Raw genomic sequence first — 144,179 nt, forward strand, 5'->3', positions numbered from 1 at the left:
CTTCAGTGCCTCAAGCCACATTTGATGGCTTGGGCTTTTACATGGGAAAATTTTAGTGGATGATAACATTTTTCCTCAGTTCCAACTTATTTTTCTCTCACAGCCGCCCCTATAAATTCCAGCAGCTCTCTGGAAACTGAACCACTTCATTTCTGCTCCTGCCTGCAGAAACAAAAGGCAGGGCACAGGTTGCTTGTCTGCAGCAGGAGTTCTGGCTCGTTTTTGTGAATAGCTGTCTGGCTTCCTTGTAGCACCGTGGTGAGAAAGATGAGCATGGTCATCTCTCCAAAACCAGGGCTGGTGGGCAAAGGTGAGGCACACAGGATAAATGGGTTGTATTGATGGCGTGGGATGCAGTAGAAGAGGGTGCTGCAGAGTTGGTAGAGATGCTCCACTGAAAACCTGCTTGGGTCCAAGGAGAATTGCTCACTCAGGCTCACACATCCCCATGCAGCATCCATGAGGCTTCTGGCTCAGGTCAGACATGAAGAAGTGATAAGGAGCAAGGGGCCGAAGTCACCGAAGTAGGGATTTTGGATCTGGCTTGCTTGTTTCAAGCACTGCAAAACACTACATTCAAGGAGACTGTGCTGGTGGTGATCCTGCTTGGAGATGGAGGTGGGACTCAGACCTTTCAGGGGCTGCTTCTGATCAACACTTCCAGTTTCTGTGAGCTGTCAGAACAGGTCTCCTCTGTGAAGACCTGCTGCCTGCCCACACCTGGCAGTTGCCTGCAGAAGAGGACAGCAGGGCTGGTCTGGGGCTGAGTGATTTGTTCCAGCTGCCCGTATCCAGTGGACAAACCTGTTTAGACTAAAATTCCGAATTGGATAAAGCCTGAACATGAAGATGATGATGAAATGCTACTCTGTCCAGGTGGCTTTAGCCCAGCTGGAGGTGGCTCTCCAGCGTGTGCAGGCGTAACACGAGTTAACCTTGATCTCACTAGTGCGTGTGCTGTCAGTGACACGGATTTATGAGCTTGGGAAAGGCTCTGGTATGTACGTAGATGGCTGCGGACCATTGTCCTGCTCCTGGGGCTCTCCAGGTAGCTGAGCAAACGAGGTGTGTCTGCTTCCGATGCAATAAACCTCCCGTTGCGCTGCAGACGCAACCTTGCCGGGTTGGTGTTTGCACAACTCCTGTACAAAGGCAGTTGGTAACAGCACTCGCCTATCTGGCTGACGTGGAATACTTAAATTCAATTAATAATGCTCCTGCCTTCTGTGGAAAGGGTGTCCGTGCTTAACCCGTGCTTTCTACATGGTGATTCTGAAAGGGATCGTGAGCGAGTCTGGCATGCGATCTGCTGGATTAAAAAGGACGAGGGGTACGTGGAGAAGGGAAAAAGAGACATAGCCTCCCTGTTTGACATGTTTACAGCCTGGAGAGCTTGGAAAGAGCATCTTGAAATAACAGGCAGTAAGGATTAATGTGCTTGCTTCTGAGAAGGGTGATGAAAGGGGAAAAGAGGGAAAAGTTACAAAATGCTTGTTTGTTGTGCCAGGAGCCGTGGACAACCACAGCCAACAGCGACAGGAGGCATTGGCGACAGGCAGTGCTGGGGCCAGCGCACAAATCTCCCTCCGCTTCATTTTTGTATCTACTCAGAGATATGATCTGCTCTATCTTGACCTATGCTCAGTGGACAGCCTGATCTGACGCCTGGAAGGTGTTAAAGGAGATAAAATTGCTCCAACTAGAATAACCCTTCCAAACACTTCTCCCTCAGCTTAGAAAAAGCGGCGCATTAGAGGTGATAATTGAAAATTTTGTTATTGCAGTTACTTAGATAAAGGTTACTCATATTACAGCCATGCACTTGCTCAGTACAAGTAGTGCTAAACTGCGTAATGAGTTAATGGCCTAAATGCTGGAGTGTCTTTACATCTGCTAAATAAGTTGCTGTTCTCTTTCTGTTGCGGAGCTTTTGCATATGGGCTCTGCTAATAGAGCTTTCAGATAACCGCTCTTCTGTATGCAGCTGATGAAAACAGAATATTACATCTATTGAAAAAAGGCTTTTGAAACTCTGCAACTAAAAGTGTGCTGGTTTTTGTTTGTTTGTTGGTTTGGGTTTTTTTACATTGTTTTCTGAGGCCCGGGAGATGCCCTGCACTGGATGGTCTGTGCGACTGATCTCTGTTCCTTAGGTGTTACTGGAAACAACCTGCGTGTGTGCTCCGTCTCCACAACACCATGCTAATAATGCACAAGCTCACAGACACACAGTTCTGCGTCATGGTAGATTCCTGAGATGCAAAGGCCAGAAAGTGTTGTCTGGAATGTCTGTCCTGGCCATCTCCATTGTATAGGTGGGAGCATTCCCAGCACCACAACTCTGTCTTCTGGTGGGACTGCCCCATCCCTGGAAATGTTCAAGTCCAGGTTGGATGGGGCTTTGAGCAACCTGGTCTAGTGGAAGATGTTCCTGCCTATGGCAGGTGGTTGGAACTAGATGATCATTAAGGTCCCTTCCAACCCAAACTGTTCTATGATTCTATGGGAGATTTGATCCTGATTTAAACACTTCAAGCAGTATCCTCTCTGTCTTCAGTGAAAAGTGATTCGACACCTGATTAATGTCGCTGTTAAAAATAGACATCTTATTTCTGTCATCATATTTTTTACACATCTTATTTTTCTACCTTCTAGTCCTGGTTGCGCAATCTTGCTTTGTGTCTGCTTAGATTGATTTAATCCTTTGGTGTCAAGTATTCTCTGCAAACACTTTCAGACTGTGATGACAAACCTGCATTATAAACACATGTGTATGTAGTGCCCCTTCATGTGTTGATAGTATCTTGAATAGTTGCACTTAAAATACTAATAAAATAGTAGTGTGTTTATTTCTTTTGCCTCCTTTTAGTCTTTCAACTGAAACAAAGTCTTGTTGTTTTTATCCGAGTTCCTTTCAAACAAACACGATATTATTGTTTAGGTTTCTGATGAAGGATGATGCTTAATTCCCATCAATTAAAAACCTAGAGGGAATAAAGTGATTCTGGTAAATTTTAGTTGGTTTGTGCTGGAGCTGCCTGGTCTGTGCGGTCAGCAGGGAACTTGTTTGTGTTGATGATGAATTTCTCACCCTCTAGACTGGCTGTTACACTTGTTAATGTGAAGACTGTCAATTCAACACTCTACAGAAGGCCTAAAAAATTCTAGCAAATAATGTGGTTAGGAAAGAAAATGAGTCCTCGTGCAAGAGTCTGAGAGTTGCATGTGGAAGTGTAGCCACTGGCGGCCGCTTCTGGAGGTGCAGGTTCTGTCAACTGTCAGCTGTTGAAAGCTGTTTCTAGATCAGTAGGTATGTCATGATAATATGAGGTGATGCGTTGAGTGAAAGAGTCAGTGCTGAGGTCCCCATGTCTGTGGGTGTGCGTCCCTGGAGGCCTCAGGTTGGACTTGCTGTGCTCTGGCCCTGTGAATGCCCCTCAGTGACTGGGATGCATTTTGGCCCTCCTGGGGCGCATCTTCTGGTTTAGTTTCATCTGCATGGTGTGAAGCCGTTTGAGTGCTTCGATACCACTGCACAGCATGAATGGAAGCATGGGAAGCGGAGATGTTGAGGTTGCTCCAAAGCAAACTCCAGCTCCTAGCTAAACTGCTCCTGTCAGAGGACTCAGAAAGGTTAGGTGATTGTTTTAAACTGGTTTAAAGTTGTTTAAACAAGCTTTCTTTCAGCTTGTCCATCCTAAGATAGGTATGCCAAAGATCAACAGGATGGATTACCCTGCCTCTCCATCACCTGAAAGGCTCCAGGCAGCTGATGCAAGTTGGACACACAAGACATGAAATGGGGTGAGATGAGTCCCACCTGGCATGACCGTGATTGTGGTCTGTGGTATGCTGGGAGCTCACAGCTGTGACTCGTGGGCATAAGACAACCTGCTGTGTGATATGAAGTCTGAAGGAAGAGGCAGGTTGCTTTTTTTAAGACTAACCAATCCTGTTGGAAAAAAGCAAACAAACCAAACCAACGCAACCAAGCACCAGACAAGCTTTCAAGTGCACAAGCCTTGCTTTCGGTATGTCGCCTTGCCTAAGTCTTTGTGTCATCACAGCTAGGGCAGTACTACCATGAGAGCATTTGGGTGAACTAAGAATAGCGGATTTCCTTGAGAAATATTTTTGTTTATTTTGGTTTTGTATTTTTAAGTTGTTGGAGCCTTGATGACCTTTTTCTTAAGGGTCTTAGAAGAATAGCCTGTTCAGAGAGTATTGTTGTAGCAAGGAGGGTGGTTGTGAACTGCGTTAATTCTCTGGCTTCTTCCTTGTGACCTGCAAGGTTTTACTGCCAAAATAAGGGAAAAAAATCATGGAAGTGGACGTACCTCTGAACTTTATTGCTATTGCTGCTGAAGTAAAGGTAGAGAAGGCTAGCGTGACATTTGCATTCATGCTATTTCTAGTTTGCCATTGTCTGTGGGGCTCTTGTAACTTAAATAAGTAGAAGGCACTCTGTGTTAATAGCCAGAATATATCTTTATTAAAAGGATGAAAAGTAGGAATCTGTTCAAAGTTATTTCTAAGTTATTGCTAGGATAGCCCTGGTGTGAAGTCCTGCTGAAAGCTAACAAGGCTCTTCTATGCGGATGAAAAGGGCCCTTTCCCTGGGAGCAGTCAGTGGGCTGGGCACATAACTGAGATCAGCAGAGATGAAGGGATGAGGAGCTCATAGGATTGAAGGGTACAAACAGTAGGAATGGAAAACCATGATTCTGGGTTGGTGGAAAGATGCCCATCTTTGAAAAAATATTTTTGCAAAATGATTTGCCTGCTGGAAAACAGCAGTTGAGCTCAGGGATTTTTTTCTTTAGAGGTAGGCATTTTTTTAAGGTATTTTTTTGAATGAAGGCAAGAACAGAATGGTGATAGAGACTGAGAAAAGGGAGCAGGTCTGAAAGAATAAGTGATTCAAATATCATAAGCGAGACACTTAGATGCACAAGAGGTAAGAAGATCAAAGGGTTTTTTTAAGACGAAAGATGTGTATTTGGAATTTTTTAAAAAATTTATTTCATTGGGATAGCTGGTGCCTGTTAGCTGTCTCACAGGAAAACTATAAGTAAGACAAAGCAGGGGGAATTTTACTGTTAGTCAAGCTATGATTTAGTACTACCCATGCTCTTAGACAGACGCAAAGTAAAATTACAGCCTCACAGAGAGGTACAACAGCTAACACTTCTTACCCTGTGATTTAAAAAAAAAAAAAAAAGAAAAAGAAAAAGAAACAACCCTTTTTGGCAATCAAGAAAAAGTAAAAAGCCAAACTATCCTTGTGTCAGAGAACCTAGTAATATTCGCTGGCTCAAGCCCTGACTGGTGGCTTGGCAAGTACTGACGGTAGAGCATTGCACATAATAGACCTTGTTTTATGTGCTCGTCTTACTTATGAGCCTAACAGAGTGTATAATTGATACTGAAATAAAGCGTAGTGGGGATTCATATATTTATATTGTCTGTTCATGTCACAGTGGAGCATGTATCCTGGTTGGAAAGCCCAAGCTCTTGCTAAACTTTAATTGCCTTCGCTTGCCGATCATACGGTAAAGGTTGTTGGCTAATTAAGGGTGGTTTCTGAATCAGGATTCTGTACACACAAAATATGCTGTTATATTCTCATCTGTCTAGACAGGTCACCTAATCCAGTATTAAAATGCTGAAACAGGAGGGGAAAACATTTTCTTGAAGCTTTCATGTGAAGAATTCATATGAGTTCACCCAAGCCAGGATTAGGAAAGCTGTACTCAAAGAACTGAGCTAAAATCGTTACGTTTCTATAGGATGTAGATAGCAGGAAAGATGTTTCTTTACTGTGGCAATTAAAATACATGCATCAAAGTGTTATCTGGAGGCTGGATGAGAAGTGGAGAGTGCTGTAGCATGCCTATGGGTTGTAATAAATCCCAAAGACGTTTCCAGTAAGAGTTATTTCAGCTGTGGGTTTATAATAGCTCACAAATAAGGAAGGACTAGCCAGATGAAGATTTATTTCTTCTTGAAGAGGAGATGACTAGGATCATATATAAAGGTCCTTAGCACCGAGGAGAATGTGAACAGGGAATGACTGTTCTGTGTTTCTTATAACTTAGTTTTGGGGCATGTCCTCGATTCTCATTGGGTAGCAGTTTTGAAACCACCAAAAGGACATTAATATTTGCATAAAGGGTAATAGACTGTGGAGCTCCTCACCACAAAATTGTTGTGAAGGCCAGAAGTATATAGGGATTCAAAAAGGAGTCAGCAAATGCGAGGAGGAGAAGACCTTATTGGACTTAATGCTGGAAGCTGGTACTACCAGAAGAGGGTCATTCCTCTTCGTACCAACCTTAGACTCTTCAATATGACTTGCTGTGGCAGTTCTTATGTACCTGTTAGTAACTGTACTGCTTTGCCCCCTTCATATCCCAGTGGTGGACTTTCCCAAAGCTCCGAATACAGAGATCCCAACGTTCGGGACTAATCTTAAAAGAACTCTGAGAAATTTTGGTTCTTACTTTGTTAGATTAAAAGTCAATAAACTGGCATGCTTGGGAGGGGAGATAAAGGACCAGTGATTGACAGGACCCAAGAAATGTGGTGGCTTCATTCAGCCTTGAGAGAAGGTTTGTTGCCCAGAGAAGTGGCTGCCCCATCCCTGGAAGTGTTCAAGGCCAGGTTGGATGAGGCTTTGAGCAACCTGGTGTAGTGGAGAGTTTCCCTGCCCATGGCAGGGGCTTGGAACTAGATGATATTTAAGGTCCCTTCCAACCCAAACCATTCTGTGATTCTATGATTTGTAGGAGGCCCATCTCCTTCCCATTGTCCTGCACTATTAAATAGAGAAAGTGATGTTTCCTTTTTTGATTCGGTTTTTAACTAGAGTGTTGACCCTCATCTCTGATTGCAGTATGTGTTTGTGGCTAGTCTGTTGTGGAGTGGTCTTGTCTTTTGTATTAGCCTCTGACTGGTGAGGATTTAACCTACGCATCATCAAGCAGTTCCTGACTAACTCCAAGCCTGGAGTGCCATGTTCCTGTTTATCTTAACTTTAACCACTTTCAGAGTGGATTAAGATGAAAAACGAACAAAACACTCTTGTTCCAGATGAGGAAAGCCCACAGGAGTGATGAATCAGTGTCAAAGCCAAGTAGAGACAAGTCCTGAGGTATCTGCAACTGGAAACTTGGCCCATCTCACCAGCTTCTGTAGGGAAGGAGCTTTACATCCTCCACCCCTCTGCCTGCTCCAGATCTCTACTGTTTACTACAAAGAAGAAATCATTCACGGCTACTTCTTCAAACCGTTGTGCTGCTTTTGAATCCCACTTGCTCAGAATTAAGTCCAGTGCCTGTTTTTGGCTGCTCACAGCTTTTCACTTGTCACATAACCATGGTTCATGACTCTTTTGCCATGACTAGAAAGCATCAGATGCTTGACACGTTTGACTTCAGCTTGGAAATAACTCTCCATACACCAATGTCTGGCTCCCTGTGACAGATATCTGTTAGCTGGAATCTGCTGATCGGGAGATGAAAACAATGAGATGATTGATGTAATCACAGGTAGAAGTTTTCAGCACGGCTGCAGCCAGAGCTGGCTCCATGTCACCTGCTCCGTTGTTCAGTGGTGGTTGGAACAAGCTGTATTGCCAGAAGCAGTGTTTCTTGCAGGCGCTGTGCTAATCTCTCTTGCAGGTGTGCCCAGATAGGGTGGATTGAGCTGCAGTTGTTCCACTGGAACTAAACATTTTCGAAATGATTGTCAAGAGCTCCAGTAGAACCACCTTACTTTTTATGCCACCACTTAAATCACTACTGACTGCAGTCTGGTGTCACCTCTATTACAGAGTGCTGGAGATGCTTGTAAATATATGTATATTATATGTGTATATAAGTATACATATATAGATGCTTTAAGAACCCCTATGAACAGGGACTCTCCAAATGAAACCACTATTGCTTTGTACTTCATTGGTACACAGAATCATGTACTGCAGTAGTCCAATAGTATCTTAAGCAGAAGGGTTTGAGTCTTCTCCTGGCAATGCAAGAGAGAAACAAGAGTCTTTGACAGTGGCCAAGTGTTGGGCAAATTGGAGAAAAACTCAGAAGGTGTATCCAGCAGCTTGGCAACAGGTAGAGGCAGCATACTGACTCCTTGGATTTCTCCGCAGTCCGTAAGCGTTGGGTAGGGAGGACGGTAAGGCTAGGAATCATGTGTGTGCTTTATCCAAATCATTGGGCACCAGCTGATTCAAGGGACCGATGAATCCTGGCTGTGTGTTTATCCTTTGCAAGTCAGGACTGATGTCTTCTTGGGCCTGGTGGAGCATGTGTCTCTGTACTCTGTTCCTTCATGCTCTTCAGGACAGGTGTCCACCTGCTCAGAACCAGATGACAAGACATTGACATTGGTATATAAAGACGTCCTACATTGGTGATCCCTGATTAAAGTTGAACCTTAACCATGGACTCAGGCCGTGTACTAAAATAAGGTGATGGGACCCGAGAACTAAGGGTATATACAGTTAAAAAGATGGCTTCTAGGAGTTTGCGAAGAAAAAGAGGATACTGCTTGAAGGAGCAGTGGATGCATTGAGTAAGTGGAGGAAGAATTGGACTAGTCAGGACTGCTATGGGTTAGAACCTCTCTTCATCAAAGACTGAGGCTGATCCTGATGTGGCAGGACAGTGTTGGCTCCAGTGGCTGCATCATGTGGCTGTGAATTTTTGAACTGGCCCTTGTTGGCTTTCATCAGTTAAAACATTTTTCCGTCTGTACCGTTTCTGTAATGATTGGTTTGATATCTGATCTCCATGCTTTGAGCTAAATCCTCTTTACCTAGTCCCGTAGTTATATGATCTGAAGCTTATGTTTTGTGGTTGCCACAGAGGCAAAGTGAAGCTTCATCACTGTGTTGTGGAGCTTGTCGGCATTGGGCGTGTGGTTTTCTTTTTCTTTTCTTTTTTTTTTTTTTTTTCTAAAGTCCTTACCACAAAATTGCCACTTTTGGAGGTTATATAAAGAGATGAGAGTTTGAAAATCCTTTCTCTGGAAATAGTCTACATGATGCAAGAGGGTGGAGATTTCTGGAGTTTCCAGTACTGGTGCTCCAGGCCAGAAAGTTGTTGCATCTGAATTTGACCTCAGTTATCTTTCCTGTACATCTCATTTTGACGGCTGAGTCTAGTTGACAAGTTTTCTTTCTTGCCTGCTGGACTGTTTTTATTTTATTTTATTTTTTAACGAACATCCTTAGGATTTTTAACTGCAGAGGAGACGCTTGAGCCAATTTTGCTGAACACACTTGTTTTCTTTTTCCATAGGTTCCTTAGAAAGAGAGCTTGGACGGCATGCAAAGTTGTGAAATATCTGCAGACAGCACGGATGATCCTCTTAGTAGTGGCCTACGGAGAAAACGACAGCCTCGAATAGTGGTTATCGGTGCTGGGCTTGCAGGGCTGTCAGCGGCCAAGGCGCTCCTGGAAAGCGGTTTCACGGATGTAACTATCCTTGAGGCGACTGACCGCATCGGAGGCCGCGTGCAGAGCGTGAAACTCGGTAAGAGCGGCGTTTTGGGAGCAACGCGTTGGGCGTGCTGTGTCCTGCTGGCAAGGCTTCGTGTTGGCGATTAGGTCGATTTGACCTTGGAAATGTACTTTTTCCGGCAACGTGCACGTGCAGAAGGTTGTTTGAGGTGTGGTGTGGTCAGGAACAGAAATCCTTGGGCTCCTTTCAGGGTGGGTGACTGAACCTGAGCTATCTTGTGCATCTCTTTCGAGGGAGGGCTGCTCCAAAACCATGTTTCTCTAGAATAAAGACATCAGTGATCGTTTTCACTCCTATGGGAAGAGCTCTCTGTGAGCTGTGAGAAGCGTTCTGTGATTAAATAACTGTATCAAGACAGTTTCCACCACCGTTTTCGAGTTTGACTCTTGACTAGGGGCAGTCAGTAAATCTCCTGGCTAGTGAAGGGCTGTTTCTCAGTGACTTACATCACTTGCAAAGGGGCAAGCTCCACGCTCTTCTGTTTCACAAATAGCCCCATTCATTTCCCATATAACTAATTTACTGTGGAGGGCACTGCCCACTGTGAATCAGGGCTGCTGGAAAAACCTCTTCAATGTATCCTTTCATCCCGATTTGCAGCTTTCCTACCTCTGAGCTTCCTTTCTCAGTGTGTAATAAAGGTGCAGACACTGGATGTTTTAATCCTGGGTCAATTGGAAGGGCTTGTAAAATCTCTAAATGCAAGAAAACCTACTGGAACAAACGTTACCCTTTGCAGCACAGCAGTCGATGAATCTTTCCCTGGCACCTAGAAGGGCATCGCCCTATCTCTTCTCCACAGGAGGCAAAGAGCTCCTCACTTTTGCTCAATTGGCTTCCTGATTTCAATTAACTGATTCTGTTTCTGATCCCACTCTCTCTATTTAACAACTCTGGCCTCTCGCTGCCCTCCTTTTTATTTATTTGTCAGGTGCTTACATCACTTACTATATTTTACTGGATAAACTCACCGCAGTAAATAAACAGCAGTGTCCTATGAACTTTCAGAAGGGAAATGAATGAAAAGGCAGTCAGACAAATCTAATCTCCAGGGTTTGAATAGGGCAATTTACATTCTGCTGAGACTTGGCATAGAGATTAGAACGGGAAGCGTGTCCTTTACTCACAATACGTTGTGTTACAAATATCCTGGATCGTGTCTGTGAGAGGAGGGAAGTGTTAAAGACCTGAAATCTTTAGGGAGCAATATATAATTTTGTCAGTGCACCTGTGAAATAGTTTTGTGTTACTAGTATGGAGACCAATTCTCTCACCTTTTGACACGTTTACCGGTTACTCATCTCTTTACCTTTGCTGGGAATCTACCTCCTGTTTGTTACCGCTTCTTAACTAACAAGAGACAAGAGCAGGCTTTTCAGTCTGGTGGAGATCCTGCAGTTTGTAGCTGTAATTGTTATTTGCAGAGCAGAGGACTGGAATCTAAAGTTTTAGTCTTGATCTTTTAATAATTTTTTGTAAAACTATAAACTGTCTGTCTTTTCTTGTCTTCAGCAAGTTATCAAAATTACGTGTGCCGACTGCGGTTCTTTCCCAAGGTGGGTGCATGTTCTGGCCCCTTGTGTGCTTTGCAGATTCACATGCCCTTTAGCCCAACAATTCTGGAGCTCTTTTGGGTGGTGAAATCTTAAGAAGCGGCATGTATTCAGAACCTCCTTATTCCTTTGTACGAGGGCAAAAGGGCAGCATGGTCCTGGGCTTTTTCTTCTGTACTGCTTGGAGCAGCAAGATGGGACCTGGGGCATGCAAGACCTGCTCATTTCACAGAACTGGCTAAAGCTTGCAAAAAAAAACTGTTACAGAAGTGGTTCTTCCAGATCTTCAACATGCAACCACTTTGATCTGCTTGTCTAAATGACATTTAAATGTTAAACTTCTCTGGGCACTCCCCTGCCAGCACACTTGACTAAAGAGCCGATTTAAATCTTCAACAGAGCTATGGTGGCATCTTCTCTGGGTTATATCCTAATATTGCCACTCTCACTGAGCTGTGCTGTGTCTTGCAGGGGACAGTATTTTCCCTCAGCTGCATAGAGTATGTCGCTGCTCAGCACAGGGTTTGGATTTTCAGAGGTTTGGTTCATCGTTTCTAGCACTGGTGAGGCAAAGGGTTTGTGTGTTTGTGGCTTGTTTGTCGTACATGATCTATAACATCCGTATGCGCTGCAGGTATTTCTCGACAGGATGCCCAAGAAATAGTCAGGGCTGTGAAGGGAAATGTGAAAGTTCCCCTGTGCATTCAGAAGGCTTGATACGCAATCTGTGCGTTCCTTTGGAAAATTGCTGGTATGGTATATGGCTGTGCATAGGCTTGTTTTGACTGCTGCTTGTGTCTCAGTAGTTCTGTTCACAGAATAGGAAGCAGACTTTTTTTCTATTTTTCGTTGTATGATTTTTTATTTCTATTTTTTGTTGTATCGGATGATTCATTTGAAGTAGATTAATATTGAAACTGAAGTCTTTTAAGGCCCTGAAAGTAAATTAACTGTCTCTTTTAAAAAAGATGTTATTTAATTTTACACTTTTAAATAATTTATCATGTAACTTACACTAGGTAACAACTGGCTTATCTGCTTGGTAGTCATGATAGTGAGTTTCTAAGTATTACAGGCAAGAATGACTCTTTTTAATTTGCTGGTATCTGATTATATTCCACATAGCTACTGAAAACCAGGAGAACTTGGAACACATCATCATTGTTACCCACTGGCATATTTTTTTTTTTTTTCTTTCAAAGATCAGGTGCCCCATAAATAAGAGCTATATGCAGGAGGATTGTTAGCGTAGCAGAGAGCAAGCTCCTGACATAAAGCAGCAGGCAGTATTCCTGCTGCTGATCTGGCATGTGATGACTCGCAGGAGGATTGCATTAACAAGGTGACTGCCACATGCAATATTTATGAGCTTTGTACCTTTGGCTGCCAATGTACAGCAGTCATTTCCGCGAGGCCGGGTGCGCTGGGAATGTATCGGAGTTTGCGGCGCCCTAAATGTTCACGCGTTTGTGACTTGGTGCTGCACGCTCTGAAGCACATGCCTTGTTTTAGGTACACGTAGAAATCTTGTGCTCTCGAGCCCTGTAACGCATATTTTGAAGGGCGATCAGCGTGCTCCTTAATAACGAGGTGGCTGGCTGCTTGAAAAACAAGATACGTGGAGCTTCCCTTGGAGGCAGTGTCTCAGCTGGACAGCAGCGTTTCTTGGAGCTTTCACCTGTTCAACTCGACTGCGCCGTAGCACAGCACCGCAGTGTCTTTCTGTCTGAGCATACATTTACATGTTAAACAGTATATGATGATTGGTAAGCGCACGATCCTTCCTTCATCAAGCAGAATCCTATTAACGAACCCACTTAATCAGGCGTTCGCAGACCTCTGCAGGGCGAGCTGCACGGCGTGGTGTTGGCTGGGATGCCGAGAGAACGCAGTTTTGTCAGACTTCAAAGCGGCTAGCTTTGGACTTCTGAGGATCTGTGAAAATATGGGTGGAGGACATGACCCAAGCTTATTTTTAGCACCTCCTTTCAGCTGCTGAAGATCTCCCTGTGCTATCAGCCCAGTCGTGGCAGAGCTGGCTTAGGGGCAGACAGAGTCCTGGTGCAAACCCTGTTAATCATAAGGAAGGAAGAGAGCAGGGCTGACCAAACTCTGTGTTTTGCAGGCAGAGAGAATAGGTGATGAAGACTAAATGCGTTTGATGTTTAACCTGACAGCGCATCTTTTTGAAGAACCTGATTTAAATTTTCAAAGACATAGATGATGAAATATAACCTATTTTCTCATTTAAGGAATGCTATTGCAGTTAATCTGAAGTATATTTGTAAATAACGTGCATTTTCAATCACAGGACAAAGTTCAGTATATCCAATTTTTTCCTGTATCTCCCTGCTGTAGATGCTTTTCTTCCCATGTCTGGGTATCCATCCCCTCCTCTCGAATACAGTGGATATTTGAAGCCTTTAGGTACTCTATTCTTTCCCTACGACTTTAATGTTTATGTAAGTATCCTTATATGTCCTTTGTGCCATAGCACAGTGTGGCTTCTTACAGCTCTTTTCCTTCCCACGCCCCCTTCACTAGTACATGGCTTGTGCCGCAGTGCGAGCAGTACATTCTCTGCTTTCTGATCATGTTCTAAAGTGCAGGTTTAGAAGAGATTATTTAGAAAGGCCAAATAACAAGGATAGAGCAGCTAGCAACAACCATGATAAGAGCTGGGAACCTAGGAGATTCTGAATTTTACCTTAAGTATCAGATGTGTGACTGTGATGTATCGTTATTGGCATCCTTCTATCACTATCTAAGCTTGTATCCTGAGGGACTGGTTTGAAGAACACTGGCATTGCCCTTGTCTAACAGAGAAAGCTTGCTTAAGTGATGTTCAAACATGTGGTGTCCTTGAGCAATTGTTCTGTTTTTGCACATGTATGTTTTATTTAGGGTTGTGTGTGACAAGCTTTCAGAAAAATGGGCTTCTGTAACTGGTCTGCTTGGTTTACTCTCCTTCAGGGCACGCCACTTTTGAACTGGGAGCTACGTGGATTCATGGTTCGCATGGAAACCCAGTCTATCATCTAGCAGAAGATAATGGTTTACTTGAAGAGACTACCGATGATGAGAGAAGTGTTGGGCGGATCAGTCTTTACTCCAAGAATGGGGTGGCTTATCATCTTACCAACAATGGGCAAAGGATCCCGAAAGATGTGGTTGAAGAATTCAGTGATTTATACAACGAGGTTGGTATTCAGTGGCTTTGTCAGGTTGTAGATTTGCCTGAAACACTGGAACCTCTTGAGAGTTACAGCGTTCCAGGTGCTGGACAAAGGTGGAAAACCAGTAATGTCTTTAATTTCTTTGCCAAAAATCAACACTTATTTTGCTCTCCTCTGTGTAACTGTACTCCATTTGTCCCTGGTGTGGGATTAACTCACTGTCATTAGGAAGAACAATCTTTCCACATTCGTCATCAATTTAATCGCTTCCAGCAACTATTGCTGGGGAGATCCAGTTATTTGCTCTAGAAAGTTGCTATTTAATTAAAAGGGTAAAGGAGGGATCAAATTGCTAAACAAAGTAGAATGTAAAACCTTAGCAACGACCAGCTAAATATTGTAGCCCTGTGATATTTTATTGATGTTATAAATACCATAGTGTGCTGTGTAGTGTGCCAAAGTCAGAGCAGTATCATAGGAATTGCAAGTTTTCTTGCATCAGAAGGAAAGGAACATCTTTTCTGGTAGACTCGGACCAGCATGAACTTAAGGTTATTTTAACTTCTTTTACTCAATGTTCAGTGACATCCTCTTCAGTTCAGTGTAGATGGGGGCCTCAGTATGTGACAGAAGAGCCAGATAGAAAAAAAACCCAACCAAATATAGATGCAGAACCTAAAAATACTATATAGAAGCTTGCAAGATGAAAATGAAAATACATGTTTAGTGGAAAGATTAACCTCTGCTAAAAAAGCAATAAACCAATGTTAGATTCAGACAAAAAAAGTCAGATTTACTTTCATGTGACTTGGCACTGCTGCTGTCGTCCTAGTGTTTATTTCAGAGGGAAAATGGAGTCTTTCGGATTTGTGTGTTGAACACATATGAAGATTGGTATTAGTTCCATCTGCTTTCACTAGGAAGATTTGGCCTTAGATAGAGTGAAGTGAAAGGAGGAGGTTTGCCAAACTTAATTATAATTATTCCCCATGTTTTTTTAATGTCACTTATGAAGTACATTTAGGAGGGGTCAGTGCAGAACGTCTAGTCCTTCAGGTAATGTGATCTCTCAGTGGATTATATGAAATGGAGCAAAACATTATTATTTTCAGCAGGCTGTAGCCATGCCTAAAATCTTCAGATTTTCATCTGACAGTGAATTTCACCAGTATTTGATGCTTAGCTAAACACACGCTAGATTCAGGTTACTCTTGCATACTTTCTGTTTAAAAATATGTCCATGAGCACTTAGAAGGCCACCAAGAGAAAAGTCACTGTACCCTGTAAAGATTATCAAGAATTGAATGGGAGCAGAAATGGGGATTTTTTTGTTTGGGAAGACTTTTGACACTGTCCTGGGGCTCTGAATGGGATTCTGTGATGGGATGGCACAGAATCATTTCAGTTTTAGAGAGGGGTAGTAGGAATTTCAAAGAAACCTCATTATGGAAGGAATTTAGCAACCTGTGGCAGGGAGGGAATTCTTCTTGGACAAATGCAAGTGGAGATAATTCATCTGAACAACTTTTTCCGTATTACTGGATTGAAAACGGAACCATTATTCTGGGCAGTCAGAAAAAAAAAAAGACAGGTAAGATGTGTGTGGAGCAAGATTAACAGCAACTAAGACTAGAAAAGAAAGAGGGAGTAAGTGAAAATACTGCAGCGAGCGGCATTATTTATGTAAATGGAACACTGCCAAACTGCATGCAATGCTTGGTGATCATCCTGTCTCAAACATGGTAGGAACATCTCCAGCAAAGGGAGGGTGTCAGAGGCGGGCAGGCTCTGAAATGAGAAGATAATACAAAGATGAGAGCTACTTAGCTTTGAGATACAGCCAATAGGATAAAGGCTATAACAAGGTGCAGGTGTTTTAGAAAGGATTCGTTGGAAAATCTGCCCTTTCTTTACAGCAAGAGAAAGGAGGCAGGCAGTGACAGGAGAGAACAACACATTAAAAGTTAATCTTCTTTACGCAACACGTAATTAGCTTATCGTTGCCACAGGATATCTTTATCGCTAGGAGACAGAAAAGGCTTTCACATTTATGGATTGTAAAAACATCTACAGCTACTCTCTGTGATAAAAAATATGTAAGGGACAGCTTATGCCAAGAAGAGGACATCAGCCAACCTCTTAACTGCTGTTGCTGGGGAGGTGCTGTCTCTGTCTTCCTTCAAAGAGTGCTGGAATTTCTTGTTGGGGCAGCTCATGGTTTTGTTGAGCTTCTTGTCCCAGCCTCTTTGGGGTGTCAGATTGGACGATCTTTAGTGATTTAAGACAGCTGTCTGTGGGTTCTTCCCCTGCGCTGCGAAGGAAAAGTGGGAACTGAGGTGAGCTATGTGATCTCCTGAAAATCGCCAGTTAAAAAAGACTGTATGAAATACAAGCGCCCCAATGAGAGGAAAGTCAGGAGCATGTGCAGCAGGCCTGTGGGTTCAGGGACCTTTTCCTCTGGCATAAAGTGCAGAGAAACTTTCTGTTTACACATGCTGAGTCTGCCTGGTGCATTTCTGTCTTGTGTTTGGTTGAGTCCCCTGCTCCCCAAGCAATTTTTTGCATTTTCACTACAGTCCATTCCATCTGTGTGTTGTTTTTTTTTTTTATCCTGTCTGGCCAGTACTCTCTTGCTTTAACTGGTTATGAAATGGGTGCTGAGGAGGAACGGTAGGAATTTGGTCTTCAGTTCTGCATCTCTATTCTATTTTTTTTTAAGACATTTTGTTAAAACATCTTGAAGTTGTCTGGGATAAAAAGCCATTTTACAGATCACCATATCCTGAGGTCAGGCTCCTCCTATGCCTTGCAGGAGCTCCCAAACCCTTCTCAGAGTTTTGGGCAGTCTGCTGTTAGCAATGGCACCATCATGTCCTCTCATCCCTCAGACTGCGTCTCTCTCTTTAGAAGAGGCTGAGAGAGCAAAGGCTGTGACACGTACTGTCCTGACTTGAAAAGCAAAAAAATAAAACAAACCCAAAACAACCAGCAATCACATGGATGCAAAGCCTAATGAGGGATGGAGCACTGGCAATAACAGTGGAAAATGTAGTCCTGAATGAACGGGGCTAAATTTGTCGCCGTTTCAAACGCCTGCCCTCCCCGCGCAGCTGGCTCGCTTCCCACGCGCTCACACGCTGCCCTCCTCTTGCTGCAGCTGCTGCCGTGTGCTCGGGCTGGAGCATATGTCTCCAGATCTGCTCCTCCATCTGCATCCCTCTAGCTCCAGTCACCTTGTCATCTGGACACCAGATTCTAGTGGATGCAAAGCGCGGAGGGTCTCCCTCGAGTGTTTCACTTGGGTGTGTGGAGTCCCTGAAGCTGGAGCCTCGCAAGGTGAAGCCTTTCCGCTGGGTGCTGAATTTTCCTGGTGTGAAAGGCAAAGGTACACCCCGGTACCTCCAGAGCTTTGCCTCGCTAGTTCATTTGGAAAGTTGTTACACTTTTTCCGGGCACTTATCCAATCTTTTTTTGGCTGGCGTCTTCTACTTCAATACAAGTTTTGCTGCTTTTTGTTTGCAGTAGCCTGAATTTTTAATAGCTGTGGGGAAACCTCACAGAAGGCTTTATTTGGTTGTGAGAAAGCCAGCAGTAAGGCTGCTCAGCTCTTCACTTCTGTAGCAGAAAGGTCTCTATGAGAGGCTCTCTTAACTGAGAGGTTGTTACACTGCACTAAAGTCAGTCAAGATCTATGACGAGCTTGTGACCGAAGTGACCCAAATCCTCCTCTGTGAGAGCACTGAATGCTGAGCAGTGCCTGTAAGGAAGGTCTCCGGTTGTGCAGAGCAGCTACCTGAATTTCCAACCATGCATTGCCAAGTGATGTGCCATGAGAAAGGGCATGGAACCTGCTGTGGGCAGGACAGCTCTCCAGCCACTCTTGTTCTAAGACTGTCCTTCTTAGACCTTGTACTCTGCGGGGCTGGCACTGCTCAGGTCATCATCAGTCCATTTGGTCAGTCCCTCAAAGGAAGGAGGCACCAGCACTGGAAGGTTTCCCAGGGTGTGATGTTCATGCCACATATTCATAATCTTTTCACCTTTCTCTCCACTCCTGCTGGGATAATTGGGGGAATCCTGGGTCTGGGGGAGGATTTTGTCCTCTGCATGCTTATACCACATCTGTATGACCCTCAAAGAAATGTGATAGGAGTGCAACCTTTGAGGGTAATGTCTGCAGCTTCAGTGTCTGTGTACGCATGTAACTGCTGGGAAAATGTGAATAGGGACAACCCCTCTCAGAGTTGCTCTTCTATCCCTGCTAAGTCCTCGTTTCCCCTCTCCGAAGAAATATTTAAGGCCAGCTGCCAGGTATTTGTGAAGGGTGGGAGGGAGATGATGAGCTTAACATGTTAAATGCAGGTGAAAAATCACACTGCCTTGCCTGCCCAAGAATTTATCAGTCCATCGGCAGGCCTGATTTAGAAAAAGTGTCTATTTTTACTTAGGCTTTTCAGTAAGGATGTGGTCCCTAAAGACCTGCTTGCCAGGAACCCTCCCTTTAACAATCAGCTAATTAATGGCCTTGTTATCTGTCAGCTGTCTCCTGTGTGCTGCACAGCTTCTGGGGGAGAGACGCAGCCAATGAATGACAAAGTTTTCTACCCTTCTCACCCCCACCCTGTGCTGGGCTTCGTGCCATCCCCAATCAAGCTCCAGTGCCGTGCCTTGCCTTTTCTTATCGTAGAAAGCAGGACCAAAGGGCCACCGAGAGTCACCGTTCCCTCCCTGCCCCTCTATTGCACTGGCAGATGTCTGGCCTGGTAACAGCATGGACCTATCTCTGTTGGGTTCTTTTACTGACCGAGGATTAAGTCACTGCTGTTTTTAAGCCAAGTGAGGAAAAAGACAATGCTATGGATCGTCACCGGCACTGGCAGGAAGGAGCATGGATTGGGATGTGCTTTCCTGACCGCCTTCAGTACAGAGAAACTTCTTTATTTAGATTTGTTCTTCCTAAGAGACTGCCTCTTCCTGTGGTGGAGGAGCACGTATGTAGTAAACACGTGTAGGTGGAAGCCTGTAGGTAACAGAGAGGACATCCCTGGTGGAGCCCACGTTCTCTGCAGACGCCTTGGTGTGGGATGCCCCAAAGCTGGTCAGAAAGAAGACAGATGATGTAAGCTGAAGTGAAGCCATTTTAGGATTGTGCCCATTTGATTAACTCCTTTGAATTTCTGATGTTCAGCCCTGTTTCACTGCAAGATTGTATATAAACCCTCAGAATTAGGAATGGAAGTCTGCTTAGAATGAATAGTCGCTTGAGATGTTCTGCATCTTTTGCTTCTGCTGATGGTTCTTGCAGATGGGCTTCTAAGGCCAGTTATTCTGTCCAAACCCAGAGCAGCTTTAGAGTGATAAATGATTCCGTCATTGTGCTGGGATGTGAGTTTGCCAGTGGTAGGAGCTGGGAGTTGATGTGGTCTCTCTCTTTTTTAATTCTCCTGCTTGTATCAGGTCTGTGATAATATAAAAGGGACCGCATATCGTGTGGCTCTCCTTGCTGATGGGCACAGTGGTCTCAGTTTGGATGCACGGATATTTGGTAGGGTTAACTAGAAAATCAACAGAGTTTTTCAGGTGGTTCTTGATGCTACCTTTCACCAGAATCTTTGAATTAAAGCCCACTTGAACTCTCTCAGGAACCCTTGTGTCATCGCATCATGATTAAATGATCGAAGGAGAATGTGTTTTCAGATCTCACAAACGCCTATTCGGCATGACTTCAGAGCTGGACCCATTGACACAATGATTCTTTCTGTTATTATGAGCAGTTTCCCACCTAAGGAAGCAAAGCTGAAGTAACTCCAACTCTAGACAGTACAATTCTGCTCCTGCTTCATTAGAAACTACCTTAAATGGAACTTGTAGTGAAACGTTTCCATAGTTTCTTATATAGGATTTATTTGCCACATGTGCACACTAAAGAATACAATTTGAGCATCTTTTTATTATGATGATGTACTCTGCTCTCCTGAGACCCCACCTGGAATACTGCGTTCAGCTCTGGAGTCCCCAACACAAGAAGGACATAGAGCTGCTGGAGCGGGTCCAGAGGAGGCCACAAAGATGATCCGAGGGCTGGAGCACCTCTGCTATGAAGACAGGCTGAGAGAGTTGGGGCTGTTCATCCTGGAGAAGAGAAGACTCTGGGCTGATCTTATTGCAGCTTTCCAGTACTTAAAGGGGGCCTACAAGAAAGCTGGAGAGGGATTTTTTCCAAGGGCATGTAATGATAGGACAAGGGGCAATGGCTTTAAATTGAAAGAGGGCAGATTTAGGTTAGATATAAGGAAGAAATTTTTCACTCTGAGGATGGTGAGGCACTGGCACAGGTTGCCCAGAGAAGTTGTAGATGCCCCATCCCTGGAAGTGTTCAAGGCCAGGTTGGATGAGGCTTTGGGCAACCTGGTGTAGTGGAGGGTGCCCCTGCCCATGGCAGGGGGGTTGGAACTAGATGATCTTTGAGGTCCCTTCCAACCCAAACCATTCTATGATTCTATGACTTGCTGTTGTTTCCCCTTGTGCTTCTTGCCTACAGCAGTTTTGGCTTCTGCTGTTCTTCATCAAATGGTTCAGCACCCCCAAGAAGAGAAAAGGAAGGAAATAACAGGATTCTGATAAAAAATAATAAATCCTGATGGTGATTATACTTACCTGCTGACTCATTAATGGGATGACATACATAGGAAAAAACTTTACTTGATGTTTACAGCACAGAGCGCTGTGCATTTCTGCTCTTTACGCTGTTGGGCAATGAAGAATACAATGGTTAATAAAAACATACCCATGGCTCACTTATCCTTTTGGCCACATGGTGGCTGGGTTTTAACACAGCTTTGCTTGTCTTGTGAACGCGTTATCTGCTTATAGTGTGCAATCGGCTTATGAAAGCTGAGCTGCATTACGCTGACGCAAGGTCTGTGCAGCTCGTACTTGCTGGAAGTGGTTTGGGCCTCAGAAATCAGCGGGCCTGAGAACTGTGGGATGTTGAAACTGCCAAAGGGCTTTTGGCATTGAGGGATAGAGAGGACACTATTTCCTTTCCTTTGCTGGAAGCCTTCATGCCGTATAAGGCATTGGTCTCCACCCTTCTGACTGGAAATCTTGAAAGGCTGTGTCCCAATCAGTGCCTACAATTCTCTTCTGTATTCAGCAGTTCCCCTCATTTTTCTTGTGATTCCTTCTCTGTTTTTGTTCTTTATTTTCCCCTATTTTCATTCTTTCACTTGTTTTTTCTTCAGTTTCCTCCTCATCTCTTACTTGTCCTTATCTATTCTCCTTCCTCCATTCACTCACAGACCTGCACTCTCTTGCTTTTACCACTGCCATGTGTTTTCCCTCATTACCTCCTCTTCCTCATCATCCCTCTATTTCCGTCCTTCACCTTACTCCTAAAACCCAAGAGAAAATTAAGCTCCTGAGGAGCGTCAGGATGGGAAGAAACCAAAACATGATGAATTAGCTGTATCAGCAGAGAGTGAGAAGCCATAGGAGCTTTTGAAGGAGAGGCTGCTGCAGTTCTGCCAGCTTCTTACCAGGCATTTACTTTTGAGTTGAACTCCTCAGTATGTCTGAATAATCTGTCTCCAAAGAAGGAGAGATCATAACTTGTAATCAAACCATCTTTGACAGGAAAAACTCACCAAGCAGGGATCTTGCCTCTCTGCTTGTAAGAGTACTGTGCACCTCTGTGGCATGATATAAATGAGAAGGTGACTCATTTTGGACAAACAAGCCATTAAGGGGATAAGTTGCACTTCTGTGAGGCATCTTTTAAAAGCTTTCCTGTGTTAAAAGATTCCTCGGAGTTTTTCCATGGAAATGAAGGGCCATGATTCAACTGCAGGCTCTTCTGGCCACATTACAGACAGAAGTACTGATGACTGCAGACAGCCACAAGCAGATGGCCAAGGTGGATGGTTGTTTTCTTGCATTTAAGTAGCTTAGACTACTTAAACGGTGGAAAACTGGGGTTAAAAAAATATCAGGAAGATCTTCTTTAAAGAGGAATGGTTTCTTAGAAGGGGATTTTTCTTGTGGGTCTGTCTCAGGCTGGCTCCTGGTGGGGGGGCTACTATGTCATTGTTTTTCATGGTTCTTGTGCTCAACAAGTACAACGTGTGTGCATACAAAATTCCTTTGCTAAGCCTGTGTTGGTTGCTTCCTATTTTTCAGGAGACAACAGAAAACTAAATATGAAACTGAATTCCTCCACCCTGGTGGATTCCTGGGCACAGCTGCTAAATAATTAGAATAATGGAGAGGGTAAAAGGGCTGGTTCCAGGTTAGAGCAGTCAAAGATCTGAGCCCTGCAACCTGACAAAGGCTTTAGGTACAGAGCCTGCACCTGGGATCGCACTTGAGACACCAAGGTGGGAGAAGGACTGGTGCTTTATTGCCAGATGCGAGGAAGCACGTGGGTCCTGCTGCTTGAGTTTGCTCCCAGTAGACTTTGGATGGAGACTGGAGCTTGGTCAGGCTGTGACAGTGCTCAGCAGAGCCAGAAGTTAAACATAACAAACCTAAGCCTGCTCTGTAGAGATGCTCTGCAGTCTGTGCTTGCCTGGCTTCCTGATCCAGCTAGAGCATCTCAACAACTGGTTTATAAAAGCCTTTAGCTACTGAAAATGCCTGGACTGCCTCACTGGGTCTTCTGCAAGTCATAGAACAGACATACTTGAATTAAAAAATAACTTAATAGTAAGTTAATTGTAACATAATGACTTAATAGTAACTAGACTGTTGCAGGTGAGTAAGGGTGGTTATCTTTGCCTGGAGGGAACTGTTGCTTTCTGCTTTCTAACAAACTTGACATGGCATTGGAGCAGAGTGCACAATAAACTCCCAAAGCTGATCCCTATAGTTGACAAGGGAAAGTGGCCTGAATGTGCTGGTTTTGGATGGAGGAAGAGGCATCCTGCTCAGGGCTTGGATTCTGCTGTGAATCACGTTGTCCGTCTTTCTGCCTTGTCTCTGGCAGGTCTATAACCTGACTCAGGAGTTCTTCCAACGAGGTAAACCAGTCAATGCTGAGAGCCAGAACAGTGTGGGCGTCTTTACACGGGACGTAGTGCGCAAACGTGTCAAGGCCGATCCGGATGACACAGAGGCCGTCAAGAGGCTGAAACTAGCCATGATCCAGCAGTACCTTAAGGTGTGTGTGCATGTCATTGTTTGCTTTAACTAAAGGCAGACAAATCTTGAACCTCAGAGACCTGGCTAAGCCTTGGCCATCACTGGGGAGTTGCTTTCAGTGGTCTCTTGCAGCTGGGACAGTTTGTGTTCATATTGACAACTTTTCCTTGTGAGGCATATCTGAAGACAGTGGGCTGCAAGAAGTCATGCCTTTCCTCTTGTTTTTTTTTACCTTTACTTTAAACTTTCAGCTTTCTACTTAGAAGGGGATTTCTTAGGCCCTATTAATTTTTCTGGTGTGATTTAATGTTTTCTTGCCACCTGAAGCGACTCTATTATTAGCTTCTTTTAGTTATGTCTTGTCTTATGCCTTACACCTGGGACCCCATGGTCCCACCTGAGTGTCTTTTACTCACTTCTGCCTCTGTCCACATCTCGGAGATGAGAAGAAATGTCACTTTGATACTAGTAATTTGCTGAAGAAATCCCTGGAAAGCGTTTTGAAGGTAAAGCAATAAATTCAAAGGCAGATTGTATAAACCCATGTCCTAATCATCTTTCCTTACAGCTTCCCTAGTTCTTTTTATCTTCTTCATGCCTTGGCCTAAATGATATCTCTGTGGGATGAGGACTTAATGCTGCATCAAGCACTCCACAAGTGTAACAGTCATTCCTTTTTCAATTATAATGACTTAAAGGCTTATGAATTGAGGCAGGGGAGGCAAGCAGCACTCTGTGGTGTGGGTAAGTGTATGGTATTCACAGGTGAAAACAAAATAAAGACCTGAAGAGTCTCACAGGAGATCTGTGATGAAGCTGAGATTTGAACCCAGGCGTCCTGAGCACTGTTCTGATATCTCATTGTCCTAACCCAAAAGCTTGTATGACAGAGCATTTCCACAAGTGCCACATAAAGTCTAGTTATTTATTGTGTTATCCATGTAACATCACCCATGCAGACAATGTTAGTCATTTGATACAGCTCTGTTTTTCCTGGTGGTTATTTCTGTGGTTGCTACAGGTTGCCACAGCCAGAGACTTTTCTGCAAGTCTTGCAAATCCCTTCTCATGTGTAAATACCTGAGAACAACAAGCTTCTGATACTTAAGACTATCAGATCAGAGTGGTTACTGAGAGAGTGGGGATTAACTGGTGTCCCAGGCAAAGTAGTTGCCTGTTTTTCTCCCTGGCATTTTTCCTTCATGGCTGAAAGAATCAAATACCCATCACCGTTTGTTAACTTTATAATGTGGAGCATCCTGTTGGAGCATCCAGGCAGGATGAGCAGCCTGTTGTGTGAGCCAGGGATCAGGGTCTGTGCTATGTGCCAGCAGAACTCACCCCGGTGGGTGTTGGAGAGTGCTTGCTTGGCCATCAGATGGAGTGCAACCACGGCAGACTCAGGTGATAGGTCTTCTTAGAGACCTAACTGCTGGTGACCTGACCCAGCTGTTGTGCCTGCTCAGTCTTCACCAGAGTCCTTGGGCAATTCCCAGGAATGGGTAACCAGCTCTGTGTCAATGCAGTCGCAGGAACAGCCTGTGAACTACTTAGTGCGTCTTTGGCTTGTTTGCATGATGTCTTAGCCCAGCGCAGAGATTGCTGTCCTGCACCAGGATACTCCAGAGGGAGAGGGTCTGGCTCTTGCCAGACTTCCAAACGTAGTCATTAAAGTGTGGAAAAGGTGGAAAATTGACCAAAGGGTGAGGCATGGAATTGTAAAGTTCCCTTTGCCTAAAATGCTTAAATAATTACAGCGTGCAAATCTTTGTGACTCTGGTGATTTGAAGATTTTAAGATCACTGTGTCCCATGCGTCAGTATTATCATTAGAAACTCATCACGAGACAGGCCAAACATCCTGCCTTTGTTCCAGGGATCCTTGGAAGCTACAGCTATGCCTAATACCCTTGCGAACACTTACCAACAGGTTCCGAATCTAAAGCTCTGATAATCACATCAAGTGAATCAAAAGCAAGTGTCTCACATCCTGGCATTTCCCGTTTCTGTCTGTTTCAATTCCTTCTGTGTTGGGTCCTCTCACCTCCTGCAGATTGTTAGCTTGCTGGTTGCTGACTGTTTGACAGCATGTTGAAAGCTGCAGACAGCAGAAATAGCTGCCAAAAGTTTTTCACGGCTTCTCATGGGAACATTTATTAACATTGGAAAGAGCATCTGATTAACATAGCTCCAACTTCTGTTGTAGGAGCCCCAAGCAGCCAGTCCCTGGCCAGTGCAGCGGGTTTTAAATGATAGAAAACAGTCAGAGCTGTAATGAAGAATCATACAGAAGCAGAGACACCATCTCTGAACTCTGGCTGATGCAACCCTGGCCGATGGAACCAAAGCTGATGCAGCTTGTTACCATGACAAAATGTTTTCTCAGGTTGGAAGGAAGGCTAAGGATTGATTTTTGTCAGATTCTATGGCCAAACACTTCTTTACTAGCAAAAATAATACAATTTAAGAGTGGGATGCAGGACTCTCAGCTTGTGCAGCTCCTCTCTGCCCTTGCAATGTTGTGCTGTGGCAAAATGAGTTGCTTTGTGGCGACGTTGCTTTTGTGTTGCTTTTCCTTAGGTAGAGAGTTGTGAGAGCAGCTCCCACAGCATGGATGAAGTCTCGCTCAGTGAATTTGGGGAATGGACCGAAATCCCTGGAGCTCACCACATCATTCCTTGCGGTTTCATTAAAATCGTGGAGATTTTGGCCCGCTCCATTCCCGAGTCTGTCATTCAGCTCCGCAAGCCGGTCAAGTGCATCCACTGGAACCAGTCAGTCAGCAAGGAGATTGAGAGGGTGGCTGACCACAACAGTGACCTCCCTGAGGAGGACAAGGGCTCCGATGTCTTCGTAGAGTGCGAAGACTGTGAGTTCATCCCAGCTGACCACGTCATTGTGACTGTGTCCCTGGGAGTCTTGAAGAAACGCCACGAGAGCCTGTTTCATCCCCGCTTGCCCGAGGAGAAGGTGATGGCTATTGAGAAACTAGGAATCAATACGACCGACAAGATTTTCCTGGAATTTGAAGAGCCTTTCTGGAGCTCTGAATGCAACAGCATCCAATTTGTCTGGGAAGATGAGGCAGAGAGTGAGAGCTTGACTTATCCCGAGGACCTGTGGTACAAGAAGATCTGCAGTTTCGACGTACTCTACCCACCAGAGAGGTACGGCCATGTCCTGAGTGGCTGGATCTGTGGAGAAGAGGCTTTGATTATGGAGAAGTGCGATGATGAAACTGTGGCAGAAACCTGCACCGAAATGCTACGTAAATTTACAGGTCAGCCATGCTCTGGTTCCTTTGGTGAGTGGAGAAGAGAGGGCGAGTGGGGCTGGGGTGTTGCATAACCACTAGGAAGGAAATACACTAAAGTAATTTTTAGTTCTTAGGTGTTTTATGTCCCTTTGAATGGGCTGTGTGTGGGCTTCCAGCATACCTCCTGCCTGGGTGTGCCTGAAAGCTATTTATAGGGAGGAGCTGATAAGCAGCTCGGGAAGTGGTGGGCAGAAATGCTTGAGGATTCCACATCCTCTGCTTTATTTAATCACAAATAACTCCTTAGCAGCTGGAACTGTCAGGTTTGGGGCTCCTGAGGACTGATGTCAGCTGTGGAAAGCAGCTCTTTTAGAGCCAGGGCAGTTGGACTTGTTTATATCAGCTGAGATGTGGTGGCTGAATCACATCCCTGATTTTCCCAGGCCCAAATTTTGAAGAATTCATTGATCTTGAGAGTTCCCATTTTCTGGGTACCTCACTGAAACCTTCCTGGACTTCACAGATTTCATGTTTACTGAGCACACATCACATTAAAGACAGTGATTGGAGCAAGACAGATCTAATGTGTGTTATGCTGAGGAAATCCAAGATGAAATCACTAAAAGTAGTAATTAAGAACATTCAATAGTTGAATACTTGATTGCAGTTTGTCTGCAATCACTTCTCTAGATCTTGCACACCTTCCCAAGGAAAGGGCTTTTTGTGTCTACACAGTTCTTTGAGATCTTCTGATGGAAGACTGTACAAGTGCAAGCGTAAGCGCTGAAAGAAATAGTGATTGACTCGTTGGCAGTCTTGAAATAAGGATTTTGGATTTATACATAATTACAAGCAATTACAAGAGCAGCATCCTCCAAGATTAGAATCGTAGAATCATAGAATGGTTAGGGCTGGAAGGGACCTTCAAAGGTCATCTAGTCCAAGCCCCCTGCAAGGAACAGGGACACCTCCAACTAGATCAGGTTGCTCAGGGCCTTGTCCGGCCTTGTCCAACCTGGCCTTGAACGTCTCCAGGGATGGAGCATCCACCACCTCTCTGGGCAACCTGTTCCAGTGTTCTACAACTCTCACGGTAAAAAATTTTTTCCTAATATCCAATCTGAATCTACCTCCCTCTATTTTAAAACCATTACCCCTTGTCCTATCACAACAGGCCCTCCTGAACAGCCTCTCCCCATCTTTCTTGTAGGCCCCCTTGAGGTACTGGAAGATTAGATGTATTTTATGCTATTACAGAGATGGATCCCGTGATTAAGCTATTTATATCTGTCTGTTAGATCACGTTAGCCAAATCTCAACACCCAAGAGGGTTTCCAGCCTTACCTCTTGTCCGTGGACCTCCAGTTAACTTAACAAAGGCAAAAAGAAATTTGCCTTCACAAGTGTAGCTTTCCCCTGTGCTTACAGACTATTTGCTACCAACAGCATGGAGATCTAGAGAAAGAGTCCTGGAAGCTGAGGACTACCTGCCTAACTGGCTACTGCCAAAAGAGGTTTCACATTTTACTGCTCTCCTCAGAAATCGTAGGGTAGACACTGGGTTCAGAAACCCTGATGCAGAGACCAAACCAAATCCTTGTTTCAGCCTGTTTGATGTTGCATTTATGTTGGATGATGAGCCTGTGGCTCCTCTGCAGCCTGCAGAGGACTAGGATGAACCAGTGGATGCTTGACTCTGGGCAGCCTCTGCCTCCTGAGCTGTTTGTTTTCAGCGGTGTGGGATACCTCTACGTTACCTTGCAATGTCAGCACATACATGCCGCCTTTCCGCCTGAGCTCAGCAGGCCAACTGCTGCCCTACGCAGGTGTAGCAGGAGGCTCTTCTCTTTAAGGCCAAGTTGTTCCAGTGCTGACGTCTCCCAGAGCATGTAAACAACTTTGTTTGTTGCAGCTTTTCTTGCTTAAGACCTCTTTTTTCTAAAACATGTCGATTCATCAGTGGGAATTTGGCTCTTTAGGTCTTTCTTAGTTTCACAGATGGAAGTATACTGTCCCTCTTCCTTCTTGGTCTCCTTCACTGCTGTTATTGTTTGCACGTGTTGGATGTTCCTCTCTTCCTCCCAGGATGGAAATATGTTGACACTGGGTCGTCGGTATGTGCTGCAGTTGCTGTTCCAGCTGATACTGCACCTGGTCACTGTCCATCAGACTCTTCAGCAGTGTGAGCTCTATCTCAGCCTTCTGCTAATCCTGAGTCATCTAGCCCTGGAGAGTTTCAGACTGAATTTACCAGGGCCTTGCCCTGCAATAAGCATTTTGTGCATGAGCTGAGACATCACCTCTCAGCTGCTCGAAACTGCGAGAAGAAAACTTATCCTTGGAGTGCACATTAAGCAACGTGACCTATTCCGCTTTCTGCCCCCAAAACTTACTAGTTTGTAGAAAATCTTTGCACAGCTGTTTGAGGATGGCCTCGCCAAGGTAGCTGGGTTTATCCTTTTACCCTTGCTCCCTTGTTTTCCCTCACAGGTTTGCCGAAGCAGCAGTGTCTCAAGGCTAATCTGGGCCAGGTGACAGGCAGGCTGAAATAACACAAGCGTGCTCAGCTCTCCATGCACCTACTGTCTTCTCCAATCATCTGTTTCATTGGGAGTGTGAGAGTGGCTCAGACCAGCTGAAGGGTGGTTGGGAGAGGACAAAGCAGCCTTCTGTCTGTGATCTAACTGTAGTCATTTCTGAAAACGACTGGTCTCCTCTGGTCCAGTCAGCACCACCAAACCCGGCTTTTAAAGCTTTTCCCACCACCCAACTGCATGGAAGTCAGCTAACTGAGTTAGGAAACTAGTCTTCCTAGGTTCCTAGGCTCAGTGGGAAGAAAGGCTCTTCCGTAAGGCAGTTCAGGTCTTCCTCACCTCACTTGGTGCTCTGTGACATCTTCTGAAGAAGCTTTTCTCTACTGAATATAGAGAGAGCCTTGTATTCAGTAATGAAAGTAGGCAGCATGAGCTTTTTAATGTTCACTTTGCCTTTTGTAGCTTTCATGTTCAGGGTATAAAATCCCCCATATTCTTACTTCTTATTCTTTTATTAAAAACCTAATGCATTAGCCAGGTGGGTTCCCATCTTCAGCTGAGTTTTCCCAGTGTGTTGCTCATGGAGGCCTTTGCTTTGCCTTCAGAGGGTGTTAGACCAGTCTTAAATCCATTCTTTTAGTCTGTGTTATTTCACACTGAGGATTTCTCTCTGAAAGGAGATGATCTGCCTCTGTGACCTTAAATTTCCCATGCAGGTTAGTATTGCGGATTATCTGGCTTTGCTGTGAAAAGCTCTGCGGATTGTTCTAACCTAAGAACCATTGACAATTACCGCTTTTCACAATTGGATGGCTGAAAAGCAGTGTCCTCTAAATCTGATTAAATGGGATGCCTCCGAACAATTAGAAGTCTTGCTCTGGTTTCTTTGTTGGCTAAGCTCCGAGTGTTAGAAGCCAGAAGGCAGTAATTGCAGGCCTGCTTCCTTCTGAAGGACTCATTGATTTGTCAAGCTGAGGCTGGAGATACCCTAAGTTGTCCTCCCTGTCCTCCACCTATTCCTCTAGAGGGGAATGGTTCTCTTTTAGGGTCTGGGTCATATCTGCCAGCACCTGTGGATGCCTGGGATACCCTAATGTCTCTCCGGTGGCTGTAGACACTAATGTGTAGGTAGTACCACAGATCTCTGTTGGCCTTGATGAGATCTTAGATACCCTGCTCTCGGGCTGACAACTAAATTTGGGTGTCTTAATTTAGATCTGTGAGTTGATTTTATGATAATCCTGTGTTCTCCTAATCAGCCACATAACCAATAAATCTGTGTAGCCACACCTCTCAGTAGCTGAATAAAGATGGGATTGTTGGAGGCACATGGAGTTTATCTTCCATAGCTTCAGAAGTGGGAATCTGTGGCATAAAGATATGTGCCCTCCTGTTTTAGTGAAGGCTAAAGTCCTTTTTTAGCCATTTAATCTCTCTTCAGGCAGCGGAAACTCAAAAGTTTCTACATCTGTATTAATTGTTACTTTTATCTGTAAGCAAAGGCACATGTTTATCAATCTATTTAAAAGCAGATTGAGAAAGTCCAATTAAATATGTTCCTTGAACAAGTGTGGCCCTCCCGGTCACAAGTGTGACCTCCTCCTTGGTCTTTGTAGTTTCTGTCTTGCAAACAACAGTTCAGGACCAGAGCTTGTGTTACATGTTCAGGTGTGACCTTCAGCCAAGCTCCTCCTCTCTGTATGCAGCAGAAAGGAAGGTCTCCTGTTTTTTCTCTTAGAAACAACTCCTCACATAAAAAATGGCATAAATGCAGGGGCACGACAGTTGCATAGTGGACCCTTGGATCATGCTCACGTGGTCTGAGGTGCTGGAGAACCTTTAAAGAGCTCATGAGAGCTGGTACACCTGCACGATACACACGGCGTGGTGCTGGGGGAAGAGACTGGCTTCCGTTCTGGGAGCCACACAGCTGCAATTTAATGTACCCAGCCTTAGCACTGCTCCACGCTGGCAGCTGGCTCGGGCATCTCTACATGAAGCTCTGCCGTCTGCCCACGGCCACGTGCTTCATGTTGCTGTGCTGCAGTTTTTCTTGTGATGAAGCTGCTACGTGAAGAATAGCTCCCCGATGGGAAGGCTGCTGTTCACCTGCTGGTGTACACAGTCCAAGGTCATCCCTGGGAAACACTAGAGAGACACAAAGCTCTGAACAATTGCTCTATGAAATATTGCTGGATTTATACAATTGTTGATTGGGCTGTTGACTCCACAAGCTCTTTTGTTAACAAGTTTCAGTCTTTTGGCAGATCTGTGGCCTTACCTGCAGGCTGACAGTCCCTCATCTCGTTGCCTGTAACACTGAGTGTTCCTTGTGTTGGGGGCTCCAGCTCTGGAGTCCCCAACACAAGAAGGACATAGAGCTACTGGAACAAGTCCAGAGGAGGGCCACGAAGATGATCCGAGGGCTGGAGCACCTCTGCTATGAAGACAGGCTGAGAGAGTTGGGGCTGTTCAGCCTGGAGAAGAGAAGGCTCCGGGGTGATCTTATAGCAGCTTTCCAGTACCTAAAGGGGGCCTACAGGAAAGCTGGAGAGGGACTTTTTACAAGGGTGTGTAGTGATAGGACAAAGGGCAATGGATTTAAACTGAAAGAGGGGAGATTTAGGTTAGATATAAGAAAGAAATTTTTCACTCTGAGGGTGGTGAGGCACTGGAACAGGTTGCCCAGAGAAGTTGTGGATGCCCCATCCCTGGAAGTGTTCAAGGCCAGGTTGGACGAGGCTTTGGGCAGCCTGGTGTAGTGGAGGGTTTCCCTGCCCATGGCAGGGGGGTTGGAACTAGATGATCTTTAAGGTCCCTTCCAGCCCTAACCATTCTATGATTCTATGATTCTAATGTTAATCATCTTTTTATCTACATCTTACTTGTTGACTCCTGTATTGAAAATCTTCCTGGTATCTTGACAGTGGAACACGAGGACATGCACCAGGTACAGAAGAGGCGCCACCATCCCGCTGCAGAGACTCCTTTCATTTGAAAATACGTTGTGTGGTTGTTTTTGTGTAATGCAATGTGATGGATGACTGCTTTGGCCCTGTCTGGTGCTGTGTTGTCTAACAGCTTTCATGGTGTGTTCTCCTGGGCTTTCCCACAGACCTTAAAAATAAAATGTGATAACTTATTTCCTTGACGCATCTGAGAGCTCCCTGTTCTCAGACTCCCTTGGGCTTTTCACTTCCATCCCAGGCATTCCTGCTTTGAAGATTCTTGGAGGAGCATATTTTAAGAGGCTTTGTTATGCTAAGTTGTTACTCCTGAAACAACATTCAGTTGTTGGATGTATTTTGTTTGCAGGGTGTATTTATTTACTAGTCTGTGCCATATTTTGATCTTGGGGTTAGTGGTTAGGACGTGTTCGCAGTGCACTCTGGCAAGCCTTCCAGGTGCCTTTGCTCTGCTTCAGCCTTGTATTTCGTAGTTCTGGTTGACACACAATACTCCTAAAAGTGATAGCAGAACCAGGGAAGTAACTTGCTTGTGATTTTAAGGAATTAAAAGCACGACTGAATACTTGTTTAGTAGAATGAAATAACGTAGTGCCTAACTAATCTTTACAGTTGGGTGTTTCCCTCTCTCAGCCCTGATGACTGAAGTGGGGGAATTTGGATCGTTTTCATAGCGGGCAAAGCGTGGTGAAGTGTTAGAGTCAGCGTCTGAAGCGGGCACAGGAGCTGTGCAAGGTGCAAACATGTCTCAATTGTTCTTGCATCTTGTGCTGATGGTCTCCCAGACTAAACCCAAGTAGCTGAACCTTGCCTGGATATGTGAGGTTGCCTTAAGGGTGGGTTTCAGCACTCCTGCAGAGAGAATTCCTCTTCATTGTAATTCTCCATGTCCCATCTCCCCATTCTCCTGCCAAGCCAGATACAATCGCGGGACACCAACAAAATCTCAGTCAATGACACTGAGGTGGTCTCAAACCAGCCTAGCAAGAGGGTCACCAAAGTATGACCCTTTGTGTTTCCGTTCTACCTGAGGCTTGTGCCATCATCTGGTGGGCTGCCTTGGCTGCAGTCCTGGGCCCTATGTGCTCCTGTACTCGTCGGGATGGGGACAGTGGCTGATGATGGCCCTATCATTGGTGCACTCAAGTGCCCTTCACCTGTAGGTTCTACGTCGTCTTAGCAGTGGAAATCCTACAGCAATCTAGAAATTATACTTCCAGCCTCAAAAGCCTTCTTTCTATGCTATGTGCATCCCTAAAATGGGTCCGTTGGATTTTAGGTTAATTTGGGGGCAACTGGGTAGCAGTTGGAGTGAGTAATGCTGGTTTTGAGAACTTTCTGAGAGGTTTTCCTATGCCCCCACGTAATGAGAATTTGCCTTCTAATATCCTTGCCTCTGTTCCTTTTTGGAGGCACACCTCTCTCACGTGACTACTTAAACATCCAATTTAGACTGGGCACCCAATTAAATACCTAAAATTAGGTGAGATCAATCATATGCTTGATCACCACCAGGCTCCCCATGGCAAATGACACCAGGAGATGCTTTGTATTTTCAACCAGACTGTATCCAGGGTGCCCTGAAGCTCCCCAGTCTTTTAGGAACAGAAACGTTTTAATGATCTTTCCCAAAATGGAAGGCTGCAGCTGAGATTAAAAGGGATGCTATTTCTTTATATAGATACTTAGAACTCAGTAACAGGAAAGAGATCCGGTTTAGGGTCTCTTCCCTGTAGCTTGCAGGCTCTGCTGGGATGTATTTTCAATAAATCAGGCTGAATACGTGCCACTCCACGCCTTGCACAGGCATTGCCATGTTTTCTCTTGGACGTGGTCTTACCTTTTGTCTTCTCCTGCTTTCCACCCAGGGAATCCAAACATTCCAAAACCTCGCCGGATCCTGCGCTCCTCCTGGGGCAGCAATCCGAATTTCCGTGGATCCTACTCTTACACCCAAGTTGGGTCTAGTGGGGCTGATGTAGAGAAACTCGCTAAACCACTGCCTTATGCTGAAAGCTCCAAAACTGCTGTAAGTATGGCCCAGATTGGTTCTGTGGCAAGAAGACTAATGTGATGCTGGGTGGTGGGTTTTCTGGGGGAGGTTGAAAGAGACAATCTCTGGTTGGGCGTCCAGGAGTATGTTTTCTAGTTTTTTAGACATACCCCTCAGGACAAATGGTGTATGTCAGATTTTACCTCTTTAATGCTTGGAATCCCTACACCTCTGGGATTCCCATGTCTCTCCTGGAAATTATGAAGAGCTGGGCATCCATGTGGTTTTTAGGATTCTTATCTCTGTTTTTAAAGACCATTAGCCTTACTGGCCAGTTCAGAATTCCCTAGGAAAGCACCTGTTACTCTGTTTTAAAGCATAGTCTGAATATGTAGCGTTAAACCTTGCTAATGGCGAGGTCGGGATGTGTCAGAGATGCGTATTAGGAAATCTTTCTGTGTTGGCAGCAGAGGGTGAGGGAGGCCCTCTCCTTGGCTGGGGGACTCATGCATTGGCAGGGGACAATGAATTTGCTCCTCAGACACTGCCTTTGCTGTCTGAATATCACAAGGAGAGCAAGAGCATGCCTGGAGATAGTTAACTCAGCTGATGAGCAGCAACATACTAAGCCAAACTCACCCCATCATTCAGGGTGATGGGTCCAAATCCAAAGACAGTGGCTGATGAATCTGCCACTTCCTGTCCAGTCCTTTTCCTCCACCTGGAGCCTGACCCCACCATGTAATTTCGTTCACCATGAAAATCTATTAAAAAAAGATAGCAGGAGCTTTAGGAATCTTTCTCTGTAGTTTCAGGAGAAGAGAGGTACCCGAAATTCCTGCCTCAGAACTGAGTTGGCAGCAATTTTAGCAAGCACCTAGCTATTGATGTAAGAGATAAGACACTGTATCTTACCCTGTGGATTTTGAGACAGGACTATTTTTCCTCTGAAATTCCTGTCCAGAAAAATAAATCCTGATTGCCTTGAAGTCTAAAATATAATTTAGGGGAGCAAAGAGAGGAGTCGACGTAAGGTGCTCAGTGACACGTGCAGGTTTGTTTGAGATTATTGGAGGTACTGTCTGGCTCTGTGATAGTGCCTCAGCCCTGCAAACAGCTCCGTGCGGCTGTAGCAACGAGGACGAGCTTAACCCTGGCAGACACGCGCTGTGTCTGTCCCCGTGGTGCCCCACATTGGGATTTCGAGAACCAGCACTCTACGAACACTGGTGTTGGCTCATGGGGATGTGGGAGAGCACAGAAAGTTTTGTCTCCTTTTAGCCTCCCGTCTGCTTTCTAGTAAGCGCTGCTGAGCTTTTCTGCTGTTCTCATCCTCTCCAGCCGATGCAGGTGATGTTTTCCGGGGAGGCTACCCACAGGAAGTATTATTCCACGACCCACGGTGCTGTGCTTTCTGGGCAGAGAGAGGCCGCTCACCTCATTGAGATGTACCAGGACCTCCTGCAGTGCCAGAGCTGAATGGCCCCCTGTTTGTGAACACCTCCAACTCCTAAATCCTTTTACAGGTGTGTGGAGATGTTCTGGGTTTTTGTGGGTTTGTTTTTTTTTTTTTTTTTAAATTTCATTTCACAGTAGAACAGCCTTTATCTTTTTCTATTAAAAAAAAAAAAACACCTAACTGATTCTGTGTTTAAAAAGTCATCAATAGCTTCATCTCCGTGTGCTGTATTGTTAACAGGGAAGGGTGCTCCTTTTGTCTGGTAAACTGTTTCTTTGTCATTTTAATTCGAATTTCACTTCTGGTGCCTATCATGTTTTTTTTTTCTTTCTGTATTGTAAGTGCCTTCTATACTCAAATAAATGTTGTAATAAAAAGACTGAGTGCTTTGGAACTTCCTGGACACTTCACTCAGTAGCTCGTGACTCTTTTATTTAAAGCTATAAAAATAGAGTTTTTCTCCCTTCCTACAAAATTTGGAGTAGGAGAATCTTAAGATAGACCTGAATACTCACCGTACCAGTTGATCTTAACTGTTTGTTCGAAGAGTTGCACCTTAGAGATACAGTCGTTTGCCTTGTCCAGGTTAGCACACAAATCTCCCTGTGTCACTCCATGTTTGACTCCGTGTGTCACCTGTCCAGCAGCTTGTGCGGACCTTTGTGCTTCAGGAAATCCACCTATAATTTCGTGGGGGAATTCGTCTTCCCTCTGGGTTCACTCAGCCAGTCCGTGGGAAGGCATCGAAGGAATTGCAGAGAGACAAACAGCCTTGACAAAAGCTGCGCTGGAGACTGTGTCCACGTTTGGTCTGGAATAGTATCTCGGTTTTGAAAGGAGCGCCTCACTCATTCCCACTTTTCAAAAATTAGGTTTGGTTCACAAAATGGTGTGCAAATTAGGCCCCTCTCTAAGGAAGCTAACCCAGAAGCATTTCCCCAGGTATGGTGCAGCCTGTAAAGGGAACACCAAAGTCTAACCTGTCACTTGTCCTTCAGAAATTCCGAAACCACACTGTGGAAGGAGTGTTCATAGCTGTGCACCAGACTAAAGTGCAAAGTCAAGCCCCCCAAACTACTTCGGTAATGCAGGTACAGCTGGAGTGTACCCTGCAGCTGTAATTGGGGCAGCTAGTCTGAGTGAAAAAAACATGCAGACTTCTGTGGGGAGTGTGGGCAAGAAGGAGAATAATCAGAAGCAGCGTTCTTGGACTACTACTGTGATGAAACTCCATCTTTTGTTGGACAGCCATAGCCAAAACAGGTGAGGTTTTCACCCCCCACTGCTAGAAAAGAAGGTCCAAAATTCTGAATGACACCATTGGTGTTGGAGAGTTTTCTCAGGGAGGTCAAAGCTGTTCTCACTAGTAAGGAATTTTGAAGGAATGTGAAAACTTGGCTCAGTCATATTACATCTGGATTACAAGTATATATGCTGTGGAGCCTACACATAGTACCTGACATAGACTTCAATTAAAACTCCTGACCAGATTTGCACTTAGTTCAAATACAAGCTGGGCAGCCCTGGGTTATCTCTGAAGGGCTGGGACCTTAGGACACAGCTTGGAAAAGCTTCATCTCCCCTGTAAGGATGCTGCATAGAATCATAGAATGGTTTGGGTTGGAAGGGACCTTAAAGATCATCTAGTTCCAACTCCCCATTCTCCACATCTCACACTTCAATGATTTTTACTTTGTCTGAGAGGAGGTGGCACTCCAGAACTGCTGATACATAGTGAGTATCCCCATGTCCCTTCCTTTATGTCCAAATTTGGCCCAGTTGTATATAAATGTGCTCGATTTATCAACAAGATTCATTCTTATGTTAAACTATTTCTGCAGTGAAGCAAAATCCTGGGAGACACTATTCTAGAGGGCTGCCAGACCAGCCGGGGTTTGAAGGCTGATGGATGTCCTTCTTTCCTTTGCTTGAGTGGAAGCAGTTTCTCCTCCGCATTTTGGGCAATGAGGCTGGTGCTGCTGAACCATGAGAAGACTAAACACCAGTGCCAAGGATAAGGAGTGCCTGGCAAGGTTTGTTTAGGAGCCTGCCAGCTCCTCTTTGTGTGATCTGGAGATCACATCCTCACCTGAAGAGCACCTCTGGCAGTAACACCTCTTCTACTATCCGAGTAGAGCTGCTTGAAAATTCATTCAAATGTACTTGAGAAAAGGGCTGCAAATAAAATTGATGGAAAAGTGGAAGTTAATAAGGAAAACATTTGAAAATTAACTTGGGGTGAATGAATAAGGGTAATGCAGCAAGCCTGTCCTAATATGCACCACTTAAACCTTTGGGAAGGCATCCAAGAGAAGACTTTCCTTCTAGGTGGAGAGAAAAACTGTCCCTCACCTGAGTGAAAGAATTCTCCATTGACCCAAATAAGCCTCCTGAAGAGACATGTTTATTTTTAAAACGGGTTCTAGTTTTAGTCACTGAAGCATACGTGTGTGTGTGTTTCTGTGCAGGGTTTGTTTCCCTCGAAGAGTTCTCTGGTTGTGTAGGCAAGTATTTGCTAGGACATATGTTTCTTTGATGAAGCAGAAGCCCAATGGCAGCCGCGCCGACTTCCAGTATGTCCTGAAGGGTGCAGAGTCGGGAAACTTGCAGGCGTCACAGATCAGTGGGGTTTGGGATCCCTGAACTGCGTGGGTTTAGAGAAAAGCGTAACTTGCTCCGGCTTTGAGCCTCTACTCAGTTTAGCAGCACTCGGTGCCGCTACAGCAAATGCAGAAGATGCACGTGTGTCTTCTGCGCCGTTGGGCAGGGTCGTTAAGAGCCGTGGTGCATGGAGGCAAACAGCTCACTTCTGAGAGTGGCATTTCGTGCTTTGCTGTCACTGAGGCGGACACTTAGAATCATGGAATCATGGAATGCTGGAAGGGACCTTAAAGATCATCTAGTTCGAATCCCCCTGCCATGGGCAGGGACACCCTCCACTACACCAGGTTGCTCAAAGCTTCATCCAACCTGGCCTTGAACACTTGCAGGGATGGAGCAGCCACAGCTTCTCTGGGCAACCTGTTCCAGTGCCTCACCACCCTCAGAGGGAAGAATTTCTTTCTTATGTCTAATCTAAATCTCCCCTCTTCTAGTTTAAAGCCATTGCCCCTTGTCCTGTCACTACATGCCCTTGTCAAAAGCCCCTCTCCAGCTTTCTTGTAGCCCCTTTAGGTACTGGAAGGCTGCTAGAAGATCACCCCAGAGCCTTCTCTTTTCCAGGCTGAACAGCCCCAACTGTCTCAGCCTGTCTTCATAGGAGAGGTGCTCCAGCCCTCAAATCACCTTCGTGGCCTTCTCTGGACCTGCTCCAACAGCTCCATGTCATTCTTGTGTTGGAGACCCCAGAGCTGAACGCAGTACTGCAGGTGGGGTCTCACAAGAGCAGAGTAGAGGGGCAGAATCCCCTCCCTCGACCTGCTGCCCACGCTGCTTTGGATTCAGCCCAGGACACGGTTGGCTTTCTGGGCTACAGGTGCACATTGCTGGCTCATGTTGAGCCTCTCATCAACCAGCACCCCCAAGTCCTTCTCCTCAGGGCTGCTCTCAATCTATTCTCTGGCCAGCTTGTATTTGTGCTTGGATTGCCCCGACCCACGTGCAGGACCTTGCACTTGGCCTTGTTGAACTTCATTAGGTTCTCACAGGCCCATCTCTCAAGTCTGTTCATGTCCCTCTGGATGGCATCCCTTCCCTCCAGCGTGTTGACCACACCACACAGTTTGGTGTCTGGTGTCGTCAGCAAACTTGCTGAGGGTGCACTTGATCCCACTGTCCGTGCCACCAGCAATGATCTTAAACAGCACCTGACCCAGTACCGACCCCTGAGGAACACCAGTTGTCACTGGTCTTGAATCCTACTTGAATTCTTGGAGGACACTTCCTTGCTAGGAGACTTTGCAGCATGATGGTTTGAAGCTCAGCTTTTTGCTTTCAGAGCCTACCCTCAGGCAAGCAGCTGTTCTTGCTGCAGGGCTCAGTGTTCAACCCCGGTAATGTTTGGCTCTACCCTCCCCCTGGGTTAACAGCTTCTGTGAGGACTTGTGGACAATGTGCCCCTTTGTTAATGAGTCCATTTAGTGCCTTATGCTTTTAATTGCACGTCCTCCAGCTTAATAGGAGCACTCTCCCCCAGTCTAAGCAGCCCCTGAACGGTGCAGATGTGTGTCAGTAGGCACAGATGTTAGTAACCAGCAAGGTTTTGTCTTGACCTTGTGAAAGGTGCCATCTGGAACAAGAAAAACCATTTTTTTTTCCTTTAAAGATACAAATCATGTTCTTTTTTAAAGTCAAGTGAATGAAATGTAGTCATCAGCATAGCTTTAAAATGTCTAAACAGTTTCCAAAACTAATTAAAAAGAAAAATGTTCAGGATGGAGAAGACACGTGTTTAACTGGTTGCCTTATCTCTCCGCGTTTCGTTTCTCCATGTGGCTGGCTGCTGGCCAAGGGCTCGTGCGAGGAGTGAAGAACATGTCTGGTTTGGCATCTGCTGCCCCATGGGACGTGTGTGCTCTCTTTGTGCTTCCCTATGAAGCATCTGGAGTAGGAGTCTCAGTTATGCAACTGCAGCTATTTATATATATATATTTAGGAGTGGGACGTCCAGTTGATAAATTTGTTACGGAGAGTCCTTCTAGAGACGACAAAGAAAGGGAAAGGGGCAGAGAGAGGGGAGAAAACTCCCTCCAGAGGATGAATCAGCGCATCCCAAGACAGATGTCTGGAGAGGAGGCACCATCTCTGACTGACTCTCCCCAACCTCTGCTCCATTGTGCTTAACCTCTGCTGTTGTGTGGAGGTGGGATGCCTTCCTGCTGCTGGAAAGTTGGAAAGGATTGCAGTACGTTGACTTTATGATGGTTTTCTCCCGGTTTATCTCAGTAGCAAAACCCTTTTCGTGATGTTGCTGAGTTGTGAGAGCATTGTGCTGTGGGAAGAGCACATGCTTGAGTTGCTGAGAACAAAAGATGAAAAATCTGTCCAGCTTCAATCACTTGGCTTTTGCCAGAGGTTAACCTCAAGGAGCCAGAGTTGGTTTCCCAGCAGCCAGATGTACTGCAAAGCAGAAGCAGAGGAGCAAACCAAATCCTTTGGGTATATAAGGCTATGGCCCAGGAAAAGCCAAAGGCTTGCTTTCTCCTGTGGCTTCTTTATCATGGGATATCCAAGAAAAGCTGCTGTGGTGGATATCAGGGTTTCAAAGCTCCTTTTTCTCCTATATGTAAACAATATGACAACAGTGTCTGGTTTTGCTAAATAGGGATCTATGTGCTCACTCACTTGATACGTCTCAAGACACATTCAGAATTGAATGTCCAAGGACTCTGGCTTTTAAAATCATAGAATAATTATTTTAATAAAGGGTCTTCTTTCCATGGCTGTGTCTCTGTGTGCCGTTCAGCCTCGAGTCCGGGTGTTGTCCTGCTCTTATCACCCAATTCCATGGACCTGCCTTTGCCTGGAGGGGCTGAGCATTTCTCAGTGAAACCTGAAGCGTTCCTCCTTTGCCAGCGCAACGTGCTGCAGTGTTGCTACCCCTTGTGCAAGGTGGCAGAACGTGCAGTGGACACAAACAGCTGGATATGATCAGCTGGACGTGCAAACAGGCAGCTCCCAACGAAGAGGGGTGTGCAGGCAGTGGTTTGGGAGCCTTCAAGGGGATAGAGAGGGCTGGTCCTGCTACAAGTTGAGGCATAACTGGAGAAGGTTGCCCAGAGGAGCTGTGGCTGCCCCATCCCTGGAGGTGTTCAAGGCCAGGTTGGATGAGGCTTTGAGCAACCTAGTGTAGTGGAAGGTGTCCCTGCCTGTGGCAGGAGGGTTGGATCTAGATGATCTTTTAGGTCCCTTCTAGCCCAAACCATGCTATGATTCTATGATTCCCCTCTTTGCTGGGGTTTTGCTCTGCCTGTGAACGGCAAACCTGCGCATGGGCAAGTCGGTGAAGGGGGAGAGGTGAGGAGCAATGCTGAAGGACTGGAGCTTCATGTCTCCTGGCCTGGTAGTTGTTTTCACGCTCCCTTCCTATGGGGGCTTCAAGTTAATATCTACCTTCCCCACCAGAAAAACCTTGCAGGGCAGTCCCGCTTTGCACCCTCCCTCCTCTGCCTCCGTCACCAGCAATCCAGCCTTTGAAATGAGGCTCGTGTTTCTCTCAGAGGCACTAAATTTAGCAATTGCTTACTAAGAGGTACCTAAAATTAGCAGCGAAGGCCACCCTGAGTATGTGACAAGGAGAGGTGACCCTGGCATCACCACGGGGCTCTGTGACCACTTGTGTGACGACGACCACGACCACGACCACGACCACGACCACCACCACCCCCCCCCCTCCTCCAACACCTGCAGCATCCTCTCTCCACCACAGGCTTATCGGCAGGACGAAGATTGGTGGAAAGCAGAGACAGGTGCTGTGATGGTAAGAGCCACCCAATTACCCAGAAATGATTAAAGAGAGAGCTCCTCCTGGCTAACCGGATTGGGAAAGTAGTGGGTGGGGAAGGCAGGGTGCTGGCAGAGGTGAGTCTCTAAAACCAAGCCTGGGTGATGGTTTGTTTGCAGTAGCAAACGCAGACTGCAAGAGGAAAAGGGGACTGTGACCCCCCTGGGAGGTACCGAGGACAGGGGGGATTGGGAGAGGGGACAGGAAGGAATGGAAGCAGCTTGGGATGGAGGGGTATGTGCACCTCCACGTCTGACCACACTGTGTCACAACCTCGACTCGTGCATATTCCTCTGATTTTGCTGCTGTGCAGAGCTTGCTGCATCCGTCATCTCCTCTGTCACAGCCCAAACATCCCCTCTTCCAAAGGCTTTTTCCTGCATGGAGATGCAAAGTTGGAAAAAGGAAGAAAAACCCCAAACGGTAAGAGATGGAGCTTTCTGCTGGGTGCCCTCAGGACTGATTCCCCCAAAGTTGAGCAAGTTAACGTCCATGGGCTTTGTTTGCCTCATCTGCAGTGACTAACACCCCTGAGCACGTCAAACGGGCTTCTCCAGCACCTCAGTGCTGTGGGTTGAAGTGGAGAGGCTCCGGGTGTCTACACCAGGCTCAGCTGTCACCTTGGAGTTATTAGATGAGCTCTGACAAAAATGAACAAACTCAGCCAAACAAAAGGGCTTGCACTGAGTGGATGCTGACATTGCAGATGGTCGAGTGATGAAAAAAGTGGGTCTCAGCTCTTTGCTTGGTGGGGTTGGATATTTTCTCCTCCTGTGGCTGTCCCCAGGGTGAGACCATTGGCTCCCACGTGGCACGAGGTCCTGCAAAAGAACCACAAAGCGGCGAAAGGTGATTTTATGCTGCCATCTGGTGGCACCAAAAATTTGTCCAAAAATACTAAAAATGATCTGCTATAAGAAATGTCTGCATATGCACATAAATGTGAGTGAAGCAGAAGAGGTGGGAACCCAGAGGGGTGGGCACAGACACGGCCCAGGGAGCTGAGTGTTTATCAATGAGTTTTGTTTCCCGTCGATGTGGTGGAAGAGCACAATAACATGAGATGTCCTGGGGTGTCTGAGACATCCCTGGGGGGCGCAGCAGAAGCTGTGGGAGATCAGCTATGGGTTTGTCTAGCTTGGAGAAGAGGAGGCTGAAGGGTGACCTCATCGTGCTCTACAGCTTCCTGAGGAGAGGACAAGGAGAAGGAGGTGCTGAGCTCTTCTCCCTGGGATCCAGTGATAGGACATGTGGGAATGATTCAAAGCTGAGCCAGGGGAGGTTTAGAATCATAGAGTCATGGAATCATTTAAGTTGGAAGAGACCTTAAAGGTCATCGAGTCCAGCCATTAACCCAGCACTGCCCAGTCCACCACTAAACCATGTCCCTAAGCACCACATCTACACATCTTTTAAATAGCTCCAGGGAAACTGGATGTTAGGAAGTATTTGTTTACCAAGAGGGTGGTCAAGCACTGAAACAGGATTCCTGGAGAGGTGGTTGATGCCCCATGCCTGTCAGTGTTTAAGAGGCATTTGGACAAAGCCCTTAGCAACGTGCTTTAAATTTTGGTCAGCCCTGAAGTGGTCAGGCAGTGAGACTAGATGATTATTGTAGGTCCCTTCTAACTGAAAAATTCTATTCTTGTCCTCTTTTTGTTCAGCGTCAGACCACATCTCAGGAAAGTTAAGAGTTGACTTAAGTCATGTTGACTTAAGTTGTGCCATGCTGATTTGGGGTCATTGCAGAGGTAGTTCTCAGTTTCTGGCATCAGAAGAGTCAATTTGGGAGAGAGAGGTTCTCTATGTGGGTGCAAGGCCCTCAGCTGAGTTGTAGAGTACCAAATTTAAACTCCATGTTCTGCCTGGGACTGTGAATTTTTTGATGCCAAAGGGGCATGGAGACTGTTTGAATAACTTAAAATCTACCACAGCCTGAGTAAGCGAAAGGGAACTACGGAGTGAGCTACCACAAAATATACCTTTTCCTAATTGCCTGAAATTGTTTTTGAAAACTGATGAAGTTCAAATACTGGAATTTATACTGTTTAAATTGCATCTCAGTAGAAACTGTAACTGCAACATTAGAAAGATGGAAGAAGCTAGATGATGTCCCATCTCTCAGAGCCTGTGTGCACATGTGTGTGAGATACTGGCCATGCTGCAGGCTCCCTGGGAGGCCAAGTGCCAGTTACTTGGTGTCTCAGGCAATGGCAGTCCACCTGCTTGTCCCACAGGAGCTTCAAGGTCAGCATCATTGCATGACTTGAACAGCTGGCACGTGAGCTTCCACTCTCCCTGCCAGGGGCTTTGGGTGTCCCTTTGTAGAAATAACAGTGAATAACTAGGTCCTGCATGAGGGTCCAACAAGGATGTGCTGAATAAGGATAAGACAGGTTAAATGAGTTGGAGTTGTTCATCCTGGAGAAGAGAAGGCTTTGGGGAGACCTTCTAGCAACCTCCCAGTACTGCAAGTGGGCCTGCAAAAAACGTGGAGAAGGACTTTTTACAAGGGTATATAGTGATAGGGCAAGGGATAATGGCTTTGAACTGAAAGAGGGGAGATTTAGATTAGATCTAGGGAAGAAATTCTTCACTCTGAGGGTGGTGAGGCACTGGAACAGGTTGCCCAGAGAAGTTGTGGCTGCCCCATCCCTGGAAGTGTTCAAGGCCGGGTTGGATGAGGCTTTGAGCAACCTGGTGGAGTGGAGGGTGTCCCTGCCCATGGCAGGGGAGTTGGAACTAGATGATCTTGAATGTCCCTTCCAACCCGAATCATTCTATTATTTTATGATTTCCACAATTTGCAGGGACATGTGAGAGCTCAGCACATCCCAGGATCTCCCTCTCTCCTCCCAACCTCTTCTCCTACTATAGTCCCTTCTTAGCCTATAAGGAAAGTTGCTCACACGTGGTCATGGGCTGGTGACCATGTGGACTGGCCTCCCTTCTCATGAGCAGGTACTGTTCACATCTCCTTAGAGGGACAGGCCACAAGGAATGAACCACAGGAACAAAACTGGCCCAAGCAAAGGACTGTCATCCCAGCAACACCAACTTTGTTCGATGCAAGAAAAAAAAAAATCCTTCGTGACGTGCTGGGAGAGATTTCCTTACCCCAGTTAGCCTGGCAGCTTCCCGGCAGGGTGCTTTGCTTTGGGGATCTGTAAGATAAGCAACATGAGGGTGAGAGCAGCAATCAAACATTATGTTTTATTATTATGTTCAGAGGAGAAGCAGCAGTGTCGATCTTCTCATGGGCAACGTGGCCCTGGCCAAGGCGGCTGCCAGAGGACAATTCGCAAGACGCTTGGCAAATGAGCATTGCCTAATGGAAAGGCAACAGCACAGGCAATGAATCAGAGGCTGGAAAAGTTGATTTATAAGGGGAGAGATCAAAAAAGAAAGGAAAATAAAATTAACAGAGCTAAATATGTCACGTTTGTCTGGGTGGCGGGTGAGGGCTGAGCTGGTGGGATGCCAGGAACGCGGGAGGAGTTGGCGGGTGCCCAGGGGAGGATTCGTGGCCGTCATGGGCAGCACGGTTGGGTGCAGGGGGTGACGGCAGAGCGAGGAGAGAGGGCATGCAACCATCCTGCCGATGGGAACGTGGACGTGCCAATGTCTGCAGCGGTGCTGTGCCGGGAGTCACCAGCTGAGGGCCTTCAATCTCCAGGAAACTTTGGTACAGGGGCATCAGAGCAGAAACCTCTCCTTCCCATCTCTGGCTCACCTCATTTAAAAGGAAGGTGAAAACTGTAGATTTACCTGCTTACAGGTAAGCAAGCTTCAAAGTCCAAACTGATGCTTTCTCCCTGACCGGGGATGTTCAGACCATCTTGATAACACCCGGACTTGTTTATTCTCAGAAACATGCCCAGAAATAATTGCTTATTTCTGGTCACGCTGCTGTTTTCCAGATGAATGGGTTGAATTTTTACCTGCTTTTGTGATGACAACCATTGTGCTCCTGCATGGTAGGAAGAGAAGAGACTTACACAAGCCAGAAGCTGTGCTCCTGTCCAGTTCCACCCTTCTACCCTCTCTGGTCTGGACCATATCTGCCTGCTCCTTGCTAACCTAAGCAGATATGAACCTCCAGTAGTCACAGAGGGACATCTGCTAGTTGAGTCAGTGACCTCATGCTACCTTGCTCATCTTTCTGGACAATGCAGTGCTCAAGGGGAAGGCAGCAGTTGACCCTCACAGCTGTCATGTAGGATCATACAAGGGGTATTTTAGCCTCACAGCAAAGATATGGCTGCACTAGATCTTGGTTCAATTTGCAGTCAGAAAAAGGATCTTGAGCAAGGATCATGTTTGGGCTGTCCTCCTTTTTATCACCAGTTTGCACCCATTTGTTGGGTGGCCCCACTCACAACTTAGCAGGAGAATCCGTCTTATCCTGGAACTTCTGCTCCTGGATCACTTTCTGCTCTCAGTGAAGTTTCTGCTGAGGGGCCATGGTCCAGGAGGGTGGTCCTTATCTTGGCAGTGAATTTCTGTTGATGTGATCCTGAGATGGTCTGTAGACCCTTGGATTGCTCTGCAAACAGAGCCAGAGTCTGAACTGAACCTGCTGGTGTAAGGATAGACCCAGGACCCCGTTTTGAGGATATCTATTTTGGTGTGGCCACCACAGAGGCTGATTTTGGCCTGTCAGAACAATTACCTGGTGCACATCTCATTCCCTGGCATTGACCCTCCTGAGGGCCCTCTGATGTAGAGAGGGAAGGGGATGTAGCCTACATGAGTCTTTTAGAAACATCCCATCACCTGTCTGCATGTGACACATGGCTGCCATTGCCACGTGCTGGGCACATGCTCATGCATCTTGGCCCCCACACACAGGGCTGGTTGGGCTCCATCCCGCTCTTCCATCACACATCAAGTCTCTGTCGGACCCTGATACCTTCCTTCTTTGCCCAGATTTAGGGAGAACCAACTGTAAAGGTTCATCTCTGTTTTGTTTTGAAAAGAACTTTACCACTGCACCCCTTTCTATTTCATCTGAAAACCTCAACAGCTCTTCTACTAAGGGTGTTTGTCCATCACCTTCGTTACTGGAGGGCTCTGGGACTCATCTGTACACAAACAGGAATGTTTGGTGCCCTGTCTCCTCTCTCCCAAGCAGAACATCCTTTTTGGATCTTAAAAATATCCCCCCAACAAATGAACTAAGGTTTGACTCTCTAATTGCTGTTGCCCTTTTGATTAAAACACCCATTTAATTCCCATGTAGCAGCCTCCTGATCAGGCTGCTGGGAAGTGCTGGGTGATTCTCCACGGCCATTTCAAGATGCTGAGCTCACAGAAACCTTTCTTCTCTGACTTTTAAACAGCTAAAAACTTTGCCATCCCTAAAGAATAGGAATATCAAGCTGCCTGCTGACACAATTGACTCTAAATGGCCAGGCTTTCAGCACAATCAGGATGGCGGAACGACAGCTTTTTCCTGTAATACCTTTTCAGAGGAGGATTAATTTTAGGCCGACCGTCTCTGCTGCCTGAATCACGTCTGGAGACGATGCAGCTGGTGTGTTGTGTGTGGCCTCTTAGCAAGGGACAGCTCTTCTGGCCGAACTCACTTCTGTCCTGCACCTCGTAGGACCATATTTTCAGATGGAAAAGCTGTATTTGAAATAGGGCAGAAAGCCCCACTTCATGAAAAGCAGTGCTAAGTTGTCCCCGCTTTCAGGCAACTTGTCCTCTCGGATAATCTGTACACAAATGAGAAGCAGCTGGGTAGGGAGACAGCCAGGATAACGACAGGTCAGAAGCAGGTGGAAAGGGTGGATTTGGATAAAATGCCCCTTAAATTATCTGGACTTGTAAGCAGTTGTCGCTGCAGCTGAGTCACGCTTTTATTTGCTTGAACTGAAAATTCTTGGTGAATATATTTCTATAAAAATGTATTTTTATAATATTTATTTTTGTATATTTTAACATTTATTTAATTATGTATAAAATTGCAATGCCCCTCACTCCCAGAGCTCTCCTAAGCAGAGACTGCCCGTGCTGTGGACTTCGTAAAGTGTCTACATCACCTTGAACTCATCAGACCAGCTCTGAACTATTTTTCCAGCAGGATCTCTTCCCAAAGCTAGCTCTAGCCCTGCGCCCTCCACCCTCCTTCCTATTGCCTTCAGCCTGTGCACAGTGTCATGCCCTTGCTATGCGGTAGCGTCACTGCAGCCACGCCTGTTGCTCCAGGACAAATATTTCCACTGGGAAACACAGGAGTGGGAGAGAAGGATCTTTGCTGAGCCAAGCAAGGCTCATCGCCGCTTGCCCCTCCTCTGAGGACAGCTGAGACATGTTCTTCTCAACCTAAAGCGACCCACCTCAGTTGATGGTGGTTTAGGGTAGGTTCCCTTTTGCAGGAGGATTTGGGTTGGGATGGATGCGGCTGATCCATTGACCAGTCCTTCCAGGTGACGCAGAAAGGAGTTCCTCTGTGGGTAAGGAGAAAGAGAGAGCAAATAATAACAAAATCTAGAGAGAAAGGGGAAAGGATGTGATTTTGGAAGAGAGATCTCCAAGAGACGGGTGCTCTGAAGGCAGTCCCAAGCATGCCAGTCGCTGAATGGAAATACCACCAGGAAGAAATGCTATTTTTCATCACCCTGAAAGTGCTTGATACAGGGGCAGATGTTTTCATGCTTCATTTCAGTGAGAAATTTTCAACCTCTTCCTTTGAGCTGACGGTAGGTGGCCACGTCTTCTGAAGATTTTTCTTCTGTGGCATGTTGTGCTGGATGCAGATTAGTCCTTTAGTTTAGGAAGATCAGTCTGTGGAGGCATTTGTTTATCAAAACTGGGGTGGCAGGAGGCAGCCAAAGCTGCCTTGTGAATTTGATAAAAAATTATCTGTCCATCTTTGTCTTGCTGCTGCATCCCAGTGTATCTTGCCAGGTACACCGCCTCTAGTCATCTGAAGGGGAACTGGATCAGAACCTTCCTACACATGCTGTGGAGTGTTGCACATGACAAGTAGGGCTGTGCCGATGGGATGCCTTCACTGTCTTCAGTCCCGTGTTCCCTTTCTATGAGGTTCCTGAGAGCAGAGCTCACCTGAGTATCAAGCAGACCTCCCAGGTGCAGGGGATGGCATGGAGTTACTGTGAATGAATGTCTATGTGGCTTTTGTCTTCTGGACTGTGACTTAAGTAGAGCCTAATTATACTTGAAATGCACAGGAATATTTATCTGAGCAGGAAAATATCAAGTCTACAAGTGTGGCAGTCACAAGGAGGAGAGAAATCCACTAGGGTTGTTAAATTCATTGAAACGGTATCTGGATTCAGCGATTTTTCCTGTGGGACCAGGACCTGTGGCACAGGAGGTAGCTGACCTGCACAACAGGGCAGAAAAATCTGTTTTTCCTGCTCCCTTCTCCCCCTGCCATGTACTGCTGCACTTTTACCCCTTGGTTGGATGTGGGTTGCTTTGGTCATAGAATCATGGAATCACAGAATGGTTTAGATTGGAGGAGACTTTTAAAGATCATCTAGTCCAACCTCCCTGCAGTGAGCAGGGTCATCTTCAACTAGATCAGGTTGCTCAGAGCCCCGTCCAACCTGACCTTGAATGTTTCCAGGGATGGGGCATCTACCACCATTCTGGGCAACCTGGTTCAGTGTTTCACCACCCCCATTGCAAAAAATTTCTTCCTTACATGTAGTCTGAATCTAACCTCTTTTAGTTTAAAAACATTACCCCTTGTCCTATTGCCATAGGCCCTACTAAAAAGTCTGTCTGGTCCCTCTGGGGAGAGGAGAAACTGACTGGGGCCACAGGAGGAGAGAAGAAAGAGGGGGAGACAAGTGCCCAGCATTAGGTGGAAAACCTCTGTAAGAAGATCTGTTGAAATGTATTTTTTTTGGAGAGCGGATGGGTTTTAGGAGTTTTCCAGCAGCTCCCTCCTCTGAAGGCTGCTTTCTGTCCAGTGCTCAACTGCCCTTGTGTTGTGGACACACTTACAGGGATGCTTTCAGTGACTCTCTAACATAACACAAAGTGGCTGACAGTGGGTAAAGCACTTAGGTTTTTATAGCTTTTTTTTTTTTAAAAAAAAGGTAAGATAAACAGGAAAAACTTGATATTTTACACTGAGATGAAAGTCAAAGAATCCGAGGCCTCATTGAAAGCCCATTAATGCTAAAGAAAAGACTCAGGATGACCTCAGGATATTGGGGGTAGCTGGTTGCCAATGGCTCCACATCCTATAGACACTTAGGAGCTAATTCAGTGATTATCTGCCTTCTGTAATATGGAACTCTTTCCATCTCTGTCCGGCCAATTCTGATTTTCTTACGCACTTCCTATACTTCCCTTATATTACATGATCTTTCTGGCTTGCCCAGTTCTTTGTATTTGCTGGGCAGAAACTCTATTGATCCCAAGATGGAGAACAGGAATTATTTATAGTACTTTTTAAAGCCAAACCCCAGATACAGGAATTGGTTCACTACAGAAGCTCACAGTAAAGCATCTGGTCCTGTTTCCGTATGGAAGGTGGAACACATGGGCCATATAAAAATCAAGAGGTTCCTCTGATGCTGGCAGTTTCTCTGCAGAAACTGAGAAGAGTAACTGGAGAACACATATGTCTTAAATCCAAATAAATGTGTGAGTGAGGTGCGTGCTGGAAGGGGAGAGGCTACAAACTGTGACTCCTCTGACCCTCCCTGGTCTTCAATGTAAAGGGAGGAGGCTGGGAAGGAAGATAACTCTCAAAATAGTGCTTGCAACCACTTTTTGATCTCCCTCTGAGGCATTATTAGCTGTTTCATCTCCCCATGCTAATATTTCAGCATGGTTTCCAGAGATGAGCTGGCTCACACTTGGGCCTCTCTGCTTGACAGACCTTGAAGTTTTAGTTTTGGTGTTAAATGTGGATGGAGTGGGCATGTCAGGTATCTGCCCTGTAGACCTGCCTGCAGATCGTCAGAGAGAATCCCAGCCATAAACCACAAACATCCACAGCTTGTCTCAGGAGGCCTTATCCAGGGGTCCGGATTGTCTGGGCATCTGTTTTTAAGCAATTTAAATAGGATTTGATAGACTTACTAAGGAAAAGAAACAAGAACTGGGACAGAGGGAAGGTTACATTTATATTCAAAAAGCCTTCACGTGTGATTTGGGAAATTACAGGTCATCCCTCCTTACATGTATCCTGGGGAAATTAGTTTGGAATGATAATTCCAAATTAAAAAACAGGGTAATGAAGTTTCAGGGAGATAGCTCACGACATGCGAGCATGGACCCAGCAGCTTGGGGAGAAGAAAGGTCTCACAGAGGAATGGCAACTCAATGACCGCATCAAGAAAACAGTGGATGAAGGAGACTTGGTAGACATGGTGCATTCAGATACCCAGAAGATCTTTAACAAGATCAGACTAAAGAGCCTTCTGAGAGAGCTAAGGGATCCCAGGATGAGTAGGAAACCATTGCCATGGGTCTAAGGCTGTCCTAGGAGAAAGCAAAGAGGAGGATTAAATGGTCAATTATGGCAGAAGGTCACAGCTCGGTGCTTAGTCCCAGGCGTGCCGTGCTGGTTAATGTGCTGATACATGGCTTGAAAATAGAGGCAGATGAATCTGCTTGTGATACAGAACTAATTTAGGCAGTCAAAAGCAAGGAGGAACTTCAGAGACACCTAAACAAGCCAAGGGAATTAGCATCACCATAGCAGAGGAAATTAAGCGCTGATAAAATGCAAACTAACACAGAAGAGATCAAAAATTAAGAAAATTGTGAGCTGGAAAGGATTCTCAGATAACCTGTGCCTGGTCGAGAGTGACACCTCTGCTCAGGACAGACGGTTCAATATAAACCTCTTTTCACTCTATCATTGGAGTCCAGAAAGCAAACAAAAGACTATATTTTATAAATACTGAGATGCTGTCTAATAACTGATAGCACCTTCATAGAAAAATCAATGTGTATTCCTCAAAAAATAATGACACTCAGATGGTGGTAATTGGGATCCAGGACCTACAGGTAACTGAGTCACTGTGAGGGACTGAAAAACATTTGTGTTATTTACAACACAAATAAAGGGGTTATTTTGCAAAAGCATTATTTTGCAAAAGCTGGAGACATACCTACTGTGGGTGATGATGGGGAGCAACGACTAGGGAGTACATCAGCGAGGACGATGCTCACGATATGAAAGACCCTGTGTCGTGGTTTTAGGCTGATCCAGCAACTAAAACTCACACAGTCTCTCCTTCTCCAGTAAAGTAGAGAGGAGAGAAAAAAAAAACAAAGGGACTGAGGGTTGAGACAAGAACAGAGGGAGCACCCACCAACCATGGTCCTGGGCAAAACAGACAGGGCTTTCTCAAAGCAAAACAGTTTATTAATGATTACTTAGAAGGACAAAGGGAAACAAAACCGATTACTCGAGAGGACAGAAAGAAACAAAACCAGATCTTAAAACCGACACCTTCCCCCCCCCTTCCTTTTCCTCCCGGCTCTACCTCCTCCCCCCAGCAGCACAGGGGGCAGGGACTGGGGGAGTGCAGGTCAGTTCATTCCGTGCTGTTACTGCTGCTTCTTTCTTAAAGGAGAAGGAGTCCTTACACCCTTTTCCCCTGCTCCAATGGATCCCCTACCCACGAGGAAAAATCCACAAACTTCTCCAGCGTGAGTCCAGCCCACTGGAAACAATCCTTCCCCACAGATTGCTCCGGTGTGGGCTTTACCACAGTCTCGGATACTTAGGGAGCTGTAGCCACTCGCTCCGGTGTGGGTCGTCACACAGCCTCCAGATGCCTCTCTGCCTTGTCGTGCACCCCAACACGACCATCCTCAGGCTCAGGCATCTTCTCCCCACGGGCTGCGAGTGGGTCTCTGCTCCACCGAGGCCGTCCTGGTTGCAGGGGGGCCGCCTGCTATCTCACCATCAGCCGCAGGGGAAACTCGGCTCCGGCACACCTCCTCCCGCTCCATCCTCACTGACCTGCTGTCGATGCAGCTGTTTCTCTCAGATCTCAGTCCTCTCCAGGTGAACTCAGCCCAGTGGGCACCCCGGGAGCGGGGTGCCCCCAAGTTCCCCAGCTGGCTCTGCCGCTGCCATTCTCCGTGGGTGGCGCCGGCCCGACGCAGGCAGCTGCCCGGCCGGGAGCCAGGGAGCGGGGGCAGTGCCCTCCTCCCTTCTCTGCTCGATCCTGGGCAAAGCACCTTTTCCGGTTCCCTTGTCCTGACTTAAATAGCGCAATTCGCAGAGGCGCCCTATTGGCTCAATCCCGAGGGGGATGGCAGTCTGATCTGGTGGCCAGAACTAAGCCTAACCTGTGACCTCCCCTGGTTCCAAAACCGGGGAGGTCACAGGAACCAAAACCCCTCTCCTGCCACCAGAACCACCCCCCCCTCCACATCAAACCATGACACCCTGATTAGGCAGGAGGGCTCAGTCCCAGTGTGATCATCCCTTTCAGAGGGTTGCACATCCCTCTTGGGATTTGGTAGGGTGGTTGCCTCCATGCTTGCTCACTCTAGTTGCCCATGGGTTGCTTGGGCTATGGTGCAAGGAGATCATAAATCTTGCAAAGTTTAATGAATTGTAGGTCATTAGTGTGGGTGTGGTGGAGGGATGGTGGCCTTGAGCAGACGTCCTTGCCATGGTGGAGGTGAGAGTTAAGTTGCATGCTGGGGAAGGGGGTGTGGGACTGGGGAGGTTTTCCTGATCCCTGCATGAATGAAGGGTATTCTGACCACGATCAAGATTTTGAAAGGAGATAGAGAGAGGAGGAGAGATGCTGATGTGGTTCATAACATCTAACTCCTAGTTAGAAAGAGATTTGAGCCAGCCACAACTAAGAGATGCAAAGCATTAGGAGAGATCAGCTGCAGAATTTGCGGACTTTGATCATAGAATCATAGAATGGTTTGGGTTGGAAGGGACCTTAAAAGTCATCTAGTTCCAACTTCCAACCCCTCTGCCATGAGCAGGGATACCTTCCACTAGATCAGGTTGCTCAAAGCCTCATCCAACCTGGCCTTGAACACTTCCAGGGATGGGGCAGCCACAACTTCTCTGGGCAACCTGTGCCAGTGCTTCAGCACACTCAGGGTGAAAAATGTCTTCCTTAGATCTAACGGAAATCTCCCCTCTTTCAGTTTAAAGCCATTGCCCCGTGTCCTGTCACTACACACCCTTGTTAAAAGCCCATCTTCAGCTTTCTTGTAGCCCCTTTAGGTACTGGCAGGAAATTCCCTAATATAGGAATGCAGACAACCCTCATGGCAGATCAGAACAACTGTAAGATTTATATTTATTTCCTTTGAAGTTGATTTTACCACCCTGGATCAAGGCGCTTCACAGTTAAGTGCTGCACTTTGAGCCTTTATTCAACTACAACTATTTTAGACCAGAGCAACAGCCTCTCAGTAATTACAACGATTTTCTTCTTCTTAGCTCAGAGTCATTAAAGAGGAGGATAAAGAGAAGGAGAAGACCATGAAAATGAAGATTTGCATCTCAGCAGCCAGTGGCAATCAGTGTCACAGGAGCTGCAGGTGACCAGAGACAAGCAAGATGGAGGTGCGGTGCCCATGTGAGCCAGCCTCTGCCTTTATACAGTTGAGTAGGTATCTCTGTTTGCTTTGCTTGAAAGCAACATTTTCCAAAGAGAAAAGAATGGAGAGAAGTTATGGAGAACAAAAAGGGAGAGAAAAATAACTTTTTCTAAATAGCTGTGTACATACATAGAGAATATGAAAGCGCTTTTATCACAAACTTCAATTACGATAAATAAGACTATTTTACGTATTCACTGGGGAGGTCTGATGAAGATTTATTAGCATAAAAGTGACTCAGTCTCTCAATGTCTAGATTCTTCTGAGTACATCCCATTTATTTTCCACTTTTAATGACAAATTTCACTTTCAGTCATCAGCAATTTTTTTCCTAGCTGATGATATTTACACGCGTTTTGTTTTGGAGTGAGTTGAGAAAAATCCAAACGAGACTGTCATTTTTGGTTAACTTTCTCCATTATGTGGACAAATGCTGTTTGTGCTCCCAGGTGACTCCCAGACCCTGCTGAGCTTGGCAACATGAGCTCTGGGAGATGTTGGCCATCACCCGTGAGGGGTGTCCTGGAGAAATGGGTCACAACCAGCTCCTGCTGTGCACCGCTGACTCCTCTCCTCTCTCCTGGTACTCGCCTTAATGAGACTCAGACAGTAAATACTGTGGTGTCAGGGTGGGAAGGTCTTTTCCTTGGAAGCACCTCGCTTGACCTCAGTGCTCTTTTTGTCTCTGGCCTTTCTGATGACAGGACAGATGTAATGAAGACTTATAACCAGTCAGAACAAAGTTGGGTGATGAAAACTTAGGTCATTAATGATTTATGAGCGTTGTCGGGGTGCAGGGTGTGCGGACCTTAAGAGCACTTCTGAAACGAAACAACAAGGACTGTGTTTTCCCCTTGATATAAACAAATCAAAACCATCAGGGAAGAAGAGCATTTTTACATTTTTATAATGTTTTTAATATTCTGGACAGCGGCCAGTGTTTGTCAATGAAGTGTCTTTAAAATGTGTGCCCAGCCAACTCCGAGGCTGTTTGAGGGGTGAATGTTGGCTGCTCTGCAGCCTGATAAGAGCTGTTTCTTCTAAGGCTATTCAGGGCCTCTAAGCACACCCTCCTGTTGCTTCTCTCCAAAACAAAATGACCGCTGTAAAGCTCTGAGCTCTGCATGTTGTGGAAAAAAAGATGGCATTTCTCACTGGAGCCTCAGAGGAATTTAGCCCAACACAAATGGTAGCCTACAAAAAAAAATCATCTCCTAAAGGGGAGAGCTGGAAGCCTTACGCATATGTGATCTGTTTTCCACAGAAATTGTAGGCTTGAGGAATAAACAAGGTTGCAGATCTCTGTCTCAGCCCCTTACTCAACATCAGGCCAACCTCAAGGTTGTTCAGTCTAGTTTCCGGTATCTCCAAGGATGGAGGCTGTGCAGATTTTCTGGACCCCTATCCCAGGGCTGCACTGTACTCAGAGGAAATATTTTTTTCCTTTGTATCTAATGGGAATTTCCCTTGTTGAACGTTGAGCCCATCACTTCAGAGGGGAGCCTGGCTCTGCCTTCTCTGCAATCCCATTAGAGCAGTTCAACCAGATGCCCACCTAAAACCTTCCTTTCAGTGGGCTGGATGAACCCAGCTCCCTCGGCATCTCCTTGTGTGCATGCTCCAAACTCCTGAGCACTGTTGTGGCCTCCTCTGGACTCACTTGTCCAGGTTCCTTTGCATGGCAGTCCAGTCTCCCACTGAATCCACAACCGTCCCTAAACTGCTGGATCCCAAGGACATCTCCTAGAGATTAGCCAGTGCATCAGGATTAATGCCCAGATATTTCCTCTGGACGAGGAAGCAGAATACTGGTTTAACTTTTATTTTCCTTGATCAATTATTTATAGCCTATGCAAATGCGAAGGTAAATTTTTTTTTTTTCTTTTCAGCTAGTGATAATATTCTGGCTGCTCTGTTTGATCTAAGACTCTCAAAGCAAGAGGTTCATCCAGATCCTCTTTCAACCTCTCTCATAGTGAGCTGCAGAGTAGGAAGCCTTTTTCTCCTTTGTTCTGCACTCAGCTGAGAGATTCCAGTTTCATTTGATGATATTTCCAAATCATTTTTCAGTTATTTTGGTACCTGATCACTCCATTAGATATTATCTCTCAAAAAGACCTAGGGGTTGGAATATTTTTAAGCTACATTAAGTATTTCTAACCTAGTGCAATTACGGACTTTATTTTTCCATACTTATCTAAATTATTAATAGGAATAAGCTAATTCATGCAAAGCCTGATTTGTATCCATTCACTGCCCATGACTTCTTTTTTCTGTGCTGCTAACAGCATTTTCAGGACTATATTGGCACAAGCACTATTTTCTTGTCTAAAATAAACACATGACCCTTTTACTTTGCAGTTCCCTGTCACATCAACTTTTGCTATTAGGTTGTCCATTGCTCCCATGGAAAAAAATATTTGATCTAGTGAAGTTGGCATGTGACACATACTGTACATAGTATCCATGTGCTAACGGCCTTTGCAAATTCCTCTCCCGTGATATCACCCTTTACTCTTCCTCTTCTCTTTCCCATATAGTCAATATTGCTTTCTTTTATGAAGGTTTCGTAGTGTTTACAGTCTTGTGTCTAATATTCAGCAGTCTATCCCAAAAAACTTCCCATCTCTCTAAGCTACCGTGGGATAAGGTAAAAGATCTTCTGGTTTAATAACTAGTGGAATAAACAGAGAAGAGGTCAAAAAGAGTATGAATAAACAGTTATTTCTCAAGATAGAGGAAAGCTATTACAAATTTCCTTCAGGTAATGCTGGGTCACAGATTAGTCACTGTATTCTACAAAGATCTGGGAAAAGGTGTAAATAGGTTGGTGACAGTTTGCTGACAATCCTTCATTATTCAGGGTAGTCAAAGCTAATACTAAATGTGAATATTTGTGGAAGAGATGTCGCGATATTGGATTAGCAGGTGGTGAATTTAATACTGATGAATGCAAAATAATGCAGATGAGGCAAAAACTATGCACAGGTGGTCATGCACTCGAAAGTAGTCATTAGCATTCAGGAAAGAGATGCTGAATCTTTGTGAATAGCTGAAATGGGAACCTCAGCTCTGTGCTCAGCAGTTGTCAAAAAGGCCAATAAAATGTTAGGAATTACTAGGAAAAGAATCGAGAATAAAGAAAAATATCATTATGCTGTGTGCATGGTGATGTTATGTACTTAATGATATCCCCAGTGGAACTGTAACTGAAATAGTCAGGTTAACTTTGGCCACATGCTCTCAGAAATGATATAATAGACCTAGAAAAGGTCAAAGGAAGGAGAGCACGAAGAGGTTTGAAAAAACTACATATTCAGATGGGCTAAATAGGATAAGACTCCTTCGTTGGAAGAGAGATGGTGAGGATGGACGTGATGGTCTATAAACCATGAGTTAATTATGTCCATCTACAGATAGTAGATAGGGAACAGTTACTCATCTCATGTCAGTGTTCGAAATGGGGAAGCACTGGGCAACCCTTAAAACGGACAGAAGTTATTCCCACAGGGAAACGTGGAGGCTGAAAGTAGACGTGGGATAAAAAGGGAATTAGAAAAATTCACCGATCTGAGGCCCATTGGTGACCACTTCACTTGCCCTAAGTGTCAAAATCCAATTCCTTGGCTTCAAGAGAGGACAGATGGAAGGAGAGGCCTCTCAGGCTGCCAGTCAGGTTCCTTTCTCTGCTAATAAATCTCTCAAAAGTAAATACCTAAATAAAAAGCATAAAAACCAACTTGTCTGGCTGGTTTCCACCTGCTAAAAATAGCTGCAGGGGCCCTTGATAGAAAAACAAAATGCAAAGAAAATGAATGCTAAAAATAAAGAAATAAACAAATGAGAGGAGAGGAGAGGAGAGGAGAGGAGAGGAGAGGAGAGGAGAGGAGAGGAGAGGAGAGGAGAGGAGAGGAGAGGAGAGGAGAGGAGAGGAGAGGAGAGAGAGGAGAGGAGAGGAGAGGAGAGGAGAGGAGTTCCTTTAGGGCAGCGGCAGGTGCCTCAGCACGGTGTGTTTTCTGCTCTCAGCAAAACAGGTGCAATCTTCGGGCAATATTTTAAGCTCAGCAGGACTTGCAAAGTCAGGCAGAAAAGCATTTATTTTTAAGGGCAGACAGCATATTTTGATGATTTAGCCTGACCTCCTGTATAAGCAGGGTGGGAGAGCAAAATTTTACAGTAGGAGCATTGCTTCTTCCTGAGCCAGAGCTTTGTATATTTTAATATAAATTTATATTTATATATTATATTATATATTTTATATTTATATTATAAATAAGTATCTCTTTTCTTCTCTCCCAAGTTTTGCATTTCAAGAATCTCTCACATTTTTTGAGTAAAAATGCTCCAGTTGTTAATTACTCCCTGTGCTCACTTTTTGGTTTTAATCTTAATTTGCCTAACCTCGACTTCCTGCCAGTGGATTTACTAGTCCTTTCCTGCTGAATGAGTGTCCTGCTTACCCAGATCCCAAGAGGTCACTGCTGTAGATGTGGTCTGCAGAGAGAGGAGCTCAGCTGAAGCATGAGAATAGCACTGTGCCAGAGGAAGGATGATCATTTAGAGGCTAATAGGAGAAAGTGGAGATTGGCAATAAAAGCTAAACCATGCCTACCAGTAAATTAATCTGCAGGGGAATATTTATTCCTTTTTTACAGGCAGTTTGTTAGCTTAGTTTGAAAAGCTGGAGGTGGGGTTAATACCCATAGTGCAATCAGCGATAGGTGGCGAATTCATAAAACTTGAATAAACCTTTTCCCAATTACTCACGGGCAGATTAGGGAAGAGAACATATGGAGCAGCAGAGAATATGGAATGATATGGCTCATAGGGACCTCAGAAAACTCAGATTGCCCCACCACCTGCAGAAGGATGTGTCCTATCTAAAATGCTACCTAAGACAAATACTTGTCTGAATGCTAGTGATGGAGAATCCACATTCTTTCTGGGCAAATAATTTTGGTAATGGAATATTCAAAAACTCATGTTTGATTTCTCCGTCACCCATGTGGTGATTCAGCAGCTGCACTCCACATGCTGACCTTTGGGTAGTAGCTTCTGGCTCAGGAGATCATGGGACACAGCCTGGGTATGAAGTTAGCCACAGCCAGAAGAGTCCTTTACCAAGAGAGTACAAAAAAGTATTTGAAGCATAAAATCTACACATATTTATATGTGTATCTCTGTATATCTATGTAGACATACCTATTTATACACGTATATGAATATATACCTATATAAAAACATATTTATACACTGTCAAAACTCCCGTACCCTAAAGCTTTGAGAGGTAACATTTAAACTTGCAAGCCTAAAACAGGTTGGAAATAAAAGCACCACAGCAATCGAAATTAAATCTGATTTGTACTGTGAATCATCTGTTGAACACTGTAGTAATAAACATGCATAAAACAATGGCAATTTATTCACAGATTAACATCAATGCTGTCTGGGTAGCAAGCTTTTTAAACCCATAAAACTACCTTGCTGTGATAAAAACAAGGTTATCCAAGGGCATTATCTTTTTCTAATAATTTGTTGAGAAGTTCCAAGCTGTGTCAAGGCAACTTGTAAATGACAAAGAGCCTTTGGGATAACTCAATGTAGCTATAGTTTTGTCCCGCATGTTCAAATCGGCTTCCTGCTTTTCTGAGTCTTTTTTGTGTTCCTCTCAGGTTTCTGTGTTTGAAACAACTTCTGTGAAACTCTGGAAATGGAAGCTCTCTGCTTCACATGGAGAAAGACTCTTGCAATGGTATTCCTCTTCTGACCGTGCCACCTGAAGCCTCCTGGCCATGGACAAGGTTAGTCTTTGGGACATTTTCTTTCCAAAAACACCTTCTTCCCACAGCAGAACTTGAATTTCTGATCCATGTGTTATTCTATCAAGATTCACAGCACACACAGATCTGCTAGGAGGCAGCAGTGGGGTTTGCACAGGCAATGCCGTGGCTCTGAGCAGTGATGCTGCTACTTACTTGTGGTCAGACTTCAACGAGATTTCAGAATCAACTATAGCCCTTAGGGAGATTTTTTTTTCCCATCCAGAAAGTAACAGCTGTGAAAGAAAGATGAGTAAATATTCATCACAGAAGCTAGAATGGGCCTTAAGTATTTGTGAAATGCCCAAATGGTTTCTTTAAGGTCTAAGTGAGACTTTTAGCATTGATCATATGGACCTATCATGGGCAGACTCCTTGCCTTGCTTCAGTCTTTTTGAAGGTTAAGGAGAGAAGTACAGGAAGTTCAGCAATTTCCAAACTCTGTCAAATGTCCTGCTTGAGGCTGTGTTGTGAAAATGAAATTGGAGATCTGGGCATAATAAACCCAAGATAATGTTTCTAGAAAATGCATAAAAATTATTTTTGATATCTACACCCTACTCTCCAAACCCCGAGACATCTATTATCCACCAGCATTGTACACAGGAAATCTTTAAAGTTGGATAAGTTTGGTTTATTGAACGGAACAGAACTGAACATTTTGCTACAAACTCTTTTTTTCTGGCCTCATGGGACTTCAGGGTAGGTTTCTATCTCCTACTTGTCCTTCCCACCCTCTTGGCAGGACTCTGTCTCCCAGGATGCCATAGGAACTGGGTTGTGTGGTCCATCCTGCCAAGTCAAGCGTTAATCTTGACTTTTGATGATTTGTTAAACCACAGTAAATAGTCTGCTCCCCTGAGGAAAAAGCAGAGTCCAGAACTTAAATTTCTACCCATTCTTCGCCCAAAATTTACTTCTCCTCCCAGCTTACAGATCAGATCCTTCTACTTGATCCCAAGGCAGTTTTGCACAGCAGGTTCTATGTCATATTTTCTGGCCATGTACAGATGTCTTAGATAACTTAGGATGGCTCAAATTACATAAACCACCTATATTCAGGCAACGTTTTTCCCCTCCATGGTCTCCATAATGGAGTTTAAACATCTGGCTCATACATGGACATCTTATTGGAATGGAGATGTGTGAGCTGAATCTCACTGAAGGTACCTAGGAAAAGCAAACCTACCTGTCGGTGGCCTTAATGGCTCTATGTATCATGTGTGTCACCACAGAGGGACATTTAGAGGTCTGAAGGTGGAAAAGAAATTGAAACCTTTTCACCAGATGGCTGAAGCTTCTTGGGAGATCTCTAGGCAACTCCGGGCCCCAGCTACAAGCCTGGCGTCTGTGGGAAGATCTGAAAAGTCAGTCTGGAAAACCATCAGGAGATGGTTTTCAACTTCTGAGTGGTGTTCAGTGACAGAAATTTCCCTGTGGGAATTGGCACACAGCCATGGAAAAATGGTATGACCTCATTGATCTAACATGTGTTGGAGACTAACCTTGAGCTTTCTGTATATATTATCATTTTAGCCTATGGGCAGAGAAATGGACGATGCGACTGTGGCACTGATGGACTACCCAGCGTCCAGATGAAGGGGACATACAAATGGCTGTACTGGTTTGGAGCTTGCATCCTTCTAGCTGAGTTCCCTCTCTCTGTCGATGGAAACTTTGGGATGAATAGAAGGAAAGAAAAAGCCTACAGTGAAATATCCCTTGAAATATTCTCCCAGCTGACAACAATCTCTGCCTCAGGGACTTCTTAGCTCGGAGATTATATAAATGTTTCCAACAGCCCTTGATGGACTTTTCTGTCATGAAGGCACCTAATTGTTGTTCGAACCCCTATAGACTTTTGGCAGATGCAATATCTTGTGGCGATGAGTTACACCGTTTGAGTATGCGCCATGTGAAGAATTACCTTGTTTTGTTCATTTTGATAATTGAGTTTGATGTCATTTAGTTCTTGTGTTATAAGAAACAGTGAACAACCATTCACTATTTGTCTTCTCACTGACACTCCCAGTTTTATAGACCTCCATTGTGTTCTTCCTCAGTCTTCTTTGTCTTCCAAGAAAGTGCCCTTTCATTTAATTGTTCTTTGGATGGAAACTATCCCCTATCTTTGGTCACTTTTATCAGTCTTTTCTGAACCAAATCCATTCTATGGATCCCTTTCTGAGCTGGGATAATCAGAAAAGAAGACAGTAGTCAAATTGTAGAATTCCATTGTCCATCTCTTTTCCAAAATTCCCTAACATGCAGTTTTCATCTGTGATTGCTATCAGGTATTGATCCAATGTTTTTGTATTATATCCCCTTCTGATTTTCCCTTTGCTTTTCCCTTTCCTGTTTCAAATGTATATTATATATTTATATATACATGTTATGAAGTGGGGGGGAAGGTCCAGATGGCAGAAGCTGCCCATCAGACCGGACTCCCATCCCCCTCGGGGCTTGCGCCAATCGGCGCCTCTGCGAATTGCCCTATTTACGTCAGGCAAAGGAACTGGAAAGATTCTTCTGGAGCAAGGAGAAGGGAGAGGGGCACGGCCCCCGCTCCCGGCCCCGGCCGGGCCGGCGGCCTGGGCGGGGCCGGTGCCCGCCCCGTCGAGGATGGCGGCGGCGGAGCCGCTTGGGGAACTCGGGGAGAGCCCCGCTGCCGGGGCGCCCACCGGGCCGAGTTCACCCAGACAGGACTGAAATCTAAGAGAAACGGCCACACAGATAAGAGGTCAGTGAAGATGGGACGGAACAACATGTGCCGCGGCTGAGTCCCCCTTGCGAGCAGCCCCTTGCAGCCAGCCCTCGGTGGGGCAAGCAGTGACCCACTCGCAGCCCGTGGAGGACCCACGTCGAGAAGAGATGCCAGAGCCTGAGCACGGTACGCATCTAGAGTCCGTGGGATGACCCCCGCCGATGGGGAGGTGTTTTGTTAAAGGAGATGCCTGAGCCTGAGACTATTGTGAATCATGGGCACAGGTCGAGGCACATTTACGCATCTAAGTCTGTACGGAGGCGCATTTAAGGTCGGTATGACGACCCACGCCGGAGCGCATTTAAAGTCTGTATGATGACCCACGCCAGAGCGAGTGGCTACAGCTCCTTAAAAGCCCAGGACTGGTAAAGCCCGCACTTGGGCAAATCCGATGGGGTAAGGATTTGCCTCCCAGCGGGCAGGATTCATGCTTTCACCATGAGTAGGGGATCCACTGGATCAAGGGACAATGGTGTAAGGACTCCTTTTCCTTTAAGAGAAGCAGCAGTAGCAACATGGAATGAACTGACCTGCACTCCCCCATTCCCTGCCCCCTGCGCCGCTGGGGGGAGGAGGTAGAGCCGGGAAGAAGAGGCAAAGGGGGAGAGTGGTGTTGTTTTTAAGACCTGGCCTTGTTTTCTTGTTATTCTCTCAAGTAACCGTTTTTGTTTGCTTTTCTCTTTCTAGGTAGCTGTTAATAAATAGTTTTGCTTTAAGAAAACAGCCTCTTTTGCCCGGGACCATGGTTGGCGGGTGCTCCTCTGTTCCTGTCTCGACCCTCAGCTCTTTTATTACATTTTTCTCTTCTCCATTTTACTGGAGTGGGAGAGCTGCATGGGGTTTAGTTGCCGGATCGGCCTAACCCACGACAATACACGTCTCATATATCCCAACAGCTGATCCTCCACAAAGCCTCAGTACTGTTTTTAGTAAGCTCTTGCAAGTGCTGTGCTGTCCCTGGCAGGTTTTCCTGGTGAAGTTCCCATCTTGTGACGTGCCAGGCTTGGGATGCGCAGAAAACCCCACAGGAGAGTGTTGGGGAAGGACCACTTGGGTTTGACCAACAGTGTGGCAACCCTGGGGTTGCTTCCTATATGGGGTCAGGTGAGTAGAGCTGGAGGACTTAAACAGGCAAAACAGTTAGGAAGGACAGTGGAAAGAAAGCACAGACTTTGTAGGGTGATATGACGTGTTGGCTGTGGGGCTACTCAGGTCAAAAAAACACTACTGGAGGAAGGAAAGACAGATCAAGATGAGATGAGAAAGCAGAAACTGCCTAGGGATGTCCAGACATTCCCCAAAATGAAGATGCAGAAACAGAACAGTCAAGTTTATCCAGGTGCTACCAATGTCCTTTGCTTTCTAAAGGAGTGATTGCCTTTTTGCAGCATCTCTGGGCTATCTTCTTTAGGTGCCATGGATCACTAGTAAGGCAATACTCAGGCTATTTGTTAGGTGGGGGATCTGGAAGAGAGTGTACTTACCTTTTGGGGAACCTGCATGCTCAGTTGTCTTCTCTGGCCTCAGAAACAGTGCTAAATGAAGGAGCCATCTCCAAAAGTATCACAGAATCATAGAATAGTTTGAGTTGGAAGAGATTTTTAAAGGTCATCTAGTTCAACCCCCTGCAGTGAACAGGGACATCTTCAACTAGATCAGGTTGCTCAGAGCCCTATTTAACCTGACCTTGAATGTTTCCAGGGATGGGGCATCTCTCACCTCTCTGGGTAACCTGTGCCAGTGTATAACTGCCCTCATCATAAAAATTTTTTTCCTTATATCTAGTCTGAATCTACTCCCCTCTAGTTTAAAACCATTACCCCTTGTCCTATTCCTACAGGCCCTACTAAAAAGTCTGTCCCCATCTTTTCATAAATTCTTGCTTGTGGGAGCAATTATCCTTGTGAAATTACAAACAAGTCTTTGAGAAAAACACAATGGTGGATAATTTGCAGGTTTTTCTTCCTCCCTCCCTGATCCCCTGCAACCCCTGTTTTAAAAACCAGACACAGCAACAATTCACAGCAACGTTTTAGTCAGGTTTGTGCATGTATTTGGTACAAACAAACAAAAATATGTGCATTCTGTTTCATAGAGCTTACATCAGTCTGACAGAACTTGAATCACAAAACAGAAATACTCCGGCTAATAAATACATCTGGGGATGAAAAATAAAAATCTATACATAAAAAATTCCAATGTCTGCTAAAGAAAATGTACACTTATATACACACTGTAAACAATAGTAATGCAACCCAACTGCAATCCAGCTCAGGCTGACAGGGACCTTCCTTCCCCCTTAAATAGGACTCGTGAGAGTCTACTGACATAACAGCTGCTGTTCCCCATCCTGCACACTCGGTTTCTCGAAGCAGCAAGATCTGATGACGCAATAGTGACACAAAGCCGGCGCCAGGAGGTGAGAGCTGCTGGATAACCAAGGCATGGGTGCTTTGGGAAACGGCCTGCAAACGGGACCATACCCTCAGCTGGTCACACCCTTGACCCAGAGAAGTCAGTGGGATCAGACCAAATTTACCTCCTGAAGATCTCAGTCTCTTTTTCCAAACTTGGGAGAGCTCGGAGATTACGGGAATCGGAGGGAAATGGGCAATTTTAGATACTCAAGTCATATTTCATACAACATGGTCCTTCCGCCGCTGCTAGCAAAGGCAGCCCTGTCTACTCTAAATGAAGCTCTACACAAACAGCCTCAAGAGTCCAGTTGTGGCATTGCTTCTTCTGACACAAGATGCTAAATGAAAGGGGGGCCCTGGCTTAGGCAAGAAACAATGAATGCAGCACAGCAGAGCTCAAGACTTTCCTACAGCACCTTCTAGGCTATCTCTTGGGGTCTGATCAAATGCAGGCACAGCTGCAACAGAGGAAAGCAAATGAGCCAAAGTTCGGGCATTTATGTGTGTGTGCATATATGTGTGCTTAAATAGACTTTATTCTCATTTTCTTCCTTGTAGGTCTGTAAAGAATCAGGATGGCAAGGCAGTAAACCCCCAGACTAATCTTTCTTTCCCTTCTGGTTGCTTTCAAGGGGCTGGAGGCTGTAAATGTAAGTATTTCAAAATTGGGAAAAAAAAAAAAGAAAGAAGTATATTTAAAAGATCAGGGAGAAGTGTAAGCAATAATGCCAACTCATTCTTGGCAAAGAAGTGCTTGCCAGCAATTGCTAAAAGCCCCTGTAAAGTCTCCGTTTATAGGAGAATGTGCCATTCTGGAGATGACATTTATATATATAAATGTAGTAAAGTGTGTATGTGGATCTGTACGGTCATGGATGCACACATTACCATGTGCTACGGGTCTCTGGTGGAAATACGCCAAATAAATCTGCTCCTGAACATCAGAGAGCATTTAATGGCAAATGTCCATCTTCCCCATGACTAGACTTTCACTTCTGATGACATCTGTACCACCTCATCCTAAACTGTGCTCCCGGATTGCTCACGTTGTGCCCTTGCATGTGTTAGACCTGCAAAGCAGTGTCACCAGAACAGGGGTCAAAAATGCAGATCTGGGTGCATTTACTCCCTCCAACAGCAACATGTGTGCACATGCATCCTGACAGGTGGGCAGAAGGTGGAAGGATTAATGGTTTCTCCTCGACCTTCCAGGCATCTCTGGTCTTCAGCAACTGCCCTCTCCCTGATGCCTTCTCTGCTACGTCCCTGGTGTCAGAAGTGTGCTCTCCCATCAGGATCCCCAAAACGTTCAGGAAACCAGTGGCAGCTGCAGTCCTTACACTGCAAAATGACTTTCTGTGTCATCCCATCATCACTGTAGAGTCTCACTTCCCTCTAACACCAAAGAAACTGGGGAAAAAGGAGGTGTATTTCCCCACAGAGGTTCCCACGGGGTATTGGGCCCTTGCTATGGCAGGGTTGAACCTCTCAAGCTGGCAACCTCTGGCTGATTCTGCAGACACTGGTGAACGTGAAGGCAGTAATGAATTTGCGTTCAGTTTAAGTGCAATGCTGCCCGTATGCCTTGGTGGGATTTCCCGCTGGGAGGAGAATATTTGGACAAAATCTGCAGGTCTTTGTGCAGTAATTTGTCCAGTTTGGAGTCTTTCATTGAGTAAAGGGCAGAAGGGTGTTCAGGGTGTTGAGACAGGGCCAACTTGAGATATCATGTCTCAGTATCCACTGTACAAAAAATGTAAAAAATAAAAGAAGTGCAACTTTTCCTCTGTTTCAATTTCCTTTAAAGCAAATGAACAGCGGAAAGAAAGGTGACATTCTCTTTGCCATGTTTAGGAGCCTTTAATCCTCCTGTGATAGCCACCCTTAAAAGGATTAGCTAGATGTGCTGTAGGCGCATTCATGAAAGACTCCTAATGGGTTTAGAGGACAGTGCTGATGTGGATGAGTTTCCATCCAGGACACATTCAGTGTCATGTTTCCACCCCTCAACTTCATGTTCCTGTTCTTTAGTCACGTGGTTTGAGACATTGCACCTGAGATTCAGACTTTGCCTCCATCGCCTATGTGTCTCCTGCCTCTGCTCACAGCTTGATCTGACGATCGCTCTTTGTGGTTCATTGCGTGTCTGAAATTTGATAAAACCAGTGCCTGCAATACATGGCCAAGTAGAGTTTGGGTGACCATTTTCTGAGTTGCAAAGTAGGGTTTGTGTGAGCCTGGTCGAAGTGGGCCTATCATGGCTCCAACCTCCCTGAGGTCCCCGGAGGAAGCCCTGGTGTCCTCCCGAGGGGAACTCACACTGTGGGGCTGCGGGCAGGGAAAAAAAACCCTTATTGACCCTGCTTTTGACCATGCTAGCAGACATAAAAAAGGGCAATTGTTGATAGCCACCAAACGCTTTGATGTATCAGGTATGTGGGAAGCCACTTGGGAGAAGAGTCATGGGCATGACCCTAGCTGGGGAGAAGATCCATCTACATGAGGGAGCTGCAACCACACGTTAGCTCCATTTTAGCTTTGACTCTATGGGTAATAGAAACAGGCCCCAAACTCAGCCATCCCACCTTTCCTGAGCCACAGCACAGGTTGACTGTGGACCTGAGTGAAACCCCTAGGATGCATCTTTATTCCATGTGGCTTGAGAGACACGATAACAAGAGCTAGAAAGGGACAGAAAAGGCTGGGAATGACCGGCATCAAAAGGAACTGCTTTCTCTCTGATTCATGGAGGGATGTGCACTGCAGCAAGGCAGGTTGCAAGTGTTTCACTGGAAAGTGAAATGAGAAATGCTTCACAGGTTGGAATCAGAGAAGAGAGACCTGCTCACCCGTTGGCATCAACGTACACATCTGGACTGCTCCTCTGGTCTAAAACTGGGTTACGTGGAAGGGGCAAAGCTCTGGTCACTGTAGACGTGATGGCTGAGAGCCAGGATCCCCCCACCCTGCTTGGGAATACCACAGAATGCTCGTCCTCCAAAGCAAAGGCCTCAGCTGGAGGTCCTGTCCAGCCTTGTAGACCTACAAGCTCCCAACCCGTTATCTAAAGGATCAGCTGCTAGCTACTGCTTGGCAGTGTCCTTTTCAGGTGCTGCCTCTGGATGGAAATATGATCAGATGTACTAAGGCAGGGTTGGCATCTTTTGGGGTTTGATCTTTCCATTAGATTTTATGGTGGTGTTTTTAAGGCATAGGAGACATCCTGGTTTCCCTTAATTGCACAGCTTCTTCCAAAGTCAAAGATGACCAGTCACTGGAGGAAACAACTCTTGTTCTAAGGCCATATCCACCCCACATCTTCCCCTCCTGCTGCGACTCATTAAAATGGGATATGTCATTGGCTCTTATTTGGGGAACCCCTAATACCAAAGAAGGGGCTGAGCTCTGCATGGGGGGTGTTTGTATAACCTTTGGGTAAACTGCATTTTAGGCCTGGTTGCTACTTCCAGTCTGCCTGACAGACCCACAGATGGTATCCCTTCACGTTTCTGCTAGATACTTCTAAAGAAACCATCAACAGCTGTCCCAGTGGCTTCAAATATCTGTTTCTCGCAGCCTGCAGCAGTCCGTTAAGTCATAGGTTTGATAGTCGATGGTTTCCGTGAAGTCATGAGGGATTCCGATAGAGACAGACTCCACCTCTGTTTTGTAGGTGGCTGTCACCCCCCCTTTGCTGGAGCCACCCCGGATTTTGTTAGAAAGGCTGTTCATCTTCTCCTTCAGCTGCGTGGATGCTGGTTTCTGGAAAGGAGTGAGCATTTTCCAGCCCTTGAAGCTGAGTGTTCGCCTCTTACTGGCTCTGTCCTGCAAGGAGGAGTTAAATATGAACGAGCTGTTCAGGGTGCTAATCCTGGGCCTCAGGTCCGTCTCAGAGTCTTGCACCGTGCTGTTCACGGAGGCCCCTCGCCAGTGATGGTCATAGACGTGCCAGATGGGCCGTCTTCTCCGGTGGCACTGGCACTTGAGCAGCCTAATGAAAGCTCGCTTGAACTCTTTGCTGGAGCAAGGGTAGATGATGGGGTTTACGCAGCTATTGAAGTATCCCAGCCAGAAGATGACCTTGAAGACCATTTCAGAGGGCTTCAGAGATGGGAAGAAAGAACCTTGGGAGAAATGAAAAGAAATATGGTTAGAGGAAGGAGAAGGGTATGGCAGCACAGAGTAGCAAGGGTGGACTCTTTAAAGTGGGCTCAGATAATATTCACCACCCCCAACCTGCTGCTGGAAAAGCCTCTCGTCTACCCTGACCCCTATTTATGCTTTTGTGCTGGAGGTTCCCGGTGGTTTTCTTGGTGAAAAATCCAGGGAATTTTTCTGCAGCCAGAAGATGTCAGTGTTGCTCCCACATGGCCCCATCACTGAGCGTTCCCCGCTCAGATCTGAAATAACTTTCTGACTCAGCCTTAATTTCTTTTAATTTTAGCTCTGGATGACAAATCATGCCACCATGTGACCAAGCATTAATTTATATTTTAGTAAATAACATTAGCTCTGGGTATCATTATTATTTTCCCTGTGCTCAAAAGCCTGGTGTCAAAACAGTAAAACAGATGCCAGGAGCCAGAGATTTGGGATTGACACTACATAAAAGCTCCCAAGCCGTTTGCTGGAGAAAAACCATCATCAAGGAAACCCAGAGTACTGGTTCCAGCAAAGCTTTCTTACACTCATCCCTAAAAAGTGCAGAAATCACAGCCAGACTCAGCATTAGGTACGTGGGCTACTCCATCATGGGGACGTGGGAGAATAAAGACAGATCTCAGCATTTTCTCCTGGTTAGGCAGGAAAAGCACAGATGCAGCCATGCAGCTTAAATATCTGCTGAAGGCCAACCAAAGTGGTGGGACTGGAGTACAGTCTGGCTGTCAATACGTGCTGAAGGAGGCATTGAATAAGGACAGTCAGCAGGACTGACGTCTCTGTGCTGGAAAGACCTGGGGCCTTCATGGAGATAATGGCATTTGCAGCTTAATGAGCAGCCACTGGTGGTGTAGCCCATGGCTTTGAATCACCATGGGCACTGGGGTTAGGAGTTTGCAGAGGACACGAATTGCTTCTGGGGCAGTAGTGAGCTTTAAAAGTTGGTGGTAGGCTGCCTGAATCACTGCACCCAATTCTAACCACAGCAGAAGCACCACCCCTGAGTGTTTATCCAGGAGCTTTTAAGCACCTCTGTGGTGCTGAGGACAGTCCTCCTTTGCGTTGCAGGCAGCATCTCCTCCATCCTCCATCTGACCACAGCTTTGAGTCTTCCCCCTTTCTCGCACTGCCACCAACCCACCGCTCTGGACCTATGTGCACCATCCAATCCTTCGGGCAATGATGTGGACCAGCAGTGGGTTTCCAAGCCCAGCAGTGGGTTTCCAAGCCCAGCATCAATGCCTCTCCTCAGTCTCAGATTTGGCAATATCAGATGGGTCTGTTTCCCTGCCTGGATTCCCCTGGCTCCATCCTCCCCGGGGAGCAGCTTCTACCCAGAGCCCTGTGCACTCTACAAGGGATCACTGGCTCTCAGCCCTAAGACATTGAATGGTCCCAGCTTGACCCTGCCGTAGCTTAGTGTGAGCATTTGGGTCTAATATAGGTGAAGGAGCTCATTAATCATGCTTGTACCCTTGTTGGGGAGATGTTCTGTGCCTCAGTTTCCCCACTGGAGAACAGAGCTAATTACCATAATCTCTTTCACAGTGTTGTTGTGAGCTCTGCTGGGTTCTCAGAGGAGCTGCAGCTTTATGTAGCATTATTTAACTCTAGGAGAGCGGAAAAGGAAACAAAAAGCTATGGTGACAAAGCAAATAAAAGAAGGGTCTCTTTAGAAATGAGACCAGTAATTACTGCTTGAGCCAGGCTACTTAAGAGATCGGTGCTTGCTTAAACAGCCTGACGGTTCTTAAAATAATAATTTATGCCGAGTGTTTAGCGGTTCATTGCACTATGCAGTTTCTGTACTATATGCTTTGTCTTTTGCATCCAGATAAAAAAATACAAATAGAAAGTTAAAAAAAAAGCTATGAATTCCCTGAATTTCAACTTTGGCTGTTTTTCACCCACTAGAACCTTGTGTACATTTGAAGACAAGGGGCTCATTACCATCCTCATTACCATGCAAATAAGCGTGCCCCTTGGAAGAGACGTGTACTGAGTGCATCCATAGTTTCCTCATTTGATCACACTGGGATGAACGGAACTAGGCAGGGGGTCCCCAGAACAGGTCCTTGGCTGGTAACTTTGTACATGTTGGAGCATCAGACTCTCTTGATAGGCACTGGGAAGCTGCACATAAGAAAGAGTTGTGGGGTCTCATGTAGGGAAAGAGTAAAAAGTGGAAGAAATTAGCTCTTGCTTTCATGTACACAAACATGCAACAATGTTTTGAGAGAGGGAAGGTTTTCGAATTGGGCTTTGTAGTGGTTACTATATAGGACCACAGATGCTGTTAGAATGCCTGGAAAATGTACTGAGTAATGGACACTTGAAGAGCTCAGGAAAGACAGCCGGATGCTTCCAAGGTCCAGGGATAGAAGATGGTAGTAAAACATCAGGTATAGCAACACAGAGTGATGCAGCAGCACTTTAGCCTGATATCTCAGTGTAAGAGCATTTTTTGATGATCTGTCCCCAAAAGCATCAAAACCTGAACAGGGCAATAGCAAAGAAAGAACAGGGAGCCCAAATGTTGTAGGACCTGTGTCACAGTATGTGTTTGTGAAACCTGGTCATGTTTCAAAAAGGGGCTCTTCCTGCTCATTCAAAATCAGCCCTTTGGACACCTCTCTTCGGCATCCACCTCAACACTTCATGTCAAAGCTTGGTGTACTTTCCAAAGGAAGAGGTGCTGATGTCCACCTTGGCGACATCCATGCGTGGAGTGGCCTTGGTGTGGTGAGCAGTGACACTGCATGCAGTATCTGTGCTGAGATCCAGCAGCCCCCTGTTGTATTGGAACATCTGGGGCCCCAGAGCCCCCACAGGGAGAGGACAATAGAGACTTGGCTTGCCCTTGCTCTACTTGAATGGGACTGCCGCTTTTGAGGGTAGTGCTCCCAGCAAGGAGTCCTCCATCCAACCTAACCAAATCCACGTGTGTAGAGACAGCCTGGGGACCAGGGACAGACCTCTGAGCTGTCCCTTCTCGATCCTGACAGCCTACATGGTGACATTCCCTCTCCTGGTGGGTGGAGTATTCTGGTTGTATCTTGGTGTAGGAAGCTCTCAAATAGGGTGGGATGCAGTTGCCTTGTTGAGACGGCTCTATGTTGGCTTATGGAGATATTGTTGAGGATTTTGTCTTCTCGTAATAGATAAAAATTTTATAATAATACTGCTGGGGGCTTTGAAAGACCTTTTGAGGCTTTATTCCTTTCAGCATTTTATAAAAGGTCATTCCATATCTTGCAGAGTCTGAATCCTAGCGATAGAGCCGGGTCTGAGCAAGGACTGTAAGTCCTGTTGTAACCCTAGATAATTATCTTCAGGATCATTAAGAAATTAAGAAAGCTGCAGGCGAGCTCAGGGAAAGCTGCTCCCACCATGCAAAGTGACTGGACTCAGCCTAAACATGATCTGAAGATTGAATTTCTTTTTTTCTTCTGTGGCGCAAAAGTTGAGCCACTGTGGTATGTGCTGTGAAGTGAAAGCAAAACAGTAATTTATTTGGTGTTCTTACAGCATGTGTGTATGTGCAGGACATGCATATGCGCGTGTGCCTACACATTTTGTCCCTAAGTAGTGTCACCTTGCTCATATCTGGGAAAAAATCCCAGCTAGCTACAAACTTCTGAAGCCATGGCAGGCTCCCCAAGGCTGTGACACCCTGTCTTGGGTGGCCAGTGGGTGCTATCTGCCCTCCACATATCCAAACATATATCTCCTTTTTTTTTTAGGTTGTTTGAGGGAGCACAATCTCATGATCTTTCCTCGTCTGCACTTCTCCACCCTGCCCTCCCTGTGACTCACTTGAAGGTGATATCACTGGATTGTTTGGAAAGTTGCTGGTCCCAGTGTTCAGCGCTCAAAAATATAAAGCAAAACAAGAAAAAAAGACAAATGCACAAATGAAAATGGACCCAGTCCAATCTAAATTCTGGCCCCGGATCCCAGTACGCAGCCAGAATCTCTGAGCAGGCTTGTTTTCTGCCGCAGTTGGCAGAGGCATCTTTGTTTTAAAAGGTCCCTGCTCTACAGCATGTCCTGAATAGTCCAGGGCACAGAAGTGCTGCAGACGTGATAGCAGGTGACTGAAACAAAGTGCCAAAGTCATGCTCCGATGCTGTCCCACCACAAATGGGAAATGTGAGGACCAGCAGGATTGTTCCTATTGACACGGGGCCTCGCTGTTGCTTGGTGTGGGATTTGTATGGAGAACGGCCCTGGACAAAAATAGTTTACGGAGAGTTGGACCTTGTGGATGTTGGTGGGATGCCATGGAAAGGGTCAATAAGGAGGTGTTATTCACTGCCTTTTCCACTACAATTGGCATCACAGGAGATGGAGACTGGCAGGTGGTGGGTTAAAAGCAAAGAAGAGGAGATGGTTCATCTCACACCATGTTTCTCAGCTGTGGATGCCTCTGCAGCAGGAGGGCTGGATGCTAAAAAATGACTGGCCAAACTCAGAGAAAAGTAAAAATCTACCAAGGTGAAAACCACAGGTATCCCATCACCCAAGCTTCTCCTGAACACGGCCTCAAAGGTCAGGAGGGGTCTGAGGACTCCCTCAGGACGTGTCAGAGCAGCAAGTCAAATGATTTGCTGCCGGATGTAGGAGGTACTGTAGCTGCCGAAGCTCGCTGCAGGCTCTCCTGGCCAAAGAAAGAGTCAGTCTCTTCCTTCTTTTCTTTCTGGTTCTCACAAACTAGATTAATTAAATCTGGTCCAAAGCAATCACGAGCTGCCACTTTCTGCCCGTTAATTAGCTTGCATCCCTCCTTGTCAGCTCCTTCCCAGGCCCTCATGATGGACAACCTCCCTGATGCAGCTGCCAAGCTTTGGAAGGACGGATTGGTTATCGACAAGGATTTCTGCCTATGTGTGGGACTGGGAGTCTCAGCTTTTGACCAGTCATAGAATCATAGAATCATAGAATCGTTAGGGCTGGAAGGGACCTTCAAAGGTCATCTAGTCCAACCCCCCTGCAAGGAACAGGGATATCTCCAACTAGATCAGATTGCTCAGGGCCTCATCCAACCGGGCCTTGAACGTCTCCAGGGATGGAGCATCCACCACCTCTCTGGGTAACCTGTTCCAGTGTTCTACAACTCTCATAGTAAAAAATTTTTTCCTAATATCCAACCTGAATCTACCTCCCTCTATTTTAAAACCATTACCCCTTGTCCTATCACAACTGGCCCTCCTGAACAGCCTCTCCCCATCTTTCTTGTAGGCTCCCTTGAGGTACTGGAAGACCGCTATAAGGTCACCCTGGAGCCTCCTCTTCTCCAGGCTGAACAGCCCCAACTCCTTCAGCCTGTCCTCATAGGAAAGGTACTCCAGCCCTCTTATCATCTTCGTGGCCCTCCTCTGGACCCTCTCCAACTGGTCCATGTCAGTCTTTCCCAACCTTCTTCTCCATCTGCTGTTGATCACTTCCACTGGGCATCTGTAGGCGTATCAGGGTCCCTAGAGGGTTAACACTTCCTTGCAGCTGGTGGCGTGTCTTGGAGTGATGAGGGAGTTCACTGCCCTCCTAGGATGGATCCAAGAGCTGCTTGGCGTAGGGAGGAGGACAGCATGTTCACAGCGACTCTGGCGTTTTCCCTGGAGGATGATGGCGTTGGAATATCGAGTGGAATTCCTCAGGCCTGTGAGACTTCCAGCTGACCCCATAAACAATGTCACAGATAAGCGACAGCTTCCGTCACACCAATGAAAGACCCGACGAGCTGCCTGCGTGCCTCTCTGCGCGTAGGCATGACTGCTCGCTCCAACTTCTGCACCCTGAGCTGGATGAGAAGAAAAGCAGGGAGGAGACACCCCTCCTCTGCTCGTTGCTGACCTTCTATGCAGCATTGTGTTGTGTTGTGATGGTTGGAAAAGCCCTGCTGGAGAGCCCCTGGCAATGCCAAAACCCATTGTGGGGTGTGCATATCTGATGTGAGGAGTCCCCATGGGCAGGGAAGGTAGTCTGTGGTGTGGCGGGGATCAAGGAAGCATGGTTTAGTCTAGGGGTGGTGAGGCGGTTGCAAAGGCAAGAGATAGCAGACTGGGGGAGGTCAAGAGCTCTGAAAAACATGAACACTCTGAAGCAGGACCTCAAGGTTGAGATCTGAGTGCAGTTTGCCTGTCAGTAGGAGAAGGATAATGCAACAGAGCCTTATTCTGATCATTTACTGCTCTAATTCATGGTCTCCAAATCTGTCACCTAACCTCTAGGCAGTATGGTCCAAGTGATGCCTCCAAAGCTTTCCTCTAAGTTCCAGCACATCAGCAAGACTTCGGTTGAAATTACCCTTCATTCCTCTCAAAGCTCATGTTGGAGCTTTTCTCAAAGCAATCCCTTAAATCTGGACCACTGATGGGAGTCATTGCCATGGTGATGTTTCTAAGGCATCAAATTTCCTGAAAATTGTGGGTCTCTTGTGCATTGCTTAACTGAATTTAGGTATCTGAGCAGGTCCCTGGGCTCCTCTTACCATCAATGGTTTAGTCAGTAGACACTGTGGTGAGAATGGAGTGATCCATTTCATGCTAAGCATAAGCATTGCACTGGGTCAACCACGTCATGGGCATCCAAGGTTACTCCTGATGGATTTCATTCTTAATGTCATTGGCATTTAGTGGTCTCCTTCTCTCTTAGGAGGAGTTGCCAAAACTTCCCATGCATCAGTTTCTCTCCCGCGCAGGCAGGATAGGACGTTCATCACTGGAAGATTTTCACCAGTGAGCCTCCTATATTGGTGAAGGGTGACATAGTGAAGAACCCCATATGTGCATCTACACTGTTACCTAACAGAAAGCTAACAAGTAATTTCAAGTCTTGGATTGTCCACAGTGCTAATTTACTTAGCATGGTCCAGCTAGACCTTTCCAGATAAATTTGGTCCAGGGATCAGTTCACTCCAGAGATCATTCCCAAAAGGCTATCAGGACTTGACTATTCAGTCCTCTAACGTTGTCCAAGCAGGCTCTGCACCCTTAATTACCTCTGTATGCCCTCATACCATATCACAGAACATGCAGTGCAAAGCATTTGTATCAGACTGAAGATCCACTCTGGTGGGCTGTCACAAAACACCCCCTGCTCTTCCAGAGATTCACAATTCCCACAAGAGAATAATTATGTCCTAGGACCACTGGGACACTGCATGGGGCCCAAGAGAAGTTTTGGGCCAGGTGCTATAAAGCCCTTGCTTGGGGGGCTTGTGACCACAACCTGGCATTTTTTTCTATTTTTTTTTTTTTTTTAGCAGTATTGCTGACCCCTGGTAGTCAACTTGGTTCCTGAGCAAGTTGTAGTTAAACTTCTTTGTTGGATACCATTGGAAACGTGCTTATATGATACTATAGACTGGTGAGGGGGCCCAAAGAAGGTTTAACATGCCAAGTTTCTCAGGAGGACACTAACCTTTCATTTGGAGGCACACAGCAGCAGAAAATCCCCAGAAAGTCACTACGCTCATTGCATCCTCCTTCCAAGGACCTGAATTTCCCATACTAGCACCATGCACAAAGCTTCATTGTCTGAACTGCTTTCCATCTTTCATTACGGATCTATAAAGAAGAAAGTCTTGCTCAAGATAATAAAGGAGTAATTAATTTATCCCTAGGGAATGGTGACCTGCCAGTGCATGGCGCTTGATCTAAAGCTATATGGAGCCCTGAGTCTATAAAAGGGCCAAGATGGGATTCCCTTGTTTTCCAACTCTGTAGCCCTGTGGCACGATGACAAACCCATCCTTTTGAAGTATATATGTCAGCAGGATAAGGATTGAGAGCTTTTCCTTGCTTCTTGGTTTTTAACAGGACCTCTGTGGACCTGAATCAGGCAGGGTCAGGCAAGGGACACGGAGAGACATTTTGAAACCACATCTAGCCTTGGATACTGCAAACCAAACTCACTCTATAGCAAAGCCTTTAAGATGGTTAAGGCAATGCTTTTGTGAGGCAATGAAGAGCAGGACCAAATATCTCCTTTGCATGCTGTGTAAGGTGATGTTGGCCCATCAGTTTTTTTCTCATGCCTGTGATGGAGCCAGGACCTGGGCCCTGAGGACTGCTGCTGGCCATTAATCCTGGACCACATGATGACGCATCACCATGAGAGCTTTGCTTGCTCTGTGATGAAGAGCATGGCTGGTTCAGTGTTGAAAGTGGACTGTATAGAGGGCCTGGTAGCCCCAAGCTTGGTGTTACTCATTGTCCTCACCACGCTCTCAAACCAAGCTGTCCATTAACTAATCTCAATACTGCCCTGCCCTGGAGTAGCCTTTTTAGCTGCTTGGTTCATCCTCCAAGAAGGGCTGGGCAGCAGATTCAGGGCAGGATCAGTAGGAAGATGGGCTTTGAAAATGAGTTACAAAATTAAAAAGAAAACAAAGATGTAGGCTTTTTTTCATTTGGTTTCTAGAACAGACTCTCTTAAAGGTAGTATTTTTGCAGTGTTTCTTATGCTTGAGAAAGATAAATATGTATCCAGCTGCCTATTCCTTAATGATTCATGGGTAATAGCCTGACTCCATCCCCAAAGGGGACTTTAAAACAATTCTTAAAATCATGAGACTCAGCAAAAGGACATAAATAAAATTAGGAAAAAAAAAAAAACAATTCTGAAAGATTGGTCAATCTGGCAAATCCAAAGGGAGATATCAGGAAGGTTCTTATTTGCCAGATGCAAATGAAGAAAAAAAAAAAAGTCTCCTGAGAGAAGGAAGAAGTCAGAGAGTCAGAGTAACTGAGTTGCATGTCAAGAGCTCTTGTCTTGCTGCCGGAACAGGAAGAAGACTGGAATCCATGTGCTGATGTTAGAGTGAGTACGTCAGAGACCACAGTCAGATTCCTGCCTGGATGGTTAAACAGACGAAACACTCTTGGAGAGGTCTTTGAAAAGAAAATTTCCATCTGGCTCAGGATGTGAAGGAACACAAGGGCCGTGTGGGGTTGCTAGGTTCCCTCCGGGGCCATGCAAAAATCGGCGTGTCATTCAGAGAGGAGCGCTCCCGTGGCTCTCCGTTTTGTGCTGAGCGTGAAGGTCTCGCTGCATCTGTGCCTGGGAGTCTCTTCTCTGCACGATGGCATCTCCGGCACACTTTTGGGTAAAGCAGCCAGTATGACCAGCCCTCGGGGAAGGGAAGCATTTAGGGACAAGGTGACTGGCTGCCATCTGCAGCAAGAGTAAACCCTAGGTAGAATGTCTCATGGGCAAAAATCCAACTATAGGCATAGATTGCAAACAACAACAAGCAAAGATGCTGCTTTTCCAAGCCCTGTGTCTCAAACAGTATGATGGCAAATCGTTTAAGCTCTCCGCCATGGATAACTTCGTCCTTTACTAATGGCTCGCAAGCATTAGCATTGCATTTTGGTGGACCATAACTCTTTGCAATAGTAGGCTGTGTCCTTAGATTCCTGATGCTTGCATCGATGTCTCACTGGTGTGACTACGTTGGTTAAACATAGGAGACTAGGGCCATTTTAGACACCTCAATGTACCTTGGTCTACTGCTAATATTTCAAAAGGGTGTGAGTCCTCTGTAAATTATCTTATATCAGCCAGATCTGGGCAGATGCCTCTGAGACCTTGGAGTGGTTCAGGTGACACTACAGACTGGTGTTCAGGCTACTGAATTGACCCCTAGATGTCTGTTTTTCAATCTGGCACCAAATCCAGCTCAGCAAAATGATTCTCATATGACTGGTGACAGGCTACCTTGGACTTTGACCTATCTGTTTCCCAAGCAAACCTGTGCTATGCTAAGTCAGTGCTGGGGCCACAAAGACCTTTAAATCAGGTGCCTTTATGCACAGAGAAGTAAGAAAGGTTGACTACCATTAACTCCTTGCTTTGGAGTCTTGTGGCAGGTGGTTTGAGAGCGTAGTAGGTGACCCTCACCACAACCCAGTCTTCCTCTCCTTACTCTGTGACATGAAGAATGGCCTCAAGTGATCCCTTTTTAGGAGACACGAGCAGAGGTAATCCAGCAGCACAAGACATTACAGTTCCCTTCATGATGGGCTGCGGGATTAGTCAGGAATGTAAGTTCTAGCATGGGATTTTTCAGGAGTGGAGACAAAGTTCAATGTGAGGTTGGTTAGGAATATAGCCTTCACATTCTGTCTGTCCAAAGCCCCATGGAAAAATAGATGTGCGAGTTGTTATGGGGGAATTTCTACTTCTTTCAGGTCTCAACCAGCTTCCATTGGCAACCCAGTGAATCTGGTTTTCAGGCTTTTGCCTAGGCACCTCAATGGCCTAGGCAATCAGCCAAGACACTACCCTGATACACCCTGAAACCATCTTACAGGGTTTAGCTTTCAAAGCCTGGGATAAACAGAAGGAAGAATTGATGCTCTCAGCTGGCTGGAGATTGCAGACTGTGGAAGTGGTGAGTGTTGGGAGAGGTTCCCAATAGACCTCCCACTATTGTAATGTCTAATCAATATTAGGAAATATTGGATGGCATTCTTTGTTAAAACAATGACCCTCTCATGGACTGCTCTAAAAAAATCAGCAAGTACTTCATGATCATCAGCTTTGTTATTTAGAGAAATGAAAATATTTTATATAGAGGGCAGAGAACTTAATGAAATGTGTACTGAACTAAGAATAATTGCCAATAACCAAGGAAGAGAGGCACCAAAAAGGATTCTGGGGAGTCAGATGAAGATTCGCCACAATAATCTACTTGACAAAACCCTAGATGTTATGACGAGAGATGCAATGACAAACTTCCCAGCAAGATGGGTAAGTTAGTAAAGGCACTGCTGTAACTTAGCCCTGTGATAACTCCTTTGACACATCAACATTTTTTTCCAAGAAGATTGCAAAAATGTTTTTTCACCCCTGCCACAAAGAGCTCTCTGCTTCTGTACCTGTAAGCAGTGAACGTATATAGTACAGGGCTTTAGACCAGTGGTTCTCCAACTTTTCTGAACCAAAAGCTGTTAATCCTTATCACTGTTTTGCAGATTGGCTGGCTCCCTTATACTCTGTTTTTTCATAAGCCGTTTACCAAACCTTCATGGACTATCATGGTCTGGAGACCACGATTTGGGAACTGCTGTTCTAGACTCCTGGTTTTCACATTTGTTAGCAGACACAATGGCACTTTGTGGCGAGCACTCCAACTGGCTGCTTCTGTGCAACTCCTTTTAATGGCTTCTTAAACCTCCCTTTGCAAGTAACTGCTGTTCCTCTGTGGCTAATGCCAACAGAAGCCTGGCTTCAACTCACCTCCAAGATAAAACGCCCCTTTCTATCAAGCTGTGTCCTCCGCTCTGGTCAGAAACATTAAGAAGGTGTATTTTTTCCAGCTAAAGAGCAAGCTTGGGAAATCTTGTAGAAAAGGAGTATAGGGGAATGATTCTCAAGCAAGTCATCCAAGTCTTGGAAAAACCACTGTGTTTGCTGGGTCGGACCCAAGACTACTCTTTGTTTTTCCAACTCAAAAGTTCTTTTCTCTGCACTTGGTTTTCTAAGAATGTGAACTCACCCGCCCCGTCCTGTTTACAAGCTCGTAAATATGTAGATCAGATTTGGCTGCGGGATAGGCCTTGGAAGGTCCGAATCCTGCTGGGAACACATGGCATTTTATGTACACCAAGGCCAGATCCAAGGTGCACAAAGGAAAAAGGCAATTTTTCACTGGGCCCAACCCAACACAGCAAAAAATTCTCCCCCAGAGCAAAATGCACAAGCCCTGACTTTAATTTACAGCACAGGGTGAGCAGAACTCACATTGGACCTAAACAGAGATAAGACCATTGATCTAGAAGGATGCTACAGTGGAAGGTTTACTTAATCTGATTGCTGGCAATACTGGTGGCCCTGAGTCTGGAGAACTTGCTAGTGGCGGGATGCCAGCATTTGGAAAGCACACTATCAAGGGGAGGTGTGGGAGCTTCCTCAGCGCGTTTCCACCATGCCGGTCCCAAGGACATTCTGCTTATATCAGAATTGGGCAGACAGCACGTCACTGGCTGCAGAGCCTGGCACTGCAGCCCTCGCAGCCCATGCCCCCGTCCCGGTGTCGCTGGCTGTGACGGATGCTGCACAGCATCCTCCAGAGAGCCACACCACCGGGCGCCGTGACGTCGTGGAGGAAAGGGTGGGGGAGAAAGACTGGGGGAGGTTGATGATTTCAGCGCTGATGAAAAATTGGGACTGGCCGTGCAGGCCCAGGAGGGATTATTCAAGACCATTCAGCCAACTTTTTGTTTCTTTTCAGCCTTGGAGGGGAAAATCCTCCAACGCCTGCCCTGTTTCCGCACCCAGCTCCAAGGCACAGCCCTTCTGGCGGTCGCTTGCACGGCAAAATCTGCAGAGTTCCTCATTGCTCTCCTTCTCTTTCTTTCTGTTTTGTTTTTTTTTTTTTCAACAAGAAGGGAAACTAAAAAAAAATATAAAAATCCTATTTCCTTCTTCTCCCCCAACCTGGAATTACTCAGGGCAGACAGCAAAGAGTTACTCTGTCTCTTCCCAGCCGTGAAAGCTAGCTTTCAGCTGATACCAAGCTCTAAAAACATCGCATTTCAAAAAGAGAGATTTTTCCCCTCTTAGAAAACAATGGGTCAGTGTAACAGGGCTCCAAAAATATAACAGGAATGCTGAGATAACAACATCCTTATAACTCCCAACAGTTCCTGAAGCCCTTAACTCGAAGGGATAAACTCTCCTGTTTAGTGCCGCATTGGCGGCCTGTGAAGGATCTCTCTTACTCGGTTCTTTCTCCCATCATGGGGAGGGTCATGTCATCCGTCTGATGTGACCAGCTGTACATTTCTTATCTAGTTATTCGTCAGTGATGCACTTAAGTACCTAAAGTACTTAAAGGGGCCTACAAGAAAGCTGGAGAGGGACATTTTATAAGGGTATGTAGTGATAGGACAAGGGGCAATGGATTTAAACTGAAACACTTAGATTAGATATAAGGAAGAATTTTTTTACATTGAGGGTGGTGAGGCACTGGAACAAGTTGTCCAGAGAAGTTGTGGCTGCCTCATGCCTGGAAGTGTTCAAGGCCAGATTAGATGAGGCTTTGAGCACCCTGATGTAGTGGAAGGTGTCCCCTGCCATGGCAGGGGGGTTAGAACTGGATGATCTTTGAGGTCCCTTCCAACCCAAACCATTCTACAATTCTATGATAAGAGGCAAAAACTGTCTGTCTGGTTGTCTTAGCCACAGAGCTGAGCCTGGGACAAGCACGGAGAGATGCTGGGAAGAACCAAGAAACCAACCATCAGGAAGGACCAGCAGACCAACCATCGTATCATGGTGGTTTTGTTTAAGCTTTACAGCGACATGGAGTTTTAAGGAGACATTTCATGAGAGAGAATGCAAGAAACCTGCTGCATTGCCTGGTTTAAACACCTGCACAGGGCAATGAGAACTCTGCTGAGAAGAGATGAGTGTCTCAAAGTGCCTCATTACAGTGATGAGGCTCATTCTCCACTGACATGCTTTCTGCTCCATCGCTGCCCTATCTCTATTTCTTTTTTAATCTCTAATCCTGAAGGGAAAGGATGAAAATTTGCATTCAATTTTCATGGCAATTTGAGTACTTCCCATGAGATATCTGCCTGCCTCTCTCTTGCCTTTTTATTAGATAAACAAGCCTTTTTGCCTCCTGTGCTCTTCACTCACTGCTCAGACGTAATAGCCGTGGGATCTTGGGTGCACTTCCTGTCTTGATGTGGCCTTGACTTCTAATTAACTTTTGGATATGCTAATTTCGCATATTCACTTCTCATTCCAGGGAAGTTACCCTAAGCGAACTTTCCACCCCTTCTCAGGAAAGTGCTGCTTTTGAGGACAGCCCCTGTCAAGACTGTTGTCATCCCAGGTGATTATTATCTCCTCTTCTTCCATCATCTCCAGTTAGTTTCTGACTTGCCACCTCCCTCTTTGGAGACTTTGATGGGTCCTTGTGTCAAGGGAACAAAATACCATGTCATGTAAAACTTGCTTTGCTTGTGTGCTTCCACCAACAGTATTGTCTAAAGGTGGGGAGTCTGGGGGTCCAATGGGGAGCTCCCAGTGGGTCTCCAGGATGTCTCGGTCAGTAGATCTGCAAGCAGAGGCGTTCAGTCTTGTCTTGTGCAATGAATTTATGGTTGGGTAAAGAGACTCTACATTTGCTGTGAGACAGAACTCAACTTCCCTACAACGCAGATTGCCTACAAATTGCCTCCAGATATTTGAAACACTGAAAACGGCTATTTCTCTGGCAACTGAAACCATCTGTCTCAGATAAGACCAGTGATAACGCTTCTTCAAGGCTATCAACTTGCTTGTGCCGAGAGACAAATATCTTGCAATACTGGGCAAAGCTAAACCATCTGATGATCCCTAACATAAATGTCATGGCACAAATTTTAAAGGTAGTTACACATTGAACTGTCATTAAACTCATGGGCATTAAGCACGAAAATGTCTTCTGAGCATGGAAATTCCCAGTATCAATCCCAATATTGCATACACTAACAATACTGTCAGTTCTGGATCAGTATTCATGAATAGTAGGACATGAGAACATTTTGGTGAAATGGTTCTTTAGAGAAATACCTTTCTTCTCAGTAACAGTTGATGACTTGCTCTTACAGCTACCTTCCTCACAGAAAGGCTGTCAAGGCTCTTGGCAAAAATGCATGTGTGATCCACCTAGGAGTAGCATTTCACAGAGCATTAGTAATAATAATGCAAGCTCAGATCATAAAAAAGCCAAGAACAGGAACAGATGAACCAGACCTAGGAAGACTGAAAAATGGAGGTTGCTCATATGGAAAATCATGTCTCATTTCGGTGCCTGCAGTGCAGAAAGAAGGCAAGGAGACAGAAAATGCTCTGAGGAGCTCTATGAGACAACTCAAAGGTCTGGAAAACTTGACTTAGAGCATGAGATTAAAGGATCTTGATCTGTTGGCATTATCCAGGAGAAATTGAAGCGACTTGCTCATGCATTACGGTGGAATACAGGGTGTCATGGTTTGATGTGGAGGGGGGGGTGGTTCTGGTGGCAGGAGAGGGATTTTGCTCCCTGCGACCTCCCTGGTTTTGGATCCGGGTTAGGCTTAGTTCTGGCCACCGGATCAGACTGCCATCCCCCTCGGGGTTGAGCCAATAGGGCGCCTCTGCGAATTGCCCTATTTAAGTCAGGACAAGGGAACCGGAAAAGGTGCTTCGCCCAGGATCGAGCAGAGAAGGGAGGAGGGCACTGCCCCCGCTCCCTGGCTCCCGGCCGGGCAGCTGCCTGCGTCGGGCCGGCGCCGCCCACGGAGAATGGCAGCGGCGGAGCCAGCTGGGGAACTCGGGGGCACCCCACTCCCAGGGTGCCCACTGGGCTGAGTTCACCTGGAGAGGACTGAGATCTGAGAGAAACAGCTGCATCGACAGCAGGTCAGTGAGGATGGAGCGGGAGGAGGTGTGCCGGAGCCGAGTTTCCCCTGTGGCTGATGGTGAGATAGCAGGCTGCCCCCCTGCAACCAGGACGGCCTCGGTGGAGCAACGACCCACTCGCAGCCCGTGGGGAGAAGATGCCTGAGCCCGAGGATGGTCGTGTTGGGGGCACGGCAAGGCAGAAAGGCATCTGGAGTCTTCGTGACGACCCACGCCGGAGCGAGTGGCTACAGCTCCCTAAGTACCCGAGACTGTGGTATAGCCCACACCGGAGCAATCTGTGGGGAAGGATTGTTTCCAGTGGGCTGGACTCACGTTGGAGAAATTTGTGGATTTTTCCTCGTGGGTAGGGGATCCATTGGAGCAGGGGAAAAGGGTGTAAGGACTCCTTCTCCTTTAAGAAAGAAGCAGCAGTAACAGCACGGAATGAACTGACCTGCACTCCCCCAGTCCCTGCCCCCTGTGCTGCTGGGGGGAGGAGGTAGAGCCGGGAGGAAAAGGAAGGTGGGGGGGGGGAAGGTGTCGGTTTTAAGATCTGGTTTTGTTTCTTTCTGTCCTCTCAAGTAATCGGTTTTTATTTCCCTTTGTCCTTCTAAGTAATCATTAATAAACTGTTTTGCTTTGAGAAAAGCGCTGCCTGTTTTGCCCAGGACCATGGTTGGTGGGTGCTCCCTCTGTTCTTGCCTCAACCCTCAGTCCTTTTGTTTTTTTTTTTTTTCCCTCTCCTCTCTACTTTATTGGAGAAGGAGAGACTGTGTGAGTTTTAGTTGCTGGATCAGCCTAAAACCACGACACAGGGGAAACTGTTTCTGATAGCAAAAAGATCTTTAATCTAGCCAAGAATGGTAGAAAAATTTTATGGCTTGAAGTTATAGCTAGATAAATTTACCCTGGAAAGAAAGCAGTCATTTTTAACAGCAAGGATATAAAGAAACCGGAAAAAGCATAGCTAGAGACATGAGTTCTCCATTATTTGCAGTCCTGAGTTAATGCTGAGTGTCTTTCTAAGGAGAAAACTGGTTTTGAGTAATGAGGGAGATGAAGAAATTATTGAACGAAGGTGCTTAGGGTTGCAGTCATCTGTAAACCACAGCAGATAGTAGCAGTCCCTTCCAGCCTTGCAAACTATGAAGATGATAAGCAAACTCTATTCCAAAATGCTGAATATAGGAGAGTTGTAAAAATCATCATGTCACAGAGGGTCTGCAGACGCGACAAGTGCAAGAACTGTTTGGGAAACAGTTGATCTGTTCCAGAAACTGCTTTAATTGGGAATAGCAGTGGATCTTTATTCCCCGCTGTGAGATCTTTCCCCGGGTTTGACACACGTATGCTGTGACGTCTGCATTTCTATGCATTTGCTTGTAATTAGAGGGACTGACAACGAGTCAAGCATCTGTGTCAAGGGGTTTAATTGAGTATAATGAAGGTTTTGCTTGTTGGGGATCATGTCAACATTTAATTAATTACAATGAGCTATAATATCAGTATTTGAAACCAGTTAGTCTCTCTGCGCTCTCACATCCAGAGCTAATATCCTTTGGTGTGCTAGTAGTTACCCAGAGCAAACAAAGCTGGGAAGAAATAAGCACCGCAGAGTGCTTTCTGGGTCCTCTCTCCTAAAGCAAACTGTTGCCTCTTGCTGGCACTGATGGCAAGGTCTGCATGGACCTGTGTATTCCATAAGCAGAGACCTGAGCCAGCTGTGAACCGTCATTCAAGTCCCAGCAGCGATAAAGCTGCATTTTTTGTATTGCTGAAGAAATCAGTGGGTGACATGCTAATGCTGCTTTGCAGCTCTGGGGACAGCTGGTGGGAGCAGCCTGGGGTGTCCTTGTGCTGTGCCGTTTGGTGACTTACTGCCTGCCATGCCTTGTATTTTTGGGGCTCACAGCCCACCTGGGAGTGGTTCTAAGGACCCCCAAAGGAGTTGGAAGAGCAAATGTATTGATGTAAAACTCCATTAAAAAGATCTTTTCTAATAAGTCTATCTTCAGCCTATGAAGACAGGCTGAGAGAGTTGGAGATGTTCAGCCTGGAGAAGAGAAGGCTCCGGGGAGACCTTCCAGCAGCCTTCCAGTACCTAAAGGGGCTACAAGAAAGCTGGAGAGGGACTTTTGACAAGGACATGTAGTGATAGGACAAGAGGCAATAGATTTAGACTGAAAGAGGGGTGATTTTGATAAGATATAAGGAAGAAATTCTTCACTCGGAGGGTGGTGAGGCACTGGACCAGGTTGCCCAGAGAAGTTGTGGCTGCCCCATCTCTGGAAGTGTTCAAGGCCGGGTTGGATGGGGCTTTGAGTAACGTGATCTAGTGCAAGGTGTCCCTGCCCATGGCAGGGAGCTTGGAACTAGATGATCTTGAAGGTGCTTTCCAACCCAAAGCGTTCTGTGATTCTATGATTCTACTAACACCTCTTTCTCCTGACCTGTGAGCTTTCCCCTCTCAGTCCAGCAGAGAATGTATAACCAAGATCAAGAAAATAAAAAACCCTCAAACAACCAAAATAAACTGTTAAAAAAAAAAAATCCCTCCTCCTTCCTACGCCTAGTGCTTTTTCAGGGGAGACTGTCCTAAGGCCCCAGCAAAACATCCCCTGCCCCCTGTCAGAGCAAACAGCCTCTGCCAGGGACTCTCTCCTGTGCTTTCCTCTCTGCGGTTGTGTCTCGCTCTCACAGGGACAGGTGCCAAAGGACACACGCTTGTTCCCGGCCATGCCCAAATGAGGAAAATCAAACCCAAGGCAGCCCTCCCTGTAAGCACTTGGCAAACTCCGCTGGTTGCTCAGTGGCACTGGAGTCCCCCACACCACCAGCACTGGGAGTTGGGAGGCTTTGCATCCCAGCGCTTCCATCACTTTGCATTGCTTCTCCTCTTGATGGTGGGTAGGTGACTGCCGTGTTTCTCCATTCTCTCTACCTGATTCCTCTTCCTAAGGCATTGCCACCTTATTTCCTTGGCTTTTTGCTAAGGTTTCCACTTTATTTCCTTGTCTATCCTGTTCAATCCCAGCTTCCTCTGACCTTTTCCTTTGCTTTGCCACTGCCACCCATAAGGAGTGAGATACACATCTGCTGAGAGCCTCAGAAACGGAGTTAGACATGCCAGAAACCAGCCTAAGTCTTCAAGTCTCTGTGCCCGGCAAGATCATGGAGCAGATCCTCCTGGCGACTATGCTAAGGCACATGGAAAATAAGGAGGTGATTGGTGACAGCCAACATGGCTTCACTAAGGGCAAATCCTGCCTGACTAATTTGGTGGCCTTCTATGAAGAGGTTATGGCACTGATGGATAGGGGAAGAGCAACTGACATCGTCTACCTGGACTTATCCAAAGCATTTGATACTGTCCCACACGACATCCTTGTCTCTAAACTGGAAAGACTTGGTTTTGATGGATCAATCACTCAGTGGATAAGGAGTTGGCTGGATGGTCGCACTCAAAGAGTTGAGGTCAACAGTTCAATGTCTAAGTGGAGGCCAGTGACGAGTGGTGTTCCTCAGGGGTCAGTACTGGGGCCAGTGCTGTTTAACATCTTTGTTGGTGACATGGACAGTGGGATCGAGTGCACCCTCAGCAAGTTTGCAGATGATACCAAGTTGTGTGGTGTTGTGGACACGCTGGAGGGAAGGGATGCCATCCAGAGGGACCTTGACAGGCTGGAGAGGTGGGCCTGTGAGAAACTCATGAAGTTCAAAAAGGCCAAGTGCAAGGTCCTGCACATGGGTCAGGGCAATCCCAAGCACAAGTACAGGCTGGGCGGAGAATGGATTGAGAGCAGCCCTGAGGAAAAGGACTTGGGAGTGCTGGTCAATGAGAAGCTCAACATGAGCCGGCAATGTGCGCTGGCAGCCCAGAAAGCCAACCGTATCCTGGGCTGTATCAAAAGGAGCGTGGCCAGCAGGTCGAGGGAGGGGATTCTGACCCTCTGCTCTGCTCTCCTGAGACCCCACCTGGAATACTGTGTTCAGCTCTGGAGCCCCCAGCACAAGAAGGACATGGAGATGCTGGAGCGGGTCCACAGGAGGGCCACGAAGATGATACAAGGGCTGGAACACCTATCCTTTGAAGACAGGCTGAGAGAGTTGGGACCGTTCAGCCTGGAGAAGACAAGGCTCTGGGGTGATCTTATTGCAGCTTTCCAGTACCTAAAGGGGGCCTACAGGAAAGTTGGAGAGGGACTTTTTCCAAGGGCATGTAGTGATAGGACAAGGGGCAATGCATTTCTGAAAGAGGGGAGATTTAGATTAGATATAAGGAAGAAATTTTTCATTCAGAGGGTGGTGAGGCAGTGGACGAGGTTGCCCAGAGGAGCTGTGGCTGCCCCATCCCTGGCAGTGTTCAAGGACAGGTTGGATGAGGCTTTGGGCAACCTTGTGTAGTGGAGGGTTTCCCTGCCCATGGCAGGGGGCTTGGAACTGGATGATCTTTGAGGTCCCTTCCAACTCTAGCCATTCTATGATTCTATGATTCAAGATAAGCCACAGGGACAACAGCTAGTGATGGGATGGCATCACAGCTGCTTTCATATTTTCCCAGGAATATACTAGTTTCCCTCAAGAAGGATGTCTCAGCCCCATGAAGCCAATCCAGGAGGAAAGCAAGGAAGCTGTTCTCAAACATCTCTCAGGATGAGTGCATCTGTCCCTTGCACGCTTGCCTATGTAGATCCATGCAAAAGGAGGTTGTTACTGTGGCTTTTTTCACCTTAGCCGAGTCCTCTGACTCCAGGTGTCAGATACCTTGTCGGACATACAGACTTTCTCATAAAAAGATCTCAAATCTCATGACTGTAGTACAGAAGCATCTGAGATGCTGATTTTTAAGCATCTGAGATGCTTATTTTTTCCTACCTGCAGGTGTGACTCTTCACTAACCATCACCTTGCTTCTGTCTTTGAGAGGTCCCCTTACCTTCTGCTGGCCTAGAGGAGATGAGGCTGCTCTCCTCAGTGAAGTTGGGGTGAATGTCACTTGGACCTCTCGCTGCAAGGCACCGAGGGAAATCCTTGAGGGACAGTACTCTCAAAACCTGACTGCTCTTCTGGGTCAGACTGGGCAGCTAAGGCTGATCCATTTTCCAAAATGAAATTAATAATAAGAAAATAATTAAAAAAAAATATATCTCTGATGAATTGGCCAGGATGCTTTTTGTGATATAGAAGAGAGAGGCTACAAGCCTGAATGTGAATGTGGAAGAGAAGTGGCTGGGATCTGAGACTCCCTAGTCCCTGGGAAGCATGTTAGCATAAGACTACAAGAGAAAGGGATGGGTCTTTTTCAGCAAATATCTTGAAAAGCACTGCAGGCCAAACCCACGTTTTCCTAGGTGCTAGATCTCTAGCTGGAGTTGCAGTGCTGAACTTGTCCTGGATGGCTGGAAAGGGGCGTACACGAGACTACGAAAAATCACACCTGTGTCTCAACACTATTCCTTTCTAAGAGTCATAGAATCACAGAATGGTTTGGGTTAGGAGGGTCCTCACAGATCATCTAGTTCCAATCCCCCTGCCATGGGCAGGGACACCTTCCACCAGATCAGATTGCTCAAAGCCTTACCCAACCTGGCCTTGAACACTTCCAGGGATGGGGCAGCCACAACTTCTCTGGGCAACCGAGTCCAGTGCCTCACCACTCTCTGAGTGAAGAATTTCTTCCTTATATCCAATCTAAATCTCCCCTCTTCCAGTTTAAAGCCATTGCCCCTTGTCCCATCACTACATGTCCTGGTCAAAAGCCTCTTCAGGTACTGGAAGGCTGCTGGAAGGTCTCCCCAGAGCCTTCTCTTCTCCAGGCTGAACCACCTCAACTCTCTAAGCCTGTCTTCACAGGTGACAGGTCCATCTGTCACTCCAGATCTCTCCACCACTGTGCCCCTTTTTTGGGAGGAGCAGACTGTTGCACTGAGGAACCAGCAACAGCTGAAAGAGGTTTTGCAGAGCCTGGCCTGGCCTTGTGTCTCTACTGCCTGTCAAGCAACCACTGCTGATGAGTGCCTTGATAAATACGGTTTATCCCAAGCGTAGCTTGGATGCTGAGCTCTCAGTTGGGCCAAGCCTGATGACACACTGTGTGACCTCTTGGCATTTGTCTCTAGAGGAAAGCAGATAAATCCCCTAATCCCAGCAATTCCAACACTGTGCATGCCCATGGATGCTGTCTCCCAATTATGCATCAGGCCATGTAGCACCACTTGGATACCCTGGTCTTTTCAGCATATGCATCTGACTTCCAGAGTGCATGACCCAAGACAGCAGGGAACAGGGCAGTAATTACTGTTTTAAGCAAGACAATTCCTTTGCTTTTTTTTTTAAAAAAATGCTTTTCTCACTGAACCAAGCACTTACTTAAAACCTTGATGTATGTGTGTGCGTGTGTGTTGGGGCATGTGCATGAAGAGAAAGGTGTTTGGGCTGCTGTTCTGTATATGGGACCAAAACACAGAGTGTATATGAGGCTTGGCACTTCTGCCTTCAACCTTGGACACCTGGAGGAGAGGCATTCCCTAGCACCCCTGAACATTTTTGGATCCTCCCATTACACTTGGAAGGCCCAAATCACTCCACTCCACAGATAAATTATTGTCGGGGAAGTTTCCCGGCTGCTACATGAGAAGCACCTGTGCCTCATCAAGACAGGTGCTTCTCATGTAGCAGCCGGGAAACTTCCCCGACAAATTTTAGATGAAAGGAGGGCTTATTTGGTTCCAAAACTGCACACAACCATGTGGCTGTCGACGTCTACTTTCTAGGGTTGAGTCTTTTCAACTGTATTTTTTTTTTCTACTGTCCTCCAAGCCTGAAAGCTCAGATCAGCTCAGCCGTGCTTGCCCTGGTCTGATTACTTCTTTAATATCTCTTAGAAGTAACTACGAAACATCAACACACTGCCACTACTAACCCATTAAGTCCATGTCTAGGCAGAAAAGAAGGAGGTTCTTGCCAGGCATGGAGTTGAGCCTGGATGGATCCCAGATCCAAAGAAACCCATTTCAGATTTGCTGACATGTCTCCGCACACAACATCTTGTGACAGATGCTATATTGATGCAAGAATAGATACCTAGGACAGGGATGAGGAGCATTGGTAGTAGAAGAGACAATAGCAACAGTAAAGACAATTAGACTGTAGAAAATGAGTTAGAGACTCCCATGTACCTCCATAACTCCCTTGAAGATACAAGGTCAGCTTGCAACAGACCTTGTTATGTTGCTCAGGTTGTTTCTGAGAAAGCGCAGTCCTCAAAACTTTGCTGTTTCTCTAAACTACTTCTACCATGAAGTTCTCTCATAGACCTGAACAGCAGGTCAGAGCAACCACAAGTTTCACTGCAGGCTCACCAGGCAGTAGGAAGGTTGTCCCATTAGGGCAGTCAGATAATTTCCCCAGCTGTTTGCTAACAGGGAAGGAGACTGGGCTGGACTCTTCCTGAATTCAGTTGGATTTCATGCCCTTTGTGCCAGCAAAGCAAACATGAAGGAGCCAAAGATCAGAATTTGCAAAGCAGTAAGCTGCTCAGCAGATGTGTCCTTACTCCACGCTTAGGGCGAAACATGGACAGATGAAAAGATTGACACTTCTGAGTTTTGCTTCAGTAAAGAAAGAGGAACATCAGCTCACAGTACTTCCTTGGACCTACAGGAGATCTGCTGCTTTCTGAAGTAGAAATTGGAGGCTATCTGGGACATCCTAGTACGTCTTTAATGGAAACAGCATGACACCCATGCCTCCCTGCACCATGATGATAGTTTAGGTATCTACCTCCCATATAAATGCCTGGATGTGTACACCTGTCTTCTAGAGCATTCATATGCCAGCCAGTTTGCCCTAGTTGCATATTCATTGATAATTTGAAGCTTGCGTAGGAGTATGCCCACCGCCGTAACAGATGCTTCCATGAAAGCAAAAAGGAACAACTTTGGCCCATGTAACCAGCACAAGTCACGGTGTGGGATGGGAACCTCCCAAGGTCCACTGCCAACAGGAGGCTTGCCCGCAGCCACCCTGCTTTGAAGGCTAAGAGAGTTCACCAGCCGAGAAGGTGGCTGTTATCCGCCGGCTGGCCTCAGAGTCTGGGAACTTCCCAGGCATTTAGTTTGCTGGTAGAGATGCAGCTTACTTGTCTGAAATTTTGAAATGCAGGTGAACATCAACTATCTAATGATATGGGCCTAACATAATAGAACAAAAGATCAAGAGTGGAATAAGTGCAGTATAACAAACTAGGTTAATTATAACTTTACTGGCTTATATGGCTCTCCAGTTGCATCTGATTTTAGAGACAGTATAAATGAGTTTGGAAGGGATCTCTGGAGGTATCTGGTCCAATCATACTCAAAACATGGCCAACCAGGTTTTCTGTGCAAACAGTGAAGAGCATGGTGTTGGTGTCCATCTCTCCCACTGGGCTCCAAGTGTCTGGTCAGAATTTTGGAGATTTTTTTAAGTCACTAAAGCAACCAAGGCACAGCAGAGCATGCCATGGTTGAGGGTGGCAAAATTCCAGCATCACATGGATGAGAGTATATTTTTACCAAATAACAATATTCACCAGTTGTACCAAACAAATAGTATCAAATCAGGCTTTAATCTGTTTTAGAGATAAGTAATCACTTCTGAATAACAGATACCACATTTTCACGTGTTTAACCTACACACGAGACAATCTGCACTCCTTTGAAAGTTCTACTGCATGGAAACATCTGCTGGTAAACTACACTCTCAGCTAGCTCACACCATAAGACAATCAGCTCTACTTCAGAGAAAGGGTGCTAATGTGTATGTCATGTGTAGGGAAGTTATAGGATAAAGCAAGGCAGTTACAAGGGACTGGGACAATGGAGCTATTGGGAAAGAGGAGGCAAGCTTTGAAAAGGCTGAAGCTGTTAATCAGGAGTTGGATTTAGGGTCAATGGATGTCACACAGTTTATACTTGCACTGCTGGTGGAGCTTTTTCCTCGATGACAACCCATACAGAACTGATTTGTAGTGATGCAGATACTACCTGAATTACATGAAGCAGCAAAAAGCAGACTTGCACACTGGAACCAATTTCATAGCACCAGGGCAACCAGAAATTCCCATGCAATGGAAATAGTCTACTACATACTCATTATATAGGCCAGATCCATTTTCTCTGACCTGAGGTCAAGGGAGGGACTAGATCATCTCTCCAGACAATTTCCAGCCCCAGCTATATTTCTACAAAGCCAGTGGTGCAAATCCCCATGATTTTAATGTGCCAAGATGGAATCGTTAAGACTCAGTGTTTTCGGTGTGTCAATACATGCTTGGGAACAGAGCCGTCTGGAAATCCAGATGCCTGGTTTGTGGGAAATGTCAGTGTTTGATATTTGTTTTCTTTCAAAACCAGAATGCAATAAAATAATTAATGAAAATTTCTGAGGAACTATAAATTTAAAAAACTGAATTCTAAGAACCTCCAGTGCACACTGTTGTCTAAAAGGGATGTATCCCTGGAAACCTGACAACCCGCAGCTGACATGGAAGCACTTGTTAATCCATTGAGACAGCCATGCCAATAGCCAGCCATGAGTAGATGGATCTGAACCGTGGGGCAGTCTCCCCCTGCTCCTACTTCTCAGGCCTCCCCAGCCACAGGGTACAGAAGATGCAAAGTCCTTGGCCAGCTACATTCCCTGGCCTTTCCTTGGGCTGAGCAACACAGGAGATCAGTCAATGGAAGTCCTGTGGTCCTTGGAATGTATGAGTCTGGGAATCTGGAGTGTCTTAAAAGTCTCCCAAATTAACATACTTGTAGCAGGAAGCCTTGAAGCATGAGAAAAGCCTTTCTGGAGCCAAGGTGCTCAGGGCTTCCAGGTTACTTGTGTTGGATCCAGGAGTCAACCCTGGGTTAGCACAGAGCTGCCAAGGTTTTCACTCTACTGGTTGCATGGTAAGAAAGCCATGGAAACTTGGCATGAAGGGGCTGCCCCGGAGCTATGAGTAGTGATTTAAGTAGTGGTTGTTAAACCTGGGACATTTCCTCTTCATTTTCCAACTGGCATTTTTCAATGAAATCCCCCTTCACTGGCCAGTGTCCAGACCTGCTACTTGGGAATCTCTTGAGTTCAGCATCTGCTTAAATGCTTCACTTACTTTGGGTCATTGCACCCAGACTGGCAAGTGCTTTGCAGACGTGGAGAAGGCTGAATCCATGCTCCAAACATTGCAATGAGAAGGTGAAAGGAGACTGATTTGCATTTGCTACTGACTCTGGGTTGAGACTGGAGAGCACAGGGCCTTCTGGCGGAGCACAGAAGGAGAGGAGAAACTGCACAAATGGATCTTTTCTCCATCCTTGTTTGAAGCTCTGCCTAATGATTTTCTCTTGTTTCTAACTCCTCCTTCTTCACTTATGTAACACACAATTTCCCAGCAATTTCACGCAAAAGATGCCCATTGATCACCTTCAGGCAGGTCTGCACAACAATGTTTGTGCTTTGCAGCAGTATGGATACCATCTGCTATTTCAGCCCTGCACCCTTGACTGCTGTAAAAACCAACGCTTTCGTCCCCAGCCGTGCTGGACTGGGCACAAAATTAAGCTGCTGATTTGGAAGTACAGAAGTGATACAAGCCATAGGAAATAGAGGTCTCTTATTCTTTTGCTCACTAATAAGAATCATGGAATCATAGAATCATAGAATGGTTTGAGTTGGAAGGGACCTTTAAAGGTCATCTAGTCCAACTCCTCTGCCATATACAGGGGCATCTTTCACTAGATCAGGTTGCTCAAAGCCCCACCCAACCAGACTTTCAACACTTCCATTGATGGGGCATCCACAACATCTCTGGACAGCCCATTCCAGTGTCTCTTTGTGGAATGGAAGACAAAATGCTTCTACTCAGACAATTTCACTTTCTGTTTGAAGAAAGTCTTTCCACTTGTGGGAGAAGATCAAAACATGCTTTGACAAATGGATGCTGACTTTCAGATTGTCCTAGGAGGGGACTTGCCATTTGACCTCTCTAATAAGATAACTTTTGGTTCTTTGCAAAATCAAAGCACAGAAGCATTCTGCCAAGTTGCAGAATACCCTACACTGACTCTGTGGAGGAGACAAGGAAGGGACCATGGCTGCCCCTCTAAGCCACAGTTTCCAGATGACTCCCAGTCACTGGGGTGTCATAGCTCCACAGAATCATAGAATAGTTTGGGTTGGAAAGGACCTTTAAAGATCATCCAGTTCCAAGCCCCCTGCCATGGGCAGGGATATTTTTCACTAGAACAAGTTGCTCAAAGCCCCATCCAACCTGACATGGAACACTTCCAGGGATGGGGCAGCCACAACTTCTCTGGATAACCTCTTCTAATGCCTCACCACCCTCAGAGTAAAAATTACTTCCTTCCTTCTAGTCTAATAGAAATCTCCCCTCTTTCAGTTTAGAGCCAATATTGCTTGTCCTGTCACTACATGTCCTTGTCAAAAGTCCCTCTCCAGCTTTCTTGTAGCCCCTTTAGGTACTGGAAGGCTGCTAGATCTCCCCGGAGCCTTCTCTTCTCCAGGCTGAACAACCCCAACTCTCTCAGCCTGTCTTCAAAGGAGAGGTGCTCCAGCCCTCGGATCATCTTTGTGGCTCTCCTTTGGATCTGCTCAAGCAGGTCCATGTCTTCCTTAAGCTAGGGGCCCTAGAACTGGATACAATACTACAGGTAGAGTCTCATCAGAGAGAAACAGAGAGGGAGAAGGACCTCCCTCGACTTAGTGGCCACATTTCTTTTGGTGCAGCCCAGGATACAGTTGGCTTTCTGGGTGGCAAACGCACATTACTGGCTCGTGTCCAATTTTTCATCTGCCAGTACCCCAATGACTTCTCCTTGGGGAGAGTGGATGGGCTGCTCTCAATCCCTTCATCCCCCAGTCTGTACTGACAGCCTGTCCTGGGTTTGCACTAGGCTATTTATACAAGAAGAGGAAAAAGTTCTATAATTTTAAGTTGGTTGACATGAGATATTGCCCCAGATGCTGGGTGACAAATCAGTCCAGATTCCACTCATGGACTCTGTCCTTGGGGAAGGGAGAGCACGTTGGACTGACTGGGAGATTGCTCCCCTGAGGAGACCCCAGGGTGAAGGTAGTCTCTGCCCTCCTCACACTCTGGATCATCTGTGCTCCTTTGTTTATTCCTTTTGACCTCCCTTGGCTTGATTCCCTCAGAGACCTCCCTGAGGAATAAAGAGGCCTGGTATGAATGAGCTGCAAGAGACAGCTGGTTATAATCTTCTCTTTGATGTCCTGGCATGAAGAAATCCCTGGACGCTCCCTTTGAGAGAGAGGAAATGGTCATATTTATGGGCTGGCTCTACAGATTGTTGGGGCTGCCTTGGTACTTATCCTGGGAACCTACATGGTTACGAATCTGCCCTTGTTCCTCTTCTCCAGAGGCACAGATGTCCCAGCTGTGGCCAGTACGAGGAGGTGTGGGCAGTACTGTCTATGCCCAGAGGCCCAAAAAGGGATTTCGAGGTAACACTGGGAAGAATTTGGCTCTGCGGCTGAGCCTGACCTGGTGCCTAGCCCTCGATGATGCTCCCATGGCCAAGTGCATTGACAACTTGCAGAGAAAGAATGCCAAACTGACCCGTCCTGCCTGAATTTTGGGATAGCTCAAGGGTGATTATGTTTCCAAGGGTGAGGTGACATCCTTTCTCACTCTCTGCCACTACTGACAGTCCACAATTCTCCTTTGGTCCCCTAAAATGGCTTTTGAGATATACTGAGCAACAAAGGTGGAGTTCAGTCTGGGACTTGTCCTGCAAAGGGAAACCGAAAAATGGGTACAACCTAGAAATGTCACAGCTGGTCACAGCAGTAACATGTGTCTGCTTTATTATTCAACCTTCTTAATAATTTTATGCACAGAGATTCCCAAGATCTTTTCAGGCTGTACCAGGATATCTCTCTTGACACCACTCTCATGCAGCCTGCCAGAAAAAAGACATCTGATGATATCAGGTCAAAAATATATTGGATGGCTATTTCATTCACTGCAAAGTATGCAGATTGGAGGGACAAACACAAATATTCGTATAAGGCAAACTTGTCAAATTGTTTTGGCCAAAGCAGATGAGAGGAAAAGAGAATATTTGAAAAACAAATGCAGAATTTCAGGCTTTAAACTTTTCTAAACAAAACTTTTATTTTGGGGTAGGGAGGAACAGGCGTGCCAAAGTACTTCGTATTGAAATTTGCTTATATTTAAGTTGACAAACCAAACCTAATCAAAACAGAGAGGGAAATTGGGACATGAAGGGTCATTTTGAAAAACAGAGTTTAATTTTATTCTGTTGACCTAACAATTCTCTCTCTTCCATCACAGGATCCTAAACCTGCTGATAAAAGACCGTTATCAGCCTTCAGGACCTCCCTTGGTTGATTCAACAACCTCATTATCTAACTTTTCACTAAAAACGTACACATTTTAATGCTTGATATTCTTCTGTGCATCTGCTGTGGACCACTTGTGATGGTCCCACAACCTAATGGTGCCCAGAAGTCAACAATTTGCACAGTGAAGCTCACAAAACCAATGCAATAAAGTCTTTAGAGTGAGGAATTACCATTCTACTACGGGAGTTCCAGCTCCTACATGTGTCCTTCTGGATGTAACTGCAGTACAAATAGATTTTATTAGTAGGAATAACAAATAATGAACTATTCCCAAATGATCACATTCTTGCATTCTCTGTTTTGCTGTTTGTTGTGTGTTTGGTTTTTTTTTTTTTTCTGTTTGCTAAGGGCAATAAACAGCTCAGTTTGCTTTTCACTTGTTGGCCTTTTCTGCATGGTTTTGCAGGAATTCCCAAATTTAATGGAAACGTCTGTCTAGTGGGATGCTATTTGTTCCTTATCAGTATCAGGGGTAATAGAGGCAAAACTACTGCTTAGCACTGATGTCAGCCTTCGTGGTTTCTACCAAAATCTCCAGGAACCAAACTCCAGTTTATCCGTCAAAACCTGCCTTAGTGTTTCTGTTTTGTGTAGGGAATGAAACAAAACAACATGCAATAATGATACCCTAGGAGAGGATGAAATCAAGGGAAAACTTGCTAGTGCTGAAACTTTCCTGAGTGCCCAGCCTAGCACTGGAAGAGTTGGTTAAAAGAGGCATTCAAAATGGGATGGAGACCAACAGTCGCTAAACAAGGAAGGTTTCAACCTTGTGAAGGAAGGGAACAAACTCTGGGTACAAAGATCTGTGCAAGTATGGGGATGATAACAGTGGTGACTCCAGTGGTGACCCCAATGCAGACATCTAAATTTAGTGTCTTATTTTGCAGGGCCATTAAAAATACCCACACCATTGCCTGGTCCCTGCCAGACCCCTGAATAGGATTTTTTCTAATGCCAAGAGATAGAGGTGTCCAGATCATTGCTATGAGGAAGAGAGGAAGGAGAAAAGCAAAGTCCTCTGCCCGAGGGGCTGAGATGTGCTTGTGAAGAGAGGTGAGTCGCAGGGGACACCTGACAACCTTACTGATGGAGTATTTGATGGGAAAATGCTGGGGAAACCAGGTCCTGATATCACTGATGGCTGGCCCAGTCCCTCCGCCTCTCTCTTCATAAGCAAAGTGATTTCTCATAGACTGTGACACCTTTTTCAAATGCGTGTGGTGGAATTGCCTCGTTGATGGCTGCAGTTTGGAATAAAATAAAGTCTCCTTGGTTCCCTGCAAGCTGCTTTATTCTTGAAATGCACGTTACTTCTGGGCTGGAGAAGGAGAAGGGTGAGAGGCAGACATTTGGAAGTGACAAGAAATAAATAGGGAGAAAGAAAAATGGACTTTCCTAGATCATTTTTCTAAGGTGCTTGACTCAGTCACCATGGTGACCATAAGCAAGTGTTCGAGAGGCAGGATGACTCATATCTGGCAGTGGTGCAGCATTTCTTAATCCACAATTTGGCACTGGCTGATGGTGACCTCGCGGCTTTGAGGTGTACCCCCTCCATTGACCTGGGGAGCCATTTCCAGCTGAGTCTGGAAGGATGGTCATTTGGAGAGTCCCTTATGGAGCAAAACAGCTGCCAAAATGACAGGCTTATAAAATAAACACTCTGGGATGATCCTGAGCATGCACTTGGTCATGGCAGGTAGCATCCATTTGGTTTTTTTAGACACTCCTCCTTGGAGATCTCTGTGGCATGACTCAGAAACGTCCAAACTGAGTGCTGACTTAACAGCCAGAGCACCAAGCTGCATAGGGTCGCACGGTGGCAATCACGGGGAACATCCACAAACACAGCACAGGTGCTTCCCTTCTCTGCCTCTTCTCCAGGTGAGAGGTGTGATCTGCCACTACTGTTGCCAATAGGGACATCAGGATTACCATAAAAGACTTTTTGCCCAGACACCCATTTGTCTGATGGATCTTTAAGAGTTTGAGTGTAAAGTACGAGGTAGGTCTCCCAAAGCATCCAAACCATCAATGGGCTTGTAAAACAGAGTAAATTCAGATGGATCAGTGCAAGAATATGGATGATAAAGGTAAAAGGGAATTCATTAGGTAGGATGAATTTTCAGTTGTTCAATGCAGCAAAAAGAGGTTACAGGGGAAGAAGACCTCTGACCGCTTGTCTGCCAGAAGGGTGAAAGCCAAGGAAAGAATATAACTACTTAAGGAAGAAGATGATATGGACACAGAACTAAGTGATTGCAAATGAGGCACGGAAATGTTCCCTCTGCAAACAATAAAGTTTCTAAGAGTTGGATGCAATAAGATCCAGGATAGCCTCCTCAAAGGTGCAGGCAGCAGAGGATCAGGGACCGGGACATACATGAAGCTCAAGTGATTTTGAATAAGATCATGCAATATGCCAATCTGCGGTGGTGGTCACTCCTTTCTCGAAATGGTGACTTGTGCCTGAGGTATTTGCACATCAGAACCACAGAGGAGTACAGATAGGAGGAGAAATGGAGAGGAAGATTGAGATGAAGAGCTATGAAGGAAGAAGGCACTTGAGGGATTACCAATGCACTCGGTGGGATGGCAGACGTGATCACATTTCTGGCTATGTTGCTCTCCAATGGCTGATCTGAATTCTGCTGTGAGTCACTCAGTTCTGCTTTGAGCAGAAAATGCTTGTTTTTGGAGCAAATTATTTTTGTTCCATACATTAACCTGCTAATTTAATCACCTGCGGTTTCTCTAAGTGCATGCTGATGGGTGTGCGGTGAGAGTACAGGGAGAGAAGGAACAGACTTTTTCCAGCTGAACGTGTGGAATAAATCCTGATAGGCTGGCGGCCACATTCAATGTAAACAATCTCCACTCAGCCCCCTACCCTTGCTGCCTTTGACTCAACCAACCTCAGACGCTGGGAAAGTCCTGTTTTGAATGTACATGCTTTCCCTTGCCCTGTCATTGCAGTGCGAAAGCAAAACTGTCCACGTCCTCATTCCCCTGAACTTTGGTGGAAGTTCATGGATCTATGCTGCAGGAGAGCAGTAGCCACGTTGCCTGCTGGGGTCATCAAGGGATGCTCACGAAGCCCAGGAAGAGCTTGCGCATCATGTGTGTCATGGTGCGTGTTTCTTAGCTGGTTCTCACATCTCAGCATTAGCAGGTGGGCAGAAACCAAAATCTGTGATGAGACAAGCCTCATGCACACCACCACCCTATCCAACAGCCTTACTATCACTACATGTCCTAAACAGAGAGGCCAAACCCACCACTGGCAGGTAATTCCATGTTTTCCAGCTAGCTGGCCAGCTAAGTTCTACTTGCCAGGATAAACATGCCAAGTGATGGAGCCTACAGGAGAAAAGACAGGTCAGACCAGTAAAGTCACTTAGATGACTTTTCTTCTCTACCTCTGCCAGCCAGCAAAGATAAAGCCCTTCCTCCAAAGACTTTTCTATGTAATTCCTACTATTCCTGCATTGAAGCATTAGGTGTGCTTTTTAATGCTTGACAGTGATGTAAAGGAAGCCAGACTGACTCCTCATAGGCCATCGAGAAAGCAGTAGTGACCCCTTTTTTTTTTTTTTTAATTTTCATGACACAGCTTCAGAATTAGCCTGTGGAAGGGTGTATCTCAGGGAAAGGTAGTGACATACCGAGATACCAAGCTTCAGGGCACAACCTAATTCATTGGATAAAGAAAGAAATGTTTGTATGGGCAGGTTACCAGAAGCATTTGCCATGAGGGTGTCTAGTTTTCTTTTTAATTTCTTGGGAAAGCAATCCAGAGTGCAATCCAGGTCGTCCTCAAGTAGACATTGAGTTTGCCTACATGTCTTGCACCACTGGAGATAAATGCCCTGGGATGTCTCTCCTGCTCTCTGAATGCCCCTCTATAAGAACATAGGGCTTCCCTAGGTCCTATCTTGCAACCAAGAATCCCACATGGTTACTTCATCTACCTCAGGGGATCTTGGACAGCACTGGGCATATTTTAGGGAAGTAAATCGCAATCCAGATCTTGTTAGCAATCTAGCTGTCTAGAGACGGACAATAATGGGAGCTGAGACATCCAGCTCACATGCAGACACCTACCCATAGACAACTACACACAGAAGTCTTCACTTGTGAGCCTGGTCCTGCCCCTATGCTCTTTTTCTAATTGAAAATCAGAAATAATTACACGCCTTGTTTATTAGAGGCACGGATGAGAGGGGAAGCACTGGTAAGGAGCTACTCAGGGAAGGGGACCCAGGGAAGGAGGGCAGTGGCCGAGGAGGTGATCAGATGCCATGGGAATTGGTTCCTTCTCCTTGGTTGCTTTCCTAGGACTGCAGAAGCTATTTGCCAATACCTGCACCACTATTCCCTACTCCTTTGCCTGAATGCTGGCAAAACGGCAGTCTGTCTGTGTGCAGATACCACTGGGTGCTCTCCTGCCTCCCACATCCATCTGGAACCACTACTCTGAGCTCCTCTGGGCTAGAAATAGCGTTACCATTTATACAGCACCTGACACAAAAGGGGCAGAAGCACATGACTAATGGGCTTGTGCCTTGTTAAAGATCTCCAGTAGGTCAGCCTGAAGAGAGCCCTGAAGTGCTGTAACTGTGTGGTGTCACTGGAAGTGAAGCACAACGTTACTAATCCCAAGTAACTCTGTTTTTGCAAGGCAGAAGAAAGAGAAAGATGCGATATTTGGAAAACTGCGCTTTGGTCCTTCTTCCTCTGTTTCTGCATGCTCATCTCCGAGTGAGGAATGCACAGACAGCAAACTCTGTGACATGAAGTCCTTCTGGTTTGTTTCCCCAAATCTCCAGCCTGAGTCTGATATTGAGGCAGGCAGACAAGCCCAGGGCTGGCCGCCAGCTCCACTTCACAACGCATCCTCACAGCTTTCCAGCTAATTCCTGTGGAAGGGACCCTGGGAACAGAAATAGCCCATGGCTGAAAAACTTTTCTGGTGCAGTTTGACAAGTGTCTCTTAGAGAACTTGGCTTTAAAGACAGAGGTTCAAGAGTTGGCAGCTGCTCTGAACCCAAATCCTTTGCTGTCTGTGCCCAAACGAGGTCGGTGAGTAGCTGATGGTGTCTCCACTGTTGTGTTGTGCATGTGTGTGTGCCTCGTGCCTTTCCAAACCGCATTTCTGAAAATACATCTGGGGTGGGAATACATGTGTCAGGTCCCCCGCCTGGGACTCAGGTGAGAGCCATTGCCAGCTCCCTCTGGTGACCATGAGGCTCCAAAGCAGCTCCGAGTCCCAGGATTTTGGGGTCAGTGCCCTCCACAATCCCTATCGTTACCCGTGGGCTGTTTCTCAGTGACCCATGAGGCTGGTCTGAGGAAACCAGCAGCTGGGAGACAGCCAGGGATGAGATGTGGCATGAGCCCACTGTGCTTGTCACCTCCTCCCTGTCACCTCCTCCCCTCGGCCTGTCCTGGGGTGGCAATGCCTGGCTCCAGACCATCCTCCTGCTGCACGGAGGGGTCCTGTGCCTCCCCTGGTCATGTTGCCCTAACCCCCTCTTGGCTCATTGCCACAAGGAAAGAGCACCGTGCCATGAAGATGCCTCATTCCTACTGTCCGTATACTACAAATCATCCCTTTTAGGCTCAGGATATGAATTGCCCTCTAAATAAGTATCTTTGTTATATTTTCCCCATCTAAATACTTTCACAAAGGTCTTGTCAATAGCAGAAGACCTGGACTGAGCTCCAGCATTGCCCTTCCAGCAAAGGCTGGGGCAGTTGTCTTTTGTAGTGGGACTTGTCCCCTGCTCAGTGTTTGCCTAATTGATCCTTGCATGGGAGATCTCTTGTAGGGCTTCCTTTTGACTTTTTTTTCCCCTTTATGGATGTCTTTTGGAGTGTTTGCAGCCTGGCTCTTGTCTTGGGCTTCCTCAGCACTTGCAACCTTGCATGGCAACAGTCCTGCAGGGGAATTCAGCCAGGAGTTCTTTAGTTCAGGAGATCAGCAGAGAGAGCCCCTGTGGTTTGCTCTAGCCTTTATCTCACGGGGGTAAATGTGGATCTCATTAACTGTGATAAATAAACAAATTACTGAACAGAAGAGGGGCAGGCCTGATTCCAGGACCTGAACTCAAGTGGCACCAACCACCTCTTGTTCATGGGCTCCAGGCATGGAGCTTGGGCGTTTCCTTGGGCAGATTTGTGCTGGAGAGAGCTGGCTGGGGCCAGCCCAGCACTTGCTATCTCCTGCCGGTCTTTCTTTACTGAGTGCCATCAATGCACCAACTGTGAGCAATGGGAAACTCGGCTTGGACTTGTCTGGGGCGGGGATTTCTCCCAGCAGGAATCCCTTGCAAATGTTTGGGTTGTGTTTTTTTTTTCCAGCTACTGGAAGGGGCAAAAAGAAAAGTTGCGTTTCAGGGGCCTTAATGACTGAGTTGTGAATTGCCTTGGGTTGGAAACTTCGCGGGAGGAGGAAATGCCCTCTCTTCAATGAGCTGGCGTTTGGTTTCCTGCCACCAGACCTGGTCGTTCTCTGGCTCGGCTCCAAATGCATTAGCTAAGGAGCCCTCTTAGAGAAAGGCTATTCATTAGGAGCAGCTAAAAAGCCGTATCCTGTTCCAGCCACTCCAGTAAATCCATCCTTGGGCTAATCGCCCCCATAAATTATGGTGCAGGGAGAAGTACAGTCTGCTGTTTCCGTGTGACAGTTTTATACAGCACTAAAACAGAGAAAGCAGGACAGGCAGTAGTGGCTGGTGTGTGAGCAGCACTGGAGGGCTACCAAGTGACTACAGGTACATAAGTGGTTCCTCAGTTTCCCTAGCCAAAAATGACAATGAACAGTGTTGAAATAGACGGGTTGTCCCCCTCCCTGATGACATTTGTGTGTGTTCCCCTTTTTCCTATTTAGTCCTTGGAACTATGGAGCTGGCAGCACTGGGATAAGGTTGTCTCCAGCACACATTGCGTGGGAAGATGTGAACGCAACTTCTGCCACTCCCACAGGTTTCCTCACCAGCCCAGACAGCAGATAGTTCATACAACAAATCAATACCCATCAGAGACTTCATTTTTGCATTGCAGTGACTGGAATTTGCTTTGGAGGAAGGAGGATGAGGATATTTGGGGATGTGTGTTCAGGCACAAGTGCAAAGGGCTCAGACATCTCTGAGTGGAAAGGGCTTGTAAAGGCAAAGCCTTCAGAAGGAAGAGCTCACCACTCAGTGTTCCTAACGGCATTTTAAAAGAAATATTTAGAGCAAATAAGAATGGCGATTAACTGCCAAATCAGAAAGCGGCTCTCCTGTAAAAGCAGCCAGCTGCTGAACTTTAATACTAAAGTAATTCCTCATGAACTACATTCATTCCCAAATCTCCGAACCCTTTCAGCCACAAAGAAATTAAGAGCAAGTGGGTAAACAAAAACAAGACCATAAACCACAGCTGACCCTTGGAAACACTCTTGTGAGTTTAAGCATTGGAAGACAAAGGGGATGGTTCTGTTTTGGGGCTCAGCAAACTCTCTCTTGCGGGGTCACCTCAGGGAACCTCAAAACCCTGTCACCTCAGGGCTGCTGGACACAAGAAGGGCTCTCACTCCAGCCTTTCTGGTGCCTCGCTAGCCTCACCGTGGCCCATGCCTTCTGCTCTTCCTTCTCATCTCCTACTGTGCCTTCCATTTCTCCAACTCCTTTCCTTGCCCTTGAATGAGCTACAATGGATGAGGAGCTTCACCATAGCTAGAGGGGGCTGGCTGTCTCCAACCCCATGGCCACATTCAAGAGGTCCTTTGTGAGGGACAAATGAGTGCTCTTACGTACTCCACAGAGAAGACCTTGCCCACAGGGAGTTACTACCCAACAGGTGCTACATGGTAATGTGGTGGGACAGAGGGCTGGATAAGCCCCAGAGGTGGGGTCCTTCTCAAACATAGGGTACTAGGATTACCTAAATCCTTCTTTGACAAGTTGCCAACAACTAGTATGTGATTGTAGACCCTATTGCACTAAAAATGGCTCAAAATAGCAATTAAGTCTTAAAGTCACTGGGACACCTGGTGATGTCTGGAGAAGACCTTGTGTCAGTGTGGAAATGCAAGTCTCCTCCAGAGAGGAATAGCCCTGAGGTATGTGGCCATGAGTCACTGCACTACTTTGCCAGAGGAAGTGTAGGATTTGCTTCCTGGAACTGGTGCATTTATCTACTGGATACAGTCATAGTGCTAACCCCAGGATAGCACCTGTTGTGAAGAACGAAGAAACACCACCCTGAACTTTACAGCAGCCATCCTCCTCCAGGGCCTGGCCCATCAGCAAAAGTCACCGATGCCTGCAACTCCATTTAACAGCCAATGCACAGAAGAGTAAAGCCCTGGCCATCCTTGGAAGAGCTCTTTTGGATTGATGCATGCAACAGATCTGCCTTGATGACAACTCAAGAGAAAGCAAATGCCAATCTCAGGGTTATGAGACCACACTTAGCCTTGCCTTGTTATCACACGACAGCGAAAGGAGGTAAATAGTTCATAACATAGAGCAGAAAACCACATTTACAAAGTGTACTTAGTACCAGGCTTTCTTGGGAAAAGATCTGCTCAGAGAAAAAAGCTGATGGACGACCTCCAGAGAATCCACTCAACACAAGAAGGGTCAATTTATCCTGTAAGGCACGATGGACAAAAAACCTCACTTTCTGCCCTCTTAGGAGGACTTTGATATTTTATGTGCAAAAAGAATAAGGAGATGGAACCACTTGGGTTGGTCAAAAAAGTCTAAACATCTATTAGCTGGAAAACTGGACTTTTCACTGCGTACTGTTCATGCCAGAAGCTTTTTACAGCCTTGTTTTGCCCAAACATCAAACAAACAAACAATCCCTGAGATATTTTCTATTGTCAATAACAATGTCATTCTTCTGAGAGTTCCAGTGCAGTTGCTTTCCTATTACTACTTGTCCAGAGGATGGCACAACCTGTGATGCAACATAGGCTAGCACTTGTTTCTTGGCTAAACGGGAAACAGTGGGGTATACCAGGAAATGTGGATCAATTAGGAGGATCACCATGTAAAGAGTAATAAGGGTAACTGGAAGGGAAAATTTATATCCAATGGTGCCATGCACCATATAGAATTATCCACGGGTAAAATATATTTTTCTAAATTGATTTTATGTTGAAAGATAAATTTCGAAGAAAGTCCCAGCTTTCTCAGGCACCTCCGGTCCTCATCAGCCACTTGAATTTAGGAGTTTATATTAAAAAGTAGACGTTGCTGCAGGCACCACTGAAAATCCCACCAGTTTCCATGGAAAGATGATTGCTGAAAACGTGGTGCGTAAACCACAGCCTTTGCGACTGCTCATTGTGGGCTTCAGCTGTTGTAAAAATACATTTTCTAATACAGAGAACAAATATATTAAGAGATATTCACATTCTTTGCTTTGCAATTGGGTTATGTGTTAAAAATAGTCTTGTTTAACTCTACCACTGTGGTGAACATCAGTTTCTACTGAACACACGAAACAACAGCTTGTGAACAAGTTGTACTGTATTAAATAATAAAACTGCTAAATGAACACTAAGGAAGTTGCAAAGTTGAGGACTCAAAAGATCGACAAGGTCAAAGTGAAAATCACATTTGCAAAACTTTGGTCTCCTCCACTCAAAGAGTTGCATTTCAAAGTCATGCTCTGTTGTCTCCACAGTGTCCGTGCCACACCAGCTGTGAGGAAGGGTGGGTGACCAAAGTGACAGCTCGGTTGAGCTGGTCAGCACGTGGCTCCACACTTTACAAATTCACACTGCTCAACTCTGCTCTGATGACAGAGCTATTTGTCTCCTTATGGATATCTGAAGGTACTTAGCTCAGTTATGGACAAACATTTTGCAAATGTGTATTTTTCTTTTCACAGCTCTTCGAGGAGAAAAAGATGCTTCAAACCCATTTTAACGTCCCATCTGCAAAGCAATAACAAAATATGTCTGTATTTCGAGCGTGGATTCCTGAACTCTTGGTGCTGTGGAGCACTTCACATGCTTAAAGTGTAACTCTTACCAGCTCCAGTCAAAGTGTGTCAGACTTGGGAAAACTGGTCCCATATTTGGCTTCACAATGAGATTCATCTCAGCTAGTTTAGATGTGGATTGTCCACCTTGCAGCTAGTGATCTTTGGCCTCCCTCAGAGGCACTGAGGTTACACTGGTGCTTTTAGGGTGTGACTCATCTGACTGGTGTAGATAGCAATATTAGTATGAGATGAACTGCTGCTTCAAAATACCAATTTTTCATTGTTGGTTATGTAGAAAGCTGAAAAATAATTAGTCGAAGACCACATATGGTTGGCATCCAATGCCAGGGACTGTTTTGGCATTGGAGAAGATGGGAATAGTGTGGGAATGAGCAGTACAGGGGACTGTAGAGGAGCAGAAATGCCCATCAGACACCATCAGGTCATTGCTCTTAAAAGTCTTTCCTCAGCAAGCTCCAGTCTTGCCAAGCCGCCCATCCTTGTCAACACCTCAGAAACATCCTTTCTTCCCAGGATTTGGCCATATTGGGCCAGTTTTGGCTAATTCCTGCCCTGTCCTGACATAAAGCATCCTCCCACCCCGAAGGAGTAAGATGTCCAGTTTCTGCTCTGACACATGGTACTGCCAGAGCTTTTAAAACTCAAGGCTGTCCCCATAATACTTCTTATAGGAACTGAACACTGTGTTTTTTCCTGCCATCTCTCTCAGATATGGCTCTCTCGTTCTGTCTCACATTTGGCAGCACAAATTCAGCCTGTTACAAAGACACAGAATGGAAAACTTTACCTAATAGATGTTTGGCACCAGAAACTGAGACTTTATTCCAGAAGGGTCCCGTAACGTTAATAGGTACAATCAGCCTTACCTAGAATACAGCACACCAAGTAAAAGTCCTGATTGATTGATTGATCAGAAGATACTATGGATTGCTTTCCCAAGGAAATACACTCATTTTCTGAAGGGCCTTGAGCAAAATTGCTGTATACTCACGGAAGTAAGCACACTTCTAGTAAAACCTCACAGGTACCATGAAGCTTTCACAGTTACTCGCTAACGTGATGCAATACCTAGTTCATGCTGTTTGTTGTGGCAAAATCAGTCAAAACCAAGCTGGTAGCAAGGGATTAAACAACCACCTTGCATGATCGTACCAAAAAACATCCTCACCCTTCCGCTCAATCTTCGTTCCATCTCATTAACCAGATTACCAGAATTAATGAGCAAATATTTATCTAAATATAAATTAATGAATATAGATCAGGCTAACTAAAAGTTTCTTCTCAGAACACCCAGGACAAAGTTTGTATGTACAAATATAATAAAATCGTCAGACCTATCTTAATATAGATGCATTTAATGTTACATGGTGTATTTTGGTATTGGTTCCAAACTCCTGTTGAGAGATTTTATAACATTTTGCCTACTGAATCACAGTAGTTTTAAATTTTTCGAGATCTATTTTTTTTTCTGTTTGTGGTACATCCATTATAGCAACTGTCTCCAGATGCGTCAAGGCACTGCGATACAAAAACAGACATTTGGCTTTAAATAGTTTTATTTGGTGGTGTGGTGGGTGGACTGGAAGCAGAATAATCCTGTACGCAGGTCATGGGAGATCCTATTCCCAGTCACTTCACTGAATCACTGCAGTGCTTTGGCCAGGCAGAGGCAAAGCATACGTTCAAATTTGGGTGTCCAAATCATTATTTGAGGTCCAGAATGCTGCATCCCTTGTAATGAGGCAGACAGCAGAAACTGTCCTAAAAAGCTCTGTCTGTCTCTGCCCTTCTACATAGAGTCATGAGGAAGAAGGGAACCACACACACTCATTTGGGCTCTGAATAATTATTTTTTTACTGTGTGTTTCCAAACACACGTTTGGAAAAACACCACTTCCCTGTTGTTCTGCACTTTGGTAGCTTCTGCACTAGGGCACAAGGAGTGAATCAAGACTGTTGAATGCTTTAGCTACACAATTTACTCACAGACCTGTTATCCATGTCCCTACTTGTAGTCCTCCCCTGTGGCCTTTTGCAGGATGTCAACATGTTCTCCCTGGAGAGAAAGTCAGCTCACAGGCTGCTTTTCCACTGTATTATCTCTAGACAGACACACTCAGTGCAGATGACTCCCAGCCAGGTCCCCTGTGCCTGGACTATTCCTGCAGTGCTATCCCAGCGGGTCATACACCTCCATGTGTCCCTGTGCCATGCCCACCATGCATCCCTGCTATCATGCCCTAGGAATATCATTCTGGTAGGCTGCAACACAGCCCTAACGTTATTGCGGACACACTGAACTGGAAAAGGAGAAGCAGAAATCGTATTTGAGGGCTGCTTAAACAACAGTATAATTTGCCTGGGAAAGTAATGGACTTGCCCTCACTGCAATGCTTTAAGAATAGTCTTGAAAAAGAGGTCAGGAACAGTTTGGGGCCAAGTGATCTTTCCCTGAGAAAAGGAGATGGGCTGGAAGACCCGTTCATCCCCTATGATTTAATGAATTTATGCTGATTTGGCATGAGCCCATTTGATGGAAACATCCTGTGGTGCAAAGAAGACAAGAAGAATCTTGCCTCTTGCCTGGATGGTGTCCAATAAATGAAACTGGAGCCTGGAACCTAGTAGCTTTTGAGACTCTGGGTCTGTGTCTTTGCTGGCACTTTTAATGAATGTATGGTTCCTGTGGACCAGGATCAATGAAGGACGTGTGGCAGATGGAACAGTTCGTTGCAATTGCTCTTGTTCCAGTTGGATTTGATGCTCTGGGCCGTAGTTAATTATCCCAGAGCAGTTGCCCATTCCTTTTTCCATGCCAATTCTGCCACTTCCATCATGACTCAAAAAATTCCAGGAGATACAAAGACTGCCCTGACAATCACAGTAACTGAATGGTCTATCTTTCATTCTCCTCCTTTTAATCACACTTTTGATCAGGTCCTCCTGTGCACAATGAAACTAAAGAAGTTTGGTTTTCTGCGGAATTGTGTCTTGATGTGGATTTTTAGGGAGTATTTTCCGATGTCTAACCAGGGGCTGAGCTCATTCTGCAACCTTCCTTCTGTGAGGGAGAGTATAAAAGTTCCCACTCCTTTACCAATCTGCCCATTTTTATAGGAACTTAGTATGTTGAGGACATTTAGCACTTTCTCAAATGTGAGTGAGATTGATGAAAGAGTTCATCGTGTGATGGGGAAAGGCTTACATGCACATAAGGCACAGAGTGATGACATAAGCCTTTTTTTTTCTTAAGGAAACCTGAGCACACTGAACATTCTCCTAACAGAATAGAATTAGATTCTTCACTTTTACCAGAACAGACTCGGTCTCATCTGAAATGTGCTCCTGCCTACATTGTCTTCCTCATCATTTATTTTACCAGTGACAGTTACCAAAGCTTGAGCACTGCCATGCCTCTGTGAGCCCGTCTTCTGCAAAATGTTTTGTGAAAGGACTTCTGCCCCCAGAAAAACAGCATCTACAAAAATATTTTTTGTTTTGGCTTGAAGGAGATCTTTCTGAGCCTGGTTTGTGTAGCAGCTGCCTTTCCTTCAGGATGCAGGTAAAAAAGCCAATACACTGTTTTTCTGAATCATAGCTGGAAATGAGTACCAGCTTCCACTGCAAACACAGGGAAGTCACACCACCCCAAGGCAGACATAAAACCATGAATATGGCGGGTTTTGCTCATACAGAGGGATCTCTTAAGTCACTCCTTGCCTGAGTAACCTGCTGTTTGTGGAGGGACAGAGTGAAGGGAGCCCTGAATTGTGGCCTTCACCCTTGTGTGTCACTAGCTATAGGTGCTGCTGTGCCTTTCTCACACTGGTCTTGATTTCTAACCAAATCCAAAGAATAACAAACATGAGAGCCCACCACCCAGACTACACTACCCTTCTTATCAAAAGCAGCATGGCCAGCAGGTCAAGGGAGGGGATTCTGACCCTCTGCTCTGCTCTCATGAGACTTCACCTGCAGTACTGACTTTAGCTCCGGGGACTCCAACAGAAGGAGGACATGCAGCTGTTGGAGTGGGTACAGACGAAGGCCACAAAGATGATCTGAGGGCTGGGACACCTCTGCTATGAAGACAGGCTGAGAGAGTTGGGTTTTTTCAGCCTGGAGAAGAAAAGGTTCCAGGCAGACCTTCTAGCAGCCTTCCAGTACCTGAAGGAGGCCTACAAGAAAGCTGGAGAGGGACTTTTTACAAGGGCATGTAACGACAGGACAAGGGGCAATGGCTTTAAACTGAAAGAGGGGAAATTTCTATTAGATCTAAGGAAGAAATTCTTCACTGTGAGGGTGGTGAAGCACAGGCACAGGTTGCCCAGAGAAGTTGTGGCTGCCCCATCCCTGGAAGTGTTCAAGGCCAGGTTGGATGAGGCTTTGAGCAACCTGGTGTAGTGGAAGGTGTCCCTGCCCATGGCAAGGGGGTTGGAACTAGATGATCTTGAAGGTCCTTCCCAACCCAAACCATTCTACTATTCTTCAAAAACAAGGACCTCCTTGATCCCAAGGGATGGTTGTTTCTTCTTAGATGCTTCTGGGATGGTGACGGAGAAGGTCTTTGCCTCTACTCCTGAGATGTTCTCATTTGGGCTCCCACATTATCTTTGCATGCTCCCTAGCCACTGAAGAGTGTATGGAGAGCAGGGCTCCATCCCTCCTCCTATTCTTACTTACTTCCTCCTGGATCAGGTGTGAGAAAGCAGGTGACTATCTGTCTATCTATAGGTGTTGATTAGTGGGTTCTGCTTTCTTGAACCATTGCATAGATGCCCTACTGCAAGGACAAATCCAGCACCTAACTTTTAGTGAGGTTTTCCATTACTGTAAGAGCCTCTGCGGTTGTATGACTTAAAGAGAAAGTTTCTCTGTCTAATCTCTTTCTCTAATAAAGGCTTGAGTTGACTCAGGATTGAAATTTCTCTTACTTAGACATCTTGCTTCCATTAGACTTAAAAATATCCAGACTAGAATACATCCCACCTCTCTGCAAATATCTGCAGTGCAGACACCATCAGCTGGTGAGTTACCTCTGGCTGCTTTTGTAGTCAAGGGAGAGGAAGAAGCAGATTGGCACCACAATTCATCTCATCCTAAGGAGGATGTCCAAAATAGGCCAAGTGAGTCACACCTTCAGGCACTCCCCTCGGAAAGATAAAGGGAATTTTGGGTGAATACGACTGAGTGATCTGGTATTGGTGTAAATGTTGCTCAGAGAGGGACTTGGACCTCAGACGTCTTTTCCAACTAACATCTCCATGATGTTAGGACTAGCTGAAATGAAGACGCAGATGTCTGAGACAACCAAAAGGACACAAATCCTATCTTACAAAACACCCTGAAACTCCTGGTCCACATCTCTGAAGAGCCTCCAGTTATGTTCCCCTGACAGGTCTTTGCTAAGGGAAGAGGGATCATGCCGCAAAACACACAACCACCACCCAGGATCCCCAGACAAAGCAGCTCAGTAGAGCTCTACTGCACACCTGGCAAAAGATACAACTCACACAAGAGTTGTGTGGGTAATCAGGATTTCATCTTTTCTTGAACAATCAGCTGCTTAAAGAGTTTCATTAGCCATGGATACTGTTAATTATGTTAAAACTCCTGGTGATGGCATCCTGTGCTTGGGGACATGTATCACAAACCCAAAAGTGAGCTAAATTACTCAGCTGATAAATAGACTGTGGAGGTATTGAGGAGTTTGAACTGATTTAAAGAAGAATCTGTAGATTATTCAAGCATGGAGAAATGGCTGACAACATTTTGGTCCTGTGATTTAACATTATTGGTTATTTCTCAACACCGATGAGATAAATATGACTCCTTTTTAACTAACACGGAAACTATTCTGCAGAAAGATGCAGACATGTGCAGGCTCACACGGGCACCGGTGACAGAGCTGGTAACAGCATGGACTTAGCGATCAGAAACTGCTAAGCAGAGCTGGGAGTCTTTTTTCAGTTTACAAATTTACTTATCCCTTAAAAGTATAATCAGACAACACTCAGCCAACAGTATAAGTCACTCAATGGCAACTTGGTGCAAATTCACGTCAAATAGAAAAAGAAAAAAAGTCAAAACATTTCAATATTTTTAGAAGAAGATAGATCACTTATTCATTTCACTTTAACGTGACAGTTCATTTTGGAATGTAACTGAGGAATCATTTTTTAAATAAAATTCCATTCACCCTTTTCTTCAATTGAAACAGTATGTTTCACTTCAATCGAAAGTGATTTTTGTTTCTCACCAGTGTTTCGTTTTCATTTAAAATGTGTATCAATATCACTTCCAGCTGGCTGCAAATTATTTCACGTAAGTTTATCTAACAAGCAAATAAAAAAGCCATTCTACTTAACCATTTACAGCCTTTTTTTTTCAAGGAGAATTGGCCCCAGCATGTTTCAGTTTGTGGATTTACTCTGATTTGCTGATTTCTCTGAGTTTCAGACCTGTCAGCTGAGCTCTAAAATCAGAGATCATTCCTTGCAAAAGTTTCTGTTCTCCTTCTATACGGCATTGAATGATTCTCAGATTTGAATAGGAAATTGCAATTAATAAAAGGGGGGTGAAATCAGAGGCAGCATATTTTGTAGTCATAAAATACATGAACTTTAGCTGTGTTTATATTATATGTATAATACAGCAGGAAGTAAAGATCAAAGCCATGTTTATAAAGAACTTGGCAAGTTGTGTGCTTGGAGGAAGCAAGCGGGTTCACGGGAGATACTTGAATGAAGTTTGGATTTTTAACTGGTATAAATCAGTGTCTCTGACTTCAGCGCACCAGTAAAGATTTACATTGGTGAGAAGCTGGTTCAAGAGTTTCAAGAGAGGACAGACATGGTGAAACAAAATAAAATATTTTTTCTACTGAAGAGTATTTGCCTGGTGTTTCTGCTCCATATCCGAGTACTGCGAATAACTCAGAGGAACAGGATCCTGATTCCCAGATTTGTTAGCCGTAAGGTGTGAATGAGCTTCAGAGCTGGTTTCTGCCCTTCTGATCAGCCTTCAGGTACTGGCATCTCCCTGAGCCCTGCAATTCCCAAACTACTCGTTTATTCATCCCACAATGAACCTGATCAATGAAAGGGAAACTGAGGCACAGTCAGATGGTATAATTCATCTCAAGTCTTGCAGTGAGAAAGTTCACCATAGCCTTACTGCTCCCTGCCTGAGTTATACCACGAACTCTCATGCTCACGTAGGGTGAAAACTCTTCACAGCAGCAATTCCACCCCCATAGAGAGCTGAGATAAACTCACCACATACCACTCTCACCCAGAGAGAGAAACTGAAGCGGAGACATGCAAGACAGCGGCATGGTGAGACCAGACACCCACACCCTTGATCCACCACCCTAGGGACACCTCAGCTCCCAAAGCACCAGAGATCCTGGTGAATTACCCAGCTGGAGGGCAGATGAGGATGGAGTGGCCTCAGTTAGGTGTCTAACAGCCCTGGGCTCCAGCTGTCCCCAGGGGGACAGCCACATCGCTGGAGGGAGATTAAAACTTTAGCAGGTCACAATCAGTCCTGTGGTCACAATGTTGTTTCCATTGACTTGAGAGGCAGCCTCGAGGTGCAAGGAGGTTTGAAAAATCCTGAGAAAAAGTGCAGAACTAGCTATAAAGTTTCCCCAGCTGCAGGGTTACTTGGACACAAGTCCCCAGTGGGTTGTGGGACATGTGAGTCCCACCCAGCAGATGAAGTGAGAGACTTGCCATCCTTTATATTCATAAGTTATGTAAATCTCTTTCCCCCCTTCCCTAGTTTTAGCTACACCACTCCAGAGGGTTAATCCGATCCCCTGAACCAGGTACCTGTTGATAGATGGTGCTGATGAAGAGCACTGGCTTTCCTGCACTTTAGGGGCCGCAGGTAGCACCGGTGCTGGAAGGGGCCGCTGCTTTGGACATTGCACTTCCCCAGCGGGCTCCGTGCTCGCGCAGCCTCCTCGGCACGCAGAGGGCTGCAACTTTTTCACCCGGGCAAACAACTTGCCCAAACTTTAGAGCACAACCCCTCAGACAAACCCAAATGAGCCCCCAGTGACATGGGCACCATGGCAGGGCCAAGAGCTGAGGGCATGACTCCTGCAGGAGGTGGATCACTCCTGGGAAATCACTGAGGACCACCACCCTTGTAGATAAGACCTGGTCCTGCTCCAGGTCCCTGTATGACATTAGCATCCTGGGAAGTCAGCGACACTTACACTTCAGACTCTGATACACTCCTTGGAAGAATCAAACCTCCCTCATGTTCAACATCTTCACCAGTTCACAACAGAGGTGGGAGCCCTGGGCCCACGGAGGCAGATCCAGGTGCCCTCCCGCAGACCGGGAGGAAGGGAGGCTAGGGGCAGGGATGGCAAAGCTGTTTGGAGATCACTGTGCCACAACTACAGCTTGTTTGAAATAGAGCTGCTTCGTGCTTAGCCTGAACTTCATTAATTAAACTGCTGAACGCAGATTGAATTAATTAAACCAATTATTATGCTGCTATTTTATTCATTTTCTATTTACTTTGATTGATTATATGACTCTGATTAATAAATATTGAATAAGTGTTAATTAATTGGATTAATTCGTTGCTAATTTATTCACCTATCAGTTACCTATCCCTCACCACCATGCATGAATTGTGTCCTGAAAGTTTGTCCCAAGGAGCAGGTTCCCGGGGGCTCATCCATGGACAGTGGGGCTGGGATGGGGGATGAGGTCACTTACCAAAAGGCAGGACAAAGAAGAAGGGGAACCAGCAGAGGATGAAAACACCCACAACGATGGCGAGAGTCTTGGCTGCTTTTTTCTCACGGGAGAACTTGAGGAGCCGCACGGAGAGGGAGCTCCTGAAGTTGTGCCCCTTGCTCCGGGTGCTGGAGAGAGGCTCCTCAAGCACGCTGCGGCAGTGGATGCGCAGTACCACCTCCATGGATTTATTCCTCTCCTTCTTGACCCCTGCCTCCAAGCTCCGGGTGGTCCGCCTGGCCACCACGTAGATCCTGAAGTACATCACTAGGATGACCATGAGGGGCAGGTAGAAGGAGAACAGGGAGGAGAACAGGGCATAGCCCGGCTCCTCTGTGATGCTACAGATGCTGTCATCCAGCGGTGGTGGCTCCTTCCATCCCAGCAGCGGTCCAATGGAGATTACCATGGAGGAGAGCCAGACCACCACAAGGATGACCCCCGCCTTCCTCTCAGTCATGATTGTGGGGTACTTGAGGGAGTATTTGACACCGATGTACCTGTCCACGGAGATGATGCACAGGCTCATGATGGAGGCAGAGCAGCACAGCACGTCCACCGCTGCCCAGATGTTGCAGAAGATGCGCCCGAACACCCAGAAGCCCAACACCTCCAATGTGGCCGAGAAGGGCAGCACGGTGGTGCTGAGCAGCAAGTCGGCGATGGCCAGGTTGACGATGAAGTAGTTGGTGACCGTCTGCAGGTGCCGGTTGCAAGCCACTGAGAGGATGACGAGGATGTTCCCCACGATGGCCGAGAGGATGAAGATGGCCAGGAAGACCCCGATGCCCACTGCCTGCACGTCCAAGGCGAAAGTCAGCGTGGTGCCGTTGCCGTCGGGGGTCTCCTCACCTTGCAGCCCCCAGGACCGGTTGGCACCGCTCTGGCTGCCCTGTCCCGTCCGGTTCTCACTCAAGCTGCCATTGCTCAGCTCGGGGAAAGTCATTGTAGAAAAGCTCCGGGCTCCATGGAGGGCGAGGAGAAAGCGACGCCGAGGCGCAGCCCCCTCGGCATGATCTCCGCAGCCCCCTCCAAGACTCGCCCAGCACCTCGTTCCCCACCCCGGGGGCAACGCTCGGTGCCCCCGAGCCGGGATGGAGGGACGGAGGCCGGGCAGGATGCGCTGCTCCCCCCCCCCTTCACCCCTCCCAGCCCGCTTCACGCCGGCCGGCCGCGCTGCCCACCTCCCCGCCACCGGCTCTCGCCGCCGCTCAGCCCCGCCGCCGGCCCGCCCGGGGGGGCAGCGAGGTCGGTGCCCCCCCGCTGCCCTCGCATGCTCCGGGGGGCTGCGCTGGGCAGCGGCCGGCAGCGCTCGGCGGCTCCGCTCGTCTTCCCGCTCGCCCGGGAGAGCTCCGGGAGGGGCGAGGGGAGGGAGGGAGAGGTGGGCTGGGCCGGGGGTGGGGGGTGTCGGGAGCCCCGCGCGTCAGGTGCCGCCGGAGGAGGAGGAGGAGGAGGAGGAGGAGGAGGAGGCGGCGGCAGCAGCGCTGCTCCGCGGGACGAGGCGAGGCCGGGGCAGGGTGAAGCCGGCAGCAGCGCCGGGCACTTGCAGACCGCGGCGGGGGGAGGCGAGACGATGCGGGGGAAGGAAAAGGGGGGGGGGGGGGGGGGTGGGCAGGCATGCACGCACGTGGGGGTCAGGCACCCACTCGGGGCGGGGGAGGAGGCACAGCTGGGAGGGCCTGGGAACCGGGTGAGCGGGCAGGCACGCACTTGGGGGGCAGCACCCGCTCCGGGGGAGCAGACACCCCCAGGGACGGGCGGGCCCCCACTCGTGTGTGAGTGGGCGCGCAGCACTGGGGTGCAGATACCCCGGGGCGGGGGGGGTGCAGGTATCCCGGAGGGTGCAGATAGCCGGGGGGGGTGGGACGACGGGGGGACGACACAGGCACCCCGGGGTGCAGGCGTCCCGCCGCCGCGCCTCCCGCTGCCGCCAGGGGGCAGCAGAGCGCAGGGTTTGCCCCGCGGGTCCCGTCCGTGCGCGTGTCCGTCCGCCCCCGCGGGGGTCCCGGCGCGGCGCTGCCGCGGGGGCTGCGCCTTCTCGCTGAAGACCACCCTTGCCATGGTCCCTCCGGCTCCGGCATCCCAGCAGGATGGGTGGTCTGGGAGGCTGGTTGGTTCACCCCACCTCCAGTCCCTGCATCCCACCAGGAGGGATGCGCTGCAAGGCTGGTGGGTCTCCTCCAGCCCTGCATCCCACCAGGAGGGATGCTCTGCAAGGCTGGTGGGTCTCCTCCATCCCTGCATCCCTTCAGGAGGGATGCTCTGCAAGGCTGGTGGGTCTCCTCCAGCCCTGCATCCCACCAGGAGGGATGCTCTGCAAGGCTAGTGGGATGCTCTGCAAGGCTGGTGGGTCTCCTCCATCCCTGCATCCCTTCAGGAGGGATGCTCTGCAAGGCTGGTGGGTCTCCTCCAGCCCTGCATCCCACCAGGAGGGATGCTCTGCAAGGCTGGTGGGTCTCCTCCAGCCCTGCATCCCACCAGGAGGGATGCTCTGCAGGGCTAGTGGGTCTCCTTTCCTGCCTGGCATCCAGGGCTTCCAGCAAGTATCCTTCCCAAACCAACCCTGGTCCTCCCGTCTTGCTGCTCCAGCTCAGGCGTCCTGCTCGGGCTGCAGGCATGGGCTGCCCCTGGCTAGTTCCTTCCGAAAGCAGAAGGGACAATGGCATCTTGCCTTCGAGGACAGCATGTGATCAGTGGCTCTGTGTCTGTGACTTACCCCTGCTGCAAGACTTGGAAATGGCAGCTTGTGATTAAAACATATAGGCACATATTTCTGGCTAATTTAAATGGGGTTGGTTTTTTTCCCACTGATAAAAGCAGATCCTGTTTACACTGGTTTCCTCCCAGTGACCCTACTCTCCTGCCTCCATACATTGCGATGGGGACTGACCCCAGTGTCGAACAGGGGCTCTCCCTCGGCTCCTTTGTACTGTACACAGGAAATATTTCCTTGCACTGTGTTTATCCATGATTTTTCAACTATTCTTTCTTAAAAAAAAATGACTTTAAAGGGCAGTCCAAGTGGAGAGTGAGGTGATTTAACTGTTGCTCTGTCAGAGCATGGGAGATCCGTTGATTCACTGAATAAGAGAGTGGACAAAAAAATATAATAGTATATTTATTCCCTTATTTTCTTTGTAGGAAATGACACATTTTATATCTTCTTTATTTCTTTCGTGCATTTTTCTCTTCCTTAAGATTTCACTCTCCTTCCTAGGGTTTTTTGACCCTGCTGGGAACAAGAAAAGTAGAGCAACTAGAAAACACAAGCAAATAGGAACAAATACTGTACAAGGAAAGTGTTCAAAAGGAGGGCTTTACTTAAAAAAATCCACCCAACAAACCCTTTAATTTTTTTTTTTTTAATGTGAATTTGAAAAAAAGCAAGCCCAAACCTGCAACACTTGAGGTCGAATTACTCATTTTCCTTATGTTTTAGTGAAAACATGTCAACCACCAAAATGAAGTATCGTTTCTTACTGGGATGCTAAACATGGGGTGATCTCAACCCATGGAATTTTGTAGCTGTATCTTTGCAGCTACACAGATTGCTGTCTAGATAAATATATCGCATCTAATCTCTCCAGTGACATACAGAGATAAAGAAAACATGTGCCTTTCTCCAAAGTTAAGGCTGGACTGAGCTTCTCATGGGCAGCAGGATTTTAACCACCTTTTTGGTCAGAAAAGAAAGATTTCCCCTGAATCACATGACAGTTAATGTCATTAGGGTGAAGATTACATCTGTCCTGCATCTTGCCCTCCCTGGGTGAGCCCTTGTCCTCTTCTGACCTCTCCAAAGACAACTTGCCCACGTGGCTGACTCTGGAGCTGACTTGGACCGCAGGGTTCGAAGAGGATGCAGAGATGGGATAGTTGAGCTGAAGCTGTACCTTTTGGTGGGGTTAATGCTGGGGGTTCCACCTTGTGTGGCTCCGGGCTGATGGACCTGCTCCAAATATGTACAAAACTTCTGGGGTTGCACTGATGCCTTTCCCCTCTCAACCATGACAGGGAGAGAGCACATCCCATGCCCTCAGTGGAACTCAGCTGATGAACATCAACTCATTAAGGTCCAGTTACCTCATTGCTTTCCATCTGTCTCCTTGTTTCAGCCTAAATCAGGGCTATTGTGGTTAATTTAAACTAATGAGGAACAGGTTTATACTAATGCACTTAAACCCAAATAAAACTGTTTGGGTAGGTCTACATGGAAGAACTGAAGGGCTTGAAGTAAACATGCACAGAGATCTGCAAGTGCCTGGGACCTTGCCAATCTGTTGGGCTTGAATTGGAAGAAGGTACAGCTACTTCCCCTCTTGACTTGTTACATCTCTTTCCTCCCTTTTTTTTTTACTTTTTTTTTTTTTACCCTTTTGGAGCAGAGTTTACCCTAGGGCTTGGGTAATGCTGTATAGTGGTGTGAACAGAGGTTTTTAAATAAAGACACATACACCTGATGAACACCATTTGTCACACTGTAATTACATGTTATGCCTGATTCTTGAACCGGAAAGACAATTTTTTTGGTGCCCAAGACCACAGTGTAAAGGATTTTGGTCGATGTTTGCATGTACTCCAGGTTTATACAGGGCAGACCAAGGAGAGTCGTGCTCTGGGTGCACCTTTGCTCTGCAAAGCTGTGGTGCAGCTGCCTGCAGCATCTCCTAGCTCTGGAGCTGGGAGAGATGGATCCTGCTCACATTCTGTGTAGAATAGTGCTGAAATGCTAATATTAAAGTGATTGTAAGGATGAGCTTGCCTTGCTGTGGGCAGGTGATTCAACAGCCCTTTGGGAAGATGGGCTCAGTCTTTGCTGCATGTCCCTCTGAAGCTGTGTCCAGCTGGAGGTCAGTTATCTCTGGTGGCTTCTATGTCCAGCTGACCCCAGGTCTTCAAACATACTAAAAAATGATCCAGAAGTGATTGCAGCAGATGATTCAAACCTGTGCTGCTATCCCTTGCAGTGCCCAACTTGGGGATCTTGAGAAATTTGATGTAAGGACAGTAATTGGGAGAGGTAATGGGCAAAACTTGGACTGGACATCTCCAGAGAGCACTGCAGTGATGGGGAATTTTTATTTTAGTTGTAGTTACGGAACGAAGGGTGGAGCGTATGTTAATCGTCTGCCTTTGCTGGTGTTGTGATGATGTTGTTTTGACTTTGGTGCGAGGAATTCTTTTTTCGTTGATGTATGTGAAGTTTGTGAAGACTGCATTATGAAGGTATGCTGTAATGATATTGTTGTGTTGTTGCGATTTTGTTTGAAATCTAGGAAAAATCAGGATGCACGTTGAATCTTTATGTCTTAATTAATCAGGCGAGAAGGACAAGGAGAGGAAATAGCTTACATTAGCTGACTGATAAAGGTGGGGGAAAAGAAAACCAGACAATCCTCTTGTGACATCTACCTAAAATTGCCCAGACATGTATTGTACCTTCCCTTTGCCCTTGCTTTTCCGATCCCCTGAACCATCCCAACCACTATCACATCTACACTGTTACTACATTTACTACGTTTACCAGTTTTCTCCTTTCTGTGGGAATGTGTCTGCTTTGGGTTGGGTTTGGTTTTTAACTGTTTGCTACCCTCCTGCAGTTCTGGTGGCCACCAGCGGTCCCCAGACCATACGTGAGAAGTACAGTGGTGATCTGACCCAAGCCCCTTTACTGAAGGTGGAGTTGCCTCTTCCAAACCCACCCTTCATGGTGGCTTTCTCCTCTTGCCGTGGACTCCAATGCCTCCCTATCCTCTCAGTTAGAAAGCCTTCTCTGGCTTGTTGCCAGCTCATGCGGAGAGTAATTTATTACCTTCATTTATGGGTTTTAAGTTACTTTTGAGGCAACTGAATAAAAAAAGGCAAAATAAAGGGGAAAAGAAAAAAATAAAAAAACAAAAGGAAAGAAAAAGTATTATCAAGCACATCAGCTCCTTCTTTCTGACTGTCTTACTGCAGTGAAGGTGCTTTTACAGAGCCTGGCTGTGGTTAATGGTGAAGACTCTCAGGAGCAGAAGTTATTTTGGCTTCCTGGGTGCAAGAGCAAGTGGGGGAGCGAGGCAGAAGCTACCAGGAGCTGCCCCAAACTCTACGAATGAGAGGTGGAATAAAATGACGGGGCAGAGCATCTTCCAGGCTATTGACGATCAGTGCCTATCGACACGCACGAGCTACGGGCATCTCAGGAGGAGCAAGCCTCTACCCCAAATCTCAGACATGGCCTAGTACAGTGGACAGAAGCCAAGGAAAGAAGCCAGACTTTGTGTGCAAGGAGAACAGCTCTGAGCGCCGTGCTGATGTCTGGGCAGCCAAGGCAGGTGGGACGGGTAGATAGAACAAGCAGATAAGGGTGGTTTATAGGGCTGGTTGGACATGTTTGTTATTTCAGTGGGAATGTTGATGTGTTCAAAATGAAGCATTCCTTGAGGATATTCTTTTTTTTTTTCTGTCTTTTGCTCTGTTAAGAGCCATATAACAAAATACTTCAATACCAAACAGAACATTTTAGATCTGCATTTCGAAACACTTGTTTTCAGGAGGGAATGAGCAAAACATAAGGCTAATTACTTCAGAAATTAGTAATAGAATTTGCAATTAGCAGAACAATTGCAAATGATGATGTAAAAAGAGCAGTCACTGATGTACAGAATAGAATAAATAATAGCATAAAAGATTAATCACAGCATAACTAAATATTTAAATAAAAATGCTACAAAAGGTCAAAATTGCAATGAAGGGTTTCGTCATTATCACAGAAAAATATTTTTGTTGGCAGTTTTGTTTCTTTGAGAAATTTCATTTCTCCCAAACATCAGCATTTACTTGCCATTACTGTATTCTTTCCTAACCGAAATTCAGACCATCAGCTGCCTCAAGTGGCACGTACAGTTAGAGGCCTGAACCAAAGCTCCTCTGATTTGTGAAGGTCTGCCTCTCATGGTTGACTTTTTTTTTTTACAAATAAAAGTCCTCAGAAGCAGCTTTCGGAAAGGAGGACAAACTAGGACTTGGCCCACAAAGCGGAGTTTTCATGATGTCATTCCATCCCAGCAACTGTAAGGTAATCATAAAGCCTGAGAAAGTCCTTGTCTCAACGGCTGATGTTTAAATGAACAGAGCATGTAGGAACTGGGCAGAGAAATGGAGATATCAGGAGCACTAGAGGAGGGTTAGCAAAGAGGATCTTGGGTGTTTGGCTTGAGGACTTCCCTGTGGCAATCAGGAGCAGGGGACACTTGCGGGGCATGAGGGTCTTTGCGCTTGGAGACCATGTGGTGTCTGGCATGGTGCAAAGGGGATGGCAGGGAAGGAGGAGGATGAAAGTGGTGCAGGCAAAAGGAGAGAAGCACACAGGGCAGAGGGTGACCCTGGGTGGCCATGGGGTTGATCTCTTGGCAGAGCTGGGGCAGAAGAGTGAGTTGACCCTCTCTGGGGTCCCCAACGTCAGAAGGGCATGAACCTGTTGGAGCAGGTCCAGAGGAGGCCCACGAAGGTGCTTTGAGGGCTGGAGCACCTCTCCTATGAAGACAGGCTGAGACAGTTGGGGTTGTTCAGCCGGGAGAAGAGAAGGCTCTGGGGAGACCTTCTAGCAGCCTTCCAGTACCTAAAGGGGCTACAAGAAAGCTGGAGAGCAGCTTTTGACCAGGGTGTGTAGTGATAGGACAAGGGGCAATGGCTTTAAACTGAAAGAGGGGAGATTTAGATTGGATATAAGGAAGAAATTCTTCACTCTGAGAGTGGTGAGGCACTGGACTCGGTTGCCCAGAGAAGTTTTGGCTGCCTCATCCCTGGAAGTGTTCAAGGCCAGGTTGATGGACCTGAGCAACCTGGTGTGGTGGAGGGTGTCCCTGGCCATGGAAGGGGGGTTGGAACTCGATGACCTTCCAACCCAAACCATTCTATCGTTCTATGATTCTATGACCTCCGTGTGAGTGTGTTAATCTAGGACAGGAGTGTGCTTTGGAAGCAAATTAATGATCTCGAATCCAATAAAGCCCAACAGCTAAAACCTTTTCGTAATTCAGATTACTCAATGCATAAATATGAATATCTATATTAACTATATAGATATATATAACTATATATCTATATAACTATATTAACTATAAAGTTAATATATCTATATTAACTTTATAGCTATTTGTATAAACTCAAGGTACCTTACTCTTTCTCCCAGTAGCTTGTTTACTTTCTTAAGTGAACACAGGGACTTCCCAGGCTTCCACCCTCTAACGTAGCACAAATAAATACAAATATAAATATTTGAATATGCCACTCATCAAAATGAGTGGCATAGGCTCAGACTAAAACTAAACTCTGCAAACTGGATGCTGTTCCTCAACTTTGCCTTCAGTTAGAAATAACCAGAGTTACTTTAGCAGCTACCTCGTGACAGATTAAAAAGATCTTGATTCAATGTGTGTGAGGTTTTGTTTTCTTTATAAGCTACCTAAAATATTAAAGGATGAAGAATAAACGTTGAGCTTATTTATTTCTGCGGCATTAAGTAAGTTCACCCCCTGACTGGCTTCCTCACCACATGTCCACCTTGAGGTAGGAGTCAATAAAATATATGGTTGAAGTCAGCTGTCGGTGGGCAAGGACACATGGCGTAGGTACAGCCATGACCTGAGGGTAGCTCACTGTGAAAACCTCACCTGGAAGAAAATCTCTCTTGCATTAATATCTTCGGTCACCAGCTTTGTTTGTCTCCCATTTGCTCGTGGTGTTTCTTCTGTTTCCTTTTCAGTTTAATGCCACGTGTGTTACAGATGCCAAATTTTAAAGAGTGGAGGTTGAGCTTGTGCTTAGATAAAAGCACAGGAGTGTCTTGTCTCCATGGAATATTTGCAAAGCAAAGGGAATGGGGGGAAAAAATCTTAATGCATCATTCTCTTTCTTGCTTTTAATGCCGATGGTGAGTGGCAAGGTCTAACAGAGGCTCGTTCCTGTAGTCTCTCTCAGTACAAATAAGGGCATTTACCAGCCCTCTGGGAACAGATCCTGACACCTTTTCTCCCAGAGAAATAATGGCACCATCCTGTTTTACATCTCCTGAGAAATTCAGCCCGATATACCAAGATGCTGTCCAGCTGGCTTTCTTCTTCATCCAGCTCAAACAACATCCCTCCTGGCAGAGGTCTGTCTTGCCAGTTCTGGTGACATGCAACACCAGCCAGCCCGGGCTGTCCTTGCTTACCCAGTTGTGTTCCAAACATGGCTGTTCCAGGAATTTGTGTGCTGCCTGGGAGTGTGCAAAGGCTGGACTGAGCCCAGCCACCTCTGTGCTTCAAAATCTTAGAGACGTTTTTGGGTTTATAGCGTGCGTAATTAGGGTCTGAGAGCACTACATCTCTTTGTATGCCTCACATTTTCCTTCTGTTCAGATGTAATCCTTTGCAAAATGGGAACCTACGGCAGCGCTGCAAGCAGGTTCACAGGACAGGAGGACATCTCCTTATCTCTGTTTCAACATCTCGTTGATCAGCTCAGCCTTCCCTGACCTCCACATGAAAGGTAAGAAATACATTTCTGGGTCTTTTTGCTTGAACCCTCATGTGGTTCAGCTCGGCTCCTGCTAATCCGCCTGTTAAACCAACAAAGTGTCCCCATGAGTGATGCTAGCCCCACAGCTTCCTAGTCTGGGAATGTTATTTCTGATAAAGAGATTGCACATGTATAAATCTTCAAAGTTATTAACAGAAGAGGAGAATAGTATCTTTAGCTGATTGTCCAAATATTGCAATCTGATGCAATCTATGGAGTTAAAAGTGCTAATGAATTTAGCCACAAGCTCAGCAGTGGGCATGTGAAAGCATTAGCCAGATGTTTGCTTTTAGCATGACACATGTAGGATAGGTTTGTTCTCTTCCCCCTGGCTCTAAAGTGACTGCATGACTGCGTTCTGATTTAGGGGCCAGAAGGGAACGTCAGCCTCATCTTGGCTACTGAAAGTGAGAAAACATTATTATATCCCTTTAGTTCAGAGGTGAACTAGGTCAGAATAGCCCCATTAAAATAGTTTTTGCTAAAGGAATGACCTTACTGCAATGGCTACACTATTTTGATGGCAGCATTAGTTTCTTATTAGTTGTTCCCAATTGTTTTTCTGTGCTGCTTTGTCTTTGCTGTCAGTGAACTTGGCTTTCCAGGGCAGGGCCTTTCGTTAGCAAGTAGAGCCAGGGAGGAGAATGGACAGCAACAGATAAACATACGCCTGGGACTCCAGAGCTTGAAACAGCAGCTGCTTCAGGAGCCAGTGACCATATGCAGGTATATTTAGCAGGTGAATGCCCATCCAAGGATGTAACACATATGATGCCCTTGCTAGGCTTGAATGAGAGCCCTTGCAAGGCTTAAATCACAGTCATGGAATGGTTTGTGTTGGAAGAGACCTCACAGATCATCTTGTTCCAAGCCCCCTGCCATGGGCAGGGAAACCCTCCACTACACCAGATTGCTCCAAGCCTCATCCAACCTGGCCTTGAGCACTTCCAGGGATGGGACAGCCACAACTTCTCTGGCAACCGGGTCCAGTGCTTCACCACCCTCAGTGAAGAATTTCTTCCTTATGTCTAATCTAAATCTCCCCTCTTTCAGTTTAAAGCCATTGCCCCTTGTACTATCGTTACATGCCCTTGTAAAAAGCCCCTCTACAGCTTTCTTGTGGGCCCCCTTTAAGTACTGGAAGGTTGCTTAAAGAAGGCCTACCAGAAAGCTGGACAAGGACTTTTGAGATGCCTTGAATCACACTCCCCTGGTGTCCACTCTAAGGATGTCTCTTCAGGTGAGAAATGGCACGGAGCAGCAGTTCCCAAATATCTTTGCTGCTGGCTTATTGCCTGAGTATGAACCCTGTTTCTGCAAATGAACTTCCATGGGGTCTGGAAATCTTCTATGTGGTTCCCAAACCTCGTGGAAGTTCAGCAACCTTACCGGTGGCTGTGACACCTGGCTGCTGTAGAGAAGGGGAGGTAGTCATCTTGTCTGCTCTTCCTGTGTGCTGCTCTAAGGCGCTTTAGACAACACTGTTGGGTGCACCTTTTACCAGCATATTTCTGATGCTGAAACTTTTTAAGAAACCACCTGGTAACTGTAGCTATATCCTATTTTCCGATCTCTGAGAGAAGGGTGGGAGATCCAAACCCCAAACGTGGGACCAGATCTCTGTTCTCACTGAGGAGGGGCTAGCCTCATTTCTGAGTGTGTCTTTCAAATTACACATCCCATTGGAAGGAAGGGGTTAGAGATAAATTTCAAAAATATTTTACGTGCTATCTCCCAGTTAAAGATAAAGAAACAAAGGTATTAGCAGGGTTCTTCAAGGAAAGGAGACAATTTTTCTGTCTCCACTGTTAGATCTCCTGTTGCCCCACGAGGCTACAGGTTACAAAGGCTGGGAGAGTTGAACTTCAGTCTGAAGATATCTTGGCAACGTTCAATATCCAAACAGCCATCATTTTACAGAGATCATTTTTGCTTGGGACCATCCTATATACCTCCCCACTTTTTCCTTTCTGAACATTTCCTTGGAAGTCAGAGAGCCCTTGTTGTGGGGGCACTGGCAGAGCGTGGCCGTCACACATGACAGATGTCAAACTAGATATCTTGGGGCACTTGGTAAGGTCATGCTTTCTTCTGGTGATATATCCCTGGGTTCTGTATGTGTTGCTACCCCTCAAAAGAAATCCAGGTCTGAGATGAAAGTCAGGAGCACACCCCTAGAAAGTCCTATCTAAATCAGTCTTTCTGATCTTGGCTCTTAGGGATCTTGAAATCTAATGAGTCAGTCAGACAGAAGACATGACTCCCAAAGACTCATGGAAATTACTTTGGAGAAGACAATGAATGATCTTCTTGCATCAGCTAGTTAAAGAGCTAAATCAGGTCAAGGAAGATCAGTCATTGTTAAAACTATCATGATGATTTTTAGTAGGGATCAGAACATAAATATACAGAGAAGAAAAGAAGAAAAATACACTTCCAGAAAAGTATGTGTTATAAGCAGCTTGGCAGTCAGTGGGAGAAAATGGTACAGATTAGAGACAGCAATCTGGAAAGCGAGGCAGGGAGAAATTAGTAAGGCCACATTAAAAAGCGTTAGGAACCTGACGCAGATTTTTTCCAGCTCTGTTCCAGGAAGGAAACAGAATTTGCTGTTTGCTGTGCAGCGTTTGGATAAAGCATCATCCATAAAATCCAAAAAAAATGACTTTACTGTAAAAGTTACATTGCAACGCTGTTAGACAGGGGCAGCCTGGAATGGTTTTGAAGTCTGCAGCTGCTTCCAGCTTCTGGTTTGGAGCAGCGGCCGATTGCAGGCCACGATGCAGGAGCAAAAAGGACAGTGCAGTAATCTAATACAGATGTTTCAGCAGTGAGTGAATCCTCGGGTTTGACAGCAGTTCTCTGGCATTCAGGAAATTACTGTCGTTAGAGATTAATGCTTTCTACTGCTCCGCTTTCCTTCCAGGACGAGGGAAAATAAAACATGAAAAATGAACGCAGAAGTTGTCGAAAGCTGAGAGGCGGTCTTGGAGTTTGTTTTTTCCCCCCACGTTTAAAGCCATGTTTGCTGGAGAAAGTGTGAGAAGCAAATGTTTGCCTTAGGTTATATCCATTTATGAAGAATATAACAGTCAATTGCTAGAGCTAACAAAGACCAGAACTCAGGTCCTCACCACTCAGGGGTGCCTCCTAAAATCTAAATAATTCCATATAACGGGAGTACCGTAGCACAGCAGTGAGGAGTCAGGAGAGAGGGTGAACGTGAGCAAAATTAACGTGAATGCTAATAGCTCGTTAAATGCCAGGAAGATAATTTGTCTAGGAGAACTTTTAGCAGCCCTCCTGTATTTTCAGCACAACCATGTACGAAAAATCTCTTGGAATAGCAGTGACTCATCTCTGATCAATTTATGAAATAGCTAGGTGCAGTACCCTACTGGTGAGAAATCCTGGATTTTCCTGTATAATGACTGCACCTCGACAGTAATGACTGACGTAACTGCCAGAGTATGAGTATCTGAGGATGGATACCCTCTTGGCTGCAGATTAGCTGTTAAAGCAAAATGCAGCCAAAATTGTCAAGAAGTTAGTTAACTAAAGGAAGGGAAAAGGGCTGTCAAGGATATCAAACATGGAGATATCACCTCCGCCTCTGGTTGGAGGAGGAGTAAGACACCTATATAGTCTAGACAGTATATAGGTGTATTACTACCTACCTGCTCTGCTGTTATGCTCTTTCCTAGTCAGCTTGCTACTGTCAGGGAAAAGACTCCAGACCTTTTGCTTGTCCCAGCAAGGCCACTCTTCATGTTTGTACTGGGAAAAGAGTACAAACTGCATGAGAGGCCACTGCAGGAGAAGATATGCTAACCTCTTCCCCCAAGGATTTCCCATGAAAACAGAATCAAGAAATAATTGGAGAGAAACCAGAGATAAAAACAACTTGCCACGGGCCAGGCAGCAGGACTCTGGTAACACTTAGAAGGGACTTCTGGTCTCCTGAGTTTCCAACAGGCTTCATCTTCTTTTCATTGTACTGGTGCAATGAGATCTAAAACATATGAAACTGATAAAGAAGGGAGCTGATGGCACAATTTAGTTTAAAAACCCCCTTTGTGTTCATAGTCCATGTAATTGTTTTTTTGAATATTTCCATTTGCATTGTCTAATTCTTTAAAAGTAAATAGCTGGATTCAGATTAAGAAAACCTCCTTGGCTTCATGGAGGCAAAACTAATTTGGGGGGGGTTGCCAAATGTGGTGAGAACAGTGTGATACACTCGTCTGAAGCAATGCCTTTAGGTGTCAGCTGCAGGGACTGCAGAAATTATTTCCTTTCGCACTAGATACCTAATAATGCAGTGAGCTCTTGGGGTTATGATAGATGCTTCCATAAATACTTAGAATTTCTATAAAACAGCCCAAAGCTCAATAGAATAAACCAAAAAGCACCACAAAAGTTAGCAATGGGAAAGAAAACACACAACATTATGACACCGCATAAATCCTTAATACTTGGATTTTCTCACATCTTGAATACTATGTGTAAGTTTGGCACCTTTACCTCAAAGGAGATATAGGAGAACTACAGAGGAGGGCAATAAATCCATGCAGCTGTTAGCATCAGTTTTTCTATCAAGTCTGATTAAGTAAGTTAAAACTCCTCAGTCTGGGAAAGAGATACTTAAAGGTGAGATTCAAAAATCTAGGGGAATGGAGGTGGTGGAGAAGAACCAACTATTCCTGGTCTCTCCTGAAGTAAGAACTAGGGGCCATTGTATGAAATTTATACATGTCAGATTAAAAACAGACAAAAGGAAGTGGTCATTTATGCAACAGTTTTCCTTGCCAAAGGATGTTGTAGTATAGGAAGTTTATATGGCTCCTGGGAGAGTTTGCATAAGTACTTAAAGAAATAGATTACTAAATGAGAAAATTGCATCAGATTCAGGAAAACTTCTGAGCTGAAAGTAATAGTAGACAGTGGGAATGCATAAGGAAAGTGTGATGTTTTCGTGCCATGTTCTGACTCTCCCTGACTCTGTACAAGGCCAACAATTTTAAAGCCAGCTTCAGGAACACCACTAACAGAGAGTATTTCTCAATCAAAAGAAATTTGGTGCCTCTGTCACACTGGAGAACCATGCTGTTACCCTCAGCGGTTCCCTGTTAGGGCTGATCTGCCTCACTAACCTGTGTGTCCAATCCGTTTCCTGATCTACTCCAAAGAATAGTCCAGGGCAAGAGTGATGGGCTCAGTGCTCCGAGGTTATGGGTGCCAGCACTGGCAGAAAGGGAGGTGGACCTGCCATCTTACTGGTACCACTCATGACCCCATGACAGTCTCAGTGGGTGTTCAGCTCTATATGCCAAGCTGAAGGACGAGGAGAGGATCTGGGACACTCTACTGGGAAACAGCCTTTGAGATCTGCCACGAGACTAAACCAAAAGATCTAAAGCTCTCATCTGAAATCTGACTTGGTCCTTTTCCTTTTTCTGACTGTAAGTGTTGTATTTTCCCAGAATGACTGGTTCAGGATCACCAGACTGGTTAATGAACTGGAAAAATTTCATAGGAGATGAACCCGAACTGGAATTCAGCCAAGAAACATAAATGGTTCCACTACCTGATTAGGAGATGAGCTTAAGCCAATATGCAAGCAAAAACAAGGTCTGCGGGATTTAAGTCGATTCTTATCGCGGTCATCATCTCAGGGCATGAAACATAAGAGAGATGAATCTCCATGTGGTTGGCAAAGATTAGAAAATGTGTTGTTTCTTCCTCATATGATATACTTAATTCCTAATATCTGCTGGACAGCTTGAGAGGATTCTTTGCAGTGCTGACTTTCCCAAAACAATGCTGTGTCCTTCAAAACAATGTACTCAAAGCAACATGTTCCTATTAACAAAAACTACACAGCTGAGGTATTTGCTTAATTGGAGCTTCTCTTCAGAAACTAGGTCCGCTCCACAGTAGCAAATCACAGTGATGGTCACTTGATTGAGATGCGTAGCCAAAGCAGGGCATGTCAGGCAAGGCCTGTGCAGGGTGTGATACATATTCAGGTTTCTGGGACATTCATCCAAATGACGTTGAACAAGATGATGAGCCCAATACTTGCTGGTTTATTTTGTACATATGCATTCTATGCTGGCCTCTAACTCTTGGCAATCACAACCGCGAATCCTCAAAGATACCCCACTCAAACTACTCTTTTCAGCTAGATGCATTCAAATCAAGGAGAAGGGACAATCATGGCTCACCTAGCAAACTCACAAATTCACAAGATTTAAACAAAAATCACAGACAGCAACAATTTGCTTAACAGAAAGTTAGAACGTTCAAAAGGAGCTTTACATTATGGTTAATTATATCCTATGAAAGGGTAATTAGTGATTGGATTTGGAGATGAAGAAGAGTTTGGGCTGAAATATGTGGAAGATCAACAATATCCATCAAATGAAAATTCTGACCAATGCTTTCACTCTTCTAATGCAATGAGCTCTCCTTGAACTGGATAAAGCTCCTGCTGTTCATAGCAAAAAGCTGTCAGTGAGATTGTTGAGCTCTGGTCTACCATATTTCTCTTCCTTGATCCTGACTTTTTAAACATCAGTTCATAGCAATGTGTCTGATATAAATGGTGTATTTAGTAAATAAGGTAAAAAACTCCCTACATGCTGAGGGATGAGAACATGAGAAGATGCTGAAGATGAGAACAGTAATTACCATGTGAATAATGTGTGTAAGTCACATAGCTTAATATATTACTAAGAAGTGCTCAGACACAATGGTCGTCTGCATGATATAGATGACCATATAGAACAGTAGAAGAAATCAAAGAGAGAACCCATATAATCAGTAATGTTCACCTTTTAAACCTATCAGAACAGCAGGATCCAACCGATTTTCATTTTATTGTTCCTCTATCAGTTGAACGTAGAGTCCTAAACCAAAATAAGCTAAGTGTGAGAAAGCTTCTAATTGAAGCATTACAAGAAATTTCCTAGAGAATATTAAAATACTCTAGAATCAGCTTCTAGGGGAAATACAATGCAAAGAGATTCAAGCGCTAATTAAGCAGACAAATAAACCACAAAGAATATAAACAATCCAGCCAATAAACTGGGAAAAAGCTCTTCTCCATGGAGCTTGGCCACAGTCTATGTAAAACTGTGCATCCAAAAACCGCCATCAGAGCCGATGCCTGCGGTTGGAACAGTCTTTAAGTTTCCTATAAAGCTAGAACAAGAATGACCCCAACGCTCCAGCGATGGCACAGTGCTGTGGGAAGCAGCCTTTCCTGCTGTGTGCACCAGCTGGCTTTATTTGCTCTTTGATTTGGTTTTAGTGTTTATGAGAGATGCCAGAACTGATATGCTTGTAGAAAGGTCTCTTGTGTAGCAACAATTCACTCCTTTGCTAAATACTGATTACATCTTGGTCGTGTGCCACAACCATCTTCCAGCTCTCACTGCGAAAGATTAACTTTACAGTTTTGAATCCACTTCTGGAAAATTAACAGAATGGGTCTCACCAATACCTGTTGGTAGCAACTGCGGGATGTGAGAAAGGAATTCCTTCACCCCTGCGTGTCTGGAAACGAGGGTACAGCAGGGTATATGAAGAACCCTGAAAACTCTAGATGTTAATAAGCATAAATTTTTGATGAGCAACTAAAAAAAAAAAAAACAATCAAAGAGAAAAGGAGATATTATGACTTTTAATAGAATAAGTAGGAATGGACTGAGAACATGAAGGTAGAGGACAGCCTGGATGAGGCTGAAACAGTGCAGATGGGTCTTAGGAAAACACGACAAGATATTCATAACAGTCTTCAGAAAAATGCATTTTCTCAAATGGAAGAAGTTAAGACCCAGGAGGAAACTGTTTTAAGGGCAAAAATTTTGGAGAACCGGCAGTGCCTTAAGAAATTTCTCTTAAAGTAAGACATACAAACTCTACCAACATGAAAAATGGCTTAATAAAGTTGTAAGAAACTTACTTGGCCAAACAGACCTTTAGGGATCTCAGAGAGACGTAGAAAACATAGGATCCAGAAACTTCATCAAAGCACTGTGGACAAGTTTATTAGACAGACACAAATATATAGAGACAAAAATCAGATAGACATAGAATAACAAAGAACATTTGATAAGTATATGAAGAATGAGATGAATGTCCATGACAGAGTTGTTCTTCATCTCGAGGCAGAGGAAAATGTCAGCCAAAGACATAAAAAATAGCATTATCTCAAAAGCGATTAGGCGTTTGGCACAATTAACATTATTGAAAAGAAATGAGAAGTCGGGCTACACTGAGAGAAGAAAAGATACAGCAGATAGGTGATTCAAATGATCTGGACTTGACAACATTCACCTATGTGTGTTCTAGGATATAGGTGGAAAAAACACAGAGATGATAATGACCTTTGAGAACATGAGGTGAGAGGGTGAGGTGGGAAAAGACCAACACAGTGCCAATCTTAGGAAAGAAGGATGGGGTGATACAGAGAGTTAGCATCATTTCAGTTTTCAGAATAATGTTGAAATACTCAGTCTATAAGCATGAAGGAGACAACAGAGGGATGAATAACAGCCAAAACAATTTTTTTTTAAAGAACAACCTGTGTTGAAGGAATTTAATTTTTTTTTTTTAACTTTAATTAACAAAACAATAGACCTGCAGGGTAGGAAAGAAACCATAGATGTCAAATATTGTGACTTAAGGTCTGGACATTATTTCACTAGATGGCTTCCTAAGCAATTTCAGGAAACAAGGATTAGATAACGCTACGGTTTATTGTACTGGCATTTCACTGGAAAATAGCAAAGCATTAATAACTATTCTCTAAGAATTATCAGACTAGAACTATGTATTTAGAAACTAAAGCGTAAGACTGCCATAGGACAGGAACCAGTCAACATTTTTTATTAATAACTTTGAGACAGACTGATGGCATTTGCAATCCATTTGAACGAGCAGGAGGACAAGACTGAAATCCAAAATTATCTTGACAGATTGCAAAAACTACCTGGAAAAAATGAAGTCCAATTCAATAAGGCCAAATGTAAAATTCTAGCCCTCAGAAGGCATAATCAGCTGTGTGATATAGGAGAGCCGATGAGTGGCAGCAGCCAGTGGAGGAGAATTGGGGCCATGGCAGGCACCTAGGGAACATTTCCCAGGAATTCACACTGCTGTGTAAAAGGACATGATCCAGCAGAGATGGGAATGCACCAGTTGTAAGTAAGTAAAAATCAATCAAATTCCTAACAACTGTTTTTCTCACTTATACCATTCTAATATGACATAATGCTCTTAAAGCGTGTGGAATCATATTGCCATAAATGTATTGGAAATTAATATACTTTTCCCCATTCTAAGATTTTTCAGGATTTGGGATATTTTTCTTATCTCTTGTTACACTTTTAATTTGGTTACTGACTAAAAAAGAACCCAAGAGAGACAATGGGAAGGTCGTCTAATGATATGGTCATGGCTAAGACTGATTTTGGCACAGAAATCCTGGTAACTTCGGTCTACAGAAAGTTTGTGTTTTGTGATGAGCTCTACTATTCATCCAGAATGGAGATGACGTAAGACTGTAGATGGTAATGGGTGACACATGGGCTATCTTTAGCTCAGCTATGTTGGCTGGGCAGCTGGTCTCCCAAATTCTGGATAGTACCACACTACCATGAAGGGGCCACAAATAGCTCAAGGTGAACAAGGATTTAAAAGCTGGCCACCGTGCCACACTCATAGGACTGCATTCCTTAGGTCCCAGTCCCTCTACTGGGAATGAAGATGTCTGGCCAGTATATTGATATTGACCATCATGGGAAATGTAGTTCTGTGGGAATTTCGTAGAACTGTAGCATCAAATTTTAGGTTGGAAGGGGCCTCCAAAAATCATGTAGTCCAACATCCTGCTCAAAATAGGTATCAATAGATCAGGTTTCTCAGGGCCATGCCCAGTTGACTCTGGAACACCTCCAAGGACAGAGTATTGCTTTTATCACCTGTACCTCTGATATTTCAATGTTTCTTAGAGGAACTGAAGGGGTGAAAATGAAAGTAGTTTCAATCCTACAATAATCTCGAAAGCCAAAACTCAAATGCTACAAGCTGAAGATGCTGAAAAGAATGAGTTGTAAGTGTAAAATGATTTAAGGAAAGAGAGGAAAAGGATGGGAAGGAAGAGGGAAAGAGTTAATTCCTCTTTTGTACGGATTGCAATATGTACAGACTAAGAGATAACGGGGTGCTAATGTCCCAAGTTCTTTAATATTTTGATTGGCATGGACAACATAAGCAAGTCAGCTATAGTTAGAGCTTGTTCGTACATGTCCAGACAGCTCTGTAAAAATGGAGAAATTTAAGGAGGAGTGAATCCTGCCAGCTCTTGCCCAGACATGTTAAACTGCTGAGTTCAACACCGCTACTTCGGTGAAGAAAAGTTTTCATGACAGCGTGCCAGGCATGTCCCTTAAACAGATTAGTCTGTGATCCTTGGTCAACAGTCTTTCAAAAGCATATCCGATTCCCAGGCCCTTTGGAAACCTTACCTGGCATTAATTCCATTTGTATTTACAAATACTGTAAATTATAGGTGCCATGTGGACTAATATCTGCAAAAAGGCTGTTATTTTTCAGACTCTATGGTTAGGAATAACAAGTCTGCTTATGGGTCAGAAAGTATGATTTCCCATTTGGAAGAATGTAAAGAATTAATTATTTGGCAGAACAAATGTACTTGTAAAATTAAGCATCAGAACACATTTTGCCCTTGAGTCCCTCTAAAATTCTCAGATAAACCAACTCACCCCAGATACACAAATCATATGCATCAGCTGTCTAGCAGGGAAAAAGGAATGTTATGCATAAATGAATAAAAACTCTCCGGATTTTTAAAGAGAGGAAGTAACCTGAGTTGTCTGAAATCTTTTTTGATCCACAAACAGTTTAAAAATGCTTGAAATGCACTTTTTTTTCTTGTTTTGTACAAGTTTTTCTATGGTTGTCAATAACTTTGTGTCTGGAATACGTGCGAGCCGTTCAGAGAGACTTTGTTGAGAATGGTGTACATACATCCACTTCTAATCCAGGAATCAAGAAAATATCACAATAACTTGGCAGAACCTGAATTCAATAAGAGTCATTCCTGCTTTCCACCACCATATTGAAAATCCCAGCAAAGCATATAAGGAGGTTTTATGTACATACTTATATATATTTATGTATGTATGCACGAAAAATAAATAATTATTTTTGCTTTGGATCATTTTACAATAAATTGCATCAAGCAAAAAAAATTTTTTTTTTTGTGAAACTGGCCAAAAAAAAAGACAGAAGAGCAACCGGAATTCACTTAGGGACCACAAGAATGGTGACATCCAGATCGCATTTTGGAAACACTGAAGATTCCCAAGACGGAAAGCAGCTCGTTTCTGGGACATGTCACCCAGCTTACGGTTGCAGCAGATATATCTAAATGTAGAGGAAATCTTCTTCTGAAACAATGACAGTGGTAATAACAGGTATCTTAGACCATTTGTTTTGTGATATATCTCTAACCTGGGTAATGTTGCAGGAGATGACATGTTGCCTTTTCCTTTTACTTGTGAAATAATTGTTTGAACCAGGTGGTTGCAATATTGGACTGCCAAAATTATGAGTATACTTAGATGTAAATCAATGCATCGGTACCCAGAGGGTTTTCTCACAGCTCATACTACATCAGAGTGGTTAATAAGGTAGTGATCGATGAATCAGGTGTTAATAGTGTTTGCTCTATGATTACAATTTGGTAATTATGGATTATATTTGCATAATCACCCAATGCAAGCCACACTATTCTGACATTGACAGAACTTGCAACAGCACCAGGAATAACCAGCTGATTGAGTTACTGCAGCAAAACACTTCTGTTCGGTAAAATGCCTTCCAGACACAGGTCATGCTGAAAGCCTTTACAGCATTAAAGCATTAAAGTCAGAGCAAATAAGAAAGTGAAGCACAACTTCCCTTGAGGGTTTTATGCTTTACCCCATAGCTGGCCATGGGGGGCATTTTTGATCGCAGAAGATTTTGTCTTTGTAGCCTGCTGAAAACAAAGTGGGGTGGTGGTGGAGAAGGTGAAGCCAAGGAGGAAATAAAAGGTGACAGTCTCGGTTTCTATGCTGGCAATAAGGCTTTTAAGAACATGAGTTAAAAAAAGCACTCTGGAAGCATCAAGAAATCTGAACACCTCTTAACCCACAGTCTGGATAGAGAGTGTCAGGGAAAGGCAGAGAGCATGAAAAACAAACACAGGAGAACGTCATTCTGTGGTTGCATTAATATAGCTGGAGAGAGGGGAGGAGGGAGAAGATGAGACTAACTTCTTGCTTGCTGGTGAAGAAAAAGGTGAGAACAGTCACAGAGTCTCTCTTATATCTGATCTCCCATAATGGACGATTTAGGATGTTTTCTCTGAGAAAAACAACAACAACAACAACAAAAAACAACCAAAACCATCTTTGGATGTGTAAAAGGAGTTATGGTGGAGTTTTTTATGAAAAAGTTACAAGATGCACTCAGAAAATATGATTGTGGGCAGTTAACAGTCTGGAAAATTCAAAAGAGCTGCAAAACCATTTTTGATCCTGCAACAAACAGAAGGATGGAGAAAAGTGAGAACAAGCTTCTTCCTTTAGTGTAGTTTGCCTTACATTGTTGGGTCCCTTATAAGTTATAAATAAAATTATCATCTTTGTCAATATCATTATGTGTAACTGAAAACCAAGAGATCCGGTAAGGAAGGCACATCATTTGAATGGTTCCTTACAGCTGCAGGAAAGGGACCTGCGATGGTCAGGATGCAGATGGTCTGGAGCACCAGAGCTGCCTTTTATGAACATGACCAGCAGAAACTACAAGGCTGTACATAGCAGAAGTTTCTATGAACTGCCAACAATCTCCTTTCAGCTCATAAATGGGGGTCAGTAACATCACAATGTAAACTGAGGCACAGGTTGCTGCAAAGGATTTTGCTCAGAATCAAATCTCTGGCTATTTCTTATATGGCCATGAAACTTTGTTGCCACGGCTCCTGACAGAATAGAATAGGGTAGAACAGAATGGAATGGTATGGAATAGAATAGAATAGAATAGAATAGAATAGAATAGAATAGAATTATTGTTAATAAATAATTAAATGCTAAATTTTTTTAGTTTGACTTTTTTAGAATAGCACTGCAGAGGACATCTGGATTTAGCAGAAGTGGTGAGGTTTCACCCAGCATTTGGCACACTGAAAGCACTGCTGGCAGCTGGCTGCTTGCCAGGATTAATTCCTGTGCTGATGTGGTGGCTTTGGCACAGATCAACATGAGGGATGTCAACATCATTTATCTGTTAAACCTCACCAAAATTATATGTCCTGGAGGGAGAACAGCTTCCAGAGCAAACAGGTTGTAGCAGATAGAAGAAGGCCACCGAGATTTTATACGGCTGTCTGGCTTACAAAGAAGTTATTCTGTGGTTCTGTTTTTACTCCATGGGCACGTAGTTTAATTTGCCAAACTGTAATCATGCCAATATTAATTATCCATAATGAGTCAGTCATGCAAAGTAAAACCTGCCCACCAGGGAGATATTAGAGGTGATGTACTTATTTTTTATGTGCATATTAATCTGCTAATTTTAAAACTAAAGAACATTGCTAGACTGAAAAGGCACTCATTATTAAAATTAAACTGAAAGTTATATGGCAAAAAAGATGCTGAATGTTCTCATATGCCAACAATGATTTACAAATATTCATTATTAAAAAAGGAGGGAGGTTGTGTTTCAAGACTTTAATTATTCTGTAAACAGTATCAGATTAACTTGTGTTAATCAGATATTTGCTTGTTTTCTTGACCCATGTGAATGGCACGGGAATTTGTTAGCATTTGTCATTTATATCCATTTAGCAAAGATGTCACGGTGATAGAGTAACTGAGGTTACAGTGTTGGGAGGGGAAGAGATGGCAGCCAATGTCTACTTAGCAGAGTGTATTAAGATAAGCAAGTGGTTGTGAACTGCAGCCATGCAGTGTTCTTCAATTGTGTTAAACTTGTCCGAAATCACAGTGTTTCTCAGACTTCAGTGTGATACCAAGTGGATGACTCTGCTAGTACTGAAAACAGGTTTATTGTGTTAACGAGTGATTAAGCTAAGTAAACTATATATTTGCTGACTTCGAGATATGTAAAGTTTCCTCAAAGACAAACAAGATAAGGGTATAATCTGAAGTATTTTAGGAATCTTGTGGCAGCGTGCTTAGATTAGTCCAAAGGGATAACTGTGTTTCTCTTTTGAGCATCCTTTCCTGAGCTGATCTGAGATAACCCTCCTGACTCTGCTCTCCAAGGAGAGCGCTATGTCTAATCCATTGCAAAGCTGCCTGTGCCTTTTACTCATAATCTAATAGACCAAGCCCAGCTCTGAAATTCGGAGTGTCGTTAATATTGAACCATTCATTTATGGCTATTAACATAATATGAAATAGTGTCATTTCACAGTGGCTGATGAGTTGGAGAGAGGAGAGTGTCACAGTCCAGCAGAGAAGAATAGAGGACTGATAAGTGTACAACCAATAACTATTGCCAAATGCACGGGAGCAATTTGCGGAAAAATACCCACCTTGTATATAATAATGAGAGTCTCAATACATAGGAGGTGAAGCTGAAGACAGTTGTGAAAGATGTTAGGTCACAGACCACTTAGAAGGCTCAATGTCAAGGCTGAGATGCCTCTGAGAAAGCATCATCTATTAATCAGATTGAGATAGAAAAACTGTAAGAAAAAGGGCACATAAGCAATGCAGAGCCACAATAAGCTGCCAGAAGCATAATAGTAACATCATTATAATAGGGCTTTTGCTCAAAGACTTTGAAAGACTACGAGGTTTAAAAGACCTAAAGGGCTTGTAGCAAAAGCCACATTCCTAGGAGGTGGCTTGTTGACTTGTAACTCCAACCAATTCTTCAAGATCTTCAAAGGGCACACACAGAATGAGTTCAGTGGAAAGTGTAGCAACCTGTTTAGAGTAATTTTTTCTACATGCATGTGGCTAAAACGTAAGTGGGAGCTGCAGTACCTCTCATGAGCTTTTATAGTGAAGAGAGAGAGAATTTGAAAATGAGAGGCAGAGTGGACAGTGAGGGACAGGGCTCTTTGCTGGGCTTCCATCTGGGGAGATACACAGAAGAAGAAATCTTGCATTCTCCATGTGGAACCCATGGAAGAGAGTACCTTGACTAAGATCTGCTTTCCTTTGTTCACGAGTTATCTTCTTGTTGCTAAAAAGCCTGGCAACCATTTTAATTAGCAATCATGAAGAAGAGCTTTGAATAAATCAGTTCCTGGTCTCTGAGGAGCTCGAGACTCAATATTGGAGCCTTCTGACTTTGGACAGGAAGGCAATTTCTTGGATGGGTGGATGAATGTATTGGTGACAAGATCAGTTCCCAAATCCAGTTTTAACTGATAAATACTCACATCTTTCTGGTACACCACTTTTTACCCCTCAAAACCTGTGTTTCATCAGTCAGCATAAGGCAATAAACACGTAAATGATGGTGACCGAACCCTCATGTGAAGAATCTCACTTCCTAATTACCTAGCTGCAGGTGACCGGAGTGTTTCTGGGAGCAAAGTGGAACCTGGAAAGGCCCTGAGACTTCACACATGCTTTACAAGTCCTTGGCATTTCAGGCACACGGGTAAAACTCAACTTGGTCTAGCAGAGGCAGAGACACACTGCCAGACTCTGAACTATACAAAGAGACTTTGGTTCCTTGGGATGTGGGCCAACCATCTCATTAAGGTGTCTGAGACCAAGAGGCTGAATTATGTCTGAATTAGGTCAAGTCTTGACGTTCAAGCATTGCCTAAGAGAATAAACCCTTTGTGCTCCATACATTAGGAGGATACATGAAATGTCTCCAGCTCCAGCCCTGTCAACCAAAATGCTTTTGTCTTAGAAAAAGTACACTTTAAGAGACAGCACAGCACAGCATACGTTGCTATTTTAAACTGTTTACACATTCAACATCATGGAGCAGCTGAGCACCAGGACATGGTATTCACATTGGAATCTGTTTTGGAGAGGTTCACCAATGTAGCACTTCCAGAGGAGTCCAGAGCAGTGAGATTTGATCCAATTGCCTGGACTGCAGAACAACTCTGAGTAGACTCACAAAGGGTCAATGACATTCAACAACGAGAAAAATGGCTCTGTGCCACGAAACACCAAGCTATAGTCAGCAGCTGTTACCCGCTGGAAAATGAGACTAATTATTCGGATAAGTTGATTTGATTACCCTGAAACAGTTATGATCAGCCAATCCTCCAACAGCTTTGACATGTATCTGAAGCTCTTTGTACCTTCCATCAGCCATCCAACCCAGGAATCATAACTGTCCCTTCGGCACCTTAAACTTTCACAACAAATGGGGAAATGGTCAGGCAACAAAAGCATCCCAAAAAGGTACCTGAACTAAGTATAGGCTCAGAAAGTTGTGACATTAAATTTTATTTAAGCACAGTCAGAACAGTCTTTCATTATCCATTTGGGAAAGACTCTGAAATGGCAAAAAAAGTGAGCAAAACCTGCAGGAAACTAAGTTGAAAGCTGTGCTGCATCATTCCAGAGAGAGCAGGTAACAAGCTCATGTACGTCCATGCTGAGATGCGTACATATGATGGGATCTACAATTTCAGGTTTCAGTGTTCACATGCAAGTTCAAGTTCAGCATTTCTTGGTGGGTGAGAGTCTCCTTAGTGCTGTTGATTAACATAGAGCCTTCTGGGTGGATTTCTAAAGGAGCAAAATAAGGAGAAAAAAAAAAAAACAACAAAAGATGTTGAGGACCATAATTGCCTCAGTTATTACTTATCTACTGTTTTACAGGAAAGAGGTTATATCACAGCACATTACTTCTGATGTCTGCATTATAATACCCCCCTAGGCTAAGGTAGCCAAGTGTGACGTGGAGCTTGCTGGGTTGATAACGAGACTAGAGGATGTGGTGGGATGCGAGACTCGGGACAAGGCTCCATGACCCCAGAGGTCCCGTCTTGCCTGGAGTTCCTATGAGAACATCCTGATCTCTCTCTCCCTCTCCTCCACCATCCCCTTCCCCCTCCATCACAATCCGCGTGGGCAGAATTGCCTGAAATTCAGCGCAACCCGAGTCTGTTGCCACCTGAATGTGCAGCAACGGGTCCCACCA

General features: G+C 45.5%; 2 protein-coding genes across 6 annotated transcripts; one reads left to right on the forward strand and one right to left on the reverse strand.

Moving 5' to 3' along the window:
* Positions 1-9,341: 9,341 nt before the first annotated feature.
* On the forward strand, positions 9,342-35,631 carry SMOX (spermine oxidase). Of its 5 annotated transcripts, none has more exons than XM_086612106.1 (7): positions 9,342-9,549; positions 14,064-14,290; positions 23,250-23,423; positions 25,984-26,218; positions 26,321-26,683; positions 34,028-34,212; positions 35,467-35,631. In XM_086612106.1, the coding sequence occupies exons 1-7, from the start codon at positions 9,342-9,344 to the stop codon at positions 35,629-35,631; spliced, it is 1,557 nt and encodes a 518-aa protein (XP_086468232.1). The 5 variants fall into 5 exon arrangements, with proteins under 5 accessions (XP_086468232.1, XP_086468233.1, XP_086468231.1 ...); XM_086612107.1 differs by having other exon boundaries at positions 34,028-34,188; positions 35,494-35,631; XM_086612105.1 differs by having other exon boundaries at positions 25,984-26,683.
* A 33,565-nt stretch (positions 35,632-69,196) lies between these two features.
* Positions 69,197-118,347, reverse strand: ADRA1D (adrenoceptor alpha 1D). Its single transcript, XM_009977914.2, has 2 exons — positions 117,381-118,347; positions 69,197-69,765 (listed from the first exon to the last, which is right to left on the reverse strand). Exons 1-2 carry the CDS (start codon positions 118,345-118,347, stop codon positions 69,197-69,199), a joined length of 1,536 nt encoding a protein of 511 aa, XP_009976216.2.
* Between the last annotated feature and the right edge of the window lie 25,832 nt (positions 118,348-144,179).

The sequence above is a fragment of the Tauraco erythrolophus genome, chromosome 5 (genome assembly GCF_009769465.1).
Source record: "Tauraco erythrolophus isolate bTauEry1 chromosome 5, bTauEry1.pri, whole genome shotgun sequence".
In the NCBI taxonomy this organism is placed as follows: Eukaryota; Metazoa; Chordata; class Aves; order Musophagiformes; family Musophagidae; genus Tauraco; species Tauraco erythrolophus.

Coding starts and splice junctions, on each gene's coding strand:
- SMOX (XM_086612105.1), top strand. CDS start 9,342: ATGCAAAGTTGTGAAATATCTGCAGACAGCACGGATGATCCTCTTAGT. Junction 14,291..23,249: donor TCAGTGATTTATACAACGAG/GTTGGTATTCAG, acceptor TGTCTCTGGCAG/GTCTATAACCTGACTCAGGA. Junction 34,213..35,466: donor GTATGGCCCAGATTGGTTCT/GTGGCAAGAAGA, acceptor AGCGCTGCTGAG/CTTTTCTGCTGTTCTCATCC.
- ADRA1D (XM_009977914.2), bottom strand. CDS start 118,347: ATGACTTTCCCCGAGCTGAGCAATGGCAGCTTGAGTGAGAACCGGACG. Junction 69,766..117,380: donor CTTCTTTGTCCTGCCTTTTG/GTAAGTGACCTC, acceptor ATTTCTCCCAAG/GTTCTTTCTTCCCATCTCTG.